Raw genomic sequence first — 144,179 nt, 5'->3', positions numbered from 1 at the left:
TTCCACTTATACACTCCACAAAAGGCTTTAGAACATATAACTTAACCGCTGACCGGCAAATATATTTTACTTTTGCCACTATTACGGTACATGACAAAAAGTGCTGTAATTTTAGCACTTCACCACACAACGGCTAATAAGCCCTTTTTCCCCCACTAATATAAGCCAAAAAATGCTTTAGAACATATAACTGCACTGCACAAGGGCAAATAAGACGTAGAAATTTTTTCTTTGTAATAAACCCTGTTAATGGCTGTAACACCTCCATAACAAGAACGGTTTTCTGGAATTACAGAGATGTATAATGGCAATTTGGGTGCCCAGTCAGTGCAGTAAGGCAGCGGCCCAGGACCGGGCCCTGGGAGATAGTTTGCCGGGCCGCAGAGGAGAGAGGAGCGCAGACGCCAGGCGTTCATCTTGCAACATTAGTGGAGACAGAGGGAGGGAATCCCTCCCTCCCATGACGCGGCCGCTGCAGAACCCAATACAATGAGCGGGCTCTGAGCACCGCACCACTGCCACCAATGAATGTGTCTAATATTAAAGTAGGAGGAGGGACGGGGGAGGGTTTACCACTGCACCGTCTCAGCTTGTGCTAGGCGAACGGCAGCAGCGGCAGCCTCCTCCTCCTGATTTTTGTGTTCTCAGACCAGTCCCCAGCCATTAGTGATCTGGAAAGCGCAGGTACCCACACACTGTCCCACAGATGGGGTCACCTATTATTAATCTGATGTAGATGGTGCTATTACATTAGTACCCCCATGTACCTCAGATTAAAAGTATGTGTCCCCCAAGCACATCATCAAATAATGGGCAACATTGGGTTAACCATTAATATGAGGTACACATAATGAGGTTTCTTACTATTAATGTGAGGCACATGCAGGTCCAACTTGATAAAACAATGTGCCTCATATTAACAGCAAGTACCTGATGCCATTAACCCCATGTTGTCCATTATGTTAAGCGGGGTACTTGACGAGGTTGCTGTTAATATGTGGCACATGGTTTCATCAATTTAGACTTCATGTGCCTCACATTAATAGCCAGTAACGTTATCATACTGTAGTACCCAACACCAGCCTACACATTAACCCCATGCTGCTCAATGTCCACTATGTCAGGAAGTACTTGTTGGTGTTACTATTAATATGAGGCACATGGCTTTATCAATTTAGACCTCTATTTGCTTCACATTAATAGTAAGTGATCATTTTGTGTAAGATGTTCTTGTGGTGCATGCGGTCCGCACCGGCATCCTCCATTGGACGCATTAGTTGCTGGGGATTGCCGTCGTCTGCGGACCGCATGCAGAGAAATTGCTCCCCCGGTTATAGACACGCTACAGTGTCTGGGTTTGGAGCATTTTCACCCGTTTAGGCCACTTTTTTCAGTGAGTTATGTATATGGAATGTGCCACTTTATTTTGTTGGTAACATTCTTTTGCACCTGGTAGCTTCTGTGTCACATGGTCGGTTGTGGGTGCGGCTCACAGCTTTATTTTACCTCACAATGCATTTGTGATACCACTATGGAGGCATGTGAGAGCCTGGCTGTGAGTCAATTGCACTGTTCAGACCCTGTTCACACACCACGGGCAGGTTAGTGGTAGGACCCCATGCGTGCTGAGACACCGTGACGTGGTGCATGAGGGGCTCCGATATGTTCCTGACTGGAAGATATTGGCAAAGTTCTCAGCTTTTAACATCGGCTTGAGGAATTAGCTAGTATTGTCAGTTGCGTATCATTTTGGTGCATTTTTTGCAGTGAATTGTGTAATAGTAAGTGACCCCATCAAGTACCTCCTCACATAATGGGCAATTGATACTTTGCAAAAAGTAAAAATAAAAAAATACTCACACGTTAACCCCATGCATTTTTTTTTTTCATGGTATCGAATTGGTGCTGCAATACTTTTTTTTTGGAGTCACATTTAAATAATAAATGTAATCGTTATATAGTGTTATATATTTTAATATTCACCTTGTGTTTTGTCATGCGCGTGAATCAGTCAGCGCCGACCAGCACCCCCATAAACCCCACCCACCCCCTAAGCCCCGCCCCACATTGTCTTACATGAAACTGGTCCTTGGTGCAAAAAAGGTTGGGGACCACTGCAGTAAGGTGTAATACGAATGTTCCCTTACGTCCTCAACAGCAGCACAGATGGGGTTAACTGCCCCTGTGGACTGGTAGGACCGGCGGAATTTTAATGAGCCCAAGAACCAATAAACGATCTTCAGCTCCCTGAAAGGGAGGAGATCACCCCCCAGCCCAGCGTGTTTTTTTCTGTCCTCTGGACAGGTGGACTGGCGTGTCGCTCCCTCTCTGGGAGCTGAAGATTGCTTAGGGGTTCTTTTCCCCTCCTTAAGCTTAGCTCGCTTTCTATGGATCTCAGTGCCTTTATTTTAGGCCTGATCATGGTGATTTCGGTCTGGGGTACCGTCGGGGAGGGGGGCGTCCCCTCCCCTCTTCTCTCATCATCTGTAGACGGTGCTCCGTCCCTCCGTTACCGCATGTGTGCGGCGCTATGGGCGCCGCCATTTTCCGGAAGTGACGCGCCCTAGGTGCGCTACGTCACTTCCGGTTTTCCGAAGCGTTGCGGTGATGTATAAAACTCACCTTTCTTTTAAACTGGCTCCCTAGAAGGACATCCTGGACTTAGGATTAGTCTGGGGAGACAATTTTCGTATAGGTAGAGCCAGTATAGGCTCTGGTTTTTCTACAAGAGAGAAGAAAAAAAAAAAAAAAAAGGGAGTGGTGCTGATCTCGTTTCAGGAACCCGCCCATTGGGCGAGGCTTCCTCCTTTTAAGCGCCCAGAGCCCATCAGTCAGTGCAATGGTTGCGTTGCTTTCACAAGTTAGCTCCAGAGCTCTCCTGTGCTTTGTGATATTCCTGCAGTATTGCTTTGCTTGGGTTTTGTACTTCCTCTTCTTTCAGCTCTATTTCTTCTAGTGCTGGTGGGCCCCCTTAAGGTCTGGTTTTCTCCACCTCCTGATATTGTAGGTGTTATGACCTGTTTTGTTTCTTCCATTACAGACTATGGCTTCCCCTAAGGAGCAGGATCAGCGGAAGGCTGGGGCCAAGAGGAAGCATTTGGCATGTTACGAATGTAACACACCCCTAGATGACAGCTGTCCTTACTCCAGATGTGAGAGTTGTCGCACGGCATCCACGGAACCCACGATGCAGGAGATGTTCCAATGGACCAAGACATACGTGGATGATTCCATCAAGGGAGTAGTTCAGCTGCTTAATGAGAGGCTACCAGGTCCCTCTCAGACTCCCATGGAGGTGGTCGCACCGGTCGAAAGACCTACCCCCTGTTCAGTGGGGTCTTCTTCTTCTGAGGAAGAAGAATCTACTTCTTGCTTTTTCCCTCCAGAAAAGACGCAGAAGTTACTCAAGTCCATCAGGTCGGGTGACCAGGATGTTGACATGGGGGAGTCCTCCGATCCCGCCGGTCGGACACAGCGTGTCTTTAGAGCGGATGAGACCCTCCTCTCTGTGATGCGCACAGAGTGGAAAAAGCCTGAGAAGGGTCCAGTCCTTACCAGAAAATTCAGACTCATGTACCCGATGGCTAAACCCTTGGTGGAATCGTGGGGTTCCGTTCCCAAGGTGGACATGGCTATAGCCAAGTTGTCCCGGCGCACTCTAGTCCCTGCAGACGATGGGTCTAGCCTGCAGGACCCTCTAGACCGGAGGGCAGAGTGCACCCTTAGGAGGGGTTACGCGGCGGCCGCTGCCTCCGCATCTACTTCCATTGCGGCCACTGAGGTAGCCACCTATCTACGCTCTAGGCTTAATCAAATCCAGACGGATGTGGACCAGAGCGTATCAAGAGACGACATCCTGGCAGCCTTCAAGTCAGCCAACCTGGCTATGGACTTTTCAGTTGATTCCTCCCAGATGCAGCTGAAGCTGGCCGCCAAAACTATGGCCCTAGTTTCAGCTGCCCACAGACCACTCTGACTGAAACCGTGGATCGCGGATAACGCATCCAAGTTTAACCTTTTGTGGGCTCCCCTTCGAACCAGATAGGTTATTCGGGTCCGAATTGGACAAAATAATGGAGGGGCTCTCCGATAAAAAAGGGAAGAGCCTCCCCCAGCAGCCCTTTCGGGGACGCCCCAGACAGGGAAAGAAGGGCGGAGGTCATCCTGGGCAGCAGTCTAGGCGCAGAGATTGGGGGGGCCGTCTCGTAAATATCCGAGACGCCCCCGCAAACCCACCAGGGAGGCAAAACCCTCCTGACTATGGGCCTCCTCGAGGCTCTTGGATAAGCCCTGCTGCCCCTGCAGTGTCTCCTCTAGATTTTCCCGTACCCCTCCCCCTCCCCCAGATTCTCGTGGGGGGCCATCTTACCCATTTCAAAGACTCTTGGAGCCGGTTGATTGCAGACCCCTGGGTCCAGGACATAGTTTCCGCCGGGTACCGGGTAGATGTTATCTCTCTCCCCCCAGAGAGATTCATCGCCACACGAAACTTCGGGTCTGCCAAACAGGTGGTCCTAGAATCTTACATTCAGGACTATATTTCCAAGGGAGCCCTAGAGGAGGTACCGGCAGGGGAGAGGGGCCTAGGGATTTATTCACCAGTGTTCCTGGTTCCCAAGAAGACAGGAGATCTCCGGATGATCATCGATTTGAGATTCCTCAATCGATTTATAAGGAAAACAAGGTTTCGCATGGAAACCATAAGGTCAGTCAGCCATATCCTCAATCCTGGGGACGTCATGGCTACTCTGGACCTCAAGGATGCGTACCTTCACATTCCGATCCATTCCGCTTCCCGGAAACTCCTCAGGATCGCGGTCCAGATTTCAGGGGTTTGCAGGCACTTTCAGTTCGCCGTGCTTCCCTTCGGAATCTCTTCTGCCCCCCTTATCTTCACCAAGGTGGTGGTTTCGGTGGTGGCAGCTTTGAGACTCCAAGCACTGACTATTATTCCTTATCTGGACGATTGGCTTTTCATAGCCTCTTCAGTTCCGATCCTTACCCACCATCTTCAGGTCGCAATCTCTTTTCTCTTCCGCCTAGGCTGGATTATCAACTGACAGAAGTCGAATGTGAGCCCATCGACTTCAATCCATTACTTAGGATTCGTGGTCGACTCTGTGGAGATGTCCCTCCGGTTGACTCCAGAAAGGAGAGCGCGGATTCAGGACCTGGCAAAGGTCCTTTATGTCCCTCGTCGAGTCTCTATCCGGACTCTCATCAAGATGCTGGGGCTCATGTCAGCGGCTGCGGATGCGGTCCCTTGGGCGCTATGGCACCTCCGTCCTCTTCAGTCGGAGGTCTTACACCTATGGAACGGCAGCCCTGCGGGGCTAGATTCCCTGTGCTCCCTGTCCGGTCAAACCCGAAATTCCCTCAGATGGTGGTTTCAGCTACCAGCAGGGAAGTCTATGACCCAACCAGCTTGGGTCATATTGACTACAGACGCGTCCCTTGTAGGCTGGGGCGCTCACCTGGACGGATCCCCAATTCAGGGATCTTGGTCTCCTCTGGAGCGGCATCTTTCCTCCAATCTTTGCGAGATGCGAGCTATCCGGCTAGCCCTCCTTCACTTTGCGCCTCAGATCCGGGGCAAAGCAGTGAAAGTCCAGTCAGACAATATGACTGCAGTTCTCTATATAAACAAACAGGGAGGCACAAGATCATTGCCCCTTCTGTCAGAGATCGGGGTAATTCTTCGGTGGGCAGAGCTGAACCTTTCCCATCTATCTGCCGTTCATATTCGAGGCTCCCTCAATATGATAGCGGACCGCCTAAGTCGAGGATTACCGACCATGGAGTGGTCTCTGCATCCGGAGATCTTCAGGCAACTAGTTCACAGATGGGGTATGCCCAGAAGTGGATCTCATGGCAACCAGGTTCAACGCCAAGGTGATGAGGTTCTGTTCCCTCTACAGGGAAGACAACCCCCTGGCGATAGATGCTCTGTCAATACCGTGGAGGTTCAGGCTGGCTTACATCTTCCCTCCCTTTCCCATGATACCGAGGGTATTGATGAAAATCCGTCAGGATCAGGCCTCGGTAATAGCCATCATACCGTTTTGGCCCAGAAGATCCTGGTTTACCCAGCTCATTCAGATGAGTCGGGGACAATACTGGAGACTCTCCCCGGAGCAGACCCTGGTGTCGTGGGACACTCACCTCTGCCTAGATCTGCACAGGTTCAACCTGACAGCCTGGAGGTTGATCAGTCCCTTCCCAACATAGAAGGGCTTTCCGAGTCGGTCCTGAGAACTTTGTCGCATTCCCGAGCAGAGTCTACAAAGAAGGCCTACTCCAGGATCATGAGAATCTTCGAGGCATGGTGTGAATCCAGACAGGTGGCGTCTGCAGATCCGCCCCTTCCCGCGATACTTCAATTTCTTCAGGATGGATTAGATAGAGGCCTATCTCCAGCTACCTTGAAGGTACAGGTTTATGCCATCTCGGCCTGTCTCAACAGGCCACATTCTCGGGACCCACTCATCAAATGCTTCCTGAAGGGAGCTGAAAGACTAAAGCCTACTATACTGAAACCTATCCCCAGTGGGATCTTTCAGTAGTGCTCAGGGGGCTAGCATCTCCCCTCTTCGAGCCCTTGGAGGAGGTAAATTTTAAATTTTTGACTTTAAAGATGGTCTTTCTTCTGGCTATAGCTTCAGCCAAAAGAGTTTCTGAATTGCAGGCTTTCTCCGCAATTCACCCGTACATTATTTTTCTACAGGATAGAGTACTCCTGAAGTTTTTACCTTACTTCAGGCCTAAGGTGCCTACTTTCCAGAACATCAATCAGGTAATATCTTTACCAGTTTTGTTTACAGCCTCCTCCTCTGATACTCCAGCTAGAGACCCGCTGGATATTTCAAGATGCCTCCAGATCTATGTGGATAGATCTAGTGAGTTCAGGATAGATGAGAATCTTCTTATCCTGTTTGCCGGTAAGTCTAAAGGCCGTAAAGCGTCTAAAGCCACCATTAGTCGCTGGATCAAGGAGGCCATTATGGAAGCTTTCGTCTCCCAATCCTTAGATCCTCCTGAGTTTGTGAGGGCCCATTCTACTAGGGCGGTCTCCACCTCGGTTGCGGAGAGAAGACTCCTCCCCTTAGAGTTGATCTGTAAGGCGGCCTCCTGGAGCTCTGAGTCAACCTTCATCTCCCATTATAGGATAGATGCTAGGATGGCAGAGTTTTCAGCTTTTGGGCAGACTGTTCTTAGTTCTGCCAGGCATGAGGACCCTCCCTAGGGGATTCTTCTTGCTATCTCCCCATCTGTGCTGCTGTTGAGGACGTAAGGGAATCGTTAATTTCTAACGATAATTTGTTTTCCCTTATTCCTAACAGCAGCACACAAATATCCCACCCTAAATACATTATGCTTGTTAAAAACACGGTGGGCTGGGGGGTGATCTCCTCCCTTTCAGGGAGCTGAAGATCGTTTATTGGTTCTTGGGCTCATTAAAATTCCGCCGGTCCTACCAGTCCACAGGGGCAGTTAACCCCATCTGTGCTGCTGTTAGGACTAAGGGAAAACAAATTATCGTTAGAAATTAACGATTCCTATTACCCAGGCTGTAACCTCCCTTACTGAATCCTGTTCAGCATAAAAGCTGTGGAATGATTCCTCCCTATCCTTTCCCTACACCTTTAATAATCTTTCCCTTTTTAGCACAATGAAGTCTTTCTTAGCACTGTCCCTAGCGCTTGCTGACGTCTCTCCCTGCACTAAGTACACTGGACAATGGCAGAATCCAAGATGGCTGAGGCTATTTATAGGGCTGTGACATCACAGGGCTGGCTGGCTGCATGCATGGCTTTATGGGTGATCCCGCCTTACCAGAGTTCCTTGCTCCATGTCCTCCTACATGCAGCAGCCATTTTAGAAATGGCAACGTTACAACGTTCGGTGCGAATAAAATTTTTCCTAAAATTCTGATTGAATTCCACTTTGTCAGCTTCTCTAGAAATCACCATTGCCGCTTCTAATGAAATGCCCTACTTTCATGATATAATATCACTGGAGCGTGAACTTTTTACATTTTCCATAAATTTCACCTGTGTATGTAAGTGATTACTATATTAGAGCAAAATGATGTTTATTGGGGAAACAATTAAAAGGATATTCTGTCTGGAGCTTGTTTACCATGTTCTCACATGCTTTTCTGTGTGTGGTGCTCATTTTTGAATATGTCGTTTCCATTTTCTTCTCATTCGCATATCTTCAATCCTGTGATTTCCATTATTCCATGACTTTTCCTTCTTGGTGTTGCAATTTCAGTGTAGAAGAGTGTATATTTTAATCAAAATCCCTTGGCACGTCTTTCCAGGCCTTTTTTTTTTTTTCCCTATAGAGAAATCTGTGAGAAAACAGCTGAACAATAATACACGATGCTCCTTATGAACCTTTTCAGAATAGACAGCCTGTAAGCAAAACGGTCTTAAAAAAAAAAAAAGTTCAAGGTAGCAAAGGTACTGATTGTCAACTGAGTTCTTAAGGGTTCTTTACGCAGGCTGAGAATACAGCAGATAATCGCTAACGAGCATTCATAGGAAGGCTGGGGCTACTCGGCGACATGTCGCACGATTTCTTGCTGCACAAAAGTCGTGCAGCAAGTTTTAAAATGATAGTCAATGGTGTCGCACTGCGACATGCTGCAACTGTGACACGACAGTCGACAAAAAATCCATCAAAGTTGGATTTCTGTGCGAGTGTCGCGTTGCAGTTGCAGTTGCAGTGCGACACCATTGGCTATCATTCCAAAAAATGTTGCAATGTATTTGCACTCTTTGTCGCGGCCGCGTAACCCTAGCCTAAATGTGCCGCCGATTACTAATAGATCATTCATGCGGTCACAAAAATTATTGTTTGCCAACAGAAGATCGTGCTGTATAAACAGCCTCCGCTGCCAGCAAACTGATTCTGTATGGGAACGAGAGATGGCATTAACGATCACTCCCCTCCCATACTGTGAAGGGGATCGCTGCGTGTAAATGCAATGGTCTCCTCCACTGATGAGCAGGCACTTGTCGGAACACTTCCTTCCTGACAACGTCCTGCTGTGTCCCTCAAAATACAGTGACCTCGGGATTCAATACTTTCAACATACAATGGACTTTTCTGGGCCATCTTACGTTGAAACTCAACGCAACATACAATGTCTTAAGACCCCTTTACACTGATAGATTTAGCAGACGATTGTCGGGAAGTAAGCGTTCCTTCTCAACAATTGCCTCTCCATTAGTGAAGGAGACCACTGCTATTACATGCTGCAATCTCCTTAACAGTATGGTAAGCAGCGATCTCTAATGCCATCACTCGTCCCTATACAGAATCATTGTCATCAATGATTTTGGTGACCGCACAAACGATCATATTACGCGATGAGTCAGTGGCATCGCTATCGAGCGTTCATACACATGCTTGTTAGCGATTATCTGGCCCCTGCTCGACTAGTGTAAACCAGTACCACTGAGGAAGGGGGCAGTTGTATACCCCGAAACGCATTTGGTTCTAAGAGACCCATCCTGATTATGTCAGTTTGAGATTCCCTGGATGAATTAGAACTTTGTGCTGTTTTTATATACCATTGGATGGTTATTTCATTGGATTTACTTCCTCCATATTCGATTGCGGATATTAGGATCACGTGACCAGCCAGCACTTCCTGCCGACACATCACGTGACAAGCCAGCACTTCCTGCCGACACATCACGTGACAAGCCAGCATTCCCTACCTTCGTTTGGGCCCGTAACAGCAGGCGCATTACTTACTTACTGTGAGGACGGTATTTCCATCTGAAGACCTCGGGACAGGTAACAAGTGGTGTTGGTCTTGCACAGCCTTGGGACTCCTCGGCGTGTGGGTTATCATTAGCGCACCACATTTACCGAACTTTGTTTGGATTTAACTATTGCTGTTGGTCCTTTTGACTGGCATATTTTTTTCAGAGTCAGTGCACATCCATGGTGTTTCATATGCATCAGTTTTCAGGACGTTTTATTCTCTTAGGAAATACACTCTCAAGCACAAGCACTTTATATAGAGTATATTTCCAACCAAGCCCCCCATAGGCTTAGTTCACATCAGCGTTCAGCCTTTCCGTTCTCCTGCTCCGTTATAGGAGCAGGAGAACGGAAAGGACGGATTCGGCACATAACTGAGCCGAACAGAGCCTACGGACCCCATAGACTATAATGGGGTCCGTTAGGTTTCCGCTCAGATGATTTTGGAGTGGAGACAAAAGTTGTGCGCGCAGGACTTTTGTCTCCGCTCCAAAATCATCTTCTGAGCGTAAACCTAACGGACCCCATTATAGTCTATGGGGTCTGTAGGCTCCGTTCGGCTCAGTTATGTGCCGAATCCGTCCTTTCCATTCTCCTGCTCCTATAACGGAGCAGGAGAACGGAAAGGCTGAACGCTGATGTGAACTCGGCCTTAACTGGAGTCTCATTATCTGAGTTTTATTTTTGTTTTCAGTTTTTATATTGTATTCTGATGTTTTTATTCATACTAATGATATTTGTTCCTTATGCCCGTATGTGAGTGCTCGGATTATATTACATTTTAATATTTGTTTCCCCTTGTTGACTAGGCGGGTCAATTTAGTCCTTGTAGCACCACTGCGCGATTTAGGCTGGGTGAGCTATATATATACACTGCGTGCAGAATTATTAGGCAAATGAGTATTTTGACCACATCATCCTCTTTATGCATGTTGTCTTACTCCAAGCTGTATAGGCTCGAAAGCCTACTACCAATTAAGCATATTAGGTGATGTGCATCTCTGTAATGAGAAGGGGTGTGGTCTAATGACATCAACACCCTATATTAGGTGTGCATAATTATTAGGCAACTTCCTTTCCTTTGGCAAAATGGGTCAAAAGGACTTGACAGGCTCAGAAAAGTCAAAAATAGTGAGATATCTTGCAGAGGGATGCAGCACTCTTAAAATTACAAAGCTTCTGAAGCGTGATCATCGAACAATCAAGCGTTTCATTCAAACTAGTCAACAGGGTCGCAAGAAGCGTGTGGAAAAACCAAGGCGCAAAATAACTGCCCATGAACTGAGAAAAGTCAAGCGTGCAGCTGCCAAGATGCCACTTGCCACCAGTTTGGCCATATTTCAGAGCTGCAACATCACTGGAGTGCCCAAAAGCGCAAGGTGTGCAATACTCAGAGACATGGCCAAGGTAAGAAAGGCTGAAAGACGACCACCACTGAACAAGACACACAAGCTGAAACGTCAAGACTGGGCCAAGAAATATCTCGACTGATTTTTCTAAGGTTTTATGGACTGATGAAATGAGAGTGAGTCTTGATGGGCCAGATGGATGGGCCCGTGGCTGGATTGGTAAAGGGCAGAGAGCTCCAGTCCGACTCAGACGCCAGCAAGGTGGAGGTGGAGTACTGGTTTGGGCTGGTATCATCAAAGATAAGCTTGTGGGGCCTTTTCGGGTTGAGGATGGAGTCAAGCTCAACTCCCAGTCCTACTGCCAGTTTCTAGAAGACACCTTCTTCAAGCAGTGGTACAGGAAGAAGTCTGCATCCTTCAAGAAAAACATGATTTTCATGCAGGACAATGCTCTATCACACGCGTCCAAGTACTCCACAGCGTGGCTGGCAAGAAAGGGTATAAAAGAAGAAAATCTAATGACATGGCCTCCTTGTTCACCTGATCTGAACCCCATTGAGAACCTGTGGTCCATCATCAAATGTGAGATTTACAAGGAGGGAAAACAGTACACCTCTCTGAACAGTGTCTGGGAGGCTGTGGTTGCTGCTGCACGCAATGTTGATGGTGAACAGATCAAAACACTGACAGAATCCATGGATGGCAGGCTTTTGAGTGTCCTTGCAAAGAAAGGTGGCTATATTGGTCACTGATTTGTTTTTGTTTTGTTTTTGAATGTCAGAAATGTATATTTGTGAATGTTGAGATGTTATATTGGTTTCACTGGTAAAAATAAATAATTGAAATGGGTATATATTTGTTTTTTGTTAAGTTGCCTAATAATTATGCACAGTAATAGTCACCTGCACACACAGATATCCCCCTAAAATAGCTAAAACTAAAAACTACTTCCAAAAATATTCAGCTTTGATATTAATGAGTTTTTTGGGTTCATTGAGAACATGGTTGTTGTTCAATAATAAAATTAATCCTCAAAAATACAACTTGCCTAATAATTCTGCACTCCCTGTATATATACTTTCTTTATATTATGCGATGAGTCAGTGGCATCGCTAACGAGCATTCATACACATGCTTGTTAGCGATTATCTGGCCACTGCTCGGCTAGTATAAAGAGGCCTTTTAGACTCAGGTCCAAACAATCAACATGGCCTCTGGTAAAACACCTTTATTGGTCATCAGGTAGCTCATCTGCTCTGTACTGCCCCCTGTCTGTGCCAAGATGAGCTGCTCCTTTGGACATCCTTAATTTTTTTGGTACATGCATGTATTGTGCAAGACCCTGAAGAAGCTCCTGCCCTTTACCATAGAAAGTGATTTATAGCTTCCAGCATCTATTAATGTCTGTTTTACGTAAGGACTTTATATGTCTAGATTATCTGCTTATTTTTCTTAAAACGTTACTTTTTCTTATTTTGGGATGACATTTTTGGGGTTTGGAACCAGTTAATGGGTTTCCATACAGTTCTGGACCCAAGTTACAATGGTTTCAACTTACAATGATCATCCCGGAACCAATTAATGTTGTAACTTGAGAGAGCCCTGTATGTGGATCAAAGTTACGAACCTGCGATTCTGTAGACAAATTCTTGACACCCATGACTGCCAACTATGGCTGTTCAGCAGGCAGCAAGCTAGATTTCTCTGTCATCAGTCATTTAAAGCTTTGATTTTTTTTTTTTCCTACTACAATCAGTGGCAAGCGCTTGAGCAGTTCAGTACAAGATTTTTGCAAAACAGCTGGGGCAATTAAGGGATCTGTCACTGCTTTAGGCCTCTTTCACACTACAGTATGTTGATTTCAGTGTTTTGCGTTCCGTTTTTCCGTATGGCATCTACAGTAATTACATAGAACAAATTGGGCTGGGCATAGCATTTTCAATAGATGGTTCTGCAAAAAATGGAACGGATACGGAAGACATACGGATGCATTTCCGTATGTGTTCCGTTTTTTTTGCGGACCCATTGACTTGAATGGAGCCACGGAACGTGATTTGCGGGCAATAGGACATGTTCTATCTTTCAACAGAACGGAAATACGGAAACGGAATGCATTCCGTTTTTTTTGCGGAACCATTGAAATGAATGGTTCCGTATACAAAACGCAAAAAAACGGCCCGCAAAACAAAAAAAAACGGTAGTGTGAAAGAGGCCTTATACCGCTATAAAAACAGACATCATGCAGTGCCCTACTTCAGCAGGGGTGGACTTGCCATAGACCATACAATTTCCCAGTGAGCTGATGCCTAGTGGGCCACCTAAGCTCTCCTCACCACACCAGCCAGGTACATAATGATCTGATGTTCTCAGCATTAATGTTGGGACCATCAGGTATTTATGCATCTGACCACAGGTGCCCTCCTCAGGACAGTGATACAGTTGAGTACTGCAGTGGGATGGCAGTATTTTCTGCTGCACTGTGGTATTTGGTCCTGCTGGGGTGGTATTTTGTGCTGCACTATGGTATTGCTTGCACCACTTGCTTCTGTTGCTCCTGCCTACATGTGTTGCTCCACCTTCTTTCAGTTTGGAACCTCCTACAACATGGGGTTACTTTTAGTTTTTTTTTTCAGGGCCACTTTAAGTTCATACTCTGCCCCTGTTCTTTAGCCATTTTCTTGAGCAATACACTCTTTAATTCCTTGCAACTCAGAAATGTATATTTCAAAACCACAGCAATGAACTTGGAAATTATGTGAACATCCTGTTTATAGTCCATTTTCATAGTAAAGAATTGGGGATTGGGGACCTGCTCTAGAATGCACTGCAAAAACCACAACAGTCCTCCAGGGGAAACTGTACACATGTGAACAAGACTAAAATATAAATCAGACATCATGGGCATTAATGACATTACAGATTTATTGAAAGGCTTGTGGAATATGCAGTACATGAAGCTTTCAAAATGTGGGGAGAGACGCAGAGTAGAAAACATTTTACAGGAAAGCATAAAATGTATAGGGCAAGAGTTGGTGGACACACATTTTTGACTGGTTTCATTGACAATACACATTACCGTATATTTTGGGGACTTACAGTAAGTGACTACATCAGACAGTATAGTAATTGGCATGTGAAAATCTATAGAAATTTGGGCAATATAAAAGGGAAATAAGGGGCATGTTCAGTGTGACATTGGATGCACAAATGTCATCCATACAGCAAAATATAGAGGTAAAGTATATAATAGCTGTGCAAATGCAAATGCAATATGGGCCCAAAGGTGGAACAGGGTCACTATGGGCTTTGCCTGGTATTATTACACGTCACCAGAAAATTCACTGTAACATGCTGTGGACAACTTTGGGAGCAATTTTTGTGAGCATTGCATTCTACTCATTTTGGGCTAAAGATAATTTTTTCAATTGGACTCTATTAAACATTTTGAAGTTACTGTTTTCTGTTTCACACTGAATTTGTCAGAGCTGCTCTGACTGCTTGGTCTGTACTCTAATGGTGGATTTACACGTGTGAATAGTTAGGGACGAAAGGTTCCTGCGAACGCTCGTTCCTGGCGATCTGCTATTCAGCCGATCACCCGATGAATGAGCGAATTGGGTGAAACTGTGGTTAATGCAGACAAGTGAGTTATCGTTTCTCGGCAGCATATTGTACTGTCTAAACAGCACTCCGCTGCCCAGAAACAAGGCAGCTGTAGGAGGACGAGCTGTGGAGGTGATCGCTGAATGTAAATACCGCACTTAACCCCCCCACTGAACAAGCAGCCAGTTATTGGGAAGGAACGCTTCCTTCGCAATTACCGGCTGCTCCTCGCCACATCTAAACCGACCATTAGGGCTGTATTAGACCTGCAGATTTTGCAGGCGATTGTTGGAAAGGAAGTGTTCCTTCCCGGTAATCACCTGCTCCTCAGTGGAGGAGACCACTGCTACTACATACAGCAATCTTCTCCACAGTATAGTGAGGAGCGATAGCTAATGCCATCACTCGTCCCTATACAAAATCATTATTTGCCGGCACAATCTGCTGTCAGCAAACGATTTTGAAGCATAAAAATTGCGATTGCCCAATGAGTGAGCGTTTGCTCGTTCATCAGGTAAACAGCGGCACTTTTAGGGCTGTATTACACAGCCAGATTATCGCTAACGAGCACTCCTATAAATGCTAGTTAGCGATGATCTGGCCAACCATCGGCAGGTCTAATACAGCCCTTACTGTATCTGTACTTTCCTAAGCTGATAAGAATTTAGCTATAATGAGGGCTTACGAGATGTCAGGAGTTCAGATATAAGAGCTACAGAGGAACTCTGACTGATTGTGAAGCAGAAAGCAAAAGCCTGTAGACACCCTGAAAGTAAAAACTGTTGAGGAAGATTTTTTTTGATAAAGACCAATAATAAAAAAATAAATAAATAGATTTAAGCCCAAAATAAGTAGAATGCAATGATTAAAAAAATTGCCCCCGAAGGTGTTCATGGTCTTTAAACCTTGTAGGGCTAGCTCTGCTAAATGTAATGATATCTTTCTAGATATTCTAGAGAAAAAGTACTTTCAATCCACATGCAAATGAGCAGTTAAGTGCACAAAGGACGGTCCAAAGTCAATCTGTGGACCCTTGTTCCCACCTCCAATTGTCTCCAAAATATGGAGCAGCGGGTTTAGGAGAGGAGATTCAGGTCACAGCTCTGAGCAAGCCCTATCTTCAGCATGTTGCCTGGACTTCCCCTACATATGACCTCTATAGTGCCCTAATAGTGGCCAAGGAAAGGTGAAAAATCCCTGAGTGCCACTTCAAGTAGCTGTCTCTGATGCAGGCCACAGAGGCTTTTTCCAGCCTGCAGTTTGAGACGCCTGTGTTCCTGCTCCATTTGTGTACTGCCTTATATAGTGGCTTATATGGAGTAATGGGCTCCTATTTCCCACCACATTACTCAACTGTATCACCCAGCCAGTGGCAGTGAGGAGGGCAAAATTCCTTGTAGGGTCTACTGCCGGTCCACCCCTGGTGTCATTACATTCAGCTGAGCTAGCACTGTATTTGGTTTATCAGTGAATTTCCTGATGACAAACTGCTTTTAAGTGAATGGTAACAAGATGCGATCTCAGACACAGCCTTTAGAAAAAAAAATGTCCAATTTTGGATAACCGCCCTCCACCAAGGCATTTTGCACTTGTGTTTTTAGGGCCCTTTTACACTGACTGATTCCTATTTATTGCTCTGGGTAAGGGCTCCTGCACACGACCGTATGTATTTTGCGAAACAGAACAGCTGGTCCCTAATAGAACAGTATTATCCTTGTCTATAATGCGGACAATAATGTGGAGATGTTCTACTTTTTTGCGGAACAGACATACGGAAACGGAATGCATACTGAGTAACTTCAGTTTTTGTTTTTTTTGCGGACCCATTGAAATGAATGGTTCCGTAAATGGTCCGCAAAAAAAAAACGGAACGGATACTGAAAGAAAATACATTTGTGTGCATGAGCCCTAACTATGCCACGGATCAGACAACAAACCCTTGGTTGACAGATGATCACATCACAGAGCCATGTAAACGGACCCTTACTGCTTCCTCAAGCCAACTGATGAGTGTATGTCTCTGAAGGGCCAAGACATGCAGTGGTACTCATTATACTGCAAAACGTCTTGTTGCATAAAGAGGAAGATGGCTGCAGGTCCCCAAGCACTGGTGATTTATATGAGTGATTTGGTTAGAAAACACAAGAGGCTAATTTTCGAGATATAATCTATTTATTTAAGATGCATTCCTTACACAGTGCAAAACATTTCTTTGGTAAAAATTACTGTTTAAAAAAAAAAAAAAGAAGAAAAGATTAAGGCACGCACTCATGTTTGGTAACATTAAGATCTGACAATAAATATGCACAGTTTTCAGAGGTATCGCCACAAAACAAAGAACATTATTCACTATTGTAAGACGTGGAAATGACTCAACCGTTTATATAACCTTTTTTGCAGCAATAGCTTGGCAGCGGAGGTGCAGTTTTGTGTTCCAAGGCTTGTGGCTGTCTGTACATATATTGTACTTTGGGAAAACCCCTTAGTTTACTCGATTAAAAAGGTAACAACTTCTATTTTCTGTGGCTAAGAAACCAAGATTACCAAAATCAGAAGCTGTTCCTACAGAAACTGCAGTCCTTCGGGTGAGATGGAGGAAAGTGGAAAGAGACAAAGTTCCTTGATTCTGCTTAGCTTTACATGACAAACCCAAGCATGGTAAAGCGAGAGGTTCCATATGTGTCTCAAGAGGCATCTATTTTCTCTCTCCCTCCAGGTCTAGTGCATATGAAGCATTAAGAGGGGTTGTACTAATGTTTAATATTGATAACCTCCTCAGGTTAGGTCACTATTATGCAATCAGTGAGGGGCCCGACGCCTGGCATCCACCGACGATCAGCTGTTTGAAGAGACTGTAGCACCCCCCCCCCACCCCCAAGTACAGAGCCATCTAAAAAATAGCGACTATGATGGTAATCCAGCTCAGTCCCATGCGCCTAGGTCATGTGACAAATAAATGTGACATCACCGGTGTAGGAAGAGGCTGCAGTGCTCAGAAAGTGCCACCATCTCTTCAAACAGATGATTGGCATGGGGAAGGAGGGCACAAGGTGGACCCCCCCGATCAGATAAAGATCTATCCTGAGGATAGGTCATCAGTATTAAAGGGGTTGTCTCACCTCAGTCACTAGGATATGCCCTCAATATCTTATAGGTGCGGTTCTCACACCTATCTTCAGAACGGAGCCAGCAAAGTGAAGGAGGGTACACCACCCTCCATTAATTCCTATGGGAGAGCCGAAAATAGCAGAGCGCTGGCTTGCCCCCAATGTCTGAGGCGAGACAACCGCTTTAAACATTAGGACAACCGCTTTAAAGGAAAGTGGAAGTGCTAAGGCTGCTGTGCGTCTGGGTTTATAATCCTTTCCCCAATTCAGAACAGTTGGAATAGGTTTCATATTTTTACAAATTCCTCAGGTAACTGTTTGTTAAATGGGTTGCGCAGGCCACGATAGGTCATCATCTGATCAGCGAGGGTTCGACAACCAGCACCCCCGATCAGCTGTTTCAAGAGGAGGCGGCATTCCATGTGAACGCTGCTTCCCCTTCATTACGTGTCATCTTCTCTGGAGCGGGGGCGTAATGTAATTTCAAATACTCGCTTCACTCAAGTGAATGGAGGTAGCACTACACTGTCATTACACTGCACCGCCGAAACTTTTGAGCCGATGGGCAGTATAATGTAGAGGAAGCAGTGTTTGCATGGAGCGCCACCTCCTCTGCAAACAGCTGATCAGCGCGGGTGCCAGGAGTCAGACCCCTGCTGATAAGATATTGATGACCTTTCCTGAGGATAGGTCAGCAATATATATGGCCTGCACAACACCTTTATATCATTTTTCAATGTATGGTTGACTATGGCAGATAATGGGCACATAGATAAAAAGATAAATGAGGTATTTTAGTGAGAAAAGGGAAAACCTGTGAATACCTATTTTTCAGCTTCTATTTATGTCTGTAAACATACTATGAAGTATGCAACATGCAGGTAGACATTTTAGAACGGGTGACAATTACAGGGCACACCTCCTGAGCCGCCAATATGAAGTAAGTCTATCCAAGCAATTAATAAGATCTCTGGATCCATGTGAGGTACAGGGCTGGTTCTAGCTTTGTTAGAAAGATTGTCATGTGCTATATGATGTCCGATTTTCATTTCATTTCTTACATTAATCATGGGATAACCCCTTTAACTTCAGCGATAAATGCCAAGGCAAATCAAATAATGGGGTGCATCAAGAGAGACAAAGATACATTTTTAGGCACCTGTGTATAAGAGGGACATAGCTGAACTAAAGCAAGTGCAAGGTAATTAAAGGACTGTCCTGCAGTAACAAGAAGACGTCTTAAGAAAGATCTAATTACCGTGTACAAATATATGAATGGACAGTTCAGGAGAGCTTACTAAAGATCTTTTTTATACATTGACCTGTAACCATGACAAGAGGGTATCCTCACCACAGACAGGGATTCTTTACTGTAAGAGCAGTGAAACTATGGAATACTCTGCCAGGGGAAATTGTGATAGCTGATTCATTTAACAAGTTCAAGAAATTGCCTGGATGCCTTTACTGAATGTAAAATATTGCAGGGTAAGTGCACTAGATTTTTGGAGATAAGATGCTGATCCAGACATTTATTCTGATTGCATTATAGGATTTTCTTCTCCCTTTGGCATCTAATTTAATTCCTTTGGACTAACCTTATAGGATTAAAGGTTGCACTTGATGGATCTGTGTCTTTTTCCAACTTTACTATATGTAATTATGATACCCATTTCCACCAAAATTTGGTTGAATAGTTGTGGGTTCAGCAACCAAAATCCCCCAGAGATCATTTGTGTTCTCTTGGAGAAGCTCCTACTGACCATGTTTTTCCCCTGCAGCAGATCCACGAGGGGGATAGAGAACTACATGCTAGCCAATCAAAAAAAAAAAAAATCATAACTCGTGGACTTGCTGTGTACAAAGGAGTGACTGCTCTTACTTACTCAGGCTCATAGCTGAAGCCTATACAAACTAAATAGGCCATATGGTTAGGGGTCGCCTTCATGACAACTCATTAAAGGTGATAAGAATCTGATCAGTGAGGGTCATCCCATAATCATGATAACAGGGTTCTGGAGTCCTTAGAGTGAATGGAGTGATGGTCAAACATCTGTTCACTCATGGACTGCTAGAGATGGCCAAATACAAGGCTACTGCTTTGTCTAATAAAAAACATACCCATACCATCGTGAAAGGCCCCCTTTCATAATCACATTTGGAAAATGCATGGAATGAATGGGAAATGCTCAGGACAGGACCAGTTGGGATTCTTTGAGGACTGGTATTAGAAACTCTGGTCTACAGTTTGTACATTCAATGTACTAAAAAGAGGTTTCTAAAAGTGAATGAAAGAAGCCTCCATGAAGTGTTCATTTTACATGAACATTTATGGAATCCGTCTCTGTGATATTGTGGATTGCGGAAATCAAGACAATGACCAAAGTAGTACAGGGTGAAAAGAGTCAAAATTACCATGAAGGACTTCATAAGAATAAAGCTCTGCAATGGATGTTATTTTAAACATAAATGCTTTTTCAGTTGTTACACTAAATGTCAAAAGCAAATTAGATTTGGTACAAACATCATCAATGCAATAGGTAGAGAAATTCCCAACAAATTGAAAGAAGGAAAATAACATCATACATAGTGGTATCTCTACATAACATGCAAGTCTCATTAATGGCATTAGTGATGACTGCCTACAGGACAACATGATGCCACCTAAGTTTAGAATCTATGATGAATAAAATATATTTCCATGTAAACCAACCATCAAAAGGTGATACTTTACAATTTAGAATGGAACTAGAAATGGAATGTGGATAGTAAGTTTATCAAAAATGTACAGAAGTGTAGAACCCCCAAGTTGTAACAGCCATCTACAAAGTTGGTCTTCAAAGTCAGGGAATTACTGTACAGTCATAAGCAGCAGTCTGGAGGGTTGTGCCTCTGAGGATCATCTTCATAAACTGCAATACATAATTTCTAAAATTTGGCAGCAGTCTGCCTCCTCTACTGAAAGAATCATACTTACCCACTCAAGTTCCCTGCACTAGCTCCGGACTCTCCATCTACTGGTCTGGGGTTTGTGCTCTTCCTGCCTGGCATGGCCATGGTCGCCTGATCCCCTTCAGCGGTGATGTGTCCACAAGAGACATATCACCGCTGAAGACAGTGGTCGGCCATGGTCATGCCAGTTAGGAAGAAAACAAACCCCAGATCAGAAGATTGAGATGCTGGAGCTAGTGTGGAGAACCGGAGCGGCAGGGACAAAAATAAAATAAAATGGAGACTTGAAATCGCTCTATAAGCAACTAAAAGTAGGTGGCCTTCAAACTTCATTTTACAATTTAGACATAGCCGTAATCTAAATAACAAATCTAACAGAATCTTTACATACATTTATCTATATTTTCTGCTATACTGAATATGCATTACAGTCCACAACTGCATTGCTTGTTGCCACCAGAAACAGTCAATAAGCTGGTCATCAGACCCCAAAATCTTAGCTGAGCACCTGAAACAGTAGGACAGTTCATGCTTGCCATTTTAAATTACTGTACAGACAACAATGTCAGAATGAAAATCAGCAAACCAAGTTTTTTGCAGAGACTGAGCCAGCAGGGCATACTGGTAGATTTGAGGTTTGAGTAGGGCTATAGTGCTTACTATAACATGGTGCCAGCATAATGTGAATACAATGTATATCCAAAATCTCCAATCTTTATGAAGAATAATTATGTGAAATGTAAAATGGCACTCATACTGGAATAGGATTACAAGTCATGTGGTTGAAACATCCGATCACTGTAAAATGTTACTATTTGACATGTAATACTGGCCTGATGAAGAATCACTCCCTTCACTAGCAATTTTGAGAATTGATTTTATCACGCTTAAATCCTTACAAATCTAAGTTAATTAAAATTTTATGGACTTTCCAAAAATGATACTATTTGTTTGTTGCTAATGTTTAACAACCTAAGTAAGCAGGAGAGTAGCGACCAGAAGGTCTGGCAGGGCATGTGCCCCAGCTGCTTGGTGCCAGGGGGTGCACTGTGCCTTGGCCAAGTTATTTAGATACAGGGCTAAATCTTTGCCCCAGGTAAAGGAAATCCTAGATACAACCGGAACAATGCTATTAAACCAACTGCCATCCTTAAAAAAAAAAAAAAAAAAAAAAAAGAGTCTGGAATTGTCCTTGGAAATCACAAGTCCAAGGTACTTCCATGTTTAGAGCTATATTTTCAGTAATTTTACAGCTCAAAACCCTGTTCAACAAATACTAATGAAAACATATAATGTAGATGTATATTGGAATGAGGGTAATAAACTGTAAATACACAGATATAATACATCAGTCTATGTTTTACTGCCTATCGCAAGCACCATTCAATGGAGAAATGAGGTATAACGGTTGTCCAAGCCCAAACCATGAAATGGTAACTATACTTTCAAGAAACTTTGCATAAATCAACAGCACAAAATAATATAAGAAAGTTTGCAATATATGACTGTCTCCCTCTAGCAGCATATATCCCCACTCCTTTCTCCAGAGACTTCTGTGGTCAGCAGTAATCTGATCCCTCAGTTCATTTAGGGCTCATTCACACAGTGGAATTTGTTGGCGGAATTTTGGAAGACTCTGCACCAAAGTTCTGCTGGCGGCAACGTGTCTGCCTCCCATTATTTTCAATGGGAGTTTGAGCTTCAGTTCACGCAGCCAGCAGTGTACAGCCATGACCGCCTAATAAGAGATCTGTCCCTTCTAGGTGTGGTGTCCTGACGGACGACGCTGGAAGCCGCTCTGGGTCCATGGCATTGAAAGTGCACAAGAAACCGCAACATCAAAATCCACTGTGTGAAGTACCCTATGGATATGGAGGGAGGGGAGAAAGATTTCTTTTTCTGATAAGATATATTACAAAGTTTCTTATGTTCACCTGTACTATAGATTAATGCAAAGTTTTTCTTAAAGATAACCTCTCACTTATCCTGGCATGTCTGTATTTGTATTCGTTCTAAAATAACTATTTTAGAACATCATTTCTTATAACTCTACACTGTGTAGGTCTTGTGTCATCCCTACTAGAAAAATATGAATAAACTGTTACTAGTAGTGTTTGACAGTGTCCAACCAGTGCTGATTGTGTAACGCTACACACCTTTGACTAATGGAACGGCAACACCCAAGTGTCAATTTATTCATAAATATCAGAGTAATAAATGAAGAACAGATTTCTGAAAAAATGCTCCAGAATTTCCATTTTACAGGGAATACAAGAATTTACTAAATTAGAAACGTCACGAGAGCTGACAGGTACACTTTAAAGGGAAAATATCAGGTGATTTCTGTGGCTGTATCTGAAAGCAGGATATGACAGAGGGAGATATATAGGTTTGTATGATTTGGAACAGTTTTTTTTTGTTAGTAAATCCTGATAGGACTCTTGTTGACAGCCTTCTCTATGCAAACACTCAAAAAGAGACAGCAATTACCCTTTATGGGTAGGGTCAAAACTCTCACTGTCCCTCCTAAGAGTCCATCAGGATCTACTCTGCTTTCTACATAAATGGTCAGCTTCCCTTCCTCTATCATATTCTGCTCTTAAGCAGCAGAAACCCTGAAAGATTTGCTTTAACAGCAAGTGAAAAAGTAAGCTTAGGCCACCAGATTATCATAGTATGCTATTGAGTCCCCAACGGCAGCCATTTGTGGCTTATATTCATGAAAATCTGCGCTAAGATTTTACTACGGCCTAGTGCCTCTAGTGGTTACTAGTGAACAGTGCTTTTACAGACTTCTCTGAATACTGCTCAAGCTAACAAAATGGCTATCTCCACTGTGTGCAGCAAATAAGTTCACTTAACAGACAAATTCCGATAAATGTTTCAATTAAAACATTTTTATGAAGAATTACGACTGAATAAAAAAAGCACAATAACACTTTGTAACACTACATACAAAAAAAGCAGAGGGGGAAAAGAACCACAGAGTAGTCAAGCCACAACTGTGATTTCATCTGTGCATTGCCTTAAGGCTAGTTTCACACTAGCGGCAAGGAACTCCGACAGGCTGTTCGGCAGGTTTGCCGTGCTGCCACCGGATCTCCGGCCCGCCCCCATTATAGTCAATGGGGCCAGAGTGGTAGTCTGGGGGCACACGTGCACTAGCGGCAGCCCGGATCCAACAGGCTGTTCACAGCCTGCTGGAGTTCCTTGCCACTAGTGTGAGAATAGCCTAAGAGGTTCTCCAGTATTAGAAAAACATGGTTGCTTTCTTCCAAAAACAGCATCACCCCTGTCCACAGGTTATGCATGGCACTGCAGCTTGACCATATTCCGTTCAAAGGAGCAGTGCTACAATACCAGAAACAAACCCATGGACAGGTGGAACACTGTACCTGGAAGAAAGCATCAATCTAATCCTAGACAACCCCTTTAACTGTATAGAAGTTTACTTGTGATAGGCACAAAGTTTAATCTGTAAAGACAAAGAAATATATAAAATCAACATTCTTATCAAAGCTGGGCCTGAGTAAACATAAATCTGAGATACTCTCACAGAGACCAAAAGGTATACTCTCCGTAAAGCAAAAACGATTATTTTCTCTTAAATAATAAACTGCCATCCCTACAGGATAAACTGCTATAAAATCTTTATACATACCAGAAGTTTCCATTTGTAAGATCAGTAAAATCTGTACTGGGTTGCACTGATGTCAAATTTACCAGAAAAGATACTGGGCCAGATTTATCATGACTGACGGCTCACTCCACTTTAACATATGGCTAAAGTCAGTTTTAGCCAAGTCAGATTTATGATCGGCCCTTTAAGACTGTAATAAATGTGGTTTGACGGTAGCAGTTTATCCGTCAGTAAGCAGCTTTACAAAAGTCGCACATCTTTACGAAAAAGTCGCACGTTTTTATGAAAAAGTCGCATGTTCTATTAAAAAGTCTCATAAGATAAGCATGGTCCTCACTGGAGTGAAATTGCGACTTTTTTGTGACTTTTTAAATAGTCCCAATAGTAAATCTGTCTAGAGATTCATTTACATAAGAAAACACGCCCACTTTCAGAAAACTGGCGAGCATAGTGCAGAGCAGAAAAAAGTCGCAAATTTGTGCGCAGTTTTAGCGTTTGGGACTTTTTCACTCCATTATTCTGACCTGAGCTAATGATAAATCTGGCCCATTGTGATTAGCACCAGTTTGTATACCCAACCTGAGAAGCGTTAACCAATGAAATATGGCTGACACAAATGTTAATATCCTGTCAATGCTTTATATACTTCCCTTTAAAATAGACCATTCTAGGCGTAACTAGGTATAAAAGGAAAAAGATACAATTGTACAATACTGTGAATGCAAAAATAAAATGCAGTGTAGACATGTCTGCTGTAACCCTGGATTGGATGAGTTTTGCTCTCCAGAATCACGGAAATACGGAGTGTTATGTGGTCTCTGCTGTAACTGTGCAGACTGGACAGCAAGTGCCTTCCTTTCTAATTGGTGCTGAACATGGAGCAGTGGGGCAGGTTTTCACAAAACATGTAATGGACCCATCCTGGAAAACAAAATATCAGGGAGGACGGCATTAAGGGGTTTCATACAGTAAGGAGCGAGAAAGAGGGAGGGGGGAGGAGACAGGGCGAGAAAGAGGGAGGGGGGAGGAGACAGGGCGAGAAAGAGGGAGGGGGGAGGAGACAGGGCGAGAAAGAGGGAGGGGGGAGGAGACAGGGCGAGAAAGAGGGAGGGGACAGGGCGACAAAAAGGGGGGGGGAGACAGGGCGAGAAAGAGGGAGGGGGAGACAGTAAATGGGAGACAGCGAGCAATATTTAACAAAAACAAGCAAATATTAGAAGCATAACTGCTTATTCACACATGACAGTTACAGACCCATTCACACTGGTCAATCTGACTGAGAAGCATTCATCAGTACTGTATGCACCTGAACGATCGTTCGGGCACATTACTGTTGGCGGCACACCCCCTGTTTACACGAGGCAATGTGCTGCTGACAACAGTTTTTATGCCCACATGAAAGATTAAATTTAGGGCACAAGCATTTTCTTGTTTGCTGGGCGACTGATGGGCATTACATGGAGGAATGGTCAGGAACAATGTTTAGTAGTGCGATCGTTCATCCAAGCCCGTGTGAATGGGCCTTTACAAAAATAGGTCAGAAAAATAGTTTAGTACAAATAAATTAGTTTTTTTTCTTCTGCATTTTAATTACTTACTTTACATTGACATTTTGTACAAGGATCTTTGTCCCATCTGTCGTTAGTGGTGCGTGTCCTTCCAGTTTCATCAGTGCAGTCTGTGCTGCTTACCCGCGACTCTAGCTTTTTGATCTAAAACATGGGGAAAAAATGTGACTGTTTTTGATTTCTCCAGACTACTCCTTACCAAGGCTTATTAGGCTCAGTACACGTGTTACAGTTTCCGTACAATAATCTCATTCTCACCCATCGCTAACTAGCCTGTACTTGTTCTCATAGAAATCCTCTCTCCATGCAGTGACTTCCTGGTCAGCCTGGGACAGGCTTGAGTTTATACAACGCAGCCAATCTGAGGAGGCAGAGCTGCAAAGGGAGGGGAGGAGCAGCAGCCTCAACCAATGATGAGACAGGAGGTGTGTCTCAGACTACCTGCGACTCCCAGCAGGCATAGAAGCTAAACTGTAGTCACAGATCACACCTAATGAGAATGACCTAAAATCAGCCAAGCAGCAATCACTGCCTAGCAGAGGAAAATAAATGACAGGTAAGCACCATTTAGAGGCGCTGAATTGAACAGTACATCATTTTAAGTTTAAGTGAATGGATATATATATATATATATATATATATATATATATATATATATATATATATATACACACACACACACACACACACATACATATATACATACATATACACACACACTTCTGTAAATATCTTTCATTCAAAGCTATTTTTGTGCTCATTATTGCCCCTTGCACTATACATATATTTAACAGCAAATTGCAGAACATTTCAAGTCCTTCCCTGACAGCATCTGGAAGTGTACGGAACATGAGAAACACTCTGGCCACATTTGGTTATTACCTGCACTTTACCATATCAGTCATACTACATTCTATGGACATGAACTAGACTGGAGAATTGATCCATATCTGACTGAAGATCATCAAATGAGACGATAGTTTATTAGCCAATTCATTCAGAATCTTAAATCTTCAAGCATGCACTACCTGTTTTCTTAGGCTGGTTATTGTCTTTTGCATGTCAAGAACAAAATCCTTAAAGTCGCTGACAAGTGGCATATTCTTTGGCTGTTCAGTGCTTAAAGTGGCATTCATATCACTTGGAGAACTGTAGAAGAAAACGAGTAAAACTTACATTTTTGAACAAAAAATAAAAAATAAATACAAGCAGCATAATACCTGATCAATAATAATAAAAGGCAATGACCATAACAGTCCATTAAAGGATACGTTCACCATTTTATAATACAAGTCAGTTACGTAGAAGTCTAGTAATTACACTGCATTACTTATCTTGTACTAATCTGTAGATATAGCTGGTATGATACTCCACAGCTGCATGTATAGTGCTGTCAGTTCCGATAAGAGCAGTTGACAACCTGGCTGTCAGTCACACACCTAACCTCTTGCAGAGGACTGCAGTGCGGCTATCAATGTGTTACAATGCTTGGAGTTGTAGTTTAGAAACAGTTGGAGAATTACAGGCCGTAGACCAATGCTGTACAACGTCTAGTCTACAGACAATACTTTTAAGAATACAAACCACCATGGTAAGATCTGAGTAAACATCATACCAGCAAGGAATGTTGGGTGATGTAAACTCTGAAGCCTGTAGAATTGTGAATTCAGCTCCGGAGTATAAAATTCTGGCAATACAAGTTAAACAATGCAATATATCTACAACATTGTTCAACTTTATATGCAATTATACAGTGATATTGTAAAGGAGACCACTTAGGTGTCCATTTAGGACCCACCCCATATGGAAAGAACTAGGAAGGGACACTATACTAAAAAGGAGTGTATACAGAGGTCACTCTAAAGGACTGCTAGACTCTGTTAACATGATAAATTACAAACTCTGCTCTCCCACATTTCTATTCTTATATGATTAAGGCTACTTTTACACTAGCATTTAGTTTTCCGGTATTGAGATCAGTCATAGGGGCTCAATACCAGAAAAAAACACTTCAGTTTTGTCCCCATTCATTGTGAATGGGGACAAAACTGAACTGAACGGAATGCACCAAAATGCATTCCGTTCCCAGACCGGAGAGCAAACCGCAACATGTGATGCAATGCAAGTCAATGGTGACGGATAGGTTTTCTCTGCCACAATAGAAAACAGATCCGTCCTCCATTGACTTTCAATGGAGTTTATGACGGATCCGTCTTGGCAATGTAAAAGATAATACAAACGGATCTATTCATAACGAATGCAGATGGTTGTATTATCAGTAACTAAAGGGTATTTGCTGAACCCTGCCGGATCCAGTAAAAACACTAGTGTGAAAGTAGCCTGATATTTCATAATCTTGGCTAGAGTGCTCAAAATATTTTAAAAATTAAAGAGTCTGCATAGCATAGCTTGCATTACTTACTAAGAAACATCATTGGTCATAAGGTCTTCCTGGGGTGTTTCCTCTTTATAGCTATGTTCTGTGGAGCGTTTACCTCTGAAGTGACCAGAAAAAGAGCTAAATTGCCCTCTCGACCTACAGTCTGTAAGAAAACAGGACACTCATGTTATAACAAGCAACACAAACGCCAGTTTAAAAAGGCAATGTAAATGGACATATAAAATATAGTAAATGGATATATAGCAAAATGGTGAAATACCATCTATAGTGGATGATGCCAATTCCAGTGTGAATATACTTTAGACAAGCATTAAAGGGTTGCCATGTGGGAGAAAACTGAATGCAGAGGGCTCATATATATGACCAATCTCCTGCTACTCCCATTACGATCTTACCAAGTTTCTGCTGGTCTCAACGTCTTGGTCCTCTCAACACACAGGAAATATCCTCTTAGCCAATTACTGGTTGCAGTGGTGATGTGCCTTAGCAAGTGTCTGAACAGTTTGTTGAGATGGGACCAGGAGGTAGACTTTTTTTTTATGTCCTTTACATTTTTTCCCTTTAAAGAAGTGGTCTCATTTCATAAATTAATTTTTAAATAACGGCCCCTCAATTAGGACCTCCACCAATTAGTTGTAACTTGGACACCCCGATGATTTCATTTAGCACATGTACTGATGTATGGTAGTTAGCACCATTGTTGAACACTTGCCCCAGGTGACATAACAGTTGATCACTGGAGGTTCTAGCTGAAGGTTTTACCCTGGCTCTCACAGTGCACTAATCTGATCATCATTGAAAACTTTTGGATAGACCTCAAAAGAGCAATGCATGCAAGATGGCCCAAGAATCCCACAGAACTGGAAGACTTTTGCAAGAAATAAATGGATGAAAATCCCTCAAACAAGAAATGAAAGACTCTTAGCTGGCTATAAAAATGCTTTTACAGGCTGGGATACTTGCCAAAGGGGGTTCTACTAGGTACTAACCATTCATGGTGCCCAAACTTGCTTCAGCAAACTATCCTTTTTTGTTTTTTTGAAAACATAAAAGATGAAAATACAAAGGCAATGTGTCATCTTTAACTTTATGCCTTTTGGAGATAATTTCATCTTCAACTTACTTCACAGTGTACAGTAACAGGGATTGTGACCAAGTGTACATGAACTTTTGCATGCCACTGTATAGATATGTATTGCATTTAATTGTAACCCTGCCTGTGATGATAATAACATGGCGGCTGAGAAGTGATCTCTACAGAACAGGAAGTGACAACTAATTATTAGGCTAAGGCTATGTTCACGGTGATATGATATCCGGTAGGCTGTTCTGGCCAGAGTTCAAAGTATGTGGCACTGCCGGACATGGCTGGGCAGCGCTGGATCCCCATTGACTATGGTATATGACGGTGATCCAGACAGTTACCAGTATAAATGTCTGCTTTTGGCCTGACAAATACCACTGCATGAAGAGGTTTTTTTCTGGCCGACAGCTGTCATTTATGTCAGAACATGCCACCGGAACAGGCATATCACTAATGTGAATCTAGCACGTGTCCCATGGGAAAATATAAACAATAATGTGACATGAAATATGAAAAAAAAACTTGAAACAAAAAATAAATTGCTGATAACACATTCCTCTTAAGAAACCGTTGTGACACCGTTCAGTAGCCCAAAAACCAAACCAGATATGGACCAAACTCCTCAAACAGAATCATTCTTTAAAAATGACCATCCCCTAAGTACCAGGTATAATAATGAATTCATTAAAGCATCAGTTCTGCAGGAGCCCATACCTTCACAGCAATCCTTCCAGAGCCGCAGGTCCATGTGGGGTATCTGGTTGCAGTTGATGTACCCATGTGGGAACTCAGCTACTCTGAACACATCTGGCTGCACCCTGGTGATGTTGTCGCCATTGTCACAAAGGACTCTTGCCAGCGAGGTCTGCTTGATTTGTGTCAATTGCGCCGGCGTAAAAACACCAGGATTCTCATGCCAAAACCTATGAGACAGAAGGCAGTCAGATCACATGCCCAGGGGCAACACTAGACTACACTGTGCAGATAATATATTGTAAGCACAAAAAAGACTCCAGAATTTTGATTTCAAGAGGAATACAAAAAAACATAATCCCATAAAATTCAATGTATTAAAAAGTTGATCCAGAGGGAAAAACAACAACATTAGGTACAAGGCAATTTTCCTCATCTTTGGGGGAGGGGGGGGGGGGGGAGAACCTTTCCAAACCCCATATCTCACAATCAGAATAACTCCCTGGGTCAAGGACCCTTCTCTAGAATTCCAGTAACTGTAATATTCTTACAGTCTAGGCCCCTCTAACTCTTTTAGTGAGTTCATCATCACCATCACATCTTCTGGCAGCCAGATCCAGAGTCTCATTGCTTTTACAGCACAGTCATGGCCAGAAATGTTGAGACAGACATACATTTTGGTTTTCATAAAGTTTGCTGCTTCAGTTTTACTCAAGATTGTTATAAAAAGTAATCAAATGAATTACAATTAATTGTTAAGTCTTTACTGCAGCCCTAGTGGAAAGTGGTATTTTTATGGCGAGGAAACGATTATTTTAGAAATAGAGTATTCTATCGATTATTTTTACGATTAATCGATTATTTTAATAAGAAAAAATGAATTGACTGTTTTCCTTTATAAAAACTCATCAGTCCCCAACACCCTTCATTCCCCCCTGTGTGATCAGTCCAAGTGCTTCAGTTCCCTCCAGTGACATTGGCTCCACTATCCCCCAGTGCCAGCAGCTCTTTCCCCGCCCCAGTGCCAGCAGCTCAACTCTCCCCTTGTGCCAGCAGCTCAACTCTCCCCTTGTGAAATCATCTCCCCCCCCCTGCTCCTCCTGACACCCGGAGTGCACAGAGTCATTGGTTGCTATGACACTGTGCACTCCAGGTGCCTGGCCTTAGTCGCACCAACTTACCTTTCCAACAGGGGTGCCACAGACACTCCATCGTTCCGCGCAGCTCTGCGTCTGATGTCACACCGCGCGTCAGGTCACAGCGTGCGTACGTCATGAGGTCAGTGCAGCGCGGAACCATAGATGTGATGTGGAGTGTCCGGAGGCCCCCTGCTGGAAAGGTGAGTATTGCGGGCCAGCGGGAGACCATGGAGCGGGAGTAATAGCAAGCACTTCAATCTCGCTCCGTGGTCACGTGGCACAAACGAATCTTTGATGCAAAAAATTTGCATCGAGGATTTATTTTGTGTCGAATTACTTGATTCAATCGAGTAATCGTTTCAGCCCTACTTTCCACTGCATTTCTGCCCGGTCACAAAATGACCTTCTAACATCAATTCTTTGTGTTAACTCAGGAGAAAGTGTTAATAAGGACAATGCAGCTGATAGCACTCTATCATGCTGCTTGAACTAGAAGAGAAGACTAGTTACTTTAAAAAGGCGGTGGTACTTGAAATCCTTGTCCTCTTCTGTTAATCATGGTTACCTCCAAGAACACATGTGCAGTCATCATTGCTTTTGCATCAAAAGGAGTTCACAGCCAAAGACTTTGCTGCTTGTAAGACTGCACCTAAATCAACTGTTTATAGGAGCACCAGGAACTTCAAGTAGGGGGGTTCAATTGCTGTGAAGAAGGCTTCATGATGCCCAAAAAGGTCCAGCAAGTGCCAGGCTCATTTCCAGGATTCAACCACCAGTGCACAGATTGCCATGAATGGCAGCTGGAAGGCGATAGTACATCTGTACGCACAGTTCAGCAAAGACTTTTGGAAGAAGGCCTGGTGTCAAGAAGAGCAGCAAAGCAGCCACTTCTATCCAAGAAAAATATCAAAGACTGAGTTTCTACAGGAAGTACAGGGGTTGGATGCAGAGGACTGGGGTAAAGTTACTTTCTCTGATGAAGCCCCTTGAGACTGTTTGGGACATCTGGAAAAATGATGGTCGGGAGAAGAAAAGGTGAGCGCTACCATGTGTCCTGTATTATGCTAGCTATAAAGCATCCTGAGACCATTTATGCGTGGGGTTGCTTCTTATCCAAGGGAATAGGTTCACTCACAATTTTTCCTAAGAACACAGTCATGAATAAAGAATGGCATGAAAATTTCCTCCAAGAGCAACTTGCTCCCATCCAGGAGAAATCTGGTGAATAAAGAGGCTTTTTCAAGCATGATGGAGTACCATGTTGCAAAGCAAAAATGATAACCAAGTGGCTCGGTGAACAAAACATTGAAATTTTGGGTCTATGGCCTGGAAATTCCCCAGACCTCAAGCGGTCAAAAAGTAGGTGGACAAACAAAAACACAGAAATTGATAAACTCCAAGCACTAATTAGACAGGAATGGGTTGCCATCAGTGAGTATTTGGTCCAGAAGCTGATATCCAACATGGCAGGGCAAACTTCAAAAGTGTTGAAAAAAAGACAACACTGGAAATGTGGAGTATTTTTAATAAACTAAATAACCTCAGTTTTGATAATCTTTATCAAAAATCTAAATCTACTGCAGTCCACCCTCAACATTTCTTACTACATTTGAACACTTTCAAACCCTCTCTAGCTCTATGTGTTGCTTGTGCACAGGTGACCAAAATTCACACAATACTCCATGTGCGGTCTGACTAGTAATCTGTAAAGTGGGAGAACTTTACAACATATAGGGACAGTATAGAACATAAAGCAGCGACTCCCTGTCTCTCCTATTCAATAGCCAGTGCTGCCTGCACAATCTTCCCTGCATCTCCCAGTGGCTGGTTAGTTACTCAGGGTGCGGGGATACAGAACTATTATTCACCGTCAGCACTGATCAGTGCCAAAATAGCAGGAGGACAGAGCAAATATACGGTATATAAGCATTGTACAGGTGTTAATTTCTAAAAATATATAGGAGCCAGGAGAGAGGGAAAAAGAATTAACCCCAGCCGCCTTCACAGTGAGTGCTGTGCCTTAGCAATGCTCAAAGAGGACTGCTAAAGGACATTTTAGGGCAAGTTTTATCATACAAATGTACAAGTACTCTAAATAAAGTGTATTAGAAAAATTTTCCCTATCACTGTACCTACACATTAGAAGAAAAAATAAATAAATGGCAGTTACATGTTAATAAAATAGGCATATCAAGGAGAAAGGAAGAAAAAGAAAGGAAAAAACTATACCATAGTAATAACATATTCCTACCTGTCACCATCCCTTAAGTTTCGGAACTGAGTAGCTAGTAGGCACATCAGCGTAGGCCCCAATCTGCTACCTGGAATAATATCTTCTGCCATGAGTGCAGGGAACAGATCTACATTTAGAGGTGAACCATACAACCTGAAAAAAATAAAAATCACCACTCAAAAATATATTAAAGGGTTGCTGCACTTTCATAAAACTTTTAAGATGCCTTAGTGATGTATCAAGGGTTTTGACTGGTGTAAATCTGCTGTGACTATAATGTAAAAGTAAACACAAAGAAATAGCAACACAGTGCAAGCGCTGGAGATATATGCACACATGCAACATATTTTGAAAAGGTTGTCTGGGTTCATCTTCAACCCTCCGGCCCCCGATATGAGCTTCGGGGCTTTGTTGTTTACAATGGCACACTGCTAGGCGGAGGCTTCCGTCCAGCAGTGTTCCCGACTCTGATGGGCGGGCTTTAGCGCTGCCCTAGCTGTTTTACAGGCTAATGGGCGCTAAAGCCCGCCCATTAGTGGCGGAACGTCACCGGATCTCCAAAAAATGCCTTTGCCCTGCATGATTCAGCACAAGGCAAAGAAGAGCATCGGGCCGAACCCGTACAACCCCTTTAAGTCACATTACTGATTTATTTACTATACTTAGAAATTTGAAGTTCTTACTGCTCATTTTGATCAAAATTGCGTGAGCCCACCTGTGATGAGCTGAGTAACGCAGATGGCTCCCTACACTCTCGCGAGCAGGCCTATAAAATTAACTCTGGATAGGTAGGCGTCAGCTTTACTTTCTACTTTTGAAAAACAGCCTTTTGGAATAAAAATATGCGAGCAGGTTCCAAACAGACATTGAACAAGTAGAGAATACTAAGGGTGTGTCCACACAAAGCAGCCGTGATGTGGCCGCCACTCGTCAATGCATGCAACGGTGGAATTCAATGAACTCATTAGAAATAGATTTTTATTTTTTTTGAGTTCATGGATAATGGTCTAGCAGCGGATAAAAAAACTAACGAGTTCAATGAATACCGCCACAGCTTGCATGGCTGTGCGACTCAGATCGCAAGAGGCCACGTCTCAGCACCACTGTAAGGCTGTACCCTAAGGCAATGTTCCTCAATTTCACTCCTAAGGGTCCACCTGCCGGTCATGTTTGCAGGATTTCCTTAGTATTGAGAAGGGGATATGGTTAGTGTCAGTGCATCAGGACTTACCACAGGTATTCATTCTGTGGGATATTATCAAATCATGACTGGCAGGTGGGTCCTGATGACTGGAGTTGAGGAACACGGCCCTAAGGGAGATTATGTTACCCAATGAAAGCACCCTAACAGAGCTGCTGATGAAAACAATACACCCGTGGCACTTTGTTTCTAACATCAGTTGTTACAAAAAACGCGTTTCGGCCTGTCCAGAGCCTTTGTGCACACAATATACAAAATATGCAGTATATAAAAGTCACAGAGGGTACCTAAGTAATGATGACAGGTGCCGTCACCACGGCAACCAATGTAAACCAAAAACATCACAGTGACATGACATCACAGTTAGGGGGTAGTATCTCTCCTTAGGGAGAGTGCGCCTTAATCAGCGTGAGGAGACTTATAGGCCATACATGCGCCTCTGGAATTCTGGGAGGAAAGGGATGCAAATGAGCTCTTAACAAGCTCTGCCTCTAATGCCACCAGATGTAAGGCAGCTATCCTATAAGTCAATGTTCAGCTCTCTAACTAAGTCTTGAGACATGACTTGGATATTAAATAAGCCAGCACCTAATCTGCAGACAGCTGTTTCGGGGTGATTCATCAGTGCAGAGCAGAGAGTACTGGCTTGACTGTGTGAGAGACCTATCAGGGTTTCTCTGCTCTGCACGGATGAGGGGTGATCACCCCGAAACAGCTGTCTGCAGATGAGGTGCTGGCTTATTTAATATCCAAGTCATGTCTCAAGACTTAGTTAAAGAGCTGAACATTGACTTATAGGATAGCTGCCTTACATCTGGTTGCATTAGAGGCAGAGCTTGTTAAGAGCTCATTTGCATCCCTTTCCTCCATGACATCACAGTGTCACGATTCGGATCAAATGGGTTAATGCTTCTGTGAGGTCTAAAAGGAATGAGAGAATTTTAAATAATGGCATAAGTATACAATAAAACTATTAGAAACTGACAATTCTCATAGAATCTGAGCAGAGTATCAAACAACAAAAACAAGGGGGACAACAAGTAATTATCACTTCTGTATCAAAAAGAAGATTACAAGGATAAATGTGCAATCCCATATTCCCTATTTAACCCTTTTGGTTACAGGATCTGCAACGTGTGTATCCAAAAAGCCTCCCACTTAAGTAATAACTGTTGAATGTCGCCACCTCTTCTAGGATATTGTATCTGCTCAATAACTTGATACGTTTTTGTGGGTGGAAGTGATATGGAATAGGGGGATGTAAATTGTCTGTCCTTATGGCGGATTTATGTTTCCCTATACGGCCTCTCACATGCTGGACTGTTTCCCCAACATACAGGAGACAGCAAGGACATTTTGCAATGTAGCTCATACCCGCAAATTGAGGAATTTCAGAAGCCACCCGAAAATCACTATTCTTACGTGATAAACCTGTCCATTCTGACATGGGGAGTGCAACCAAGATCCCTAGACAAACATTCATCACACATTTACCAGTCTCCAGTGTATGCAATGCTCCAACGTGACAGATTTCATCATCCTCATTCTGAAAAAACTGCTATAAAACTGAAGGGTAATTTACACCTGAATACAGTAATGTCATCTACATTATAAAGTGTCCTTGCGGTCTGCTGTATGTTGGGGAAACAATCCAGCATGTGAGAGAACGTATAGGGAAACACACGTCGCAGACCCTGGAACCAAAAGGGTTAAATAGGGAATATAGCATTGCACATTTATCCTTGTAATCTTACAGAAATGATAATTACTTACTGCCCCCTTGTTTTTGTCTTTTGAGAATTGTGTCAGTTTCTATTTTCTAATAGTTTTATCGCATACTTATGCCATTATTTATAGCAACATGAAAAATAATTTGCTTTCCTTTTAAACATCACTGAAGCATTAACCCATTTGATCAGAATCATGACACTACAATGTCTTGTTTTTCCCATTGGTTGCCCGGGTGACGGTGCCTGACGTCATTACTTGGGTACCCTCTGTGCCTTTATATGCCGATAAAGTAAAAAAAAGTAAATAGACGTGTATTCGTACCGCACCTCTTGGATCTCCACAGTGCTCTAGAGGAACCCAGGCTTGGCTGTGTCTGTTCAGTCCGCCCTGTTGTGCATCCTGGACAAATCTTCTGGCACTTGTGGTTAAAAACTCAAAATCTTTATTTCGAGCACATAAAAAAATGATGCAATACAAAAAAAAACCAAAAAAACATAAAAAGCTATGTGTTTAAGATAATGCGTTTCATCAGAAAGGCGTAGCTTTTTAAAGTCTTTTTTGTATTGCATGATAAAGTTTTTATGCTCTTGAAATAAAAATTCTGAGCTTTTAATAAGTGCCAGAAGATTTGTCCAGGATGAACACATTAAGGGCTCTTTCACACGAGCGGATGCCGTGCAGGTAATCCGCTGCGTAAAAGACAGCCAAGCCCCGTCCCGGACAGCAGAGACACAAAGCATTAACATGATTGATAATGCTCCGTGCCTCTCTGTCATCTTTTTACTACAAAATCATAGTGACAACTTTATCTCACTGTGATTTTGTAGTAAAAAGGTCACAGGGAGGCACGGAGCATAAGCAATCATGTTAATGCCCAGTGTCTTTGCTGTCCAGAACTGGGCTTGGCTCTCTTTCACTCAGTGGATTACCTGCACGGGATCCGCTCCTGTGAAAGAACCCTAAGGGCGACCTTTATATACTGCATCTTTTGTATATTGTGTTATAGTTGACAAAGGCTCTGGAAGCATTGTATGTAACAACTGATGCACATTAAAGAAAGCGAGTGCCGGGGTCCTCTGCTTTCTAAAAAGAACGCATCCCTTCCATGTGCACCGCCACAAGCCCGAGTGCCGACCAGATCTTCTAGAAGTTGGTTTAGTAATTTGCCTTCAGTTATCTTTGCTTATTAACAAAAAACTATTTTGGCTTAAAAAGTATCCAACCTGAAGCATTTATCTTCTACCCACCTTTTCCGCAGTTAGAAGAATGAAACTAGGAGGAGTTTAAAAGGGTCAGCAGTCGAGCATGCACCCAGTCGGTCCATTCAAAGTCTATGGGACTGAAGGAGACAGCCAAGTACCACGCTTGGCAGTTACTGTCAGTGCCATATACTTTATAAGTAGCACTAGGACACATACTCGGTGGTCACTCTATTCAAGCTCTCTATTGGCAGCATTTTTATGGATATTGCTATGAACATTGGATCAGCGTACTAAATTCAGTGCACGTTTTGCAAGGGGAGCAGGTCACCGCGGTGGCTTGCTATCGTCTACAACATGGGTGTCAAACATGCGGCCCGCAATGAATATCTTTGCGGCCCGGCTATCGGCGCGCTCATGTTCTCTCAGCAGCACGGGGAGAAGGAAGCTGTCCTCCCTCCCCCTGTGCTGCTGCCGCTGCCACCAATGAGAAGAGAGGGGGGGGGGAGGGGCGGGCGCACTGCGCCACCAATGAGGAGAGAGGGGCGGAGGAGGGGCGGGCGCACTGAGCCACCAATGATAGGACTATTCCCATTTCCCACACAGAGCGGCGCCCAGCGATGTCTCAGCACTCACCATTAGTCCTGGGCGCCGCTCCGTTCGCCTGCAGTGCCCCATTACTGTCTCCTCTCCTGCTCCACATGCTGCTGATTACTATCGGAGCGATGGGAGGAGACATCAGCTTCACTAGTGGGCGTTCCTTCTCCCTGCGCTGCGATTGGACAGCGCTACAGCCAGGAAGAAGGAACGCCCACTAGTGAAGCTGATTTCTCCTCCCATCGCTCCGATAGTAATCAGCAGCATGTGGAGCAGGAGAGGAGACAGTAATGGAGCACTGCAGGCGAACGGAGCGGCGAACAGAACTAATGGTGAGTGCTGAGACATCGCTGGGCGCCGCTCTGTGTGGCCTGATAGTAAGAGTCAGTCTTTAACACAATACAGGAGGCGGGTGTCGGCAGCAGAATCGCATTGCCGGCACCCTGCCGCTGACAGGGAGCTGCGATCAGAGGCAGTTAACCCCTTAGGTGCCGCACCTGAGGGGTTAACTGCTGATCTGCCAGTACCAGCCTCCTGTATAAAGGGGAAATTTATCATTGGTGGTGCAGTGTGCCCCCCTCAACCCCCCATCCCATTAAAATCATTGGTGGCACAGTGCGCCAGCCCCTCTCAACCCCCCCCCAGTATTAAAATCATTGGTGGCAGTGGCCACAGGGACCTCTCCCCTCCCCCTCATTGGTGGTGCAGTGGCAGCTTCTGATCGGAGCCCCAGCTGTGTAAGCCTGGGGCTCCGATCAGTTACCATGGCAGCCAGGATGCTACAGAAGCCCTGGTTGCCATGGTAACATCCCTGATGCTGTGTGCACAAGGCACAGAGCAGCAGGGACAGTGTGAAGTCCTATTCACCCTAATAGAGCTGAATAGGACAAGGGATGAAAGATCCCAGGTTCTCGCCCCTAAGGCTACTTTCACACTTGCGTTCAGAGCGGATCCGTCTGAGACGGATCCGCTCATATAATGCAGACGGTGGATCCGTTCAGAACGGATCCGTCTGCATTATATTGTAAAAAAAAAATATTTTTTTTGATGCGGCCCACATAAACTTAAATTTTTTTTTTTTTTGGCCCATGTTAGCCTTTGAGTTTGACATGCTTGGTCTACAAAGACCCCCCATCGGATGTTGTTTTTTGCATGCAGGGGAGATGTAAAGACGGCCGTGGAAAGATCCGGAAGGAAACCAGCATTGGGGACGCAGTTAAGTATGCCGAGTATCGTGGGTCTGGGCATTGTGGGAGGGTTATTCAGTCTTTAAGGAGTATCTTAAAGATGGCTAATAAATTAGCTTGAGGCTTTACCTTCTTATCTTTTCACGAACATCTGGATTCTTAATCTCATTTCTCAAGTCTTCAAAAGTGTGCACAGACGAGAGATTGCAGAACACCCGGAAGTCGTGATATGGTGGTATTCCATGGTCACGTCCTCTTTGAATGTTGATTGCTGCCAAATCCAGTGCTACAGCATGTGCCATTGAGAAGAGCTTTTCTGTCAGTTCTGTGTTTAACAACTGAGAAGTAACACGCATTTTGCCTGCAACCCCTATAAGGCCTCGAAGAAGAGGATCAATGCCACCTTCATTTACAATCCTGAATGGAGAGAAGAAGGCCTTGTGTAGAGGTAGATGACCTTGTGGAATTGGTTGAAAGTTTTCATCTAGTCGGAAAAGAATAGGATTGATAAGTGTGTGACCAAATCTAAAGGCGGCTGTGGCAAACTCATTAAGAATCCCAGAATTTACATTGGGGTCATAACCGTTATACTCGCCAAGCATTTTCATGCCGACTTCTCCAAAAATCTTTGGCAGCCAATGTGCATACGTTATGTGTTGCATTTCAGCGCCAACTATCTTGCGAGTCTCGTGGTAAATTGTGTCACCATCCCAGTGAGGGTTTAGTCTGAGTAACTCTGCAGCAATTCTATTATGTTCTCTAAACCACACTGTATGCATGCTGGTTAGACCCAGCTGCTCATTTGCTCGAAAATCCCCAGCTAAGAAGCATGGAATAGGACTTTCATTTTCATCTCTCATGCACTCAGTAGGTGGCCCAGTTGCAAAAGGTAGAAGTGGTTTTCCAGATCTTTGAACAATGCCCTGCTTTAAGAGGCCTCTGTGACTTGCAGAATCTCTGATCTCCTGGGCTTCATGATCAGAGCTTCCATAGACATTAGACGCATCAATGTAAGAGGTCAACTGGTTCATCTGTTCCCGAGGATAGACAGAATTCATTAGCAAGGAGGTCATTCCACTTCCACAAACTGGACTTGAACGCACAAAGAACATGCAGCGAACATTATTTCTGACTCGTGGATCATTTGGTGGAATCATGACAGGGAAGCATGGGGCATCATTTGTACACACTGAACTGCAATCCTGGCCATCAGAAAATCTAGCCTGGCTTAGCGCAACTACTGTAGAGTCCAGGTCATGATCAAGGAACTGTCCCCACTGCATTAACATGTGAGTAAATTGTTCATCTGGAGTTATTGTATGAGTACCAATCAGAGTTGTAGAAACTGTGCGTGGTAAAGGAAGAGGATATCCATTATAGGATCTATCAGAACCTACACCCCTTGGTAAATTAAATCCATTCTCATACACAGATTTTATCAATCGTTCAAAAGCTGTCAAAGATGCTCCCCACATAGGATGCTGGAGGTTATTACAGGTGCCGTCATGGGTTCTGTACTTCTGATGAAAGCACATATTAGTGCAATTGTTTATCCGCCTGTGAGCTCTACATCCTGAGAGATTGGCAATTAAGTTAAGGTACTGAGGTGATACAAGATCGTTGTAGTGATAACCTAAAAAGGAAGAAAAGAAAGAACAGGTTGTAAAATAGTGAAACTCTAAATGAAATTGAAGATTTAGAAAATGACCCAGAAATTATCCACCAACCATTATTAATTACCTTTCTATTTCAATCAAACATTTACCCCAATGCTGCTGCCTCAGCTGAGCGCGGACTGACTGCAGGCTCTTTGACTTGAGTCCTGACCAGATGTTTTCCCGAGTCTTCCTGATCAGCGGTATACTGCAAGTGCATTCGAACAGGAAGGCTCGTAAACACATCCAGGCATGACCCGCAGCCATTCAAAGCGCAGCAGAGATGTCAGCATCAGGACATGACTCCGGTCTGAAGGCTCTGGGATTTTCAAAAAAGCCCAGGGAACCCCTTTAAAGGCAATGGATACTTTTGGGAATTTTTTTATTTATTATTACTGCATTTTCCATTTTGGTATAAATCTAATATATAAACACAAACAATGTACCCTATTTTTCTATACTGGAAAATTCTTTAAAGTCAGATGGTGATGTGCAGGACACATACTATATCAAAAAAGCGTTTACACCTATTGTTAGTGTTTAATCGTATCATGTATCTGCTAAAACAGAAACTAGCAAGTTATTAAAGATGGAACACAAATATGCAAAAGCGCAAAATTGGTCAAACCACCCAAGCAACATAGTATATATAGTGGTTGTGTGCCAACCTTCTCCCAACAGAAGAGAAGTATCAGACTTCCATGTCACATCCTACCATCTGTGAAGACATTCACACTTGAAACAAGCATGAATGTATGGGGTTTGGGGTGGAACAGCAGTTAAAGGTGAATTGCCATCTGAACAAAGAATAAATTATCACCTTAGCCCTACGCAAGCCAGCACTGATTCCTGAAGAACAACAACAAGACAGCAAAATTCATGAGAGAGATCCTAGGTGACGCCCTAAGGAGAGAAATTACAGCACGAAAAGCCTTCTCAAATGCTTACTTGTCCCATTGAGGTCAACCATCAAACCATTCTGAACATGGTCTTGGATAAGCTGGAGGGTTCGCTCAAATATTTCCCCTGCTCTAGCTTGTTCCACTGTATATGGATCTCTGGGATATCGGAAGAGGGCCAGTAGGTCATTTGGAGATCGGGGGCGACTAAAAGAAATGGAAAAGTAGTCAGAAATGAGAGAGTATAATATAATACAATGGTACTTAAGTTATTAAGCAGAGTGTCCTGAAATAGAACTATGATGGAGCGGTAGAACGCGTCACCGTTCCAGCACTGCGATGAGTGCAGAGTGCATGTATTTACACAAAGTTTGTCTTCTCAATTGTGGTCTTAAGTGATTTTTGCAGCATTTTATGCAGTGTGTTAATGGTTCTGCAATCTGCCACTCCATTAGTTTATGTTCACATGCTGCAAATCAAGGCAGAAATGTGTGAAAACAAAATCATTTCCATGCACTGGAATGGGATGGTTTCTGGTGTGTGGATTTCCATATAGAGGAATGGGACAGTCTCAAGAATTTCTGCACCAAATCTGCCATTTGTAAACACACACTTATCGTTGTGTGTGGATGTACCCCAAGTCATACAGGTTTGTAAGGCAAGCGATAGCAGAGTGTTATACATGGAGGTAACTTGTCATTGGCCACAACTCATGATATGTTATCTGTGATTTTACAAAGGACAGCAGGTAGACTCATCACAATGCATGACATTTATACTGCACGCATTTGACTCTTAAATCTCATAGCTACAAGCAAGTAAAAATAATAATAAACTGATCAGGTTGGCAAGGCTATTTGAACTGCCTCAAAACACTGGCATCTTAGTGACAGATTGCAGTCTTTAATAAATAGACTGCAGCCTGAGTAAAGATGGCCTTGACTTGCTTGCTTTTTTTCCAGCACTTGGTATAATTAAATCATTAGTCACCTAGTAAAACTGGCATGACAGCCGGGGTATCTGAGTGCGGGCACCAGCGCCTGCATGAGGGAGGCCTTATTAGGAAAAGTCTTTGTAGATCATACCACCGTGATGTCAACCTATAAATGTAAACAGTATATTCCTGGCAAGTGACCAAAGAGCAAGGCACATGTGCTTCATTGAGGGAAACCATATTATTATCATTCACATTCACAGATCCAATACCTCTCGAATAAATGGGACCTTGTTGAATTTATTGCCCTGTCCACTGTGGCGATGGCTTCATTAATTGATACAGTAACAAAGGGGTCCCCAGTACGGCTGACTTCAGGAACTGAAAGAAAAAAAACACAAAAAAAACACCAACATTAATGTATGTATGTATGTATGTATGTATGTGTGGTTTCAACCCCCCACGCACCTCCACCAATTAGCTGTTTGGGTGTAGCTCCATCACTGGAACTACACAGCTCCATTAACCTTGTAGTGGGGGGAGCTTGTTACTACAAAGCCGTTCCTAGTCAACGGGAGCAGTGCCGCAGTGCACGGTTCATCACAAGGCTGATGAGTAGATATATCGTTTCGGCACTGACTTCCAGCGACAGAGCTGCAGGAGCATGACCGATGAGCTAATCATGGTCTGTCCTGATGATAGGCCATCAATTAGTAAAGCCCGGACAACCCATTTAAGTCCACTGTACAGTTCTGTAATCTTGCCCATCACCTTCCTTCAGGCAATTACTGAGTATCCTGTGCACTCAATAACAGTGGTCTTATGACATATCAATCCAAGGCACTAATGTGAGGCTGAAGGTAACTACTAACTACAAGGCAAGACTTAGAAGTTTTCATTCAAAGAAAAAAAAACACGGAACAGCGAAAGATCAATAGAACAAATTATCTAAGGAGGCCTAATGACTTCCAGGTGCAGCTGTCACTTCATGTAAACTTAACTAATTGCTAAAAGAACTAAAAGATACAACAAAAGGGATGGAGCCCTGAGGCAGAAGACAATATTTCACTCCTCTTAAATGAGAAGACGCAGTTAGTTATTACAGCGATTAACACTTTCAGTGTAGTCATTTCAAGGCTGGGTTTCCATTTTGAGGTTTTTCATGCTGTTTTTGAAGCCAGGGACAGACCATAAACTGGGAACAAATATAAAGGAAAGACTAGGCCTTCTCTTTCTGAATCCACTTCAGGCTTTGGCTTCAAAAATTGCATCAAAAAACCTGATTGCCGAAACCCAGCTTCAGGGGCTGTTCACATAGCATCATTTCATCACAGAAAGTGGCACGGATTTCGCACCCAAGAGCCAATAGCCATTGCCTTCAATAAGAGGTCCAGGCTTACAGCCCCAAACTTGCCACGAAAGGACATGATCGCAATCACATTAACAGAAGCGGGCCTCCAACTGAAAATAATGGGAGGTGGGTTCCCCCATGGCCACCTGTTTTTTTGGTACAATATCCGTGCCTAATTCTTCCAGCAAAAGACACCCGTGTGCTCCTGGTCTCCAGCCTGGTGAGGACATCCTCCCCATCTAACATGTCCCAATTCCAAAATCATATGGCCTACCCCGACTTTGAAAGTAGCATAGTTTCATTTATTAAATGGAAAGACCACTTTTGGGCAATCATTTGCTACAATTCTGATCCACCATTGTTAATGTCAGGAAGTAAGATTGTTGAATACCCCCTAAAATAAAACTAAAATGTTGTGTAAGCAGAACTTTATGTTCAGAGCATATCCTGGAAAATATTCAAAATGTGGTGAATATAAAAACCAGATGTATGAAACTTTAGACGTTTCAGTTGCATAAGTTGTCCATAGGAATTAGTTGTAAAACAATTACTGTATACAGTGTGGAATGACTTTTTTGTTTTTAGAGTGGTCAACTTAGTCTACATTTTCTTACACAGTGAGGGAAAACGATATATCAGAAGGTCACATTTATCGTCTGCCCGCCTCATAGGGTGCATGGTCCCTAATTCTCTGTACGCACTAGGAACATACTGAACCATAATCTTTTTTTACTTGCAGTTACTATGCATGTATAATGGACAAACCATCACCAAGAGAGCTCCATCAAAAGCGTCAAGCCAAATACATTTACTTTACATAAGGAACACAGAATATAGTGTACTGTGACATCAAGCAGCCTAAATTTAGTAAGGCTGTACTGGGGAACAAGCTGAATAACCAATACTATCGTCAAAACATTTAGCTTCAATGTTCAGGTGTGACTACAGATAAGCCCCAATATCTCACTCCCAACAATCTCAAGTGACCAAAAAATGTGAAATATGGGGGAATTTGCCAATTTTCCACATTGAAGAAATAGTGGTCATATGCAATTTTTTCGTTTATAATTTTTAACTTCTCCATCTGTTGACTATTCTGAGTATTTCGGACACGGAGAGGAACTTTGGCCCTTTCTAAATTATTACGTTTAGTCGGGCTCCAGCTACAGGGCAGGCAACATAAATGTATAAAGGTTACTAACTGTGTCTTACCTGTCACGGACAGAACCATGCTGCTGACAGAATAGCCAATGCTGTTTCTTGCCACACATTCATATCGACCCTGGTCTACAGGGCCAACATCACGGATAGCCAAGTAGCTATTTGGGCTAATGTGGAATTTCCCACTTTCGGTTACTTGTATGCCATCCTACAAGACAGCAGTGCACAACATTATAAGTTATCCATATAGCACCAGCAAAACTAATATTTTGATCTAAAATACAAAAGCACTTAACCAATACCTACCAAAATTTTAGTTTGCAAATTCACAACATTTAAACCCCGCCTTTGGACATGCCTCAAACCTGACCAGTAATGCACAATTTGGGCCAGTATTCACCTCAGCACCTCCAATTTTAAAACCAGGATAGGCTGAAGTTTGCAAGATTGGCTCTGAAAATTCATGAAAATCCCAGGAAATCTGGGATTGTTAGCCCTTAATGACCACCATAAAAAAAAGAGACATACTGTTAGTCACTAAGGGATTTAACAATAGAGCTGAACACGGAGACCTGACAGTAGGGCTTGGATCAAACCTGATACCCTATTGACTTCAGTGGCAAGGGGGCAGGGTAGTTTAATACCGAGAGTCTATCCTAGGTCATCAGTATCAGATTGGCAGGGATCCAAACCCCAGCACCACTGCCCATCAGCTGCTTGCAGAAGCTACCATACACTGGAACACAGGGGCGGATTGGCCATAGACCTTACGGGGAAACTTCCCGATGGGCCGATGCACAGGGGGCCATCTGAGCCGTCCTCGAGGAAGTTTTTGGGGATGTATTTTGTGCTGTTGGCAGTATTTTGTGATGGACTGTGATGTTTGGCTATGCTGGGGTGGTATAATGTACCACAATATGGTATTTGTAGCCCTGCCTTCCATCAATTTGGACCCAACAACGAAACGGGGCCACTTTTAGTATTTTTTCCAGGGCCACTTTATGTTCCCAGTCCGCCCCTGCTGGAACACCACAGCTTCAAGGCTCTGTAGTGGTCATGTCCACTGGAAGAGCACCGCTCCGGGGCTCTGTAGTGGTCACACCTGGTTACTGTAGCACTGCTCCCACTGAATGCAGCCACCAAACACGGCCACTACACAGTACAGTGGTACTGTGGTGTACAGCATGTGCTGCAAATAGCTGATCTGATACCGATGGCCTAGCATAAGGACAGGTCATCAATATTAAACTTCCAGTAAACCCTTTAAGTGTTTGCCAGATAATTCTAAAGCACTTTATATTCGAAATTAATAATAACACCTGAGCTTTAACAATCTACATTTCCAATATCCCGAAACTAACTCCTAATGTAATTTGTTACCTTGTTCCATGTTATAACAGGTAAAGGATCTCCTTGGGAAACGCAAGGAATATGAACTTCAGAACCGACCTCCACAGTCATGTCACTGGGCACAGTAGCAAACACAGGGGTGACTGAAAAAGAAAAAATCCCATTTAGACTATGCATGGAGAGTGGAAAAAAAGACCATTATATAGTGTTTTCATACGCCAACGGGGAGAAGCAGCAGCGGTCGTATGGGGAACAGGAGCTGCGCAGGGAGCCACGTAAGTATATTCATTGTGAGGCGCCCGGGCATATGGGGGGCATTTAATAGTCTTGGAGAACCCCTTTAACAAAACTTTGTCGCAAGAGGCACTTCTATGCCATCCTCGCCACTTTCCATAGTGAGGGAGGGGCCACCGATTCATTTATCTTTATTTACACCAGTTTACTGGTGTAACCAAAGACAGAAATCTATGGCAGCCCGTAGCTGTAGAGGTCAGTCTAGATGCAGCGACTGAGGGAGGATGCGGATAATTTTGGCAGATAATCGCTAACGAGCGTTCGCATGAACGCTCGTCAGATTATCTGGCAGTGTAATAATCGATCATTGGGCAAGCCAAATCTTTTGAAATGTTAAAAAATTACCATTTGCAGGCGGCGGATCGTGGTGTCTAATAATGATCTGCCGACGGCAAACTACTAGACAGTATGGGGATGAGTAATGACATAGTGATTGCTCCTCTCCATGCTGTGGAGGAGATTGCTGCATGTAAAAGCAGCGGTCTCCTCCACTAGCGAGCAGGTGATTGCCGGGAGGGAACTCTGCAGGGAATATTGGTTTCCAATCACAGGCTTCTCTGGGAATACAGAGTTCTTAACAAGTGCCAGCAGCCTGCCTCTCTAAACGGAAGATTCGTACTATGCTCCCTGACACTCTGCACTGCCTTCGCCATGTCTATGCTCTGGTCTCCGGACTGTTTCCATCCAGAGCTGTATAAGACTGGTCACTTGTCCTGCAGCAGCCAATGACTGGCTTCAGCCGGTCACTGGCTGCAGCAGAGAATCTGGTGAGGCAAAGTTTGGGAGGCTGGGGAAACTTGCCAAAAACTCGGTATTCCCAGAGAACCCCTTTAAGATGTTAGAGTAAAGAAGGGTCAGGCGTTCTAGATTTCAACATCCCTGATCCTTGGGCTCTCAAGTACGCTCCACTATGTGGACTCTACATACATCTAGATTTCCATAGCTGTGCTCCTGTATTGGCGAGGAGATCAGGCAAAGAGAACTGCAGCGGTTACTTGGCTGAACACTGAAGTGCAACAAAACTTGGAGTTGGCAAATATCATTTATTCCAAGACGGCTGTGGAAATAATAAAATGAGGAAATACAAGCTCAATTACTTAACCATTTATCTCACTAGATGTTTGGAAAATCTCAGACAATGTCACTAACATTAGTATTTCGCTAAAAAAAAAAAAAAAAAAGAAAAGAAGAGCCAAGCAGCAAAACCAGACAACCCATGGACAGGAAGGAAGCCATTTCCTACAATCTAAGCAGATCCATTATTTCTAATCCTAGACATCCCCTTCAAGAATAATCTTTAATAGGGCTGGTGCAAGCATACTCCTCCGCATGATCTGACCTTCAGCATGGAGATGCCACTGCTTGCAAAAAGTTTGCTAATGAGATTGACAGACTCCCTTGTATGTACACAGTGGCTGCTAGGCCTAATAATGGGCCATGATTTCCTGTTCTGCACAGGTAACTTAAGGAGCCATCTCATTATCACCAGAAGCATAATTACAATGACAAGTAACACCTCTATATAGATAACACAGGATCCACCATTCCCAAAGGGTATATTACAGCTTATCTGTTCCCTCCTGACCTCTGCACCGGTCACAGAGCAAGCCTAGAAAATTCTTCCATACAAATCAATAGAGTCAACTCTTGACCATTGTGTCTATTGCCCATGTGGCTGCTCTAAAAGAAAAGGAAATCTTAACATACTTTTAGGCCTAGTGACCAGTGTGAAAATTCCAGGATTATATACAACTTTTTTTTTAAAATAAAAGGTAGTGACATAAAACAAAAAAAAAAAAAAAAAAAAAAAAAAATATATATATATATATATATATATATATATATATATATAAAAATACCTGTTTAACATAAAAAGTTATTTAAAGGGATATTCCAGTTAGAGCAGGTTAGGTGTTAGGATAGGGGTTAACTATTAGATCTGTGGGGATCTTACTACTAGGATCCCCATAGATCACAAGGACGGGGCTCCGTACCCCTTGGAGTCCTCCCTGATATGGACACAGCAGCTGGTCAGAAATGCGCGTCCCCACTCCATTCATTTCTATGGGAGCTCTAGAGATAGCATGGTACAGTCCTGTGGACAGAGGATAACTTTCTCTAACCAGAATACCGCTTTAAACAAAAAGTCATTCGATGTGATGACACATTCCCTTTAACACTTTGGCTGACATGTTTATGCATACTATCGGGCAAACTATAATATTTCAACCTTTTCTAGTCAGACACAAAAAGATAAAGGTACTTGCTGCGGGTCAGTGAATAGAACTTCCATAATTTACCACATGCACAGCAGAAAAAAAAAAAAGAAAAAAAAAAAAAAAGACCATTCAACGGTCCAAAGTAATAACCAAAATCCACACACCACACTAAGTTTACAGATGTACTGAACTCCACAAAACATTTTCTGTACTGGCACAATGCAGGCCGCTAACACTACCAGAGCGGTCAGAGTCCATCAGCCTGGTCCTTGGTAGCGCTCCTTACCTCTGGCTTGTACAGTCAACTGTGCTGAGGTACTTTTAGATCCCACAATATTCACAGCCTGACACTCGTACTGTCCTTGGTCATGTAGAGCAACACGAAGTATCCGTAAGGTCCCAGACGCCAAGATTTGATGTCTTCTGTCAGCAGACAGCTGGTTTCCTAACAAGGAACACAGTCATTATCCAATAAACACCGTCTCGGGAAAGTTTATTCCACATTAATCTCAAAAGGATTAGGACATTATAGAAAAATAAAAGGACACGGCTCAGTCGTAAACTGAAATGCACTGTAATATTCTGAGAGTCATTTCCAGCAAGAAGGAGACAATGGATCAAAGAGATAGATGTGGTCTGTTTTAATTAGCAGGGCTATACATGATCTCAGATAGGATATATATGTTGTTACTAGGGTTGAGCGAACCCAAACTGTAAAGTTCGGGTTCGTACCGAACTTTATATAAATCACTGAAGAAAATGCACCAAAAGGATATGCCACTGACTATACTAGCTGGTCATACAAGCAGATATTAAAAGCTGAGACTTTTGCCAATATATTCCTGTCAGGAAAATATCAGAGCTCATCATGCACCACGTCACGGTCACTCAGCATGGCACGGGGTCCTACCACTACGCTAACTGTGGTGTGAACACGGTCTGAAGGTGATGTAATCCAGCTCACAGCCAAACTTCCACACAACCGCCTAGCAGGACAGCCAGTGCAATGTGAACAAAGCCAGACTGTAAGCCACACCCATATCAGACCGTGTGATGGAGGTTTTCAGGTGCAAAGGAATGTTCAATTGCCAGATGAAGGCACATTCAATACATATAAAACAAAACCACAGAATTGGCAGTGGCCAATATGGGGGAAACTGCTCAAGCGCACCCCCAAACACTGTACGTGTTTCTCATTGGGCGAGCAGTCCCACCGCATGTGAACCACAGAAATATCGAGGCAGATATGGGGGAGCTGCTCAAACCCCAAACACTGTAGCGTGTTCTCATTGGGCGAGCAGTCCCCACCCGCATGTGAACCACAGGAAAATTATCGTGGAGATATGGGGGGAGCTGCTCAACCCCAAACACTGAGCGTGTTTCTCATTGGGGGGAGCAGTTCCCACCGCATGTGGACCGCAGCAAACGACCATCCCGAGCAATTAATGCATACAAAGGAGGATGTGTAGGATTGCTTTTGTGGAGCATGTGGACCGACGCTTGGCGACCTCCTTTTGTACGCAATTAATTGCTCGGGATGGTCGTTTGCTGCGGTCCACATGCGGTGGGACTGCTCGCCCAATGAGAAACACGCTACAGTGTTTGGGGTTTGAGCAGCTCCCCCATATCCCCCATCACTGTACTTATCACTTCACTGGTAAAATCAGTTTCCTGGAGACAGCTTTTCAGCTTCACCAACAGATCAGGTTACAGTCACCCACAGAAGTCTAAGGAGAGGAGATGGGGAAGAGGGAGCAGGAAACTAGCCGCTAGCCTCTCTCTGTAGCAAATTCTAAGAAGCAGCAGTAGCATAAGGGACAGCAATACTTAGTAGTATAGCTACAAATCCAGCACTCTAGTGAGAAAGAAAACATACTAGAGTCAGCAGCATCTCTGACTAGACTTTCATGGGCAGCACGTAACCTAATCCCTCAGTTAACTGATAATTCATCTCCTCTCTTGAAAGAAATTGAAATTGTATTCATACGCTGCACAATGTACTGCCTAAATGTTGTATAAATCTTTATAAAATCCAACATTCATCTGTGTGACTGCATACACAACTATACTCTGTTCACATGGAGAGGGGATTACTTAAATAGTACCTTTCATGGGATTATGGGTTACAAACTGGTATGCTTACCAGATAGGGCGGCCCGTACAGATGCCAGCACTTTTATTTTTCTCTAAAATATCCCTCTGTTCCAGCGCTGTGTCCCCTGCTGTTTTTGGCACCTCATATGTTAAATTTAGAGTATCGGTACAGGGAGGAGGAGATGTCCTGGTTTCTCAATGGGCATCTCCTTCTTCCTGGCCGTAGTGCGGTCCATTTGCAGCAGAGTGTGTTACAGCCAAGGAGAAAAAACAGCTCACCTTCTCCCTGGCTGTGACGCTCTCCGCTGTGATTGGACTGCACTACAGCCAGGAAGAAGGAGACGCCCATTGAGAAAACCACCCGCCTCCTCCTTCCGATACTCTAAATTAACATATGAGACGCCAAAAACAGCAGGGGACACAAACCGGAACGCCATGGGTAAAAAAAAAAGTGCTGGCATCTGAAGGGGCCGCCCTATCTGTTTTTTTTTGCAACATCATCTACTTAAAGAAATGAAACGTAATAAATCAATTGTGCTCAAGTGGAAGGTGCAGACTGGTACACATGGGCTGCGCTCCAGATTCTGTACAAACAGTTTGCATTCTTTTACTTCAGGGTCTCCGAATTTAGATCACTCTGACTTTAGCACAGGGATTGCTCAACCTGCGGCCCTCCAGCTGTTGAAAAACTACAACTCCCACCATGCCCTGCTGTAGGCTGATAGCTGTAAGCTATCCAGGCATGCTGGGAATTGTAGTTTTGCAACAGCTGGAGGGCTGCAGGTTGAGCATCCCTGCTTTAGCAGCTCGTTTTCTTGTAGACCCTTTATACAGTTCTGTTACCTAACAAAAGCAAGACGTTCTCATTGGAAAATCTGGTTAATGTAAGCAGTGTAAGTACACTAAATATATATATACAGGCAATCATACTTGACATTACTTGCTAGGAGAGCAAAAAGGAAAAATAGTAATAGGAAGGCTTTGCGGCAAACAGGTTCTCGTCTGGACACATCAACCACCTAGACTGGAACCTATCAACCGGTTTACTACAGAAAAATGTACACTAGAAAATGATATTTCTAAACATGCCAAAGCTCTAATTTAAAAATTAAATAAAATTGTGTATGCATAAGAGACAATAGAGGTCAATGACAAAGATCTAACCTAACACAAGACCTTCACCGTTCCACTCTTTGCCATTTGTGAAAAACAACATTACAATGTTTTTGGCATAACCAAACAAAATGTGAGCTATAGGTTCTCTAGTGTACAGTATGGAGTGTATGACAGATATCTTATTGCCTCCCAATACAGCTTTTGTTTTACCTCCTTTGGTCCAGGCAATTACTGGCTGTGGGTTCCCTTGTGCTTCACAATGAAAATCCACCGTATGACCTTCAAAAACATTCCGATCCTGTGGAACAACCGTAAACTGCGGGATAGCTGAAAAGAAAGAGGAACAACCCATGTAACCGCTTTGATTTTTATGAAACGTGGAGCCTTCATTAAGGCACAGTACAAAAATCAGATGTACAGTTTTATTTGTATTTGCAGCTTTAATTTTCTTTTTGTCAAGCTTTCATGCAATATAGCAGCACATAAGAAACCAAAGGGCAGACATTTTTTGAAGCAATCACCAAACAAATAAAGACAAAGCAAAAAAAGTCAAAGTAGGGAGGCTCAACACCTGGATGGAAGGGTAACTGTGGGTTCACTGCTCACTGGGTCACCCACCCAGTTAAAGGTAAGAAAATGTAGCAAGGAAAAGAGCAGGCACACCACCTTCTGGAAAATAATGTATTTGAATGTTTATTCAGGCTATAATGCTCCATGCACGATTTAAAACTCAATAATACAGGATATCACATAATAAAAATGTAAATAATAAAAATCACTCAATAAAAGACACTATGTTCAGAGGTCTGGCGCCCTCATAATATACGGACTCCAATGCATACAGTCTCCTGAAACGTGCCACAACTGTGGCAAAAAAGGGTATCCATCTGTAACACAAAGGTAAGCACCACTCTTCTCATAGACCGCCCGATATAGTCTGATAAATAGTTGCCAAGCTTATTAGATGGTCTCAGTGAGACTCTGACCACTCCGTAGTGTTTGTAGTGTCCGTTGGTGTGTCAGCAGAATCGCTTACTCACGTCTCTGCACGGGCACCTTCCAAAGAGTAGGGAGTAGGATGTTATCACCGAGACGCTGAATACATGTGTTTGGAGCGCTCGGCTCCGTTGCTTGGGGGGCGTGTCCAAGTCAGGTGATCCTGATAGACAGATCAGGTGATCAGATCAGCTGGTGCAATAGAAAAGTCATGTGGTACACAGGTCCTACACCACAGCAAGAGTCTGTATCACAGGTGCCCAGGTCCTATACCACAGTAGGAGTCTATCAACGATGGCCACTTCAAGAAATTTCTTTTATATCCACAGATTTCTTCTGTACTCTAGGTCCGGACCAGTATTGGAAGTGGAGAGGGCGTAGTTCGCTAGACGCGTTTCGAGGCAACTTGCCTCTTCCTCAGTAGCTACCGAACTGCACTCCTCCAAACATTTTATAGGGTTCATAATTGGAATTCAGATAAAATCTAGAGTCTAAATTAAGACTCAAATAAAACATTTAGTGGATTCCAGATATAACGACAACACAGTGAGTGAGGATCCAATCAACTTACATATGCATAGTGTTAAATATCATCACATATATTATATGACAAAATACAGCACAGCAGGAGGCTATAATATATATGCGCGTTTCTTTTGCGTTTTTCTCTCATGTGCTGTATTTGATCATTTATACTCCCTATTCAATTTATAAGCGGATCCAAGCCGCAACTATCAGCAGGTTAATTTAGTATACACAATTTCAGCAGATATTTTTTGGCAAATATTTTTTCTTAGCAGATATTTTTCTCACTGAAGGCAGATATAATGGAGCCTGGGAGCAAGAGGAGATCAGGGTGCTGGAATAAAACAGCCTGACCCTGATGTCCCGTCGGTCCCAGGCAACCCATAGATTATAAAAAACCAAATACTTCTAATTCTGCATTAAGACCCTTCGGAACCAGCGAACCAAACTCAAAAATCCTTCTCGACACTCTGTTGATAGACGGAGCACACAGCGTGCAGGGTCAGATTACTGACAGCCAGGGACTAAGTAAATTATTAAAGCCAGGTCCTCCCCAGCAGCTGATAACAGTGCCTGGGCTGTGTGCACTTCTCCCTGTCCCTGCACTTGGCAGACGCTCCCTCACTCAGCAGAGCTGGAGAATGCAGAGTTGGAGCAGCGCAGACCAGGGAAGGGAGATCTGCCATCTACTCAGTGTATAAATGAAAGCAACATGTGGTAAGAGGACCCCTTTGTGCTGCAGAAGATTAACCCTTTATGGGGGGAGGGCTCTGGTTACTGACACTTTTGGGGGGCTATTGTTACTGGCTAGTGAGGGCAGGCGGGATTAGCCTCAGGGGGAGGGCAGTGGCGGCCATCTTAACTGAATAGTGAAATTGCAGTTTTATGCAGACTGGTTGCTAAGGGCTGAATCTTATTAAATATGGGGTAAGTCAGTCTAATAGTAACTGATTCTGGAATATCATGTTATTAGTAACTACATACCGTATTTTTCGCCCTATAAGATGCACCGGCCCATAAGACGCACCTAGGTTTTTGAGGAGGAAAATAAGAAAAAAAATATTTTGAACCAAAAGGTGTGCTTTTGGTGGGTTTTGAACTAATTGTGGTCTGCGGGTGGCGCACTGTTTCATGGGGGATCTGCGGGTGGCGCACTGTTTCATGGGGGATCTGCGGGTGGCGCACTGTTTCATGGGGGATCTGCGGGTGGCGCACTGTTTCATGGGGGATCTGCGGGTGGCGCACTGTTTCATGGGGGATCTGCGGGTGGCGCACTGTTTCATAGGGGATCTGCGGGTGACACTCATGGGGGTCTCTGGATGGCACTGTTATGGGGATCTGTGTATGACATATCTTTTTTTAAATCAGATCATTTTTATTGAACATTTTACAGTGTAAATACACGTTTTATCACATTACGTACAAGGATGACAGAGACATACTGTCCATAGGGCTAATAACAAAAAGGACACCAAACTATGTGTAGTAAACAAGTTTCGATCCCACCCCCCCACCCCTCCCATCCCACCCTAACCTGCAAAATACAAAGGCACATTGTTAAACATTTCTATTCAGACGTTGATGCTATGTGTTATCCACAGATCCCCTCCATAAGTGTCCCTGTAGTGAATGACCCTCAATACACGGGGTGGGGGTTGCATCTGCTTTTATAATGACAGCGGGGCCCGTGCAGTGACTGTATTCTACTACATCGTATCTCTAATAGTTAATTGTTATGGGTATATAATCGCATAATCAGCGCCTGTATACTTACAAGCGCTCGGTAGGTAGCAGAGAGGAGGGAGGAGGCAGGCCTGGAGGACGGTCGCTGGCAGCGTGTGTCACTATGTCACGCGCCTGCTTCATTCATAAAGTGGGCGGCGCAGGCGTGTGACATAGTGACTCACTCTGCCAGCGACAGTCCTCCCGGCCTGCCTCCTCCCTCCTCTCTGCTACCTACCGAGCGCTTGTAAGTATACAGGCGCTGATTATGCGATTATATACCCATAACAATTAACTATTAGAGATACGGTTATACAGTGAGCGGGGCCAGTGTAGTAGAATACAGTCACTGCACGGGCCCCGCTGTCATTATAAAAGCAGATACCGGCCCCCAGCCCCTCCTCCCTCACAGCTGATATACCCGCCGCGCGGCATCGCCGCGGGTGTATCATTGAAAATTCTGCAAAATCAGCAGTATTCGCCCCATAAGACGCACTGCTATTTTCCCCCCACTTCTGGGGGGGGGGGGGAAGTGCGTCTTATAGGGCGAAAAATACGGTATATGAAAATTGAAATTAGGGTCTAAATGTGACAGTTATCCTTTAAAGATACATCTAAAATTATTACGGTAATGGAAAATTTACAATATCAATCTCACTGAATTTTGGGAATATTAGATGTGAGTTCCCTATACACAGTCATTGATCACAAACAAGGGACAGAAGCACTCAACACTATACTACATAGAGAAGGGACTCTTGAGACTGATCAGATCCCGTTCACTAGAGAGAATACAACATATCCTTACTCAATTATTTTTGGGAAGCATCTGACTTATCTCCAGATACGTGGCACCGCCATGGGTACCAGATTCGCCTCCAGCTACACTAACTTATTTATGGCGCAGTGGGAGTTTGATACCATCAGGCCTCAGCTGGGGAAGGGTCTGGTACTCTGGCAGCGGTCCATTGAGGATATTCTCTTTATATGGGATAGGGGAAGGGAAGAACTAGAACAGTTCTTATTATATCTGAATCGTAACACAAATTTGAAATTCACTCCGAACATTAGTAAAGAACAGGTAGTGTTTTTAGACCTTGTTATTTCAGTTCAAGATAATAAACTTATGTGTAATACACATCAGAAACCAGTAGCAAAGAATAGTTATATTTTGTATTCCAGTTGTCATTTGCCTAGGTGGCTAATAAATATTCCTGTTAATCAGTTTTGTCGTTTGAAATGCAATTGTACTCTGGATGCCCAATTCGAGGAAGAAGCGAGACAGATGACTAGTGAGTTTATTAATAAAGATTATCCACATAATGTAATTCAAACATCTTTAGAACGTGTTAGAAAGATAGAGACACATTTTTTTACTACAAAAAGTTCTGATAAACTAGTAGATGAAATAGTGAGAATGATTCTCCCATTTAATTCTCAATACAAAATGTTGGAGAAAATAATAAATAAAAAAAACACTGGCATTATTTACTTAAAGATAAAACAATAGGGCCTTTATTACCAAGAATTCAGAGTATTACTTACACTAGAGCCTCGTCAATAGGAATATAAGTAGCCCCAACCATAAAGCATCAGAACAGAACAATGACTATCTCTAAATAGGTGAACCTGAAAGGTTTTCATAGATGTGGAAGATGTGGGAATTGCAAAACAACTGCAGGCCCTAGGAAGGTGGATTTAGTACGTTGTACACAAAATTCTTATAAGTGGGAAATAAGAGTTTCTAACCTGTAATACAATTAATGTAATTTATATGATTCAATGCCCCTGCAATAAGTAATATATAGGAAGAACAAAACAAACTCTAAAAAAAATAAAATAAATAATATCAGAACATATAACTAATATCCGGAATGGTTTTGAAAAACCTACTGTATCAAAACATTTCAAAGAATGTCATAACAAAGACCCTTGGGGTTTAACTTTTACAGCAATAGAAAGCATTCAGCGAAATTGAAGAGGTGGCAATCATATTGCAAGTAAGTCTCGGGCCGAACCTAGGAGAATTTTTGACTTTGAAACATTAATTCCACAAGGATTAAATGCAGATATGGAACTTTTTGGTTTTTTGGGATAATGGGGTCTGGGCCCAGGACTGATGAGACATCAGAGTCCGTCGGGCTCTCTCCCCCCTCTCAACATCTGAAGGTTAACCATATCAAGCAAATGATTCTATAAAGTTGAGCAATTATTTTGAATAGCCTTTTCAGATATATGTACGTAAAGGGGTTGAGAAGAAAAAAGTAACAATATGGATCTTTTTAATTTATTTTATATATAATTCTGCATTCTTTGGTCTAAATATACATTAAGGCATTGTTTATTCTTAAATGTGACTTGATAAAATGATTGGGAATAATAAAAAGTACTCCCAAAAAACCGCATATGTAAAGAAATACACATCAAAACCGCATATATAAAAAAAAAAAATTGTAAAAAAAATAACATTCTTGCTATATATTCTAACTATATGATTTTAAACATGATCGATACAGAAGAACAAAAAAGAAAAAAAAGAGATAAATATGAGAATATTAAGTAGAAGGTCTGATCCATTTACGGGTTTTCATGTCAACCCATTGGCAAAGTATTCCAGTCCAGATTTTGGCAATTATGAAACAATAAAAATGAGCAAAGTAATCCATATGACATACAGCCACTGGAGCTGGTGCTCCGAAACGCGTCTGGCGTTGTAAGTCACTACGATACGTATTTTGTTGGCATGTCGACAGTTTCATCTAATGAAAGATACTTCTACAAAAGATACTTCTACTTTCAAACTAATCCACTTATTGAGCGCTGCGGCTATCAATCCTGGAGCAAAGTATCCACCTGGTGAGCAGTAGGAGGTAGAAAGGGAAGATACCAAATACCACTCACACGCGCGCTTATTGGAGAACGCCAAGCGCCATTCATACCACTTAAAAGTGTTTCAAAAGAGGACACCTAGAGGTAGGGGTAAGTGCACAGCCCCAGATTCCTCTATTTGTGCTATAATATGTTGCAGGTGGAATCCTTTACAACGTTTAATCAAGCGGTGTCTGTAATATTTGTAATATTTGTATCTATGGACGTCATTATCAAATAATGAATCGACATGGCGGAGCTTTATTCACATCTAAGTGACTACCGTAATTATATCATTTGGCTCCAGAGACATTGAATATACCAATTCCCATATTTGAACTGTTCAATATACAATCATGAAGACCTATTACTAATCATGTTTACAAAGATCAAGTATCGATCATGTTTATGGGAATTTTAATTTTTTGAATCAACTTTTGGGACATTTTAATCTATTAGGCTCCTTTCACACGAGCGAGTATTCCGCGCGGATGCGATGCGGGAGGTGAACGCATTGCACCCGCACTGAATACCGACCCATTCATTTCTATGGGGCTGTGCACACGAGCGGTGATTTTCACGCATCACTTTTGCGTTGCGTGAAAATCGCAGCATGCTCCTCTTTGTGCGTTTTTCACGTAACGCAGGCCCCATAGAAATGAATGGGGTTGCGTGAAAATCGCAAGCATCCGCAAGCAAGTGCGGATGCGGTGCGATTTTCACACACGGTTGCTAGGAGACGATGGAGACCCGATCATTATTATTTTCCCTTATAACATGGTTATAAGGGAAAATAATAGCATTCTGAATACAGAATGCATAGTAAAACAGCGCTGGAGGGGTTAAAAAAAAATAAAAAATCATTTAACTCACCTTAATCCACTTGCTCGCATAGCCGGCATCTCCGTCTGTCTCTTTTACTGTATAGGACCTGTGGTGAGCATTAACTATAGTTCAAGGACCTGGGATGACGTCACTCCGGTCATCACATGGTACGTCACATGATCTTTTACCATGGTAAATCACCATGGTAAAAGATCATGTGACGTACCATGTGATGACCGGAGTGATGACCAGGTCCTTGAACTATAGTTAATGCTCACCACAGGTCCTATACAGTAAAAGAGACAGACGGAGATGCCGGCTACGCGAGCAAGTGGATTAAGGCGAGTTAAATTATTTTTAATTTTTTTTTTAACCCCTCCAGCGCTGTTTTACTATGCATTCTGTATTCAGAATGCTATTATTTTCCCTTATAACCATGTTATAAGGGAAAATAATACTATTTACAGAACACCGATCCCAAGCCCGAACTTCTGTGAAGAAGTTCGGGTTTGGGTACCAAACACCCGCGATTTTTCCTCACGCGAGTGCAAAACGCATTACAATGTTTTGCACTCGCGCGGAAAAATCGCGGGTGTTCCCGCAACGCACCCGCACATTTTCCCGCAACGCCCGTGTGAAAGAGGCCTTATATTTTATTTTCATCTGCTATATACAGTTTTTTTTCATTCAAAACGCAAACAAAACACAACATAAAGGATCCGATACCCTTTTCTTATATGAATTCATGTTTGGAGAATTATATTTTATGGACTGTTTAATCATGTGGAATAATGGATTATGAATAACAATTAATCACTAACTACATTTTTATTTATTTTAATATTCTTATTTTTCGTTGTAATTTATAAATCCACATGTAATATACAATTGATGATACAATATTTTTATCTTTCTGACTTTAATAATACATTTTTTATCCTACATACAGGTTAAACTCGAAAAATTAGAATATCGTGCAAAAGTCCATTTATTTCAGTAATGCAACTTAAAATGAATTGCATTCATGCAACTTAAAATCAGAATTTTATGAACGGTTCAATATTCTAGGCTCAAAGTGTCACACTCTAGTCAGCTAATTAATCCGTACCCCCTGAGCAAAGGGTACCTGAGATTGTGACTTTGGGGTTTCATAAGCTGTGAGCCATAATCATCCAAAATTATAACAAAAAGGCTTGAAATATCTCGCTTTGCATGTAATGAGTCTATCTTATATATTAGTTTCACCTTTTAAGTTGCATTACTGAAATAAATGAACTTTGCACGATATTCTAATTTTTCGAGTTTCACCTGTACATACTAGAAGGAAGAGTGCCTATCTTACAGTATTTACATGTTTATTTTTGGCAGATTGGGAGACCCAAACTGATAGTGAACCCTCCAATATCCAATGCGCACTAGTGTGAGCCCCGCTATTTATTAAAGTGATCCCAATACCTGAAAAAAATAAAATAAACACCCATGAAAATAATAAACTCCAAAATATGAGTGGCTCAGATTGAGCATAATATTTGAACCTCCATCAGCATCATTCATCAGCCATTATCTGTGCTTTGCATTTTTGGGTTTCAAGAAAGTTTTAACTATGCACAGCTCATAATTAACTGCAGGTTTTCTACACAGAAAGAATGACGGCACATTTCCCAATGGAGGTCTTGGAGATTTGTAAGAGAAGACAGGAGCCAGCTGGACCAAGTGGGAGCTTGATTATTAAAAGCCCTTAAGGTGAAGGGAGGACATTGACGAAAACAAGACTAGGGTTAGGTGGGACAGAAGATCCTGGACATGGACATGGACAGCTGTTACACACTACAAGCATCTGCACTACGAGATATTGAAATTTACATAGTGGGCACAATTACAAAACAGGACCTACGTCTGGTGAGCTCCAGATGTAGCAGTGCTAAGCTTGATATTGTGCAAACTTCACGATATTATAAATTTCCATGGCATTTCAAAAAAGAGATAAAAATTATTAGCCAAAATATGTTTACACCTTCTAAGAGGCAAAACTGGTCGAGCACTTGTCACCATGAAAATGCAACCCACAGGCAGCATGTTACAGAGCAGGAGGAGCTGAGCTAATTTCTAAATAAGTTTTGTGAGAAAAGATTGTAATTTATTAATTTAAATCTCTGTTCATACTACAAACCGGATTCCAAAAAAGTTGGGACACTAAACAAATTGTGAATAAAAACTGAATGCAATGATGTGGAGATGGCAAATGTCAATATTTTATTTGTAATAGAACGTAGATGACAGATCAAACGTTTAATCCGAGTAAATGTATCATTTTAAAGGAAAAATACGTTGATTCAAAATTTCACGGTGTCAACAAATCCCAAAAAAGTTGGGACAAGTAGCAATAAGAGGCTGGAAAAAGTAAATTTGAGCATAACGAAGAGCTGGAAGACCAATTAACACTAATTAGGTCAATTGGCAACATGATTGGGTATAAAAAGAGCTTCTCAGAGTGGCAGTGTCTCTCAGAAGCCAAGATGGGTAGAGGATCACCAATTCCCACAATGTTGCGCAGAAAGATAGTGGAGCAATATCAGAAAGGTGTTACCCAGCGAAAAATTGCAAAGACTTTGCATCTATCATCATCAACTGTGCATAACATCATCCGAAGATTCAGAGAATCTGGAACAATCTCTGTGCGTAAGGGTCAAGGCCGTAAAACCATACTGGATGCCCGTGATCTCCGGGCCCTTAAACGACACTGCACCACAAACAGGAATGCTACTGTAAAGGAAATCACAGAATGGGCTCAGGAATACTTCCAGAAACCATTGTCAGTGAACACAATCCACCGTGCCATCCGCCGTTGCCAGCTGAAACTCTACAGTGCAAAGAAGAAGCCATTTCTAAGCAAGATCCACAAGCTCAGGCGTTTTCACTGGGCCAGGGATCATTTAAAATGGAGTGTGGCAAAATGGAAGACTGTTCTGTGGTCAGACGAGTCACGATTCGAAGTTCTTTTTGGAAATCTGGGACGCCATGTCATCCGGACCAAAGAGGACAAGGACAACCTAAGTTGTTATCAACGCTCAGTTCAGAAGCTTGCATCTCTGATGGTATGGGGTTGCATGAGTGCATGTGGCATGGGCAGCTTGCATGTCTGGAAAGGCACCATCAATGCAGAAAAATATATTCAGGTTCTAGAACAACATATGCTCCCATCCAGACGTCATCTCTTTCAGGGAAGACCCTGCATTTTTCAACAAGATAATGCCAGACCACATTCTGCATCAATCACAACATCATGGCTGCGTAGGAGAAGGATCCGGGTACTGAAATGGCCAGTCTGCAGTCCAGATCTTTCACCTATAGAGAACATTTGGTGCATCATAAAGAGGAAGGTGCAACAAAGAAGGCCCAAGACGATTGAACAGTTAGAGGCCTGTATTAGACAAGGATGGGAGAGCATTCCTATTTCTAAACTTGAGAAACTGGTCTCCTCGGTCCCCAGACGTCTGTTGAGTGTTGTAAGAAGAAGGGGAGATGCCACACAGTGGTGAAAATGGCCTTGTCCCAACTTTTTGGGGATTTGTTGACACCATGAAATTCTGATTCAACATATTTTTCCCTTAAAATGGTACATTTTCTCAGTTTAAACTTTTGTTCCGTGATTTATGTTCTATTCTGAATAAAATATTAGAAGTTGGCACCTCCACATCATTGCATTCAGTTTTTATTCACGATTTGTATAGTGTCCCAACTTTTTTGGAATCCGGTTTGTATACTCAGGAGTCCACTGAGTTGGCCTACTTAGTGAGTGACAGCTATGTCGCCATACACCATGCATAAAAAGAAGGAACTTAACTCCACCCTGAATATGCCCAGGGTCAGAATCAAATCCAGGATCCTTTTAAAACATAAATGTATTTAGTGAACGCTGTAAAGCAGGGGTGGGGAACCTTTTTGCTGGCGAGGGCCATTTGGATATTTGTAACATCGTTCGGGGGCCATTCAAAATTCTCAACTTAACCCCTTAAGGACTCAGCCCTATTTCACCTTAAAGAGGACCTTTCACCGATTATTACACTATGAACTAACTATACAGACATGTAGAGCGGCGCCCGGGGATCTCACTGCACTTACTATTATCCCTGGGCGCCGCTCCGTTCTCCTGCTATGCCCTCCGGTATCTCCGTTCACTAAGTTATGGTAGGCGGAGTCTGCCCTTGTTCTTCTGTAGTGCTGGCCAATCGCATTGCAGAGCTCACAGCCTGGGAGAAAATAACCTCCCAGGCTGTGAGCTCTGCGCTGCGATTGGCCAGCGCTAGAGCAGAACAAGGGCAGACTCCGCCTACCATAACTTAGGGACTGAAATCTCCGCCTACTATAACTTAGTGAGCGGAGATACCGGAGGGCATAGCAGGAGAACGGAGCGGCGCCCAGGGATAATAGTAAGTGCAGTGAGATCCCCGGGCGCCGCTCTCCATGTCTGTATACTTAGTTCATAGTGTAATAATCGGTGAAAGGTCCTCTTTAAGGACTTGGCCATTTTTTGCAAATCTGACCAATGTCACTTTAAGTGCTGATAACTTACCCCCTTATCAGACCCCCATCCTCAGATCAGAACCCTAGCCTCAGATCAGAACCCCCAAACCACAGATCAGCCCCGATCAGACCCCCCCATAGGCCCCCAAGCCTTAGATCAGACCCCTAGCCTCAGATCAGACCCCCCCCAGCCTCAGAGCAGCCCCAATCAGACATTTAAAATAAACTTACCTCTCCAGCTCAGGACGGCGCTGTCTCTTGGCAGATTCACTTACCCTCCTTGGTGGTCTTCCTGCCGCACTGTACTGTGACCTGACACCGCACAGCGTCAGGTCATAGTGCACGTCTACATGCACTACGTCCTGACACTGTACGTGTCAGGACACAGTGTGAGGCCGGAAGACGACCAAGGAAGACGAGTACAGCTAGCAATGTGCTGTTCTCACCTTCCTGTGCCTCCCGCATGCTAATGACCACTTCCATAATGGAAGAGGTCATTAGCATTTTCTGGCAGGGGGCCAGGGGCCACATGAAATGGTCCCGTGGGCCGGAGGTTCCCCACCCCTGCTGTAAAGGGATAAAAATGTAAATGACAAATTTGCCTATTATTTTGTTGATTTTTTACTTTATGTATTATTAGAATGAAGGGAACAGGTTAAATTTTACAACCTAGGGAACACTCACGAAAATCCATAAAACTATGGCGGAATTGCTTTTTCCCCCCAATTTCACCCCATTTGGAATTTTCCCAGCCTCCCACTACATTGTTTGCAATATTGAAAGGTGCTTTTAAAAACTACAGCTTGTCCCCGCAAAAAATAAGCACTCATACGGTTATGTGAATGGAAAAGTAGGGGAAGGCAGGGAGTGAAAAACACAAAAGCAGAAAATCCCTGGGTCTTGAAAGGGTTAAGATCCAGCAGAGGAGGGGCGTAGCTATAGAGGGTGCAGAGGTAGGAGCCCAGGAGCTTGAAGGAGCCCAAAGACCCTTGTGCCGCAGGTGACATAGGTATTATGGAAAGTGCATGCTGGTCAAGTTACATCTCTGTCTGGAAGGAAGGTGTTAGGTCAAGAATTGTTTCCTCAGGCAGCAGGAAGGCTATGTGCTTCCCTGCCCCTGGCCACAAAGCACTGAGGAAGGGGGGCCCAAGCTGAACTCTTGCACTAGGGTCCTGAGCCTTTAGCTACGTCCCTGCAGCAGAGGATTATGAGAGAAGAGTGTGAACACAACATACAAGCAGTGGCATGATAAACTGTTAAATGGAAGTTCTAAGCAGACCTCAAATTGTACACATTTAATTAGAAGCATTATTCACCAAAATCCATGGTGAACATGCAAAGTGGTATCCTCCCAGAAAAAGAGAACCACCATCTTCTAGAAGTGACTCCCTATGAGGCAATGTCCACATTTTGAAGAAGCCTTAGAACACGACAAGGGAAAATAGGAAAGTCATAGGTCCAACACACACAGCTGTCCCAGGAGGTTTGCCCGTCATCAGTATGGAGAAGGATTTTGGCTGGGTGAGTGAGATACCTTAGGCACAGCTTAGGGGAGCAAAAGATAAATTGTGGCTTATGTTTTGCTCAGATTTTTACTTTTGTTGTCAACAAATGTGTCCGTTCTGCAGTGAGCACTTACCTTGGACTATGATGTTAGCTGCTGAATGAATAGTATCCATAGTGTTGGTTGCAAAACATGTGTATTCCCCAGCATCGTCTGGGTTGACTTCTTGAATGTACAATCCCCCGGAAGGCGTAATCGTGATGCGTGGATCACTGGGTAGTGGGGTCCTATCCCCTCTGGTCCATGTTATTCTTGGTTGTGGTTGACCAGCTGCACTGCACTCCAATGTGACACTTTCACCAACAAGTACTTCTGTGTTTTGAGGTTGTATCACGAAATTTGGCCTGGCTGTTTAGGATGGAAATTACATAGAAGTTAACCAATTGTCCATATTTTGTCCACTAAAAGTACTTCAAAGCAATTCGTCACAAAGCAGATTTTTTTGGTAAAATTCGGCGAAGCAGTCAAATTGAATTTTACAAAACCTCGCTCAACTCTAGTTGGAGGAAATCCGCACAAACACATTGAGGGACATTTATTAAACCTTTTACAACATTATTGTGGCGTAAAAAAGTTGCAAGTTATGACACATGTCGTATGTGCACCATAATTAGCAACTTTTTAAGCTTTTCCCAAGTGCGGAGAAATGGAAGCGGGGTTTTGTGCCACCCGCCGAATTTACTATAGCGTTTGCCAGAAAGTAGCGTAAGTTCTAGCTAAAGACTTCCGGGCACGGCCAGGCAGAGATGCGCCTAATTTATTAGGAGGCATCTGCATCTTAATAAATTAGGCGCATGTCCTGCCAGACCAGGGGGATCCTGATGTATGGGTATGTCAGTCTTGATAAATGTCCCTCATTGACTACAGACAAACTCCATGTTTCCCCTGGTTGGATTTGAACCCAGTACAAGATGACTATCCCCCCCGAGACATCATGCTACTTGGAGGCACAAGGAGCTGCGGTTTACAGAAAACAACATGGAGTCTATGGGAGACGTCACACGGAGTGCTTAATGGTCTGTAATGCGGAAAAGGAGACACCTTGAGGGAGGGCTATGAAATTGTGCAGAGTTGCCAACAGTCCTGAATTTGCAGGGAGTGTCCCTAATTTTTTTTTACAGACAGTCTCAGCAAATTCAGGCTGTCCCAGGCAGAAGACTCGACTGTAAATGGGTGGACTCGGATTAATTTGGGGTGTTCCCGGGCAGGGCTTACCCGCCCCCAAATTTACCAACTGCTATGATGGCACGTATGATTGTGTAAAATAAAAACTGTCTTTGCCGTCCAATCACAGCACAGTTTTTATTTCACAGTCTGCTCCATAAACATGTAAGCTGAACTGTGAATGGTTGCTAGGGGCAACAAATACAGTTTCTGTTTTAGACCATTTTCATAAATCTGCTGCAGTACAGGGCCCGAGCACATACATTAAACTTTACTTAAAGGGGTTGTCTCACTTCAGCAAGTAGCATTTATTATGCAGAGAAAGTTAATACAAGGCACTTACTAATGTATTGTTATTACCAATATTGCCTCCTTTGCTGGCTGGATTCATTTTTCCATCACATTATACACTGCTCGTGTCCATGATTACAACCACCCTGTAATCCAGCAGTGGTGGCCGTGTGTGCACACTATAGGAAAAAGCATCAGCCTATGTTCTCTCCCCATTAAGAGGAAACTGTAAGCCTGCTGGCCAGACGAAACAGTATACCTGGCCTCATCTCTCAACTACAAAAAAAAAAAAAGAAATCTGTGTTGCCCATAGCAACTAATCAGAGCTCAGCTTTAATTTCTTAAATTGCTCTGGTAAAATGAAATTGGTGATTGGTTGCTATGGGAAACCAAGACAATTTTCTCATTAGAAAGTTTTGGTAAATCTGCCCCAAAAGTAAACCAAATTACATTTAGGTTTATCTTAACTTCCTACAGTGTATACCTGGGGTCCCATAATATCGAAGGGTGACCTCGTGGGTCTTCACTTCCCCAGCTACATTTTTTGCCATACACTGGTAAATTCCCTGGTCAGTCTCCTGAGTATTCTGGATCATCAATGTGCCATCTTCTAGGAGATTCAGCCGGGCGTCCTCTTGCATACTCAGTTCGTTTCTAGAATAAGCATTTACATTACAGAAAGAAGAAATAAAATTGAATGTACAAATATAAAATATGGATTCTTTACAATGACAATAGAAATCTGTTTTCTGTAAATTTTTAAAAAAATTATAATTTTCTTAGATTTTTCTTAAATCTGAACGTATCATTCAGATATTAAATAAAATGTATATTATTTGGTAGAATCGCAGTGGATTGCTGAAACCGTACTTCAAATAAGCCTAGAATAAGGCTCTGTGGATCAGGTGACATTACTGCTGGGCAGGCTGCATTTCGCTGCGAGAGGTTCTCTTTAAATAGTTCCCAGGTTTACAGAGGAGCCGTCACCTTTCCTGATGTCTGTTTAATAACCAATTACATTCCCCATGTAATAACAAGAGCATCTATTCTCTTGACTATGTTGTGCCATTCCTTTAGTATTCCTCCTTCAAATTATGAATAAATTACTCGAGGGATAGTGCTGTATTGGGGATATATATACACTGCGTGCAGAATTATTAGGCAAATGAGTATTTTGACCACATCATCCTCTTTATGCATGTTGTCTTACTCCAAGCTGTAGAGGCTCGAAAGCCTACTACCAATTAAGCATATTAGGTGATGTGCATCTCTGTAATGAGAAGGGGTGTGGTCTAATGACATCAACACCCTATATTAGGTGTGCATAATTATTAGGCAACTTCCTTTCCTTTGGCAAAATGGGTCAAAAGAAGGACTTGACAGGCTCAGAAAAGTCAAAAATAGTGAGATATCTTGCAGAGGGATGCAGCACTCTTAAAATTGCAAAGCTTCTGAAGCGTGATCATCGAACAATCAAGCGTTTCATTCAAAATAGTCAACAGGGTCGCAAGAAGCGTGTGGAAAAACCAAGGCGCAAAATAACTGCCCATGAACTGAGAAAAGTCAAGCGTGCAGCTGCCAAGATGCCACTTGCCACCAGTTTGGCCATATTTCAGAGCTGCAACATCACTGGAGTGCCCAAAAGCACAAGGTGTGCAATACTCAGAGACATGGCCAAGGTAAGAAAGGCTGAAAGACGACCACCACTGAACAAGACACACAAGCTGAAACGTCAAGACTGGGCCAAGAAATATCTCAAGACTGATTTTTCTAAGGTTTTATGGACTGATGAAATGAGAGTGAGTCTTGATGGGCCAGATGGATGGCCCCGTGGCTGGATTGGTAAAGGGCAGAGAGCTCCAGTCCGACTCAGACGCCAGCAAGGTGGAGGTGGAGTACTGGTTTGGGCTGGTATCATCAAAGATGAGCTTGTGGGGCCTTTTCGGGTTGAGGATGGAGTCAAGCTCAACTCCCAGTCCTACTGCCAGTTTCTGGAAGACACCTTCTTCAAGCAGTGGTACAGGAAGAAGTCTGCATCCTTCAAGAAAAACATGATTTTCATGCAGGACAATGCTCCATCACACGCGTCCAAGTACTCCACAGCGTGGCTGGCAAGAAAGGGTATAAAAGAAGAAAATCGAATGACATGGCCTCCTTGTTCACCTGATCTGAACCCCATTGAGAACCTGTGGTCCATCATCAAATGTGGGATTTACAAGGAGGGAAAACAGTACACCTCTCTGAACAGTGTCTGGGAGGCTGTGGTTGCTGCTGCACGCAATGTTGATGGTGAACAGATCAAAACACTGACAGAATCCATGGATGGCAGGCTTTTGAGTGTCCTTGCAAAGAAAGGTGTCTATATTGGTCACTGATTTGTTTTTGTTTTTGAATGTCAGAAATGTATATTTGTGAATGTTGAGATGTTATATTGGTTTCACTGGTAAAAATAAATAATTGAAATGGGTATATATTTGTTTTTTGTTAAGTTGCCTAATAATTATGCACAGTAATAGTCACCTGCACACACAGATATCCCCCTAAAATAGCTAAAACTAAAAACAAACTAAAAACTACTTCCAAAAATATTCAGCTTTGATATTAATGAGTTTTTTGGGTTCATTGAGAACATGGTTGTTGTTCAATAATAAAATTAATCCTCAAAAATACAACTTGCCTAATAATTCTGCACTCCCTGTATATATATATATATATAAATAATGTATGTATGTATATGTGTGTGTATATGTATGTATGTTTGTGTATGTATGTATGTATGTATGTATGTATGTATGTTTGTTTGTTTGTTTGTTTGTGTGTATGTACACTGCTCAAAAAAATAAGGGGAACACTTAAACAACACAATGTAACTCCAAGTCAATCACACTTCTGTGAAATCAAACTGTCCACTTAGGAAGCAACACCGAGTGACAATCAATTTCACATGCTGTTGTGCAAATGGGATAGACAACAGGTGGAAATTATAGGCAATTAGCAAGACATCCCCCAATAAAGGAGTGGTTCTGCAGGTGGTGACCACAGACCACTTCTCAGTTCCTATGCTTCCTGGCTGATGTTTTGGTCACTTTTGAATGCTGGCGGTGCTTTCACTCTAGTGGTAGCATGAGACGGAGTCTACAACCCACACAAGTGACTCAGGTAGTGCAGCTTATCCAGGATGGCACATCAATGCGAGCTGTGGCAAGAAGTTTTGCTGTGTCTGTCAGCGTAGTTTCCAGAGCATGGAGGTGCTACCAGGAGACAGGCCAGTACATCAGGAGACGTGGAGGAGGCCGTAGGAGGGCAACAACCCAGCAGCAGGACCGCTACCTCCGCCTTTGTGCAAGGAGGAACAGGAGGAGCACTGCCAGAGCCCTTCAAAATGACCTCCAGCAGGCCACAAATGTGCATGTGTCTGCAAACGGTCAGAAACAGACTCCATGAGGGTGATATGAGGGCCCGACGTCCATAGGTGGGGGTTGTGCTTACAGCCCAACACCGTGCAGGACGTTTGGCATTTGCCAGAGAACACCAAGATTGGCAAATTCGCCACTGTCGCCCTGTGCGCTTCACAGATGAAAGCAGGTTCACACTGAGCACATGTGACAGATGTGACAGAGTCTTGAGACGCGGTGGAGAACGTTCTGCTGCCTGCAACATCCTCCAGCATGACTGGTTTGGCATTGGGTCAGTAATGGTGTGGGGTGGCATTTCTTTGGAGGGCCGCACAGCCCTCCATGTGCTCGCCAGAGGTAGCCTGACTGCCATTAGGTACCGAGATGAGATCCTCAGACCCCTTGTGAGACCATATGCTGGTGCGGTTGGCCCTGGGTTCCTCCTAATGCAAGACAATGCTAGACCTCATGTGGCTGGAGTGTGTCAGCAGTTCCTGCAAGACGAAGGCATTGATGCTATGGACTGGCCCGCCCGTTCCCCAGACCTGAATCCAATTGAGCACATCTGGGACATCATGTCTCGCTCTATCCACCAATGTCACGTTGCACCACAGACTGTCCAGGAGTTGGCAGATGCTTTAGTCCAGGTCTGGGAGGAGATCCCTCAGGAGACCGTCCGCCACCTCATCAGGAGCATGCACAGGCGTTGTAGGGAGGTCATACAGGCACGTGGAGGCCACACACACCACTGAGCCTCATTTTGACTTGTTTTAAGGACATTACATCAAAGTTGGATCAGCCTGTAGTGTGTTTTTCCACTTTAATTTTGAGTGTGACTCCAAATCCAGACCTCCATGGGTTGAAAAATTTGATTTCCATTTTTTTATTTTTGTGTGATTTTGTTGTCAGCACATTCAACTATGTAAAGAACAAAGTATTTCAGAAGAATATTTAATTAATTCAGATCTAGGATGTGTTATTTTTGTGTTCCCTTTATTCTTTTGAGCAGTGTATGTATGTATGTATGTATGTATGTATGTATGTATGTATGTTTGTGTGTGTGTGTGTGTGTGTGTGTATGTTTGTATATTTGTGTGTATGTATGTTTGTGTGTGTATGTATGTGTATGTATGTATGTGTGTGTATATGTACAGTACAGACCAAAAGTTTGGACACCTTCTCATTCAAAGAGTTTTCTTTATTTTCATGACTATGAAAATTGTAGATTCACACTGAAGGCATCAAAACTATGAATTAACACATGTGGAATTATATACATAACAAACAAGTGTGAGACAACTGAAAATATGTCATATTCTAGGTTCTTCAAAGTAGCCACCTTTTGCTTTGATTACTGCTTTGCACACTCTTGATGAGCTTCAAGAGGTAGTCCCCTGAAATGGTTTTCACTTCACAGGTGTGCCCTGTCAGGTTTAATAAGTGGGATTTCTTGCCTTATAAATGGGGTTGGGACCATCAGTGGCGTTGAGGAGAAGTCAGGTGGATACACAGCTGATAAGCCTACTGAATAGACTGTTAGAATTGGTATTATGGCAAGAAAAAAGCAGCTAAGTAAAGAAAAATGAGTGGCCATCATTACTTTAAGAAATGAAGGTCAGTCAGTCAGCCGAAAAATTGGGAAAACTTTGAAAGTAAGGGCTATTTGACCATGAAGGAGAGTGATGGGGTGCTGCGCCAGATGACCTGGCCTCCACAGTCACCGGACCTGAACTCAATCGAGATGGTTTGGGGTGAGCTGGACCGCAGAGTGAAGGCAAAAGGGCCAACAAGTGCTAAGCATCTCTGGGAACTCCTTCAAGACTGTTGGAAGACCATTTCAGGGGACTACCTCTTGAAGCTCATCAAGAGAATGCCAAGAGTGTGCAAAGCAGTAATCAAAGCAAAAGGTGGCTACTTTGAAGAACCTAGAATATGACATATTTTCAGTTGTTTCACACTTGTTTGTTATGTATAGAATTCCACATGTGTTAATTCATAGTTTTGATGCCTTCATAGTCATGAAAATAAAGAAAACTCTTTGAATGAGAAGGTGTGTCCAAACTTTTGGTCTGTACTGTATGTATGTATGTATGTATGTATGTTCCGTGAAAACTCAAACACAACCATCCATTTCAACGAAACTTGGTATACACATCCCTTGCTACCTGGAAAGAAATCTTGCGGGGGTCTCAGCTCTCTAGGACTAACCATTCCTGAGATATTCCCAAAAAATGACCTGCATTATCCAATACAAGCCTGCCAGTCTTTCACTTAAATCCTAACTGACATACACACGGTCACATGTCCCTTATCAGCCAATAGAAGTTCGCAGGTCCTACTCCAGGTTGCCATAACAACTGATCACAGGTTTTAGCAGTTCGCAAGTGCAGAAATATTCAATCATATGACGTATGATGGCACAACTACACTGCTACATGCATGGGGGCAGGGGCCACTATTAAACGGACGGGCACCATGGAGGTCACTGTTAAAGGGGCGGTCACTGTTAAAGGGGCGGCCACCGTGAAAAACACTGTTAAATGGGCGGTCACCATTAAAAGGGGTGGCCACTGTGAAAGTCACTGTTATTTAACATAAAATTGCAATAAATACCCGAGCAACGCTGGGTCATCAGCTAGTACATTATTATATATATGTGCAAAGAAAAAAAGTTTTAGCAGCTCTCACCTCTAGCCACCTGCGTGAAGCACAGAAGGAAAGTGACTTGAACCTAGCCACACTTTATGTGTCCAAAAAACAAAGAGGTTGATTCCAGCTTTTGACGTATAAAAAGTATTCTTTATTCGGCTTGCAGTATTAAGATCCAACAAATGTCATATGGAGAGACACAGATTGTCTTATTGTCTTGATGAAGGGCTCAATACCATAGCCCGAAACGCGTCACAATCTGTGTCTCTCCATATGACATTTGTTGGATCTTAATACTGCAAGCCGAATAAAGAATACTTTTTATACGTCAAAAGCTGGAATCAACCTCTTTGTTTTTTGGACATTATTATATATATATATAAATCTCCATTAGATGGATATATATGATCCATATGCAGGTAACGAACAATTTAATTGTCAGCGGACATTTACAGTTGCAAGAAAAAGTATGTGAACCCTTTGGAATGATATGGATTTCTGCACAAATTGGTCATAAAATGTGATCTGATCTTCATCTAAGTCACAATAGACAATCACAGTCTGCTTAAACTAATAAACACACAAAGAATTAAATGTTACCATGTTTTTATTGAACACAACATGTAGACATTCACAGTGCAGGTGGAAAAAGTATGTGAACCCTTGGATTTAATCACTGGTTGAACCTCCTTTGGCAGCAATAACTTCAACCAAACATTTCCTGTAGTTGCAAAACAGACGTGCACAACGGTCAGGAGTAATTCTTGACCATTCCTCTTTACAGAACGGTTTCAGTTCAGCAATATTCTTGGGATGTCTGGTGTGAATCGCTTTCTTGAGGTCATGCCACAGCATCTCAATCGGGTTGAGGTCAGGACTCTGACTGGGCCACTCCAGAAGGCGTATTTTCTTCTGTTTAAGCCATTCAGTTGTTGATTTACCTCTATGCTTTGGGTCGTTTTCCTGTTGCAACACCCATCTTCTGTTGAGCTTCAGCTGGTGGACAGATGGCCTTAAATTCTTCTGCAAAATGTCTTGATAAACTTGGGAATTCATTTTTCCTTCGATGATAGCAATCCGTCCAGGCCCTGTCACAGCAAAGCAGCCCCAAACCATGATGCCCCCACCACCATACTTCACAGTTGGGATGAGGTTTTGATGTTGGAGTGCTGTGCCTCTTTTTCTCCACACATAGTGTTGTGTGTTTCTTCCAAACAACTTTCATCTGTCCACAGAATATTTTGCCAGTACTGCTGTGGAACATCCAGGTGCTCTTGTGCAAACTGTAAACGTGCAGCAATGTTTTTTTTGGACAGCAGTGGCTTCCTCTGTTATCCTCCCATGAAATTCATTCTTGTTTAGTGTTTTACGTATCATAGATTCGCTAACAGGGATGCTAGCATATGCCAGAGACTTTTGTAAGTCTTTAGCTGACACTCTAGGATTCTTCTTCACCTCATGAGCAGTCTGCGCTGTGCTCTTGCAGTCATCTTTACAGGACGGCCACTCCTAGGGAGAGTAGCAGCAGTGCTGAATTTCTCCATTTATAGACAATTTGTCTTACTGTGGACTGATGAAAAGCAAGGCTTTTGGAGATACTTTTATAACCCTTTCCAGCTTTATGCAAGTCATCAATTCTTAATTGTAGGTCTTCTGAGAGCTCTTTTGTGCGAGGCATCATTGACATCAGGCAATGCTTCTTGTGAAAAGCAAACCCAGAACTGGTGTGTATTTTTTATAGGGCAGAGCAGCTGTAACCAACACCTCCAATCTCATCTTATTGTTTGGACTCCAGTTGGTTGACACCTCACTCCAATTAGCTCTTGGAGATGTCATTAGTCTAGGGCAGGCATGCTTAACCTGCAGCCCTCCAGCTGTTGCAAAACTACAACTCCCAGCATTCCTGAACAGCCTACAGCTATCAACCCACAGCAGGGCATTGTGGGAGTTGTAATTTTACAACCGCTGGAGGGCCGCAGGTTGCGCATGCCTGGTCTAGGGGTTCACATACTTTTTGCACCTGCACTGTGAATGTCTACATGGTGTGTTCAATAAAAAACACGGTAACATTTAATTCTTTGTGTGTTATTAGTTTAAGCAGACTGTGATTGTCTATTGTTGTGACTTAGATGAAGATCAGATCACATTTTATGACCAATTTGTGCAGAAATACATATCATTCCAAAGGGTTCACATACTTTTTCTTGCAACTGTATATTCTTAGCGTTGGATGTAACAGCTAATGTAAAGTAAACTACTGTAATGAGAACTTTCAAAAGAACTTCCTGATGGACAACATAACAGTCCTCCATAAACATTTCATACACTCCTACGCCCTAGAGACCGCTAAACTAACAGCCTATTAATATAATAAGAGCAGTTGTAGAGGAAAGCTCACATTTCACTTCCATCTAAAATCCAGGATCACAAAAATGTTAATCTTATTAACCTCGATAGCAAGGACAATAGTTTCCATGTCTGCAACCCAAAGACACTACCCCTGCCCCGACTCCACAGGTGGGTGACACCTCAGTGCAGTTAACATCCCATAGACCAGAACCATTATAGTTCACAAAGTGTCTCAATGTCTAACACCTGGACAATCAGGAGAGGTAATGGAAGACGGTGAAATGGATCATTTGGCAATAAATCCCGGCCATTGTTTTCTATTAAACATACTTGTTACGGAGCCAGATGATTTCTGGTTTGGGATTGCCTTCAGCTCGACATGTAAAGTACACAGTGTTCCCAAAGGTAACGTCCACATCTTGAGGCTCTGATGTAATCCTTGGCCGTTCTGCATCAAAAATGGAAATTTGTTTAGACCATTAGACCTCGATTTATGTTGCCCCCAGAAGATGCAGTTTTGGAAAAACTTTATACAACTGTTAACATTATCATCTAGTTAGTGAAAGCTCAGCAATTTTCAGAGAAATTTATGATCAGAATGTAAATACCAGAGAAAGATTCATAAGATAGGGGACAGTGGACACAAACACCTATGCAAGAACAGTATATGGAGCCCCTGTATACGTCTCTAACAAGCCAGTCATTGAGATCTTTCAGACTACATGTAAGACCCTCAATGAATAGATATTACAGACACTACAAAGTGGTTTGTGGCTTTTATGGCGACAGTCTACTTTACCTACCTGGCCTCAGCAGATACAGTATGCTGGTCCCCAACTTGGGAGATTGTGATCATCTTCCAGTTATGGTACGGCAGGAGGCCACCACACACAACCATTGTAATTTAAAGGAGATAATGGGCGACTCACCACAGTTCAGTTCTGCCGGTGTAATGGTGGAGAGAGATCTGCCCTGGAGTCTTCGTGGGAACTCACAAGTAGCGGCCGCCTGAGCATTACCAGATTCTGAGTAGATCTTTAAAAGATCCGCCAACCAAAGAATTTCACAGTCACAGTGAAGAGCATTGGAATCCAAGCGCCTGTTTAAGAGACATCATTACCCCAATGTCAATAATAAGGTTGCATACACCAAATTATTAACACACAGTGCTAAAAATGGAGGCAAGTAATGCTAAGTACAGACCCAAAGACGATAAGACAATCTGCATGATAGATAGCAAAACACAGGTAGACCTGCAGGGTCTCAGGACTAAGATTATGAACTATAAAGCTCTGTTCACTACACGTTGGCTGAATAGAGGAGTTAAAACAGCAGAATTGTTTTTTTTTTTGTATTCTATGGACCAAAAAGCTCTCTCCAGTTATAGCCAATTCGGCCGCCATTAACGTTCAAACAAAAGCCATTGCTTGGTTTTTCGATTTGTCTTCACTCTCTGGTCAGTCTTCTTAGCATCTCTTATTAGAGGTGAAATCCAGTCAAAAATGATATTCTACACAGATAGAAGATCACACTGGGAAAGTCAGACATTTGCAGAACTAAATCAATCTCAAGAGGCCTCAAACACCATTGGTACAGAGCATACATTTCTGTTAAATTGGCCAGAGAGAAATTGGCCTTTGCCCAAAATGGGTCATCAGATTTTAAGTAAAAGAAACTTCAGTAGCAAAAACAGGGTTTTTATTTAGGTTCAGCCATCAGTACGTCAGACCCTAAGTAACTAGAACAAAGGGTCATCAGCCCGCTTTCACCAGTGTACCTGCCACAGGAAACCTCCTGCACACGTCTGTGGATGGTTCTGCAGGTAGGCCCCTGCAGTTAACTCGTCCAGTAAATGGGGCTATAAAAATGCTTTAAAAGGGTTATTCTCATCTTACAAAGTGTACTTGTAGAATATGCCAACAGTTTATGATCGTAGGAGTCCAACTTTTGAGACCCAACCAACCTTAATGAATGGGAAGCAGTGCTAAATCAGCTGTGCCCCTCCTTTGAGATTCCTTGCACAGTGGATGGGCCTTGCTGCAGTTCCCTGAAATTGGGCGGCCGCTGCGCCATGGTGCAGGTCAAATGTAGGAGGGAAATGACAGTGCTAAACTAGATCATACCAATCTAATAACTTTGCGAAATGCCATCACTTTGTATCAACCTAAGGTCACAAACTGCACCATAGGAATCCTATACATGTACTGTATCCATCATATATACAAAGATCATTTTTGACTGGACTTTTTCATGCATGGTCAAAACACAGTAACGTCACGACTCTCCGTGCACCGCTATATTGGATGATTATACGTACAACACAATAGAAACCAGATTCTCTAAGGACGGAGCCCATAGTGCACATACTCACAGTCTTTTCATAGATTCCAGCTGACTGAAAGTGCCAGGTACAAGGTGAGTGATTCGATTATTATGTAAAAACCTAATGGGTTAAAAACAAAAACAAAAAAAACATCCTTAATATTTGTAGATGCATCATCACTATGCAGGCCCGCAATGTCTCTCAGCATTTATATAGGTGACTCACAGTCTCTCCAACTTGGGAAGATGATGGAAAGATTCTGGTTCTAGAGTTTCAATGTGGTTAAAATGAAGATACCTGGAAAAAGCAAAACCATTGTCTGATTAAAAATCGCTGACTGGCAGTGTTTCTACATGTAACTGTGCTGAGCCACAGAAATACATACAAGAATAACGTAGCCGAAGGGAACAAAAAAAAAAAAAAAAAAAGTTAGAACAAGAATGACAAGTCCGACCATGAAACCAGACACGTAGGTTAATAATACATGGGGCACAGCTGTACGGCATTACCACACAGGTCTTATTACGCTGATAAAACACATTTATGGAAATGAAACACAAATGTAACAGTGCTGCAAGAATACTAATTACAACCTGATGGATTGCAGCAATTGCATCAGGGAAACCCCTTCCACATGGCCCTAGTAGGGTGCAGAAAATCTGCAGCAAAGTACCGGTAGATGAGATTTCTGAAAATCTTTACACTACGAAAAATCTATGCAACCAAATCGTCATTTTCAAAATGAAATGCCACCAGATGTAAGGTAGCTATCCCCTTCTTGTTAGAAAGCAGATCTAAAGAGCAACTCCAACTCTGGCGGACTCACCACAAGGCAGCCTAAATTATACTGTATATCCTCTGTAGAGGAACAGGGGAAACAGGCCAGCCCAGTTGGGACAACTCTACTGGCTTATTTTTTTGTGGGCCAAGTTGTATTTTTTTATGGCACCATTTAATTCACTATATCTTATATTGACAAAAAAATTACTAATGCATTTCCATCATGGTTTTTCGGGTTTTTGTTTTTAGGGTGTTCATTACAAGCTAAAAATGACCAGCTTATTCTGAGGGTCGGCACAATGAAATTGCAATACTACATTTATGTAATTTTTATTATGTTTTACAAAAAAAAAAAACTCATAACCATGTTTTTGTCTACGGAGCTGTGTTTTTTTTTTTTTTTTTGCAGGGAGCGCTCTAGTATTTATTGGTATCGTTCTGGATAACTTTAAATTTAATTTTTTGAAAGGGGCAAGGTGACTAAAAAAAATGTGAAATCATACATTTTTTTTTTTTTTTTTTTGCATACACCACTCAAAAAAAATATTATTTCTCATCCGTATCATTGGGGGACACAGGCTTGACCATGGGTATAGCTGTTGCCACTAGGAGGCGGACACTAAGCACAAAAGTGTGAGCTCCTCCCTTCAGCTATACCCTTCCTACAGGGACTAAGCTAAATCAGGTCTGATAATTTTTTCCCTTTTTTTGATTTTTCTTTTCTTCTAGCAGAATGTCAGGCGGTCCTAGCTGCCTGCATTCCCATCCAAGAGATAAGTAACCAGTGGGTCCCCCAAGCCCGCTGATCCTTCCTGGTCTCCAGAAGTCAAGGAGGACCAGAGGTTCTTAAAGCCTCTGCATCCTGGCAGCTTTCGGATCACTACGGTCACCCACTACGGAGACCTTGTCCCCTCCATACATCTTTCTCCTGTCGGCAGTGGGCGGTGGGGTTGGGGTTGGGTGGGGGGGGGGGGTTGGAGAAGCCTCCGGTGCGCATTGTGCTCTATCCAGGGGCCATTCCTTCTTTGCTTTGTGTCCAACCCCGGGCTCCACCGGGGGCGCTGCTAATTGAGGCCCCGGCTTCTCTGCGACCTACTTCCGCATCGGCTCCCCGCAGCTTCTTCTTCTCTCCGCTCGGCCAGGGCTTTGGCGATAAGCTCTGGTATCCCGCAAGGGTGAGAGGGGGGCAGAGGCCTCTTTGGCAGGGATGGCAGAGAATCGGGCCTATGCTTCCCTACAGTTTCGCCAGGGGCTGACTCCTGGTTTGGGGCGGGGCATGAAGTTCTCCCCGCTCCCACTCCTCCAGCTGTATCCTGGGGCAAATTCTTGGCGCTGTTGTCTGCCTCCGCTCACACCCTGGTTTTAAATGCACATGCGGCGGGACTCTGGCAAGGCACCTATCGGAAAAGCTGCTTGGTGGGACACAGGCTGTGTAAGCTGTCTCCCCTTCCTGCAGGGTTTAATCTACCTCCTAGTCCTCCTTCCAGTCACTACTGTCTGAGCCCAGGCCCCAAAGCAAGCGGTCACTTCGGTATGCCATTTTGCTTGTGCGTCTTGTCGCTCAAAATTTCCATCAGGTCAGTCAGATCCCCTCTGCTCTTCGTGCTCAGCTCCACCGTCAAGTGGCTCGGTCCCCGACCCAGTCGCCCCTACTGCCCAGCCTATGGTAGAGTCTAAAACGTACATTTCCTGATCGATTTGTTTCGTCATTGTGGAAGCGTACCACATCACTGACCGGGCCCCACCATTCCCGGTAACTGCTCATTCTGCTCGGGCAGTGTGGGCCTCTTGGTCAGTTCATGGGACTTCGGCCCTTCAGGTATGCAAGGCGGCTGGCTACCTGGTCGTCTTTGCATACTTTTTCCAAATTTTACAGAGCACACACCTTGGAGTCTTCTGACGCTTCTCTGGGGCGTAGAGTTTTGCAGACGGCGGTTCTCTGATTGGCTGTTTTTTGTTTTGTTTATGACCACCCTTGGGACTGCTCTGTAACGTCCCATGGTCAAGCCTGTGTCCCCCAATGATACGGATGAGAAAAATAGATTTCTATAATTACCGTAAAATCTGTTTCTCTTCCGTTCATTGGGGGACCCAGCTCCCACCCGTTCGCTCGTTTGCAGGCCTTTTCTGGTCTGTGTGGTTCTGGATTTGTACCTAGTTTGGTTTCCTGTTTTTGTATTGCTTCTCTTACTGCTTTTGCACTAACTGATTTAGCTTAGTCCCTGTAGGAAGGGTATATCTGAAGGGAGGAGCTCACACTTTTGTGCTTAGTGTCCGCCTCCTAGTGGCAACAGCTATACCCATGGTCAATCCTATGTCCCCAATGAAAGGAAGAGAAACTGATTTTACGGTAAGTACAAAAATCTAGTCATTTGTATTTTAATAGTTTGGACATGTTTGGACACTGCAACACCTATTATTGTGTGACATATTTTGTGCTATATATATTTTTTAAACATCTTTTTATTCCTGTAATTTTTAGTCCTCCTGAGGGACTAGAGCATGCGATCTTCTCATTTCTTTTACCATAGTCTGCAATAGAATACTTTCACTGGCTGCCTCGGGCATGGCTCTGCAGACAGCTCACTATGACAGGTCTGGTTATAGTGGAAATTGCACCCCAAATCACTGTATAGCCGAACCCTAATAGTCTCTTGCCATTTTCTTGTTAAGAATCAAGATGACGATTGCTACATCTGTACTTCATCTAACATGTACAGCCTTCCTAAAAGATTCAGGAAGAGCGTGAAGATGTCTGGACCTGAGGGAAAATCTGCACAACACATCACTTCAATGAGGAAACAGAGCCAGATCCTGAGAAAATGTTTCTCTAGGCCACGTTAGCCTACTTTCACACTAGCGTTTCTATCTCCTGGTATTGAAATCCGTTATAGGATCTCAATACCGGAGAAAAACAGTTCCGTTTTGTCCCCATTCATTGTCAATGGGGACAAAACATAACTGAACAGAACGGAATGCTCCAAAATGCATTTTGTTTCGTTTGGTTGTGTTCCCATACCGGAGAGCAAACCGCAGCAAGCTTCGGTTTTCTTTTCGTCATGGGATGCGGAGCAAAACAGATCAGTCATGACCCACAATGCAAGTCAATGGGGACGGATCAGTTTTCTCTGACACAATCTGACAGAAAACTGAGCCGTCCCCCATTGACTTTCAATGGAGTTCATGACGGACCCGTCTTGGCTATGTTCAAGATAATACAACCGGATCCGTTCATAATAGATGCCGACGGTTGTATTATCAGTAACAGAAGCGTTTTTGCTGAACCCTGCCGGATTCAGCAAAAACGCTAGTGTGAATGTAGCCTTACAGTGATACAACCCTTTCAGGGTTCCCAACCAGAATTCTTTTTTCTGGACAACTTATAACAAAATCACGAACATGGAAACATGGAAAAATTGGAAAACTGCAATGAACGATAAAGATAATAAGTAATACATGTCTATAGCTCAATATATTAATAAAACTTCATTACCTGCGTTTACTGATGAGCTGTAAAATGATGACAATTACCACCTAAATAATCTAGTCTTTAATCTAAATCTTTTTTTTTTTTTTTTACGGCCGCAGGAAATAAAAAATAAATAAAAAGGTTGCCTATTTTTATGGGCTGTCCAGAAATTTCTGGATGGTTGGCAACCCTGGACCCTTCCCCTGGCCTCCAGACCCACAACAGCTTTATAAAATGTATGATATGTCTATATATTATTTAAAAAAAACATCTTATTTTCTTAAAAAGTGCATAGATATAAACAATGGTGGAGATTTATCAAACTGGTGTAAAGTAGAACTGGCTTAGTTGCCCACGCAACCAATCAGATTCCACCTTTCATTTTTCACAGCTCCTTTGATAAATGAAAGGAAGAATCTTATAGGTTGCTATGGGCAACTAAGCCAGTTCTACTGTACACCAGTTTGATAGATTTCCCTCAATGTGCATAAATATAAATTATGTATATATCCTGTAAATGTTGTACATTACTATATCCTGCGGCATCGAACATAGAAACTGAATCGTTTGGCATCAGGGGCATAGTTACAGGTGGTACAGAGGTCGAAGTCACACCCTGGGCCTAGTACCCAAATGGGTCCAAAGGCCTCATAAAGCAGCAGATGGTGGGCAGGGGACCCTCTTACAAAATTTTCCTCCAGGTAACCGGGAGCTTCAAGTTAAGCCTCTGGTGCCTACATTAATTTCCTCACGTGTTCCAGGCCTTTGTAAAAGAACCTACCATAACTGGATTATTTTTTTTTTTTAAACATATACCATAGGTTTACATACGATGAAGACACGGAAAACATGCAGCCCCCGTCTGTACTGACTGTTAATGAATAAGCAAGACATTTCCTGAAGGAAAATATTGATGACCTTTCCTTAGGATAGGTTATCAGTATCTGATCGATGGGAGTCCAACTCCCAGAACTCTGTCCGGTCAGCTGTTCGAAGAGGTCAGGGCGCTCTAATAAATGCAGCGGCCTCTTCCTAGGCCAGTGACATCACGTTCATTGGTCACATGGTCTATGTGCTGCTCAGTCCCATTCAAGTGAATAGGCCTGGACCAGCTATACAATGAACTTGGTAGCCTCTTCAAACAGCTGATCTGCAGGGGTTCCACAAGTCGGACAGTCACCGATCAGATATTGATGACTAGCCATCAATATTTAACTCCTGTAAAACCCCATTAATGTTACAGATACGCGAGGAAGAAGCAAGGAAGAAGAAGCCCTACCAGTCAATATCAGTTATCTGCAGCATGAGTACTAGAGTAAAAAGAAAAAAGACAGACATTAAGAGAGGATATCCACGAGTTACAGTGAATGTTACATAGCGGCACAGAGAGCGGTTAGTAGTAATAAACTGCTAGCCATATTCATAAGCAACCTGTAAGGATTTCATTGTTAAGTCGCTGAGGTCCATCTACAGCATTACTGGTTTATCACCACCACCTCTCATGACCATGAAGTTCACCCATAGGCCTCTTTCACACGGGCGTTGCGGGAACATCCGTGATTTTTCAGCGCGAGTGCAAAACATTGTAATGCGTTTTGCACTCGCGTGAGAAAAATCACGCATGTTTGGTACCCAAACCCGAACCCGAACTTCTTCACTGAAGTTCAGGTTTGGGTTAGGTGTTGTGTAGATGTTATTATTTTCCCTTATAACATGGTTATATGGTTATAAGGGAAAATAATAGCATTCTGAATACAGAGTGCTTAGTAGGTGATTAATTGAGGTAGTTCCCGGTCTCTTCTTTACTTCTTTAATGATGGGCTGTGGGCTAAAGGACGTTTGGTGACGTCAGATCACGTGCTCCAATCACATGGTCCATCACCGTGGTGATGGACCATGTGATTGGAGCATGTGATCTGACGTCACCACAGGTCCTAGCCGGTAGTTCATCATTAAAGAAGTAAAGAAGAGACCGGGAACTACGCGAACAAGAGAAGGCGAGTTAATTTTTATTTTTATTTTTTTTAACCCCTCCAGCGCTATTGTACTATGCATTCTGTATTCAGAATGCTATTATTTTCCCTTATAACCATGTTATAAAGGGAAAATAATACAGTGAATAGACTGTCACCTAGCAACCATGCGTGAAAATCGCACCGCATCCGCACTTGCTTGCGGATGCTTGCGATTTTCACGCAACCCCATTCACTTCTATGGGGCCTGCGTTGCGTGAAAACCGCAGAATATAGAGCATGCTGCGATTTTTCACGCAACGCACAAGTGATGCGTGAAAATCACCGCTCATGTGAACAGCCCCATAGAAATGAATGGGTCGGTATTCAGTGCGGGTGCAATGCGTTCACCTCACGCATCGCATCCGCGCGGAATACTCGCCCGTGTGAAAGGGGCCATAGGGATGACCCGTCACTTGAGCACAGAAGTCAATCAGGGGCTGCTGCTGTGACGGCTCATGAAGTGATGGGTGACAGTGTTCCTGTGACAGGTCATCACTATAATCAACACGTCATAATATCACTGATATTAAATGAGGTTTCCAGGCGCCTGATATTGAAGACCTGTCCTCAGGATAGGTCACCAATATCTAAAATCGGTGTGGATCAGACACCCAGCTCCCCCGGAGCTGGAAGCACTGATCCCTTCAAAGTGTAACGGTTGTGCCGGGTTACTGCATCTCAACTCCCATTCACTTAAATAGGAGTTGGAGTAACCCGGCATGGCCATTACACTTTGAACAGAGCTCCCAGCTTGGTTGAAAGTCCTAATTCCGGAGGTGGCAAGCTCCCACATACCTCCATAGTGAGATCACTCAGGTAGTGGGAGAGATGATAAGGCTGTGAGCCCCACCTATAACAGGCCATGTGACACAGGCTACCAGGTGCAATAGAATGCTACTAGCAGTACGCAATGGCACATTCTAAACATATCAAGAAAAATAACTGAAATAAAGTAGCCTAAATGGGAGGAAATGCTCAAAAACCCCAAACACTGTGGCGTGTTTATAACCGGGGGAGCAATTCCTCTGCATGTGATCCCTCAGGCTGATGTTAAGAACTGAGACTTTAGCCAATGTATTCCTGTCAGGCACACATCGGAGCCCTTTTGCACCACCGTCAAGGTATCTCAGTGTGGCATGGGTCCTACCACTAGACTACCTGCGGAGTGTGAACACAGTCTGATAGGTGCTAAGATACAACTTACAGCCAAGCTCCCACACCGTAGGTAGTCTAGTGATAGGACCCATGCCACACTGAGCTACCTTGACGGTGGTGCAAAAGGGCTCCGATGTGTGCCTGACAGGAATACATTGGCTAAAGTCTCAGTTCTTAACATCAGCCTGAGGGATTAGCCAGTGTGGTCAGTTGCATATCATTGTGGTGCACCTTTCGCAGTGATTTATGTATTTTTATATTTGCGTCCACACATTATCCCATCTTGTGTAGGGTGCCATTGTGGTGCATGTGGTCCGCTGCAGACATCCTCCATTGTATACATTTTTGCTGGGGATTGCCGTTAGCAACGGATCACACGCGGAGGAATTGCTCCCCCGGTGATAAACACACCATAGTGTTTAGGGTTTTTGAGCATTATTTCAGTTACTATCCCATTTAAAGGGGTAATCCTGTGTTTATAAAGTGATCATATGGTGTCAGGCTAAATGACATCCCATGATTGTCAGTGGAGTTCCAACCTTTGGGACCCCTTCACTGCTCCAGCGAATAAGGGGAATGTGTCTCCTTAATAGTTTCTCTCTTGCACAGTGATCAAATATATTTTATTTATGAGTTAGAGAAATATCTTTAATCAAGTGATCCAGAGAATCAGGCATTTGTTGTCAGGGCAGAACTTATTTCATAAGGAATTTCACACGATGACGACAAAAGGGAACAGAAACAACCAATCTAGTAATTTAATTGCATAAAAAAACTAAGGGGGTAATTTATCAAAAGCTGTAAAGTTGCAATTTGTTTGCACAAGGGTTCGCAACGTTCTTCGGTTTCACGCCCCTCAGTATTAACAGGCCTGCACCTCTTAATAAATTTGGCACAATTTACTGAAGATAAGGCTGCATTCACATCTCCGTTAGAGATGGTCCAGCATGCATAAGTATTTGGCTGAAGCCCAGCATTTATGCCGGAAAGCAACCAGATCACTACCAGACCTCATTACAGTCAATGAGGATACGGCAATGCCGAAGATATGAATGCAGCCTAACTTTGCTCATCACTGATCTTCCAGGGTTTGGACAATTTTTCTATAACTAGCCAATAATTCAGACATTCTAATAATTCCTCAAATATCTGGTCCTATTGATGCCAGAGTAAAGAAATGTTATTACCCGATTTCATTCTAGAAGCAGAAAACGGTTGCTCTACTATAAAACATGCACTTGCAGTTGTCATGTCCCGTAAAGCATGCAGCAATGGAGATGGACTGTTTGCTCGGTCTGTGTGGAGGTTTTCTCTGGCCACAGAGACATTTGAACCCAGAGACATGCCAAAAACATTAGGCTTGCTGAAGAATTAGAAATAGCATTAGTATACAGTGAGGTAGGGCTGGGCGATATGGCCTAAAATCTATATCGCGATATAATTTGAAGCATGTGCGATATAAGGATATATCGCAATATATTATTTTCTTCTGTATTTATACAAACTGCTAAACTTTGAGAAAATTTTAAGATGTGTATTGTGTAACAGATCTTTTTCCAAACAATGTAAAGATGAAGTGTTAGTAAAACACAAAATTGTTTAAAATAAAGTGCAAATTTTGAGATTTGCCATAATCCATGTCCCCCAGCCAGCGCCATCAGCCCCATGCCATTATCCATGTCCCACAGCCAGCGCCATCAGCCCCATGCCATTGCCACCATCATCATCCATGTTCCCCATCCAGCGCCATCAGCCCCATGCCATTACTATTAGCAATCATCCATGCACTGGGAGGGACCTGACGTCTCACACAGCGTCAGCCAGCGCTCTGTCTATGCGTGCACGCAAGGCCCTGCAGCGCAGAGCAGAATCGGGAGACCACTGAGCGGTGAGTGAGAAGCTTCTTCAATTCACTACCGCTCCACGGTCATCTATCGCGATATGGCGCTATAGACAAAATCTATATCGTTGCCCGAATTTATATAGTTCATATCGTACATGGTATATATCGCCCACCCCTACAGTGAGGGGCCAGGGCACATGGCTTATCAGAGGTTAGTCAGAAGTCTTGCTTTCCTTCTTGACCTCCATGCCAGCAATCACCAGTCCTGCCAGGCCGCACAATACGCTGCAATCAGTCCCCGAACACATAGATCGCTCTCATACCCAGAAACACTGTACCCCGTTATAAACTATCTGCCTGAACAGACGTGTGTACACAGAAATAGGAAGAGATGTGGCCCCTTTGTCGGCTGTGGTTGTTTTCTGTGCCAGTAAATGTGTAATATAGAAGAATGATGTAATGGTGTAAGATTTCTACAAGACATCACTCTGTCGTTTATTCTTCACTTGCTTTAGGCTAGAAATTATAGAACAGAGGAATGCATTACATTAAGAGTTCAGGTCATCCTGACATTGGAATCTTTCACATGCAACACAAATCGGGAACAGAATTTTTTCATTCACAATATTTATTAAAAGAGTTTTCTGAGCGCTGCTCAGTCCCATTGAAGTGAGCTCCGATACCAAGCACGACCGCAATCCAAAGCGGGGCTAATACCCAATGCGCTATGAATGCTCACAGGAGCGGCGCAGCTGCCTCAAAAAGCCGACCAGCAGGGGTGCCGGGAGCCTGAACCCTGTTGATCCGATATTGATGTTTTATACTGAGGATAGGTCATTATCATCATCATCATCATATAAAATAAAAAAAACTGGAAAAGCTCCTTTAATATTCATATTAATAACTATACATAATATTGAGTCTTTTTTTTTAAATAAAACTATATGTCAAAATGCTCAGCTCCTCCTGCTCTGCATTTTCATGGTGACATTCTCTTTAAATACAAAGTTCACATAATAAAACATAATTCGGTATTGTGCCATATATGGGGTTGCGTTTTTCCACATTACAGGTGAAAATGTACACATTTGTGTGCGCGAGACCTAAGATACACACAGAAATAAATACCAATATGACGACTCTACGACCCCCGTACTGCCAGAACTACCCAATTTCCAACTAGTATTAGTAATACACTGGGGGTACTTGTTTAAAAGAAAACCACAACTGCCCCCAGCTGCCTCTCTAAATGGGATCCAACAGACAGCATCAAGTAGAATTGTAGTTTTCAGATCCTAAGAGCCAATTCAGACGTCCGTTGAATGGGTCTGGATCTGTTCAAAAATTATGCGGAACGAGTGCGGACCCATTCATTTTCAATGGGGCCGGAAAAAATGCAGACAGCACACAGTGTGCTGCATCCACATTTCCGGTCCGGAATAAAATAGAGCATGTCCTATTCTTGTCCGCAGCTGCAGACAAGAATAGGAATGATGTATTAAGTGCCGGCGATGTGCGTCGTCTGTGTTTTGCGGTCCGCAATTTTTGGACCGCTAAACACTACGAACATCTGAATGGACCCTAAATTGAATTCACAATAGTATAGTATAATACAGCCACAGAGGATGACAATGAACCCAAAACTAGGGTATCCCTTTAAAGGGAGTCTTTCTGCAGGAAATTCACTGATAAATCAGGCACAATGCCTTGTAGGGCTAGCTCAGTGTAATGATACCTTTCACTTCGTGATTTATTTCTTCATTTTGGAAAAAAAAAGTACTTTTAATCTATAGTAGGTAAGTGCACGGAGGGTGGGCCAAGGCCACTCCTGATTCCTCTGCCAGGCCCTCGCTCTCCTTCCTGCATAGTCTTATTGCCTGGCCCTGTCAAAAACATCATTACATCGAGCACAGCTCTACAAGGCATTGTGCCTAGTTTAACAGTGAATTTCATGGTGGCAGGATCCCTTTAAATAAAAGATGAGAGAGGTAGGTTAATACAAAGAGCTGTAAAAACAGAATTTTTAACGTCGTCAAGGATTATCCTTTATACCTATACATTTGGTTGTTGGGGGGTGTCTACCAAGGGATGTTTTCTGGGTGTCATGCAGCTACTTTGCCCTGGCCAGGGTATTTAGCCACAGGATTGGGGCAGTTCACTGAACCTTTGCCCTGGGTGAAGCCTAGCTTGGCATAACAAACTATAATCCATGGGGGAATTGTTTGGATGTGTAAGGTCCCATTCACAAGTCCGTGTCCAAGATGACCTCAGTGACAAGATGGTCAGTGGTTCATCCGTGAAGATGTCTGTAAAGGATTGCTGTGCCCTTTTTTGCCCTCCATGTGTCATCTGTATTTCACGGACAATGCCCAGCTGAAAGTTAATATCAAGAGCATCTCCTAGCAACAATCCGTGAAGCACGTGTTGTGTCGCTGTTTTTTCACAGACCCATAGACACGGACAAAAATAGGGCAAGCTTCCGTGGTGTGAAAACACATTAGATTCAATGGATATGTGTGCTGTCCTTTGAGAACACGGACAGCACACGTCTGATTCACCGACGTCTGAATAAAGGCCTAAAACCGAACCAGATGAACGCTGGTACAGCGGGGTTACAAAATTGGGGGTAGAAAATGGCATTCTATTAGCCAGGATCTAGCATGGATGGTAAATACAGGAACAACATGTCATACAACATACAAAGGACATCTAGACAAGACAAATGTAACAACACATAAAATATGTCTTGAGTTTGAGAACATTCATGCAGTTATCCGATACAGACAGACAACAGAAATTACTATACGGTGCAAAGGACACTTACAGTTGCTCTAGAGAGGCAAGTCCTTTAAAAGCTTGCCTGTCAATGGATTGGATTTCATTCTTGTACAAATAGCTGAAAAAAGAAACAATCAGTAGGATTAGTGAACGGACAAAAGAAGTACACAAGACAAGCACACCCAGCATGAAACCCCCAACATCTGTGCCCCGTGGGAGGTAAGTTATATGGGTTCGGAGCTGAATGAATGAGAATATGGCCAACAGGCTTCCTATGATCCAATGACATGGCTACCAGGTATGTTTTAATGAGGAATTTAATATTTAAATATTAATTATTATTAACACATTTGCCCCATACAAAAATACTTATTATATAAAAAATAAATAATCTAGAACACAGTGCTATATTGGACACTGCAGGTTTTATGCCTAATTTATACGGCCGTGCTAAGTCCAGGAAACACCGTCCATCTCCCAGACCGACAGCGGCTACCCTGACCCGAACTGACTGCATCCTGGTCATTTATGATACAGTCAGTTCCTATCTGATCGCGGGTCTAATATACTTTACTCACATGTGAGCACAGTACAAAAGTGCCACAATCAGATAGGAGCTGACTTTCATAAATTACTATGATGAATGGTTGGTCTGACAGATGCAGGCGCCGTGTTTCCCGGACCGAGCACAGTCATGTAAATCAGGCTTCTAGATCTACTGTACTAAAGGAGAGACCCAGTAAAGAAAAGCTGGGATGCATTTCGAAGGAGTCCAAAATGCTTTAGGGTTTGTTCACAGATCACATTCTGAGAAAGGTTTCTCCACAATTTTTCAGAAGCCATGATTTGATAGAGACCGGTGAATGTGCCCTCAGAGATAACTGAGAATTAGTGTAGGTACAAGTGTGAATTTCTAATGATTTAATATCCCTCTGTAAACACACACAAAAAAACATTAATTTGTAAAAACATTGAAAGAATACAGAACATAAGATACACAGAGAACATAAAGTAGGGTTCTGTTCACACTGATATCCTTTCCATCAGGTTAGCTCGTGGGAATCATCATATCGGTCTTTGTTCCTGGGTAGAGGATGCCCCATGATAATACCAATGTGAACAGGACCAAAACTTGTGCTGATCAACGGGACAAAAACAGCTACTACAGAGTCCAAGTAGACGTCATGTACACCTTTTCCCTACTAGTTCTTGCACTAAAACGGGGCTGGTCGGCTCTTCGGAATAAAACCTGAAAACGTGAAATCTCAAAACTATGAATTGGGCAGTTCCTCCGTTATTCTTGTTAGAAATGTATGAATAAACTGACAACTGGGTGTTACTATTCTCCTTGTCAAAGGGGTCTGCACATTCTGGTATTCTCAGCTCTGATTGGACAAAGTGACAAATCTATAGGACACACCCCTAACTGGTAACACCCTGTTGTCAATTTATTCATTTTCAATTTATGTAGGAATAACAGAACAGCACACAAAAGACGCTCCACTTATAAGGAACGTAGGTCCCCTTTAGGTTACATCCTTGTGGGACGGATACGCAGCAGGCAGAATATCCATAGCGTTGTGCAGGAACGGCAAAGGGGATGAAAACTTAAGGAATCTCATCCACATGCTGTGAAAAAAAATATTCAGGGTAAACTGAACTGCGGAGTGGATGTTAAATCAGCAGCATGTCAATTTGTGCTGCCGATCTCCACCTTTGCAACCCAAATTAAAGTGGGTGCAGTAAAGGGCGACTTTCTTATAAAAATTTCTTCTGGTTAATAAGAAAAATCCCTAAATGCATCGGAAACTTGGAGCGTTGTGCTTTCCGCTTCCTAGAAGTGATTGCTGCACAGGTACTGGGAAAATGGGCAGGGGAAGGGGGGGGGGGGCACATACAAAGTTTTGCTATGGGGCCCTATGAAATCTGTGTATACAGTATTTTATTTTTCAATATATGGCTGGCTAGATCATACAAGCACTATATCCAAATGACAAAGTTGGCAATGGGGACCCCAAATATAACACCTCTGTATTTTAGACTACTCTTCCCTGAAAATGTGCTTGGCACAAAAAAATAAATAAAATACATGATTACAACGCTGAGGCACACATTAGGGGTATTTTTGTACATAGGAGACTGTATTATAGTAGTAATCCCTGACCAGTTTCCCTTTCCCCGCTGAAAAACACCCCATGACTAGAGCGAAGTTTTGAAAAATTTGATTCGGGGGAGCACCAGAGTAAGGACAGCAGATGGACGTGGTGGTGCAGACGTGTGGACACTGCCTCTGGCGCCCCAGTGTAGGAAAGAGCTGTGTGCGCGATCCATAAAAAATGCAGATCCATCTCATTTGCAGCGGGAGCACCCGCCAAATGAAAGTCGCTCCTTTTCCTTTTTGCTTACATCCCTGGTTTACTGCTGACCAACAAGCGTGTTTATGGCGATTAAATTATTTAAGGAAAAACAGCTTTCCCATACTCCTGAACGAAAAAGTCTTTCAGTATCAGCTAATTACTTATGGCCCCGATTTGAATTCAGTGCCAGAGACATAGGACACCTCCCAATTCCGCACTCTGAATTTTTTTGAAAAATTTTGGTCGAATTTTGATTCTAAGGAATCAATTTACTTTACTCAGGTGTTTAATGCGGCGGATTATGTCTGTCATGTTTCGAGCCTGTTTCCAAATGTACACCGTTGGTTACAATTGGTCACAAAATTATTTTTTGCCTGTCCCACAGCTCCGTGCACACAAAAAACAAAAAAGAAAGTTATGGTCCCATTAAACTTCTGGGTCTCCAAATTTCCAAATTGCATGTCCGGTGTGAAGACCATACAAATTAAAAGGTTCCAGTTGATAGGACAGCTACCCCTAAGAACTTATACACACGTGAATCAGGTTCCATTAAATTCTATATAGGTATTCAGTGGTTTTCTGTGGAACGTAAGTCCAAGGGAACATCGAGGGACCAGGCACCATTTTGGTCCGTTTGAACCCAAACATGAAAGCACACTATTGCTGAGACAATATGGTCATTTTTTGTGGTCTGCAAATAGACATGGATGTATAAACAAGGCCATACCCAGTAGAAACATGCAGGACAGCCATGGGCACAGTGTACGCGGCCATGCATCAATCCCCAGAAACTGTTAATAGTAGGAAACCACATACAAAATTATACTTTTAACTGGAAAAGTGAGTGAATTTAGACTCTGGATTCCGATGAGATACACAGATATGAACAAAAGGGTATCAATAAACTCTCAATGCAACTATTCTGTTCTTTCAGATGTATAATTCTTACCGTCACTGATTTCACAGTAGACAAATCATCATTCCAGCACTAATGAGACCACACATGACATCTCAAAAGACCCGTGAAAACAAAGCTATAATAAACCACACACGAGTAACAAGCATGTAAAACTCTTAGAAGAAAACTACACAAGTTCTCGGCCCTTTCATCAGCATGATCGCAATGATCCTGAAAAACAACATCTGACACGTTCCAACAAGACAAGAGGGTCCAGACACCTGAAGTCACCCAGTAAACCAGCCTACGGTATCAGAGGCTAGTCATTTATCTGCAATCTGTGACGTTGGGAGGAACAGATTTTTCTACCGTAAGGCTGGTGTCACACCTGAGAGACTAGGGCTGCAGCTATCGACTATTTTTGTAATAGAGTATTCTATTGATTAATCCAACGATTAATCGAGTACTCTAATAACAAAAAAATAATTTTAAGAATGTTTTTCTTTATAAAAACTCATCAGCTCCCCCATAGTGCCATCAGGCTCCCCCCCCCCCCCCAGTGCCACCATCTTGCCCAAAGTTGAACTGCAGCCACTTAATGCCACCAGTTATTAGACAATCCTTCAAGAAAACCAATGGGGACATGAACTGAACGGTTTCCCTACTTTATGGTGCAGTAAAATCTGAGTATTACTACAGGTAATAATAATAGATATAACAGAGCCCAAATAACAGCAGGGCTGCATATCCTTTCTCTAGTAGCCTCACTGTATCAGACAATCTACATTGCCAGGCTACCCACACCTGCACAGGGTGTAACACCCGCTACACCTTGGCATGCATATATGTATGGGGAAATCAGTACAGTACCTGCTGCACCGATCTCCAAATGATCACTATGAAACTCTGTTAAACTGAAATACACAAAACGTGATGTCCAGAGCGACGCTCCCGTCCACATAGCAACCACAAGCCATTGCGGCGTACCACCATTTTCTTGAACAGACGGAAGCGCAGAGACTGGTTCAAGCAGTGGGAGAGATGCGAGGCCGCAGCTGTGCGTGGCGGATGTAGCAATGCCCTATTTATAATAGTAGACACGGCACACCAGGGCTCATGTATTAGTAGTGTCCGGGTAGCATTGCGGTTTCTCCTATTACAGTAAATGGCTATATCTGCCTTCCAGCAAACATACATTTTTGTTTTATATTCCGAAATAAACCCATATACTCTGCCTCCGGGGGCCAATACACCCGGTCCACCCCCTGCGGGGACACACTGGCAGTAGACTGCCGACCAGCAGTGCAGCTGGACGCGCGCATAAAGTTTCCCTCAGCGGAGTGCAGTGCGGTACGGGCCGGCGGGTAACCATGGAGCGGTGAGTAATAGCAAGCGCTTCACTCCCGCTCCGTGGTCACATGACAAACGAATCCTCGATGCAAAGGCATTGCATCAAGGATTTTTTAGTGTCAAATTACTCGATTCAATCGAGCAATCGTTTCAGCCCTATGAGAGAATTCACTTCTGCATCTAAAGATACAAAGGCTCGCCATGAACCTCATAGGAACGCTGCAGTCATAAGCAGCGCACATCCTGACCTGTGAGGGAATCTTTTGATCCCTTGTCCCATTCAACATAACAGAGATCTATTAGGGTGAATGAGATTCTGTCACTCGACCTGCTGAGCTGTGCCTCATGCACAGCTCAGCAGGCAGATTACTCGGACAGGCCTGATTAGCTTCATGGTAACTGATTGGACCCCTGTGATTTCACTGCGGGCGCTCTGATCGGAACGCAGAGGAAGCCGTCTCCCTCTGCCTAACTCCACAGATGCCGCAAGGCTTTCAAATGCGTCATCCGAGGGGTTAAATAACAGGGTTCAGCTTGATTACCGTTCTCCATCATTGCGGCCAGGTGACTGCCGCATTATACAGCCACACACGCTGCATATGGAGCGGGCTCACTGCAGCAGCCCTCTCCATACCAGCCCTCACACATTATCACATACATGTACTGTATATGATAATGCGTGAACGAGTTAAAAAACCCTTAGGAGTAAATGGTGTTCATTCAGCGAGGGTAATAGAATGTGACTGAAAGTCTTCGGTCTGAAAGTTGCACCCCCATCCAACACAAAAGGCATTCTAGAGGTTCTTAAGGAAGGAGAAGTTACATTCCATGCCCTATGGTATTCCTAGTTTAATACAGTGGGAACAGAAACCACACTTCCTGCCCAGTTATCCTCGGCTTCCACAGCATGCTCCACTAGTTCCATATCAGTAAGTCTGTGACTGATCAAAACCTTGGATCTACTCCATGTACATCCAGAGGGACGGCAGCTGCAACCGAACATGACGAGAATAAAAACCTTCTCCAAACACGCTACATACTGTAAACCAATGGCTCATTTTTATACGGAAATAGCACAAATTACGGGAGAAATGCCGGATCTACATTGTTTCCGTTCTAAAGCTAGCAGGGCTAGATGAAGTCACCTTCAATGACACGTCTCTTGGAAGGGGGGAAAATAACAAATTGAACTGAAAAGGGACTAATCTGTCTAGCTTCTCGGCATTGCAGACATCAAAGTGATGGGGGTCATTTATCAAAGCCCAGCATTGTATGCTTCTCTTTGATATCCCCTGCAACCCCATGGGATGTGCTTAATTTATAACGATCAATCATTCTGACCCCAGGCGGCATGTGGATAGGTATATTATAGCATATATTTTATTTACATAGGGTCCCTTAGGATCAAGGACTCTGGGTGTTATGACTGTGTTACCTACTGATATTTTTAAATTACTTAATCTTTCTAGAGCATTATTATTTTAGGAAAAAATAAAAGTTTAATTTTACTCAAAAAGGATGTGGAAAAAAGGCAGTCCTTGGTCCTAAGGGACCCTATGTAAATAAAATAATTTATAACGAGGCACAGGCAAAATCAGCCTAGTACATTGAACTGCCATCTTTGTCAATGCCATAGACACTGAATGGAGTGGCATCATGCATGCTCAAGGAATGGGGGCCTTGGGAACCCCATTTTAGTGACAGTGATCAGATATTTATCATCCATCATATGGATAGGTGATAAATGTGGATTATAGGCATGCCCCCTTTAACCACACAATATCGGAGTGCTACATCAGAATAACTTATTTATTTTACTCACTTATATAGCTCTGACATTCTGCAGCACTTTACAGCCATTATCACCACTCTCTGTCTCCAATGGAGCTCATAATCTAAGTTCCCTATCAGTATGTCTTTGGAGTGTGGGAGGAAACCGGAGAACCCGGAGGAAACCCACACAAACTCCATGCAGATGTTGTCCTTGGTTGGATTCGAACCTGGGACCCCAGCGCTGCAAGGTACCAGGGCTAACCACTGAGCCACCATATACAGGTGAAACTCAAAAAATTTGAATATTGTGCAAAAGTCCATTTATTTCAGTAATGCAAATTACAAGGAATTGCATTAATGCAGCTTAAAATTAGAATTTTGTGAAAATGTTCAATATTCTAGGCTCAAAGTGTCACACTCTAGTCAGCTAATTAATCCATACCCCCTGAGCAAAGGGGACCTCAAAATTGTGACTTTGGGGTTTCATAAGCTGTAAGCCATAATCATCCAAATTATAACAAAGGCTTGAAATATCTCGCTTTGCATGTAATGAGTCTCTCTCATTAGTTTCACCTTTTACTTTGCACGATATTTAAATTTTTCGAGTTTCACGTATGTATGTATAGATAGATAGATAGATATCTATCTCGAATCAGTAATTAATACAAGGGTCATTTAGATCTCAAAAACCTTTGGTGATCCTCTGATATTTACAGGTAGGTTAACCAAAAAGTTTTCAAGAAGGACGCTAGCAGTACAATATGAGCAGAACTGACATTGTTAACGCAATTGTCTACAGTGGATTATACCGATTACTGTAACGTGTGTGGTCAGCTTATGCAGAATCAAGTAGAATTCTGTCTTCCACTCTTAACCCCTTCCCACCATTTCCCTTTTTTTAGCTCCTTGCCTTCTATTTTTCCGTTCTTAGTCGTACAGGACTTTTTTGTGGGACAAGTTGTTCTGTCTAATGGCATCAGTTAATATTCCATACGATGTACCGTATTTGGAAGCTGGAAAAAATATTAATGGAGTAGAACTGGAAAAAAAAAAAAAGCCATTGTTTTATGGGTTTCTTTTTACGTTGTTCATGGTACAGTAAAAATGACACTGTGGACAAGCATGATTACAATGATCCCACAATTAGCACTTTAAAAAAAATGTAAACTTTGGGAAAACATATTCTTTGCATCACCAACTTTTTCTTGTCTATGGACCTGTGTGGATTTTTTTTTTTTTTTTTTTTTTAAAGGGTGAGCCGATTTTAAATTGATGTATTTTTTCGATATTTAAAGAAAATAAAAAATATTGAACTATTTTTAGATGCAATAGGGGCTTGAACATGCAATCACTCCATTGCTTATATTATAGTCTGCAATAAAATACTATTGCAGTCTATGGCAAAAACTCTATGAGGCAGTGCTTAAACGGGTTGTCTCATCTGAGACATTGGTGGCATATTCCTAGGAGGTGGGACCCGCACATATTTCAAGAACAAGACCCCTGAAGTGAGTGGAGAGCAGCCTCCCAAGCACGGCCACCTTCTATTCATTTCTATGGGACTACTGAAAATAGCTTAACGCTGGCTTAACTATCTCCGGCAGTCGCATAGAAGTGAATGGAGCAGTGGCCGCCCTTAGGCAGTGCCAGGCTCGGACTGGCCCACAGGGGATCAAATGAATCCCCCAGTGGGCCCCTGACAAAGGTGGACCCCCCAGTCCCCAGGAGCAGATTGGCCATAGACCTAACAGGGAAATTTCCCCCGGTGGGCCGATGCCTAGGGGGCTGCCTGAGCCCTCCTCACAGCCGGCCAATAGAAGTTTTTGGGGATGTATTTTGTGCTGCTGGCAGTATTTTGTGATGGACTGTGGTATTTAGCTCTGTTGGAGCGGTATAATGTGCCACAATATGGTATTGCTGGCCCTGCCTTCCATCGATTTTGACCCAACTACAAAACAAGGCCACGTTTAGTATTTTTTCCAGGGTCACTTTAAGTTCCCAGTCTGCCCCTGCCAGTCCCCAAGAACAGCATCTAAAGCAGCCTATATCCATTGGACAAATGGGGTAGATTATTAAATGGACTACCCAATTTATTATTAAAGACTCATCAGGTGGTTAAGATGACTTCTAGGCACAAAGGCAGGCCAGCCAGGGTATCCTTTCCCCAGAGACCCAACATTCCCGAAGTTTCTACAAGGACCTCCTTAATCAATCATCTTGAGTGTCTTATTGTTGCCTGACGCTATGTGAGCAGGTAGTACCTGTATGTAGCTTTACAGTGGAATTAATTTTACTTATGGCCCCTAGGCACCCCAGTCCGACACTGGGCAGTGCGTTGTTAATTTCTATGGGACTTCCGAAAAAATAGCTGAGCGCATTTGCGTGACTATTTTCAGAAATCCTTTAGAAATTAATGAAGAGCACGCCACACATGCGCTGTGCACTCTCCTTCAGTTTCAGGGGCCCATTCTGGAGATAGGGATTCTGGGACCTGCACCAGTCTGACAATGATGGCATATCCTGGTAATATGACACCAATTTATCAGATGAGACAACCCCTTTAATAGGAACTTTACAATGGGAGTTCTGGGGCCTTCACAGGCTCCCCATTGCAATACTAACAGAATGTCTCTTGTAATCTCATATCATCTCTAAATGACCTAGCAAACCGTGTGGTCGCAATTGACCATGCAATCTGAGGGGGTTAGATGTCCATGATCGGCGTAGTCTCTTATGTCTGCCATAATTAAACTCCCGACATCCACTCTTATCAGGAAGGTACACTAATCTGCAGTCTGTGGTAAATACTTCCAAACTGCATAGAACTCAAGAAAAGCAGATGCAGAGGGCCCAGGATGTCACAAGGACCATTACTGCACATTTAACATATGTGACACATATAACTTATGTGACAATAAAACTCAGCAGACTAAAATGCAGAAAAGAGAACTAAAAAAGTGTTGATGCATCAGCTCACTGCATCAAAATTCTAGACTGCGTCCTGATTCCACAAACGCACATATGCCGAGTACCATCTGCTTACCAAGAAAAAAGTAATGTTAGGCCTCTTTCACACGGGCGTTGCAGGAAAATGTGCGGGTGCGTTGCGGGAACACCCGCGATTTTTCCGCGCGAGTGCAAAACATTGTAATGCGTTTTGCACTCGCGTGAGAAAAATCACGCATGTTTGGTACCCAAACCCGAACTTCTTCACAGAAGTTCGGGCTTGGGATCGGTGTTTTGTAGATTGTATTATTTTCCCTCATAACATGGTTATAAGGGAAAATAATAGCATTCTGAAAACAGACTGCATAGTAGGAGATCAATTGAGGGTTAAAAAAAAAATTAAAAAAATTAACTCACCTTCTCCTCTTGTTCGCGTAGTTCCCGGTCTCTTCTTTAATGATGAACTGTGGGCTAAAGGACCTTTGGTGACGTCAGATCACATGCTCCAATCACATGGTCCATCACCGTGGTGATGGACCATGTGATTGGAGCATGTGATCTGACGTCACCACAGGTCCTAGCCGGTAGTTCATCATTAAAGAAGTGACCGGGAACTACGCGAACAAGAGGAGAAGGTGAGTTAATTTTTTTATTTTTTTTTAACCCTCAATTGATCACCTACTAAGCATTCTGTATACAGAATGCTATTATTTTCCCTTATAACCATGTTATAAGGGAAAATAATACAGTGAATAGACTGTCATCTAGCAACCATGCGTGAAAATTGCACCGCATCCGCACTTGCTTGCGGATGCTTGCGATTTTCACGCGACCCCATTCACTTCTATGGGGCCTGCGTTGCGTGAAAAACGCAGAATATAGAGCATGCTGCGATTTTCACGCAACGCACAAGTGATGCGTGAAAACAGCTCATGTGAACAGCCCCATAGAAATGAATGGGTTGGTATTCAGTGCGGGTGCAATGCGTTCACCTCACGCATCGCATCCGCGCGGAAAACTCGCCCGTGTGAAAGGGGTCTTACTCATCTACTCAGGAAGATGGTATGTACTAAAGGGGCACTCAACAAATAAAAATGTTTCGGTGGGGGGGCACTAATATTTCAATTATCTCTATGGAAACACAGTCCTCAGCTCTCTCTGGCAGCCTCAAGTTTGAATGGGGCAGCAGTGCTCAGACCCCCATTTTTGCGATTGGGTCCTAGCAGTCAGACCCCTACCAAACTAACAATTAACCCCTATCCCTTGAATAGGGGATACATTGTTGCAACCAGAAGCCCCTTTAATATAGGAAGGAATTTCTTGAAAGAAACATCAAGTAAAAAAAAAAAAAAAAAATTTAAAAAGATATTTATGGTCTGTCTATATGAAAGGGCAAAAAACACAGATAAGTAGGGATCCCAGCCGTCAGGAGAGCATGGCTGGTCTCTCCAAAATAAGACTACACTTGTTTAGTCTATCTTGCTTTGGTCTAAGGCTACTTTCACACTTGCGACAGAGAGATCCGGCAAGCAGTTTCGTCGCCGGAACTGCCTGCCGAATCCGGCAAAACGTGTGCCAACTAATGGCATTAGTAAGACTGATCAGGATCCTGATTAGTCTTAAAAATGCCTGATCAATCAAAAAAATGCATTGATATGCCGGATCCGTCTTTTCGGTGTCATCCGGCAAAACGGATTTGGCATTTTTTTTTTCCACCTTATTTCGGTCTGCGCATGTATACTAATACATTCCTATGGGAAAAAATGATTCAGGCAAGTCTTCAGTTTTTTTTGCCGGAGATAAAACCGTAGCATGCTGTGGTTTTATCTTTTGCCTGATCAGTCAAAGTAACTGAACTGAAGACATCCTGAACGGATTACTCTCCATTCAGAATGCATGGGGATATGCCTGATCAGTTCTTTTCCGGTATAGAGCCCAAAGGACGGAACTCTATGCCGGGAAAGAAAAACGCTAGTGTGAAAGTAGCCTAAGTTGTTTCAGTAACTCCCATAGACCTCGTTGAGGAGATCCACACACTACTGCTCCTCTCCACCTGGATCCAGCTACTGAGGTAAATATCCATAAGACATTTCTGAAGTAAAAAATGTATAAATTACATTTTGCATTAATTTCCCCAAATATCCTATGCTTTAAAGGGCTTCTGTCACCCCCAAAACCCCTTTTTTTTTTGGGCTTGTTAAAATCCTTATTTAACGACTATTCCCTACATAGGGCTCTTACCTTTGGCTGTGGCTTCTTTTCCTTAAAAAACGATCTTTTAAAATTTGCAAATCAGTTCACTACCAGCAAGTAGGGAGTCTACTTGCTGGTAGCCGCCGCCGCAAAAAACCGCCCCCTCGTCCTGTTGATTGACCGGGCCAGCCAGTGCTCTCCTCCTCCGGCTGGCCCTGTCAGCATTTCAAATCCCGCGCCTGTCTTCATTCAGGCACTCTGAGAGAAGGAGGCTCGCCTCCTCAGAACTCCCTCAGTGCGCCTGCGCCGATGACATCACCGAAAGAGAAGACGTCATCGGTGCAGGCGCACTGAGGGAGTGCTGAGGAGGCGAGCCTCCTTCTCTCAGAGCGCCTGCGCCGAATGAAGACAGGCGCAGGATTTGAAATGACGACAGGGCCAGCCGGAAGAGGAGAGCACTTGCTGGCCCTGTCAATCAACAGGACGAGGGGGCGGTTTTTTGCAGCGGCTACCAGCAAGTAGACTCCCTACTTGATGGTAGTGAACTGATTTGCATATTTTAAAATATCGTTTTTTAAGGAAAAGAAGCCACAGCCAAAAGGTAAGAGCCCTATGTAGGGAATAGTCGTTATAAAAGGATTTTAACAAGCTCAAAAAAAAAAAAAAAAAAAAAAAAAAAAAAAAGGTTTTGGGGGTGACAGAAGCCCTTTAACCTTCATCCTTAAAAATTTACAACCAGAGTAAAAACTATGGAAAGGCAACTTACAGGTATTTGAGGTTCTCTAGGTCTTGAAATGCTCCACTTGGGATCCGTTTAATCTGATTGTTGTTTAGAAGCCTAAAAATAAAACACAATACAAGTGAATAAACAAACGGCTCCCAGTCATGATGTGAGGGGCCACCTGCAGTTGTTTTACATGGTCAAATCGCTATTAGATCCTTGCACATCTACACATGAAGGTTTTAATGCCTTTGTTGTTCTGTTGAGCATTTAAAGTGGTTTTGGCAAGAATGACAAAAAGGGTTCCCGTCATGGTAAAAGTGCCCAAATATCATGGAACAAAACTTATGAAAGACTTGTACATGTGAGTGTACATCTTGCTTTCAAGTCTATAGAGTTAGACATCCCTTACTCAGGCCTTGCCCACATGGTTTTATTCCTGCAGCTGCGGTCCCCCAGATCTGCTCCCAGGGACCCGACTACACCTTGCACCCCAACGGCTTATTGTTGAAGGATCATATTTTTCAGGGTTCTTACACATGAATTATGTCTGGCGTTTTTTTGTTTTTCTGCTAAAAAAAGGTCATAAAAACAACATGAGATTTTCTGCATGTCGCACTTTATGGCTTTTTTGCATCTTTTTCTTTTCAGATGTGTTTTTCAGGCTTTTTTTTTCTATAGAGAAGGGGGTGGGAAAACACTGAAAAACACCATTGCTATAACATGCATTTAAAAATAAATAAATAATCAAACATACCACATATACAAAAAAAGCGAATCCAAAATGAACAATAAAACTGTTTAAAGGGGTATTTTCTAGTTTGAAGTTAGGTGATAACTATTAGATGGGTAGCAGTTCTACCATTGGGAACAGGGAACAGGGGCCCCGTACCCCCTGCAGTCCCACTGAAATGAACACAGCGGCCGGTCAGGCATGCGTGCGGCCGCTCCATTAATTTCTATGAATATTTCAGAGATACCCAAGCGCTATAGACAGCCATTTCCGGAACTCGCATAGAAATGAATGGAGCGGCCGCCCACTCCGTTTGTTTCAGAGGGCTGCAGGGGGTATGGGGCCCTCTTTCTAATGATCGGTGGGGATTTCAGCAGTAGGATGCCTACCCCTCTAGTAGAATAACCCTTTAATGAACGGACTGTGGAGTCCCATTCACACAATGACTCTGCTGTACAAACAACTGTCCCTGTCACTGATGTTGATTACATTCAAAAAATAATAATGACCCCCCCCCCCCTTCTCTTCACTGTGATGATCATTGTGGTCCAGGAGGTCTGATCCCTACTGATCAAACAGCAATAGCTTATCCTAAGTATCGAGAATCAATGTAAATATGTCGGAGAATACCTTTAAATACTGAAAGAATTTAAGAACCGAATTACGCCAGGGATACTTACAGGGTGTTAAGATTCTTTAGATGTCTGAATGAACCCGGTTGAATATCCTTTATCCTATTGAACCGTAAATCTCTGCAAAAGAAGGCAATAATAATTTAGAAAAGGTATTATCATTTTTTGACAATACAAAATAAACCATCCAAAAAATTCCACATGGTTTCCCCGCAGACCCATAAGCAAGGCATTATTCAGTGGGGATCTTCTACTTCTACCACCACAGCTAAAAGAAGCAATATTGTAGAACACCATCTATTCTTGGAAACTTCTGCAGAACACATGCTGGGGAATGTCGAGGAATTTATGTTGGCTGCTTCCATCTGAAATCCTTCCAAAACCACTACACCGGGACGCTTAATGTTTTTTATACCAAGTGCTCCTTTCTCGCAAGTTACATTTTTGCATCAGATTTGAGGTCTACACAGAAATGCACACATATGTGGTGCAGGCTGAAAGAAATCTTCTCATGAAAGCAATTCCCCAGACGTGTAATATAGACTGACAGGAAGCAGTAATGATGGGAAAAGGCAAGGGAGGCTTAGTAAGCAGTTGTATCTGAGAAGCAATTCTCCAGCCTGATACACTTGACATTACATGAGTGCCCGAAGACAGAAGGAGGCCAAGTTCCTCCTCAAACAAGAAAAAGAACAACATTTCTGGAACTGTTTAAAGGAACTATTGCAAAGGGAAATTGATTTTGGAGTTTGTAAACTAGTGCTACCAAGATGAAAAAACGAAACATCAATACATTTAAAAGGGGTTGTCCCATCTGGACATTTATGGCATATCGGTAGGATGTAGGACCCACTCCTATCTCATGAATGAAGCCCCGATGTGAATGAAGAACATGCCATCCATATACACTGCACTGTCCTCTCCATTTACGGCTATGGGAATTCCCCTAGCACTGAATGGAGAAAACTGTTGTGTGGTTTGCTTTCCATTCACATTGGAGCCCAATCCTTGAGAAAGGAGTGAGTCTCAGAGGTGGTTCCACACCCATCGGGCATTTATTGCATATCCTATGTATGTCATACATGTCCAGATAGGATTATCTCTTTAAAGGGAACCTGTCACCACAAAATGTAGTGCGCAGACCGGAAAACTGGATCCGTTTTTCCGCAACACTTGGTACCGGATCAGGCATTAATACATTTCAATGGAAATTAATGCAGGATGTGGCATTCCAGCAAGTGTTCCAGAATTTTGGCCGGAGAAAATACCGTAAAAGTGACTGAACTGAAGACATCCTGATGCATACTGAACGGAATGCTTTCCATTCAGAATGCATTAGGACAAAACTGAAGCATTTTTTTCCGGTATTGAGCCCCTAGGACGGAATTCAATACCATAAAAACTTTAACACTAGTGTGAAAGTACCCTAATTATACAGAGATCAGTCAGTGGGGCCGCGAATATGACTCCTCAGCATAGAATGAGCAGAAGTTTAAATGAATAAATTAGGCTACTTTCACAGTCGCGTTTTGGCTTTCCGTTTGTGAGCTGCGTTCAGGGCTCTCACAAGCGGTCCAAAACGGATCAGTTTTGTCCTAATGCATTCTAAATGGAAAAGGATCTGCTCAGAATGCATCAGTTTGCCTCCGATCAGTCTCCATTCCGCTCTTGCAGCGTTTTTCTGTCCTTCCTGGGATGCGGAATAGAAAATGGATCCGTCCCCCATAGACTTTCAATAGAGTTCATGACGGATCCGTCTTGGCTATATAAGACATAATACAACCAGATCCGTTCATGACTGATGCATGCGGTTGTATTATTGTAACCGAAGTGTTTTTGCAGATCCATGACGGATCCGCAAAAAACGCTAGTGTGAAAGTAGCCTTAATTAAGTTATAATTAATCTTTTCCCACAAAACTATACATCAATCTGCTCAGCTCCTCCTGCTCTATAACATGATGCCTGAAGACTGCACTGCATTTAAGGCTACTTTCACACTTGCGGCAAAGGATTCCGGTAGGCAGTTCCTTCGCCTCCGGACGCATTTGTGAGACTGATCCGGATGCGGAGCAGTTTCACAAATTCATTGAAATACCGGATCCGTCTTCACGGTTGTCATTCGGAAAAACGGATCCGGTATTTATTTTTTTCTCATTTTTAAAGGTCTGCGCATGCGCAGACTGCAAAACCGGATCCGTTTTGCCGGAACACTTGCGGCATTAATGCATTTGAATGGAAATTAATGCCGGATCCGGCATTCCGGCAAGTGTTCAGGATTTTTGGCCGGAGAGAAAACTGCAGCATGCTGCGGTATTTTCTCCGGCCAAAAAACGTAAGATGGACTGAACTGATGCATCCTGAAGCATACTGAACGGATTGCTCTCCATTCAGAAAGCATTAGGATAAAACTGATCAATTCTTTTCCGGTATAGAGCCCCTAGGACGGAACTCAATACCGGAAAAGAAAAACATATGTACTAAAGCGAAACAGTACGGTCAACCCATTCATACCATGCTCTGAACACACTTCTGTACAAGAGTACTGGAGCCCAAAGGACATTTGCTTATAGTAACCAAGACATTTCCATTGATTTTCTAAACACAAATATTGAGAATTCAAAGCCGTACTTTATATTAGCCATCATTTGCTCCAGTTTTTTATGTGATACAATAAGGGTAAATCTCTATGGAACATAAAAACAAAACAAAAAAAACCACCACCTCTCTGAACACCTGCATGTATGTGTCCGACCATGAAGGATAAGCATCTGCAGCCGATCATCCACACTCCTATGCTGAGACTATAGAGGAAACATGAGCAGAACCTGCCTCCAGAATGTTACTACTGTGCTCATGTCTATACATTAGACCTTTGATTCCAGTATACAGCCAAAGTGGGGGAGGGGAAATCTTAAAAGTAATCTGCAGATGCAAACAGACCCTCATTCTCGTGATCCAGCCCCAACTACCCGTCACCTGTGGAAACTTAACTTTTCATTCTGGGTCAACTCCCCTGTTTTTTTCTATAGTCGATCCAAAGTTGAAGTCTTTCGTTTTTACTTTCTCTCATGGTTTTCGCTTAAAACTAAAACCTGCCATGTGTGAACCAGACATTGCACTACATTGTAGAGAAGGCCTCATTAACACGTCATCTTTCAACACTGGAAATTTGTTGCAGTCGTGGCTATAAACCACAGGCCATATGAAGCGCTGATTACTTTCTGGCGGAAAATCTGTGTCAAAACAGCAGTGTGAACGGGTCCTAAAGGGAGTCCATCAGTTCCGCTCTGCACACTCCATTTTGGGTTGCCACTGGACCGGCAGTGATGAGGTTCCATGACCGATGCAACCAATCACTGGCCACATGCAAGAATGGGACATCACAGCAGTGAAATGCCGTTCTTACACACGTGAGGACCCGAGCCACCACGCTGGAATGGTGAGACCTTCGATACATTAGAAGTTTTTTCTTTTTTGCATCCTTTCCTGCAAGTGTTTAATTTTGCTAGGATGTTGAACAACCCCTTCAAATGATGCCATCCCTCCAGAATAAGATATATCTGTTTTCTAACTTCTCGTGGCTTTGTAGTATATGAAGAGCTTAAAGGGGTTATCCAATTTTTTTTAAACCCCCCCCCCCCCCACATGTGCCAGGCCCCTCACCGGTAATATACTTAACCCGATCCCGGCACCGCTCCTGGCCCCCACGCTGCTGCTTCTCCCTGCAAGTATATTACTGGTGAGGGGCCCAGCACATTTAAAGGGCGGGGGGGGGGGTTGAGAAATTGGATAACCCCTTTAAAAGCATGACCACACTGGGAGGTCAACTGACATACATGAAGAGACCTCGGAAAGAAAGACAAGCTTCTCCTAAAAGGGCTCAAAAGCTTTTTTGGTTAAGAATTTATTAGACACTTGGCTCAAAACAAACCTAAATACAGTATAGCCCTAGAGAGAATATTGCTAACCTGAAGCCTAACCTGTGAAGATCCACAACTGCCACAGCTTATATATTTATAGACAACATGTGTTTTACAGGGGTTACTCCATCTCCAGGTCATACTTTCGTTGATCAACCCACAAATACAATATATCTGTCTATAACAATTAAAAGGGGCTGTGCCAAGTTTTTAAGTTACCCCCTAACCACAGGATAGGGAATAACTAACTGTTCGCTGGTGGTCCGACTGCTGGGACCCCCACAAATTACAAGAACGGGGTCCTGTTTCCACATCAAGCATGTGCACTCCATTCATTCTATGTGGGAGAGGCAGAGTTAGCACGGCACTCCGCTATCTCCGGCGCTACCATAGAGAATGAATAGTGCGGCAGTGCACATGCATGACCTGCCTCTTCATCAGAACAGGGAAATGGAACCCCTGTTCTCATAATCGGCGGCGATCCCAGCAGTCGGACCCCTAGTGATCAAATAGTTATCCACCATCCTTTGGATAGGCAATTACAAAAACTTGGCACAACATCTTTAAGCAATTTGCTAAGTATTTAAAATTGTCATATAATGTACCTATACATCAAAAAAACTGTTTATACCCCATTAGGGAGTTCTGAGTTAAAAGGGGTTAGCCAATGTGGATCAAGTATGGGAAGTATTTCGATGATCTAACCAGTGCTGTCTCCCCCATTAATTTTTCAGTTTTTTCTTTTTAGGGGTTAATATATTTTCACAGTTTTTCAAGTGGATTTCAAACTGTTTGTATGACAATATGGCCTCATGCACACAACCGTTGTTTTGGTCCGCATCCGAGCCGCAGTTTTTGAGGCTTGGATGCGGACCCATTCACTTCGTGTGCTGTCCGCATCCGTTGCTCTGTTCCGTGGTCCGCAAAAAAATATAATAAATTAACCTGTCTTATTCTTGTCCGTTTTGCCGACAAGAATAGACAGTTATATCAATGGCTGACTGTGCTGTTCCGCACACGGATGCCGTACGTCTTTTGCGGATCCGCAATTTGTGGACCGCAAAACACACAACGGTTGTGTGCATGAGGCCTATGTCAGTTGTTTGAAAAATGTGTAGGCCATCTCTTTTATTCACCTTGATTGAGATTTGTTTCTATTACCCGCGGCAGACACAAGAAATTCAGCCGTGTTGAATTTCTTGCGACTGCCGTCGAGCTCTTATTCGTTTCTATGGGATCACCGCTACTAAGTGATCCTGGCTGTGCCTGGTGTTGCTGTGTAGCCCTTGCCTTACTGAAGTTAAATTAGCAAGAGCATCACTTTGACTCACAGCAGAAAAAGAAGAGACCACCTCTAAGAGTAGGCTATTCCCCTGTTGAGCCTAGGGCCTCTTTCACACAAGTGTTTTTAGCCCATGATCCTTGCGATGGCCGGACAGAACACTGCTCCTCCGACCCAAAATCACAGCATCATAGTAACTTAGAATGCTATAAGTTGCTGTCTGATTGGGAGTCTACGGTACTGTATTCACATAATGCTTATGTTATAGAGTAGATTGGCCAAGGAGGAGTCACCTAGTCGGAGAGTTTGAGCTGCTAAGCAGTACTGAGTGGCTGACAGCTACCCAGGAGGTATTTGTTGGGCACAGAATGCCCATCAGGGCAGCTTATATTGTCTTTTTGCTGGGCCACAAAGTCAAATTTGCTCTCGCAATGCTCTTTCTGGCTTCAAACAGTTATTTTATACATCAAAGGCCTAAGATCCAGTTTTATGTTGTATTACTCAATACCACAAAGCAAATCTCTCGAGAGCCACCATCATTAGTGAGTTATGTCGTGTCATTTATTTTAGATATTTTGCTCTGAACGCTGTAAAAGATAATTATTATGCTAACGGAATATTACATACGGCTGAAAATATGCCAGTGGTATGCTCTGGATTCAGATTTTTTTCCAATTATTATCACTGTTTAGTCAAATGTTGCAATCCATCTTAAGAATTAATCACTTTTTGCATTCAGCAATTCCATGAATTCATTCCTTGTGCTCTCAAGCAGTTATTCTACATCATCATCATCAGAGCTTCAAAGCTCTGCCATTGTTTCCTACACCGTCATATATTATTGCTGAATTTAGTCTACGCGAACAGGTCATGTGCTCCAACTTCCCAGGACGTACTCCATCCAATAACTCATCAGGCAGGTGCCCCCCACATTTGGACATCAGTATAATTCCCTATCGAAGTTGATTCGGTGGCAACTATCTACTAAATGACACCTCCATGTACCAATTAAAGAGGTCACCAAGCAATACAAAAAAGGGCTCCCTTTTCCAGAAACGGCTCCACTTTTTTTTTTTTCCATGGGCCAGTTTGTAGTTTAGTGCCATTCATTTGAAATGGCCCTTGGACCAGGTGGAAGCATCTTCTTAACGTCCAGGGTTTATCCCACAAATTAAAAACTCTGGTGGTCATTTATTATTAGATATACGCCAATTTTTGGAGTATATCTGTCTCAGATTGTCACAAAGGGGACTTGCAGGCGAATCACGGTTACGCCAGGTCTGAATAATGGGAAATGGCATGGGCGGCGAATGGAGCAGGCTGGCCGGCCTCATTTATTATTTTCTTCGCCTATTTTAGGCGTAGAAAATAATTAAACTGTATGCCAGCAAGGGAGCTGGCGTAAATTTAGGCCGGTGGTGGATGCGCCTAAGTTATGTAGAGGCCGGTGCGATGGGTATTAAGACCGGCGTATAAAAAAAAGTTATGGCTCTGGGAAGAAAAACGCAAAAACTAAAAATCAAAAAGGGTTAAGGTGTTGTCCAAGTAAACAAAAATCATCGTGTCTCCATAGTGTACTCCACATGCATCCCCCCACAGAACACAGAAGACATTGCCCTGGAAAGACCCGATTGTTTATTTCAGCCAGGCCTTCAAGAGCTGCAATCATGGTTCCCCTCGCTAAAACAATCTTCTAAACTACACGGGAAAATGGTTGTAAGCTGCTGTGCGGGAGATTTGATGTGAAATGCTTACGAGAAAACAACGTGGTAACCATGAACACTGAACATGTGCTTTCAACTTATAATCTACCATATAATGATAAAATCGGATTATGGACAGATAATGCTGTGAATTGCAGATGCTATAGGACTACAGTGACGGTGATGCCTTTTCTTCTACATTAGATTCATTAATTGCCCTTTGTCTTTTTTTTTCGACACTGAAATGGGTAAGGCCTCTTTCACACTTGCGTTGTCCGGATCCGGCGTGTACTCCACTTGCCGGAATTACACGCCGGATCCGGAAAAACGCAAGTGTACTGAAAGCATTTGAAGACGGAACCGTCTTCCAAATGCTTTCAGTGTTACTATGGCACCCAGGATGCTATTAAAGTCCTGGTTGCCATAGTAGGAGCGGGGAGCAGGGGAGCAGTATACTTACAGTCCGTGCGGCTCCCGGGGCGCAACAGAGTGACGTCAGAGCGCCCCATGCGCATGGATGACGTGATCCATGTGATCACATGATCCATGCGCTTGGGGCGCCCTGACGTCACTCTGGAGCGCCCGGGGAGCCGCACGGACGGTAAGTACACTGCTCCCCCGCTCCCCGCTAAACTTTACCATGGCTGCCAGGACTTTAGCGTCCCGGCAGCCATGGTAACCACTCTGAAAAAGCTAAATGTCGGCTCCGGCAATGCGCCGAAACGACGTTTAGCTTAAGGCCGGATCCGGATCAATGCCTTTCAATGGGCATTAATTCCGGATCCGGCCTTGCGGCAAGTGTTCCGGATTTTTGGCCGGAGCAAAAAGCGCAGCATGCTGCGGTATTTTCTCCGGCCAAAAAACGTTCCGTTCCGGAACTGAAGACATCCTGATGCATCCTGAACGGATTTCTCTCCATTCAGAATGCATTAGGATAATCCTGATCAGGATTCTTCCGGCATAGAGCCCCGACGACGGAACTCTATGCCGGAAGAAAAGAACGCAAGTGTGAAAGAGCCCTTAGCATAGGCTACGTGTCGGAGATGGGGCAGAACAAAGGGGCAGCTACAGTCACTGGCCCCCTCAATTCAGTTAAGGGAATGAAGCTAAACTACAGCACCAAGCACAGGCACACTCATACCGACGCTGCTGTCACTATTCTGTTGATCGTGGGGGATTCAGAGATTAGACCCCATATTTTAGGAATAGGCCATCATAATAATATACGAGGAAACAGTGCCAGCGTCACAAGAGGCAATCTTACTAGAAATGGATTTTATTAAAATAAAAATCTAACTTTATATTTAATTCTGTCCCTTGTGGATGGCTACAGCCCAGGGAATGTGTCCTTTCTGCTGCAGCTCACAGCTTCTAACAGTAGATATGGCTGGTGCCAGTTGAAGGATGGAACGGAACATGTGCGTCCACCTCAGCGAGGTGGACAGAGATAAGGAAAAGAACAAACAGCAGGTGGCGCTATACAGATATAGATTTTATTACATTTTTCATTACACCCAGTTACAAAAGTATTCAGATCCAGGAGCTATTTGTTGAGAGACAACTCCTTTAAATATTTATCTAAATCTACACCAAGAAAAAAGGCACCATGCTGCCATGATTTGAAGGGGGGGGGGGATTGCCGAAAGTTGCCAAAAGTCACACCAATGCCCTCTTCTAATTTCTGAACAAAAGTTCTGCAGATGCCAGCAAGACTGCAGTGACCGTGTCTACTTTATCCCTATTCAAGGTCAGAATAGCAGCAAATGCAAAACAACCAACAGCACAGTCAGAACAATGAGAGGGAACAGAGCATGAAATTCACTCAAAGAGACTCTGGATAATCACCCCGATGCACTGACACGATGATGTCAATGGCGCACTAATGCTGTTTGCTCTGCTAAGTGACACATTATGAAGCTGCAGTCTTTGGAGTTCGGAGAAAACGACACGGCTCAGTCACGATGACTGAACATCTGCCTTCGCCATTCACTGTGGAAGCGGAAAATGATGAATGTAGCTCCAAAGAGTAGCATGATGGTGCCCTGCTGGTACTTCTTATGTGGAGAACAATAAAAACAACCCCCCATTTATACCACTACTTCCGATAGATGGGTTCACCCATGAGTAGCTGGATGGCAAGAGTTCTTTACCACTAGGGTAATATAAAAGGCACGTGGAAAACAAATGGGGTTAAAAAGTGACAACCTGTGTACACCACTGCAAAATATGATGGTCCTATATAAATGAACACAATAACCAAATAAACCCCAACAGTTGTCATATTTTTCCCACCCGCCAGTGAAGGTATTCAAGATATGTTGACTACAAGCCTGAATTTGGCAATTTTGTCCAATTTTGGGGCAAATGGGGTATACGCTGAATAGTGAAATCTCTATGAAGCAATTAAAATTTGTATTCTAGGGGATGGGCTTATCAAAGAATGTGGCTAGTATGAACAACACTTGGCCGAGGCAGTTTACTGCGATGGTCCGGTCATTTCCCATGTGTCAAGAAGGACCAGCAAATAGAGACCAGCAAGTAGAAGCATCAGAAAGACTTAAAAAAAATTATAATTGGACAACCTTTTCATGAAATGAGGACACATTGTTCCAGATTCAGGCTGTCCAAATCCAAAAATGTGAGGGGTCTATATAAGCAGTGTCTATAAAGGGGTGCTCCTAGCTGGGTTTGGGGTAAGGCTTATATACCCAAATTTACCAACTACCTTTAGGGTGGGATCCGCTCTTTGCAGGGGCTCATCACAGGCTCAGTAGGGAACCCAATCAGGGGATTGAAATTCTGAAACAGCCATAAGGCATAATAGGTCTTATGGTGAAAGGTTGCTCTAAATGGGACAGACTCAGATGAGCCCGAATAGTAGAAACAGCTCATGAACAGTTGTGTCAATGTTTTTGGAAAAAAGTAGGCCTTTTTAGTAGACATGTTTTGAAAAGTTAAGTTCAACTAGAAGACACCAAGTTCAGGAATGAAAATGAATGCAAGAAAAAAAAAAAAAAAAAAAACTTTCATCACTGACGTAACGGCATCAAAATCCGATATGAAATGTACATTTTGCAGATCTTGTGGTAACATTATGTCATTGACTCCATAGAAAAGTCTCGGTGTAAATATATGGGCAGATAACACAAGAACTTTGGTGGACTCCTCATTGTGAAAGGCTGCGTTCAAGGAGGCCCTTCAGTAGTCAGCGCTGGCTGACAAAACGGCTCTGGAGTATTTGAAAATGAAGATTTGTTTTTACAGCTGGCGGCGTGACAAGTTGGAGTATGCAATGCTTCCTCCGGCCCCCGAGTACTATACATTCCAGTCAATACATGCTGACATCATACAAAAATAAGGGATACTATATAAACACAATCCGCTCATCAGATGAAGCCACATGAAGTCATCGAAACACGTGCACCAATTAGATTTCCAAAAAGTAAAGCCTTCAATTTCATACCAAGGTTAAGTGTAAGTTGAGTCTCACATGTGCAGCAGAGCTCTCTGGATACTGCCGCCTGCCTGCCGGACCCATTGACTACATTGGGGTCCAGCAGAGATTTGTCTGCTACCCGGGCACATATGACGGGGATTGGCTGGACAAAAACCCCTGTATGCAGCTGGAGAACACAGCCGAACATGTGAAACCAGCCTAAAGCCTCATTCACACGTCCGTGTTCGGTCAGCGATTTTAAGCCTAAACCAGGTGCGGCTCTGAACACAAAACAGGTGCAGATCTTTCCCCTATACCTTATGTCTGTGGAGGCTCCAATCCTGGTTTTGGCTCACAATCACTGATGGAAATCGCCAGGTCAGCATTTCGGTCTGCAAAGAATGGACCCACAAAACACGGATACCTTCTGTGATCATTCCATATTTTTTCACATCCACCAACAGAAAGGGCTATTCTTATCGACCATATAGACAAGAATAAAACTAATTCTGTAACAGCCAGACGGATCCACAAAAAAAAAAAAAAAGCAAAGCTCCATAAAAACAAATGGGTCATAGTGCTATCCGGAAAAAAAAATAATGCAGTCAGCAGACAGATGAAAAACACAGTTGTGTGCATGAGGCCTTAAAAAGGAACCTGTCACATTGAACATGGTGTCTGAGCTGCAGACATCATGTTATAGAGCCGGAGGAGCTGAGCAGATTGATATGTGGTGTTATGGGAAAAGATTCAGTAAAACTTGTCATTTAAATTCCTGCTCATTCTGGTCTTTGGAGTCCAGGAGGCGGTCCTATCAGTGACCGCCTCCCCTCTATGACTATGTATACACAGAGAGCTGTCAGTCGCTGATAGGACCGCCTCCTGTTGGACTTCAAAGCCCAGAAGGAGTTGGAATTCAAATGAATAAATTACAAATCTCACAGAATCTTTTCCCAATCTGCTCCGCACCTCCTGCTCTATATCCTGACCTCAAACACCATGTTCAATGTGACAGGTTCCCTTTAAGGGTAGAACGTTCTCATCAATGCAAAGTACAGCAACAGGATTTGTAACATTATTTATGATAAGTAATGAAAGCGTATCAGAAAGTAATTTATTATTTATTTTTCATCATTTATTTTTTAAATATAATTTAATGTCTTACATTACCGTCCATATTTTATTTCTCTGTCTATCTGCAATTGCTGCCATCATAAAGAACATGCTTCCTGCTGAACTATCCATACACACAATACGGACACCCCAGGGAAAAATGTATAAAACAAAAATAATAATCTACACCATTTAATAAAGAGAACAAAGACGGGATTTCTCTTCTACACACTTCCATCTGGTCAGTTAATGTAAAATTAAGTACATGATGAGCGCCATTCGCACTCACAATGATAATGGGACCCAGCAGAGAATTACTTTAACTCCACTGACCGCCTTGGGGAGGTTTAAGGCAGAACTGGTGCACCAGAATAAGGGCTCCACTAGATCATTGATGGATGATAATACAGTATGGAGCGATACAGGATAAGGCCTCATGCACACGGACGTTGTGCGGCCGTTCCGTGCATTAGGGACCGCAATTCAACTTGAATGGGTCCGTGATCCGTCCGCACCGTAAAAAAAATAGAACATGTTCTATTTTTTTGCGGTGCGGAGGCACGGACAGAAACACCACCACACCGCATCTCCTGGATTGCGGACCCATTCAAGTGAATAGGTCCCCGTTTGCGATGTGGCATGCACACGGCTGGTGCCAGTGTATTGCGGACCCGCTGTATGGCATGAGGCCTAAAGCTAAGAAATTCAATGCGGCTGAGTAGTAGTTTTCAGCCACTAAAAGACACGAAGCATCAGAAAATAATGTCTTGTATCAAAAAAGTTAATGTTTCAAAAGGTATGGTCTAAGAAGTCATTGACTGTGTCTGGAGGGAGAGGCCATCTCATAAGATCGGATGGGAGCTTCGAGGGCCTTCATTTTCAACATAGTTGGGGTCCCGAGAGTTCTAGCCCAGGGGGAGGTGATGCTGGATGGTTTCTGAGTGGGTGATGGTATCTTAAAGTACAGGCCAACACTGGGGTGCCTATAAGGCTACTTTCACACCTGCGTTCGGTGCGGATCCGTCTTGTATCTGCACAGACGGATCCGCACCGATAATGCAAACGCTTGTATCCGTTAATAAAGGATCCGTTTGCATTATTTATTTTTTTAAAAAAGGACGGATCCTGACTTACATTAAAAGTCAATGGGGGACGGATCCGTTTTCAATTGCACCATATTGGGTCAGTGAAAACAAATCCGTCCCCATTGACTTACATTGTAAGTCAGGACGGATCTGTTTGGCTCCACATAGTCAGGTGGACACCAAAACGCTGCAAGCAGTGTCCACCTCCAGAGCGGAACGGAGCCAAACTGATGCATTGTGAGCGGATCCTTATCCATTCAGAATGCATTGGGGGCTGAACTGATCCGTACCAATAATGGGCCGCCTGTGAGAGCCCTCAAACGGATCTCACAAGCGGACCCAGAAACACACCTGTGTGAAAGTAGCCTTAGGCTACATGCACAAAATAGTTAAAAATGGCCATGTGACCGCTGTTTAAGTAACGACCATCACACGGCCATTTTCAGCACCAATGAAAGTCTATGGGTCTATTCACATGGCCGTTTTTTTAATGGCCACTGAATAGCAGCTGTCCAAAAATTAGGACATATCCTATTTTTGGCCGGTTTTCACAGCCAGACAGACCCCCACTGAAATCAAGAAAAAAAAAGAGTGCACCCATCTAACAGCCTTTAAAATTGGGTACACTAGAATATTATGGCCTTTTGGGGGTTAAAAAAAAAATACTTACCTCATCCAACTGCACACGCAGTCCCTCCACTCTTGATTGAAGAGGACCTGTGTGAGGTGCGTATTAATTGCATTACATTACAGCTGGGGGACATTACTAATTCTTAGAGCCACTATGGGAGCTTTTCTAATTTGTGGGGCCACTATGGGAGACATTATAACTCAAAGCAAATGAAATTCATCCGTTTTTCATGGCAATTTTAACGGCCAAGAAAAGCTGATGCAAAACGCCCATTAAAAACGAACAGATGGCCAGAAAGCGGATGCACAAATGGTTGAAAAACGGCCATGGAAAACTGACAGTGTGTCTGTTTTTAATTGACGTTTTTGTTTCCGTGTTGTGTGCATGTCAGGCGAGTCTGAGGTAGGTTGCCATCTGAGGCCGACGCATTAATTGTAATGATCGGCCATAAAATATCTAACATTTCCCAAAACCTAGAATCCTGATGGACTGTGCATCGAGTAGTCCTTGTACTCCATAAACTATCTGGATTAGAAGGTCTCACAATTCCAATAATACTTTTACGTGGGTTTGTCTGGAACACAGGCTATTTCTACATGAACCTGCCAGATTTTCTAGCCATCTGACAGCTCTCACGGTTACGAAAATACGATTAGATTGAAAGTTCTTTTGTGAACTTGTTTTTAACTTATTTTTTGTACATTTTCTTTGCAGTGTACTCGGACAAAAACATCTATAGCTTGGAAGAGAAACGTGAAACATTCTTGGAAAATGTGACCAGCAGACATTCCTCAGGACAGCTGGCGAACGCATTTCCACGGCTCCTCAGCAAGGTCTTCTCAGTAGGGCTTTCATGCACCTTGTTTTGTGCAGATTATCCATCATACATGTCAGGTACAACAGCCCTAAGGCAATGCAAACAGTACCCTCCTCAGCACAGCAAGACAGCCGCAATGCGTCCATACATGTTCTGTATGTGCAACCTCCGTGTCCTCATCGCCTAACACAAACTATACCAACAATGTGACCGCATATTCTTAGGCTACATGCACACGACCGTATGTGTTTTGAGGACTGCAAATTGCGGATCCGCAAAAAAAAAACGGATGACATCCGTTGCAATCCGTTGTTTTTTTGCAGATCCATTGTAACAATGCCTATCCTTGTCCGCAAAACTGACAATAGGACATGTTCTATTTTTTTTTTGCGAGGCTACGGAACGTACATACTGATGCGGACAGCACACCGTGTCCTGTCCACATTTTTTGCGGACCCATTGAAATAAATGGGTCCGCATTCCATCCGCCAAAAAAAAAAAAAAAAAAAAGGAACGGACACGGAAATAAAATAAATACATTCGTGTGTAGCCTTACTGAAAGACTGGAAGCTATGTGCGGTAGCTTTACCGTAGTGTGTTGTGTATTTCTAGACAATTACTACATTTACACAAGGACACACAGACTCGCCTCTTTTGAGCACTTGTTTACCCTCTTAACCACCTCCGGACCGCCTAACGCAGGATCGCGTTCCGGAGGTGGCAGCCCTGCGCAGAGTCACGCATATATGAGTCATCTCGCGATGGCCGAGATTTCCTGTGAACGCGCGCTCACAGGAACGGAAGGTAAGAGAGTTGATCTCCAGCCTGCCAGCGTCGATCGTTCGCTGGCAGGCTGGAGATGTGTTTTTTTTAACCCCTAACAGGTATATTAGACGCTGTTTTGATAACAGCGTCTAATATACCTGCTACCTGGTCCTCTGGTGGTCCCCTTTGTTTGGATCGACCACCAGAGGACACAGGTAGCTCAGTAAAGTAGCACCAAGCACCACTACACTACACTACACCCCCCCCCCCCCCTCACTTATTAACCCCCTATTAGCCCCTGATCACCCCTGATCACCCCATATAGACTCCCTGATTACCCCCCTGTCATTGATTACCCCCCTGTCATTGATCAACCCCCTGTAAAGCTCCATTCAGACGTCCGCATGATTTTTACGGATCCACTGATAGATGGATCGGATCCGCAAAACGCATCCGGACGTCTGAATGAAGCCTTACACGGGCATGAACAATGACTGTGGTTATCACCCCATATAGACTCCCTGATCACCCCCGTGTCATTGATCACACCCCTGTCATTGATTACCCCCCTGTAAAGCTCCATTCAGATGTCCGCATGATTTTTACGGATGCACTGATAGATGGATCGGATCCGCAAAACGCATACGGACGTCTGAATGAAGCCTTACACGGGCGTGATCAATGACTGTGGTTATCACCCCATATAGACTCCCTGATCACCCCCCTGTCATTGATCACCCCCCCCTGTCATTGATCACCCCCCCCTGTCATTGATCACCCCCCCTGTCATTGATCACCCCCCCCTGTCATTGATCACCCCCCCCTGTCATTGATCACCCCTCTGTAAGGCTCCATTCAGACATTTTTTTGGCCCAAGTTAGCGGAATTATTATTTTTTTTTCTTACAAAGTCTCATATTCCACTAACTTGTGTCAAAAAATAAAATCTCACATGAACTCACCATACCCCTCACGGAATCCAAATGCGTAAATTTTTTAGACATTTATATTCCAGACTTCTTCTCACGCTTTAGGGCCCCTAGAATGCCAGGGCAGTATAAATACCCCACATGTGACCCCATTTCGGAAAGAAGACACCCCCAGGTATTCCGTGAGGGGCATATTGAGTCCATGAAAGATTGAAATTTTTGTCCCAAGTTAGCGGAACGGGAGACTGAAAAAAAAATTAGGATTTCTTGGCAAAAGACAACTTTTCCCATTTTTTTATACAAAGTTGGCATTTGACCAAGATATTTATCTCACCCAGCATGGGTATATGTAAAAAGACACCCCAAAACACATTCCTCAACTTCTCTTGAATACAGAGATACCAGATATGTGACACTTTTTTGCAGCCTAGGTGGGCAAAGGGGCCCATATTCCAAAGAGCACCTTTCGGATTTCACAGGTCATTTTTTACAGAATTTGATTTCAAACTCCTTACCACACATTTGGGCCCCTAGAATGCCAGGGCAGTATAACTACCCCACAAGTGACCCCATTTTGGAAAGAAGAGACCCCAAGGTATTCGCTGATGGGCATAGTGTGTTCATAGAACTTTTTATTTTTTGTCACAAGTTAGTGGAATATGAGACTTTGTAAGAAAAAAAAATAAAAATCATCATTTTCCGCTAACTTGTGACAAAAAATAAAAAGTTCTATGAACTCACTATGCCCATCAGCGAATACCTTAGGGTGTGTACTTTCCTAAATGGGGTCATTTGTGGGGTGTTTGTACTGTCTGGGCATTGTAGAACCTCAGGAAACATGACAGGTGCTCAGAAAGTCAGAGCTGCTTCAAAAAGCGGAAATTCACATTTTTGTACCATAGTTTGTAAACGCTATAACTTTTACCCAAACCATTTTTTTACCCAAACATTTTTTTTTTATCAAAGACATGTAGAACAATAAATTTAGAGCAAAATTTATATATGGATGTAGTTTTTTTTGCAAAATTTTACAACTGAAAGTGAAAAATTTCATTTTTTTGGAAAAAAATCGTTAAATTTCGATTAATAACAAAAAAAGCAAAAATGTCAGCAGCAATGAAATACCACCAAATGAAAGCTCTATTAGTGAGAAGAAAAGGAGGTAAAATTCATTTGGGTGGTAAGTTGCATGACCGAGCAATAAACGGTGAAAGTAGTGTAGGTCAGAAGTGTAAAAAGTGGCCTGGTCTTTCAGAGTGTTTAAGCACTGGGGGCTGAAGTGGTTAAAGAGGACCTTTCACCCATTATGACAATGTGAACTAACTATACAGACATGTAGAGCGGCGCCCGGGGATCTCACTGCACTTACTATTATCCCTGGGCGCCGCTCCGTTCTCCCGTTATGCCCTTTCGGTATGTTCTCTCACTAAGTTATGGTAGGCGGAGTCAGCCCTTGTTCTGCTGTAGCGCTGGCCAATCGCATTGCAGAGCTCACAGCCTGGGAGAAAAGAACCTCCCAGGCTGTGAGCTCTGCGCTGCGATTGGCCAGCGCTACAGCAGAACAAGGGCTGACTCCGCCTACCATAACTCAGTGACTGAAATCTCCGCCTACTATAACTTAGTGAGCGAAGATACCGGAGGGCATAACGGGAGAACGGAGCGGCGCCCAGGGATAATAGTAAGTGCAGTGAGATCCCCGGGCGCCGCTCTCCATGTCTGTATAGTTAGTTCACATTGTCATAATGGGTGAAAGGTCCTCTTTAAGAACCTGGCCAATTTTCATTTTTTGCATTTTTGACTCCCCACCTTCCAAGACCCAGAACTTTTTTACTTTTCCATTCACACAGCCTTATGGTTACTTATTTTTGCATGGCATGTTTTATGCATCTCTATTATTTTTTGTATTTCCATCTACAAAGCTGTGCTATGGCTTGTTTTTGTGGGGCATGCTGTAGTTTTTATTGGTACAATGTTGGAGCACATATGACTTTTTATTCAATTTCTTGGGAGGAGCAAGGTGAAAAAATGGCAAGTCAGACATTTAAAGGGAACCTGTCACCTCCTAAATGCATGTAAACCCGCCAGCAGTACCTCAGGGTAGCCCGCAGTGTGATACTAATCAGACTTTTCATCCTGCAGTCCGATGCTGCATAAGGTCAGAAAACAATCTTTTATCCTCCGTCCGCGCTAATTTGCATGTCAGCTTGAAGCCCTGACATGGCATCGCGCAGTAAAACAGAGGGCACCGCACATGCGCGAGACTTGGGAAAGCGAAGCAGAATTGCGGGCTGTCACTCAAAGGCAAGAGGGGCGTGGTTACCTTGACTTCAAGCGGACATGCAAATTAGCGCGGACGGAGGATAAAAGATTGTTTTCTGACCTTATGCAGCATCGGACTGCAGGATGAAAAGTCTGATTAGTATCACACTGCGGGCTACCCTGAGGTACTGCTGGCGGGTTTACATGCATTTAGGAGGTGACAGGTTCCCTTTAAATTGTATTTTTTTCGTTATGTTATTAACTGCTCCGGAGAAACATTTCTAGTTTAATAGTTCAGACATTTTTGGATGCAGAGATAGCGACTATGTTTATTATTTTTCTTTATTGTAAATTATGAAAGAGTGACACTATTATTTTACACCAGTTTATATCCAGAGGATTTAACATATGAATTATCACACCGCATCGATTGGTTTTCAACTCATCTTTTTATTTATTTATGAATGACACTTCTTATATGTATCAAATTATTGCATCTTCTTTATCACCTTTTTGGGATATTTTACCTATTTATGAAAGGCAAAGACTCAAGTGGACGTTGATTGGACATTATTTGTACATTTCAATATTGCAATTGGGGAGTATAACAACTTTATCAGAAAAACATTTTTATTTTTCTATTTTATGTGTGAAATAAACAGTAATTTTACATTTTTAATCTACCTTTCATATCAAATTGGTTTTAGATGTTATTTGGATGGTGAGTGCTAGGTTATTTGTGAATTTTGAACCATTTATTACTGTATGACTGGGTGAGTCATTTTAAACTAAGCAACCCTACCACAGTTATGAGATAGGAGAGCCACTATACAAACTATATACAGATTTTATATTTACTACAAAAAGCTTAGGTCCAGAAATTACGAAGCGAGGCCCTGACTATCTGCAGCCACTCATATGGAGAGTCTTCTCTAATCCATCTACTTGTGGAAGTGAATAACAAATAGCACCAAACATAAACCATATGTCTAATCTGGAGAAATATTTACTGGTACGTTATATACACATCGTTTTAGGTTTGCCTAAACATGTAAATAATCAAGCACATGTCGGGACCCAGATCACGCACAGGGGTAACCCAACTGAATCCAGGTGCCATGAAGAAAGAAGACGTCAACCCCAGATGCAGAGGAAGGACGAATACAAGGCAGGATGAGAATACAAAGCCGAAAATGAGACTGCTCAGCTGGGACGGCGACTATTAGCTGCATGTCGTTAGTCATAACCTAATCCCACAAGTATGATTGTATTAGCCACCAACAGCTGCACTAGCCTAAAATTGACTAAAAATAGGACAGGAGAAGAGACACATTCCTGACAGGAATATATTGGCAAAAGTCTCGGCTTTTAATATCTGCATTTATGACTAGCCAGTATAGTCAGTGGCATATCCGTTTGGTGCCTTTTTCCTGTGATTTATATGATTATATTTTCATCCGCACAATGCTCCGTTTTGTGTAGGATGCTCTTGTGGTGCATGTGGACCGCGCCGACATCCTCCACCGTATGCATTTTTTGCTGGGGATAGTCGTTTGCTGCGGTCCACATGCGGTGGGACTGCTCCCCCAATGAAAAACACGCTACAGTGTTAGGGGTTTGAGCAGTTCCTCCATATCTGCCACAATATTTCTGTGATTTTACATTTCCCACATAGCCAAAAATAATTATAAAACAGAAGTGCGCCATTATCAAATAAAACCAAACACTGCACCATTGTACTCCTAGGGCACCGTTCACATCATGTCAGAGCCTTCCACCGGAGGTATGCGGCAGGAGTATTGTCTGATATAACTCTGCTCATCTTTAATTAAAGTATTGGAAAACTCGCTTTGCGACAATTTACTTAAGCGCATTTCTTTGTAAGTAGTGGGTGCAATGACAGGGAGCAGAGATTGCTTCCCCCCCTCCCCCCATTGAACCCCTCAGATGATGCGTTCATAGCTGATCGCGGCATCTGCCATTACCATTAAAGTATAAAATAAAAAAATGAAATCATACTTAGCTTATCCATTTGATTGAAGATACAGAGTGAAATGTCGCACGGCCCTTGGTGACGCCATACATCACCATGCACGGGATCTTCAATCAAGAAGGCGGTGGCCAGCTCTTCGCGCTCAAATGAGAAAAGTATGATTTTTTTATTTTTACTGCCATTCAGGGATAATCTATTCGTTACCACGAAGCACGAGGAAATTCGGCTTTGCGGCAAATTGAATTTTCCCTGGACTTCGATTTGCTCAACACCAGCGGCAATGTATGCTGCTGCATTACCATACCGTTTTATATGTTGCCCACAGGAACCCTTTGTAAAGAAATGCATACTGTGTGACTATACAAGGCAAAGCATGGTCTACTAAATCATCCCATATGAAGATGTATAGGCCAAAGAATACTTTCTTTGCTTTCGCCAGGTCAGCGGGATCCTATGGATATGTTTGGTGTAGAGGTAAAACGTAACTGAACACACTCCAAGGCTGGTGTCTGATGAGTGGTGCGGGAAACACACTCCATGAGACATCTCCATTTCCCAGTCTAACCTTGGCTCTGCTGACCAGAGCTCCCAGCATCATAGTGATCTATGATGCTGCGAGTTCCAGCCCGACCGCGGGTCCACTGTCCTGTATTCCAATGATGAGGGGCGTACGATACAGCAGACGTGTGGTCAGGGTGGAACTCATCACCGGTCATTATGATGCAGTAAGTTCAGGTCAGACAAGCTGCAGTCAGTCTGGAAAATGTGGCCAACACATGGACCATATGTGCGCGTCTGAAACAGGCCTGTTTATTTTTTTTATTTTTTTTAAAGAAGCCTTTCCAAAATGGTTCCCAGATAATTTTCCTATGTATCTTATGTAACCAGAAGATCAGCATTTTACATGTCCATTTCCGTAGGGTTACATATGTAATTGTGGTCATGAGAAACAAGGGGCTGGATGCTTCAGAGTCCATCGTAAGAGTCCTGGGTATTCACACCCTGATTCAATAGCTGTAGATATTGAGTTACAATTGTTTTGCTGTGTGGAATATATTTTAAATGAACCAATTAAAGGTTACATTTTCATGGGGGTTATTTTCGGAGTTCAGTAATAATTATTTTGTACCCTAATGATATCTAACAGACAGTCAGAAGGTTGGAAATGTAACCAAGATTCAGCAAAATTTAAGGAGAGGATCACATTTGCCCACTTGCGTTTTCTTCATGGCATTTTTCCACTATGCAAGTGATGTGAAAACATCCGAAAAAACGCCAATAGCTCCAGCATGCTGAATCCGACTTAGGATAATACAACCACCTGCATCCGTTATGAACGGATCCAATTGCATCATCTCTAAAATGACCAAGACGGATCGGTCTCTAAAACCATTGTAAGTCAATGGGGGGACAGATCTGTTTTGCAGTGTTTTTGTGTGCGTCATGGGAATGCAACAAGATGGAACGGAGTTCATTCTGGTGCACCTAGTTCAAGTTCCATTCAGTTTTCTCCCCATCGACAATGAATAGGGACAAAACTGAAGCGTTTTCCTCTGGTTTTGAGATCCTATGACGGATCTCAATACTGGAAAGCAAAACGCAGATCTAAAAGTAGCCTTACAGAAACAATGGGAGCAGAAAAAAAAAAAAAAAGGCTTGTGTATCATGTGTTTTAAATTTCCCATAGACCTTCAGATGAATATCTGAAGCTGCAGGTTACAAAAAATTGTAAAAGTGTAGAAAACACCACTCAAACTCTATGTGTGAAAGCACACTTACGTAGTTTCAACGAGTTGACTGCCAAAAAAAAGGTTGCAGCCTAACAAAGTCCAATCTGATGGGAACAAGAAAAGTAATGTGAAATTACCAAAGGTAGCTGGAGCCAACGTATGAGGCCCCTTGCACACGACCGTGTCCCCCCTGTGGCCGTATTGTGGCCTGCATACGGCGGGACTGCAATACATGGGACACCAGCCGCACACGTTCATCTGCAAGAGGCCTGAAGCTGTGAATTGGTTATTCACACCAACGTTTAAAAGATGTCTCACATACTACTACTGGGAAAACCATGAGTGTGTTACTTTCTATACATATACTAGCTGTATGTGGTCATCCACATGGCTCCTCAGAACCCGACACTGCCCATGTCCACCTCATAATCACATGGACAGGTCACTGACTACCACAACATCAACCAACTCATCTCCTGCTGCCCAGAGCATTCCCATGACCTGACAGGGCATGTAGCGATCATTAACCTGACCGTACTGCCTTATCAACAGGATACACAGAGAGAGGACGGGAATCTGAGAACAATGTAGAGTCTTTAAATTGCTGCTTCATATGTGTAAGGGCTCATGCACACAACAGTATTTTGAGTTCAGTATGCGGAACATATACTGAACCTTTCATTTCAATGGTTCAGCAAAAAATACTGAAGTGTCTCCGTGTTCATTCCGTTTCAGTATTTCCATATTTCCGTACCGTGAAAAGATAGAACATGTCCTATTCTTGTCTGCAAATCACGGTGCTTGGCTCCATTCAAGTCAATGGGTCTGCAGAAAAAACGGAACACATACGGAAATGCATCCGTATGTCTTCCGTATCTGTTCCGTTTTTGCGGAACCATCTATTGAAAATTTTTTGCCCAGCCCAATTTTTTCTATGTAATTACTGTATACTGTATATGGCATACAGAAAAACGGAACAGAAACGGAAATGAAACGGAAACACAACGGAAACAAAAAACGGAACAACGGATCCGTAAAAAACAGACCGCAAAACACTGAAAAAGCCATACTGTCGTGTGCATGAGCCCTAACTCATATGTTGACATAACAGCCCCATACAATTGAGAAGGTTAGGTGGGATCTGTAGATCGCTAATGAATATGAAGGTACTACATTAACCAACTTAGGGAGAGGCATTACCAGTAGAAAGAGGGAGGTGCTCATGCCGCTCTACAGAGCACTAGTGAGACCTCATTTGGAGTATTGTGCTCAGTACTGGAGACCATATCTCCAGAAGGATATTGATACTTTGGAGAGAGTTCAGAGTAGAGCTACTAAACTGGTACATGGATTGCAGGATAAAACTTACCAGGAAAGATTAAAGGACCTTAACATGTATAGCTTGGAAGAAAGACGAGACAGAGGGGATATGATAGAAACTTTTAAATACATAAAGGGAATCAACTCGGTAAAAGAGGAGAGAATATTTAAAAGAAGAAAAACTGCTACAAGAGGACATAGTTTTAAATTAGAGGGGCAAAGGTTTAAAAGTAATATCAGGAAGTATTACTTTACTGAGAGAGTAGTGGATGCATGGAATAGCCTTCCTGCAGAAGTGGTAGCTGCAAATACAGTGAAGGGGTTTAAGCATGCATGGGATAGGCGTAAGGCCATCCTTCATATAAGATAGGGCCAGCGGCTATTCATAGTACTCAGATATATTGGGCAGACTGGATGGGCCAAATGGTTCTTATCTGCCGACACATTCTATGTTTCTATTTTTACATAAATAACATAATGAAGAGAAAATTAAAACTTAGGAGCATAAAATGTGAAAATATTCAAAAAGCAATAATGCAAAAACTCAACCTTTGTAACAAAAAGTTTAAAGGGAACCTGTCACCTGGATTTTGTGTATAGAGCTGAGGACATGGGCTGCTAGATCACCACTAGCACATCTGCAATATCCAGTCCCCATAGCTCTGTGTGCTTTTATTGTGTCAAAAAAATGATGATACCATAATATATATATAGCTACTTACGTTTACGGAGCCCAACACCGGCCTGCATATTCAGAATCTCCTCCTTGCTCCCCGACGTTACAAAGCTAGAGCGCCGTAATCTTGCGATGAGCGAGCTAGCGCATGCAGTCTCGGCATAATGTTCCTTTCCTGTGCTGGCATCAGCCTCAGGGAACGAACTGCAAATGCGCTAGCTTGCGCATGGCGAGATTACGGCGCTCTAGCTTTGTGACGTCGGGGAGGTGATGGGCTCCTTCACAGTGGTCGTGGCTGGACTCAGCCAGAGAACGCTGGACTCATCTCTCAAGCATGGAGGAGACAGGACTTATCTAAGGTCATTTACATTTCTATAAAATATTTTTTTTTGACAACAAAAGCACACAGAGCTATGGGGACTGGATATTGCGGATGTGTTAGTGGCGATCTAGCAGCCCATATCCTCAGCTCTATACCCAAAATCCAGGTGACAGGTTCCCTTTAATATTTGGGATAAGAAAGCTTGTTCAATATTGTGTCCTATGACGACTCATAAAACACATAGTTGAAACCAGAAGTTTACATACACTATATAAAAAGACCCATATGCATGTTTTTCTCATTAACCGACATGAAATCAGAATAAACCTTTCCTGTTTAAAGGGTTTCTGTCACCCCATTAAACCGTTTTTTTTTTTTCTTTACTAATAACCCCTACACTGCGATCTCCTCATACATAATCTAATTAATGATTTTGGTTCAGTAGAATTTCTTAAAAATCGATTTTTAAAATATGTAAATTACCTTGCTACCAGCAAGTAGGGCGGCTACTTGCTGGTAGCAGCCGCATCCTCCGATGGTAATGACGCCCCCTCTGCTTGTTGATTGACAGGGCCAGCGGACGGGATCTTTCTCCGCTGGCCCTGCCTGTTTTGATTCAATATCTTGCGCCTGCGCCGCGGCCGTACCTATATTCAATCTGCGCAGGCGCACTGAGAGGCGGCCACTCACTCGGCCGCTCGCTCCTCAATGCGCCTGCGCCGGGTGTAGATGTGACGTCATCGGCGCAGGCGCATTGAGGATGGAGCGGCCGAGTGAGTGGCCGCCTCTCAGTGCGCCTGCGCAGATTGAATATAGGTACGGCCGCGGCACAGGCGCAAGATATTGAATCAAAACAGGCAGGGCCAGCGGAGAAAGATCCCGTCCGCTGGCCCTGTCAATCAACAAGAAGAGGGGGCGTCATTACCATCGGAGGATGCGGCTGCTACCAGCAAGTAGCCGCCCTACTTGCTGGTAGCAAGGTAATTTACATATTTTAAAAATCGATTTTTAAGAAATTCTACTGAACCAAAATCATTAATTAGATTATGTATGAGGAGATCGCAGTGTAGGGATTATTAGTAAAGAAAAAAAAAAAAAAACGGTTTAATGGGGTGACAGAAACCCTTTAAACAGGACCTTTCACCGATTATTACACTATGAACTAACTATACAGACTGCAGCGTGCTGCTCTCCGGTATGAGAGCATAACGGAATACATTTTGGAGCATTCCGGTCAGTTACATTTTGTCCCCATTGGCAATGAATAGGGAAAAACGGAAGCGTGTTTTTTCTGGTATTGAGACCCTATGACAGATCACAATACCAGAAAATATTAATGTTAGTGTGAAAGTAGCCTTATACTCAGTTTGAGCCATTCAAGCCAATGCCCCCTTTATGGTATTCAGATGTATATCACCGATGGAAAGTCCTGTAGAGGGCCAAAACACAATGTGAATGCCGCCTGAAGCAGTCCCACAAACCAAAGAAACGGCATAAAAAGGGGCTTTTCTAGTCTTTTATACTGATGACCTATCCTCTGTATGTGATCGGTGGGGGTCTGACTCCCAGCAGCCCTGCCAATCAGCTGTTTGAAGAGGCAGTGGAGCTCAGCTCACTCTTCCTAGGCCAGTGGCATCACGTTTATCAGTAACATGGCCTAAGCACAGGTCCGTCCCATTTAAGTGAATGTGGCTGAGCTGCCATACCAAGCACAACCGCTGTCAAATGGACGATGCTTGGTAAGCTGAAAAGAGGCCTTGGGGGTGGGGCCAGGAGTCAGACCCCCACTGATCCGGAGGATAGGTCATGGAAAACCCCTTTAAATGGCATGCCATGAAAGAGGAAATCTTCAGCTGGTTTCGTAGATACAAGAATTTGACCTATGTGGTTCTAGTAAAACCGAACTAAGATCTCCATAGGGTTCTGTAGCAACCAATCACAGCGCAGCTTTCATGTTTCAGACTCTGTTTAAGAAATGGGCGGCGCAATCTGCTTGCTATGGGTAACAAGGCCCAATAACGTCCAAGTATTCTAAATTACAGCGTAGTTGCCAACAGTCCCAAATTTGGAGGGACTGTCCCTAATTTTCAGACAGTTCTAGAAAAATTTGGACTGTCCCAGGATAAAAATGGGTGTGGCATATGTGCTCTGCCAATACAGACAAGTTTAGGGGGCACTCCTGTGGGATGAGGGCTTACATGCCCCAAATGTACCAACTACAATGGTGACAAGTATGTTGTAGTTGAAGAAATGCTGGACTTTTCACCGTAAATCGATGGGACCCAACAGGAGCCGGATTATCCCATAGCCATAACAACATATACAAAGTCAGAGGATTGTTCTGGTTTTCTTCCTTCCGTTTCTCTCTTTGTGAAATTCCACATAAGGCTATGTTCTAATTGAGGAGACAGTATTTGTAGGGTGCCCGGATGGACTGCACCCATACCTGCTATTGTTTCGAATGGCAAGTTCTGTTGCATCCCAGTAATTGCCAGCAATCCACATGTGGATGCTGGTCTACACAGTGCATGGACACCCTTAGGCCTCATGCACACGGCCATGGGGGGGGGGGGGGGGACACCCTGTGGCCACTGCCACCAATGATTAATACTGGGGAGGGAGGGGGGTGGGTTTGAGTTACCAGAGGGGGCTGATAAGAGGGAGAGGCTGGGGGGCACATGAGAGGCTGGCTGCTATGGTCAGCTCCCTGCTGTTGTGTGCACAAAGCACAGGGCAGCAGGGAGAGTGTAAAGTCCTATTCACCCTGATAGAGCTCTATTAGGGTGAATATGACAAGGGTTCTAGCCCTTAAGGAGGCTAACAGTTATTAAATAAAAAGTAAAAAAAAAAAAGTTTAAAACCCCCCCCCCCAAATATAGAAAACAATATATCGCGATATATATCACATATATATACAGTTTAGTGGTTATCTATCTTTTAACGTATACATTTGACAGATGTGCCTACGTTTCAATACATTTGTGTCGTTTTTTTTAAATAAAGATTTGAAGTATATCAAATGAAGTAGGAAGTGTCTGGATAAAAACGGATACGTTCAACGGATCGAAAAGTATCGTGTTACGCTTCTATCCCATTCACTGCAATGTGAAAAAAAAAACAAACGTATACAATTCTACACGCATCAACAGAAAAGCGTTGTCTGGAAAAAAAAAAACTGTGACAAATAGAGTCTGCACTTTTGAACTACGTTTGCCCAATTATACTGTATGGGTACGTCAAGCCATACGTTTTTTTTTCCCCGTTTACAAAGGTATTCCCTGTTCATGAGATATGAACAGACCCGTACCGTAGTTTTCTGATTCTGCCTTTGCCTCATGTAACAAATCGAAATTATGGGCCTCATTTATCAAGACTAAAAGTAAAACCGTCTTAGTAGCCCACAGCAACCAATCAGAGCTCAGCTTTCATTTTTTCTGAGCCCTTTAGGAAATTAAAAGTGAGCTGTGATAGGTTGCTATGGGCAACTAAGACCGTTTTACATATGCCCAGCAGACAAATTCACATGGTAAAACTATAATAAATTAGTAAAAAAATAAAAAATAAAAGTGTCAGATGCCTTGTAGATGATCAGTTAGAATTCACTATACTTGTTTCATTACTGGCTTGCTTTTTCCCTTTGCACTAGGTGTTTCCGCATCTCACAGTATCTAAGGTATTGAGAAGTCACTATATTTACTCAGAACTACGGGGAAAGTAGTAATAGCCGCCTCAGTCATGAAATAAAGCCAAATGTTTTTTGTTCCACATCCTGAGGCGAACATGAACTCCTCCAGGAGGAAATGGCGTGTTACGATTTGTAGTTAATTAAACAATGCCAGGAGAAGTAAGGAAGACTGAGGACACAATCGGCCGGCTGTACGAACCCGAAACCTTCCTACCGTCCTCCACAACAGTAGAACACCGTGGTGAAATGCTTGACGATAACATGGGCACAGGTTAAGGAGGAATTATAATGAGCCCTCATTGCATGTATAACCCGATCCATATCTACAGACACGGTTGGCCTTAGGTCTAAGGGAGCACCAAAGATGGGCACATCTAGGCACTTGGTGCTGTATTATATAGACTTAGGAGGTCACTTACTAACGTCACTACACTGGTCTTTGGCGTAAAAATGCCATAAGACGTCTTTTTGAGACTTTTTAAACGCCTTTTTGACAATATTTTCTCTCACAGGCGTTTTTACGCAGCCCTCTAGTTACGGGCTACACTCCAGGAGCACTGATTGCCTGCGCCTCGTCATAAATTAGGTGCTTCCTCTGGCTGTGCAGGGGCCATCAAAGACAGACGGTCTTTCATAAGGTGGTAAGTGTGGCACTAATTAGGCACTGATTTTCCGCCAGATGATCACTAAGCAGCATTCGTAGTAACGCTTGTTAGTTATCGTCTGGAAGTTTAAGTGCTCATGCACAAAACCCTATGTATTTTGCGGTCGTGTGACATCTGTATTGCATTAGATTTTTTGCAGATCCATTGTAAAAATGCCTGTCCTTGTCCGCAAAACAAAAAAGAATAGGACATGTTCTTTTTTTTCTGCGGAACGGACATGGAATGCACACCCATTGAAGTGGATAGTTCCGCATACGGACCTGTAAAAAAAATGTAACGGAAAAAAATATATGTTTGCGTGCATGAGCTCTAATACCGCCGCTGATTACCCGATGAACAAGCAAAGAGTCTATCGGGCAATCAGGATCTTTTACCATGCTTAAAAATCACAATTTTCTGGCAGCAGATTGTGCTGTCTAATCACGATCTGCTGGGGACAAGCGATAGCATTAGCAGTCGCTCCTCCCATACTATGGAGGAGATCACTGCATGTAATAGCAGCAGTCTCCTCCACTGACAGGCAGGCTATTGCTGAGAAGGAACGCTTCCCTCCCAACAACCACCAGCAGAATCCAGCCTTAAGGCTCAGTTCACACCTGAGCGTTCTGAAAGGAGCGCTCTGTATGCGCGATTGTACGGGCGTTTACAAGCGCGCATACAGAGACAAGTGTGCACACAGTGTCGCGCGTTCCCGAAAGTCTATGTACGGGAACGCGCGACAAGCGCCCAAAAAAACGCCCCTGTACTTGTGTGAGCGTCGGGCGTTTTACAGCGCGATCGTACGCGCTGTAAAACGCCCAGGTGAGAACCATTCCCATAGGGAAGCATTGGTTTCTCCTTGTTGAGCGTTTTACAGCGCGTAGGAACGCGCTGTAAAACGCTCAGGTGTGAACTGAGCCTAAAGGATAACTTTCATATATTTTTTGTTTTGAGTATTGGATTGTGGTGATTAATATCTCCTTGGTGGCCCTATTTCAACTTTTCACTGTGTATTCAATTACCCCTTAATTCCACAGTTTTGTTCCCTGTACTGCCTACTTTTACCTGTGCTTAAAATAGGGTTGCTAGGCATGGTCCGTCTATCTGTTGAAGGACGGAGCACGCAGCGTGCAAGGTCACATTACTGACAGCCAGGGGCTGTAAGGGTACTTTCACACTTGCGGCAGGACGGATCAGCCGGATCCATCCTTCTGCTATTTCACCATGCCGGCGCTCCGTCCCCATTGACTATAATAGGGACGGGGCGGAGCCTTTTGCCGTGCTGCGCTGGAGCTCCGCCCCATCCCCATTATAGTCAATGGGGACGGAGCGGCGGCACAGCGAAATAGCAGGACGGATCCGACAGAGTGAACAGCCTGTCGGATCCGTCCTGCCGCAAGTGTGAAAGTAGCCAAAGTAAATGATTAAAGCCAGGTCCTCCCCAGCAGCTGATAACAGTGCCTGGGCTGTGTGCACTTCTCCCTGTCCCTGCGCTTGGCAGACGCTCCCTCACTCAGCAGAGCTGGAGAATGCAGAGTTGGAGCAGCGCAGACCAGGGAAGGGAGATCTGCCATCTGCTCAGTGTATAAATGAAAGCAACATGTGGTAAGAGGACCCCTTTGTGCTGCAGGAGATTAACCCTTTAGAGGGGAGGGATCTGGTTACTGACACTTTTGGGGGGCTATTGTTACTGGCTAGTGAGGGCAGGCAGGATTAGCCTCAGGGTGAGGGCAGTGGCAGCCATCTTAACTGAATACTGAAATTGCAGTTTTATGCAGACTGTTTGCTAAAGTCTGAATCCTATTAAATATGGGGTAAGTCAGTCTAATAGTAACTGATTCTGGAATATCACGTTATTAGTAACTACATATATAAAAATTTAAATTAGGCTCTAAATGTGACAGTTATCCTTTAAAGGGGTTGTCTCATCTCAGACAGTGGGGGCATATCGCTGGCATATGCCCCTGTTGTGGGACCTGCACCTATAAGACATTAGGGGCATACCGTAGCGATATTCCCCCATGGTCTGAGATGAGACTACCCCTGAGTCAGTTTACCTTTGTCAGTGTCTTTTTACACGGGGTAACTACAGCCACAAATGAGCCCCGATCACTTAGAGGGCCTCTGGCACTGGTAGAGGTAAAGTGGATAGCGGCAAACTTTCGTTATTCCGCATGTTCACCCCCCGTACAGATTCACTGTTTGTCGGCAGCATGTCCCTGTTTATACAGGTATGTGCTACAGACAAAACGATTTTTGGTGTCGCACAAAAAATGTGAATACCTGACAGATGGGTGATCGGCGGCAAATTTACACAGGCCAGTTATTGGGAATGACTGTTCACTCGCGATCACTGGCACACAAAAAATACCTATACTGATAAGAAACCTGCGAGCGCCTCTGGGGACAGGGAGTGATGACAATGTTTGAGCTGCTGGGGAATATGTTGGCGCTATATAAATTAACGTATTCTAGAATCTTACTTGATAAAACCCCTCAATAGTTAGTGCCAAATGACTCCACTCTGCTACATCTGTGTGTGTGTAATAGAGCTGTGAAACCCCTGGAAAGATTTAATATGACCAGTGATGAGAAAGATATAAACCAGGGGTCCCCCCCGAAATGTGTATCAGATTACTCTACAAATCCACAGTTGTCTCCACATTCCCCACACTACAAGATAACAGGCGAGGGATGGTGAGAGGAATATGTGTGGAACGTATGCATGCTAATGCTGAGGAGAGAGCAAAAGCTAACGAGCGCGTGTCATAACATTTAAGTCCAGAGAGTGCACAGATGGAGCACAGTTTACTGCAGAAAATAGGACAACGTTACTAAGGAGGAAACTTATCTCGTAGCAGATAAATGGATGTAAACAAGTCAAAAGAAACTTTACTGCTGTGTCAAGGAGATTCATTCACAGCAGCAAACTCTGCTACATCTTCATCTACCTATGAAAGCAATTGCCCTCTAATGTCCCTTCCTAGAGGGAAAACACAAAGGTTTAGCAGAGCACCGTGAATTTAGGTCAAAATAAAATGGAGGCCAATGTTAGTGATGCCACATTCGGTCGTGTAGAGTGTGCCCTTGCCAAGTATTCCTGTCCATAGAGAGACATCTACCTACACCTTGAGTCATCGGAGATTGTAAAACTTCATTCTTCCAGTACATCGATTTACAAAGGGAAAGGGAGTTGTCAATTCGGTGCAAACTGTCAGACGTACCACTAAATAATACACTATACTACATAAACGTGGAAACAATAATGGCAAAAGCCCAAAACTGCTGAAAAAGGGCAGCAATCCTCGCCCAAAACCAGCTGTGCCCCCTGCAGACCAAGATTCATGGTGTTTTTCAAGATTTTTATGATGGTGACCTATCCTCAAGATAGGTCATCAGTATCTGATCAGTGGGGGTCTGACACCCGGAACCCCCACCGACCAGCTGTCTGAGAAGGCACCGCCGCGGCCTTCACTGTGCTCACCAAGCACAGTGCCGTACATTGTGTAGACTCGCAGTGATGGCTAACCTCCGGCACTCCAGCTGTGGTGAAACTACGACTCCCAGCATGCTCCATTCATTTCTATGGAGTTCTGAAAACAGCCAAGCAAGTGTGCATCTTGGGAGTTGTAGTTTTACCACAGCTGGAGTGCCGGAGGTTAGCCATCACAGGTAGAGAGGCAGTGCTTGGTATCGTGACCCATGAACTTGTCGTCACTGGCCTAGCTACAGCGAGAGCCACTGCCTTCTCAAACAGCTGATCGGCGGGGGTCCTGGGTGTCAGACCCCCACCGATCAGATAATGATGACCTATCCAGAGAATAGGTCATCAGTATTAACCACCTCCGGACCGCCTAACGCAGGATCGCGTTCCGGAGGTGGCAGCCCTGCGCAGAGTCACGCATATATGCGTCATCTCGCGATGGCCGAGATTTCCTGTGAACGCGCGCACACAGGCGCGCGCGCTCACAGGAACGGAAGGTAAGAGAGTTGATCTCCAGCCTGCCAGCGGCGATCGTTCGCTGGCAGGCTGGAGATGTGTTTTTTTAACCCCTAACAGGTATATTAGACGCTGTTTTGATAACAGCGTCTAATATACCTGCTACCTGGTCCTCTGGTGGTCCCCTTTGTTTGGATCGACCACCAGAGGACACAGGTAGCTCAGTAAAGTAGCACCAAGCACCACTACACTACACTACACCCCCCCCCCCCCGTCACTTATTAACCCCTTATTAGCCCCTGATCACCCCTGATCACCCCATATAGACTCCCTGATCACCCCCCTGTCATTGATCACCCCCCTGTAAAGCTCCATTCAGATGTCCGCATGATTTTTACGGATCCACTGATAGATGGATCGGATCCGCAAAACGCATCCGGACGTCTGAATGAAGCCTTACAGGGGCATGATCAATGACTGTGGTGATCACCCCATATAGACTCCCTGATCACCCCCCTGTAAAGCTCCATTCAGATGTCCGCATGATTTTTACGGATGCACTGATAGATGGATCGGATCCGCAAAACGCATCCGGACGTCTGAATGAAGCCTTACAGGGGCATGATCAATGACTGTGGTGATCACCCCATATAGACTCCCTGATCACCCCCCTGTAAAGCTCCATTCAGATGTCCGCATGATTTTTACGGATGCACTGATAGATGGATCCGATCCGCAAAACGCATCCGGACGTCTGAATGAAGCCTTACAGGGGCATGATCAATGACTGTGGTGATCACCCCATATAGACTCCCTGATCACCCCCCTGTAAAGCTCCATTCAGATGTCCGCATGATTTTTACGGATGCACTGATAGATGGATCCGATCCGCAAAACGCATCCGGACGTCTGAATGAAGCCTTACAGGGGCATGATCAATGACTGTGGTGATCACCCCCCTGTCATTGATTACCCCCCCTTAAAGCTCCATTCAGATGTCCGCATGATTTTTACGGATGCACTGATAGATGGATCGGATCCGCAAAACGCATCCGGACGTCTGAATGAAGCCTTACAGGGGCATGATCAATGACTGTGGTGATCACCCCATATAGACTCCCTGATCACCCCCCTGTAAAGCTCCATTCAGATGTCCGCATGATTTTTACGGATGCACTGATAGATGGATCCGATCCGCAAAACGCATCCGGACGTCTGAATGAAGCCTTACAGGGGCGTGATCAATGACTGTGGTGATCACCCCATATAGACTCCCTGATCACCCCCCTGTCATTGATTACCCCCCTGTCATTGATCACCCCCCTGTCATTGATTGCCCCCCTGTAAAGCTCCATTCAGACGTCCGCATGATTTTTACGGATCCACTGATAGATGGATCGGATCCGCAAAACGCATCCGGACGTCTGAATGAAGCCTTACAGGGGCGTGATCAATGACTGTGGTGATCACCCCATATAGACTCCCTGATCACCCCCCTGTCATTGATTACCCCCCTGTCATTGATCACCCCCCTGTCATTGATTACCCCCCTGTAAAGCTCCATTCAGACGTCCGCATGATTTTTACGGATCCACTGATAGATGGATCGGATCCGCAAAACGCATACGGACGTCTGAATGAAGCCTTACAGGGGCATGATCAATGACTGTGGTTATCACCCCACATAGACTCCCTGATCACCCCCCTGTCATTGATTACCCCCCTGTAAAGCTCCATTCAGATGTCCGCATGATTTTTACGGATGCACTGATAGATGGATCGGATCCGCAAAACGCATACGGACGTCTGAATGAAGCCTTACACGGGCGTGATCAATGACTGTGGTTATCACCCCATATAGACTACCTGATCACCCCCCTGTCATTGATCAACCCCCTGTCATTGATCACCCCCCTGTAAGGCTCCATTCAGACATTTTTTTGGCCCAAGTTAGCGGAATTATTTTTTTTTTTTCTTACAAAGTCTCATATTCCACTAACTTGTGTCAAAAAATAAAATCTCACATGAACTCACCATACCCCTCACGGAAACCAAATGCGTAAAATTTTTTAGACATTTATATTCCAGACTTCTTCTCACGCTTTAGGGCCCCTAGAATGCCAGGGCAGTATAAATACCCCACATGTGACCCCATTTCGGAAAGAAGACACCCCCAGGTATTCCGTGAGGGGCATATTGAGTCCATGAAAGATTGAAATTTTTGTCCCAAGTTAGCGGAACGGGAGACTTTGTGAGAAAAAAATTTAAAATATCAATTTCTGCTAACTTGTGCCAAAAAAAATAAATTTCTATGAACTCGCCATGCCCCTCATTGAAAACCTTGGGGTGTCTTCTTTCCAAAATGGGGTCACATGTGGGGTATTTATACTGCCCTGGCATTCTAGGGGCCCCAAAGCGTGAGAAGAAGTCTGGTATCCAAATGTCTAATAATGCCCTCCTAAAAGGAATTTGGGCACCTTTCCGCATCTAGGCTGCAAAAAAGTGTCACACATCTGGTATCGCCGTACTCAGGAGAAGTTGGGGAATGTGTTTTGGGGTGTCATTTTACATATACCCATGCTGGGTGAGAGAAATATCTTGGTCAAATGCCAACTTTGTATAAAAAAATGGGAAAAGTTGTCTTTTGCCAAGATATTTCTCTCACCCAGCATGGGTATATGTAAAATGACCCCCCAAAACACATTCCCCAACTTCTCCTGAATACGGCGATACCACATGTGTGACACTTTTTTGCAGCCTAGGTGGGCAAAGGGGCCCATATTCCAAAGAGCACCTTTAGGATTTCACAGGTCATTTACCTACTTACCACACATTAGGGCCCCTGGAAAATGCCAGGGCAGTATAACTACCCCACAAGTGACCCCATTTTGGAAAGAAGACACCCCAAGGTATTCCGTGAGGGGCATGGCGAGTTCCTAGAATTTTTTATTTTTTGTCACAAGTTAGTGGAAAATGCTGATTTTTTTTTTTTCATACAAAGTCTCATATTCCACTAACTTGTGACAAAAAATAAAAACTTCCATGAACTCACTATGCCCATCAGCGAATACCTTGGGGTCTCTTCTTTCCAAAATGGGGTCACTTGTGGGGTAGTTATACTGCCCTGGCATTCTAGGGGCCCAAATGTGTGGTAAGGAGTTTGAAATCAAATTCTCTAAAAAATGACCTGTGAAATCCGAAAGGTGCTCTTTGGAATATGGGCCCCTTTGCCCACCTAGGCTGCAAAAAAGTGTCACACATCTGGTATCTCCGTACTCAGGAGAAGGTGGGGAATGTGTTTTGGGGTGTCATTTTACATATACCCATGCTGGGTGAGAGAAATATCTTGGCAAAAGACAACTTTTCCCATTTTTTTATACAAAGTTGGCATTTGACCAAGATATTTATCTCACCCAGCAAGGGTATATGTAAAATGACACCCCAAAACACATTCCCCACCTTCTCCTGAGTACGGAGATACCAGATGTGTGACACTTTTTTGCAGCCTAGGTGGGCAAAGGGGCCCATATTCCAAAGAGCACCTTTCGGATTTCACAGGTCATTTTTTACAGAATTTGATTTCAAACTCCTTACCACACATTTGGGCCCCTAGAATGCCAGGGCAGTATAACTACCCCACAAGTGACCCCATTTTGGAAAGAAGAGACCCCAAGGTATTTCGTGATGGGCATAGTGAGTTCATAGAAGTTTTTATTTTTTGTCACAAGTTAGTGGAATATGAGACTTTGTAAGAAAAAAAAAAAAAATCATCATTTTCCGCTAACTTGTGACAAAAAATAAAAAGTTCTATGAACTCACTATGCCCATCAGCGAATACCTTAGGGTGTGTACTTTCCGAAATGGGGTCATTTGTGGGGTGTTTGTACTGTCTGGCCATTGTAGAACCTCAGGAAACATGACAGGTGCTCAGAAAGTCAGAGCTGCTTCAAAAAGCGGAAATTCACATTTTTGTACCATAGTTTGTAAACGCTATAACTTTTACCCAAAGCATTTTTTTTTTACCCAAACATTTTTTTTTTATCAAAGACATGTAGAACAATAAATTTAGAGCAAAATTTATATATGGATGTCGTTTTTTTTGCAAAATTTTACAACTGAAAGTGAAAAATGTCATTTTTTTGCAAAAAAAATCGTTAAATTTCGATTAATAACAAAAAAAGTAAAAATGTCAGCAGCAATGAAATACCACCAAATGAAAGCTCTATTAGTGAGAAGAAAAGGAGGTAAAATTCATTTGGGTGGTAAGTTGCATGACCGAGCAATAAACGGTGAAAGTAGTGTAGGTCAGAAGTGTAAAAAGTGGCCTGGTCTTTCAGGGTGTTTAAGCACTGGGGGCTGAAGTGGTTAAAATCTTGTAAAAACCCCTTTAAAAGAAGATGTAAAATGAGCCTTACACACTGCAGTATAGTCTATTACTTGGGTGAAATGCGATGTACACATTACAATACTACATAGCCCTCAGTTCCACCTTCTTCTCACCATGCCGCCCCTCCCTTGTCTCCCGCACAATTAGGAGGCATTCCTTCTGGAGTCTCATTACAGGGTCAGCCCCACTGAGAAGTTAACCATTAATGAGGCAAGTTATACTTCCACAGAGGAGCCCCCCTGCAGACCCCTCTACAGTACACAAAGCATGAATGAGGCAGGTACCGGTCAGGTCCTGATTTCTCAGCTTTATGGGATCAATCCGTGCCAGCAGTTTAGAATTAACCCTAGCCGCTTCCCCTCCCCCCAACCCAAGGACCTGAAACAACCTCTACTCTATAGTCAGGCTGAACGGGCCAGTGAGACACAAAGGCCTAGATTTACTAAATCAGAGAAAAGTGTCTCTCCCCGCACCACATTTATCATCCAGCCTAAACCCCGTGATAGAAGATCTGGTGCAGGTCCACACCGTAGGGGTGGGCGAACTTGTGTTTCAAGTTCGGCGTACAAGATTTGGGTTATCTAAGAATTCCGTCATGGATTCCGCTACCACGGACCATAAGTTATGCGGAATCCGTAACGGCGTTCTTAGAAAACCTGAACCTTGTACGCTCAACTTGAAACCCGCAAGTTCGCTCCTCCCTACTAGACAGCCTAAAGATTACACCATCTATAGGATTAGGAAATGGGGGCCAAAGACTCCCCCGTGATCAGACGCACCATCCAATACATAGACAATTCCGAGGGTCACCCTGATCCCCTTGTTGGGAATCCCCCAAATCAGCTTGGTTTGCGGGATTCCCAACAAGAGGAATCCAGGATGCCAGACCAGAAGGCACCGCCACAAGTCAAAGGGTTCTCATAGTTTTATACGGACAACTGTGGTCCTTCAAATATAAACGAATACAAGGGGCCACTATAATAACAGAGCACGCCCCACAGCAGGGATCAGCAACCTCCAGCGCTCCAGCTGCGGTGAAGCTACCACTCCCAGCAAGGTGATAGGAGCATGCTGGGAGTGGAAGTTTCACCACAGCCGGAGGTTGCTGATCCTACAGGATCCATCAGAAGGGAATTCTCTACTTCTACAGCTTTCTACTACATTGTGGAGCCCATTTATTAACCCTGTAGAGTGTGTAAGCTTAGCCGGACTGTCTAGACCTGCCCCAGATTTATTTTTTACTATATAGCGCTGACATATGCTGCGCTATGGATGCAAGGGAAAACACACAGCAGACTTAGGGTCCGAATCCGTTCCGCAACGTTGCGGAACGGATCCGGACCCATTCATTTTCAATGGGGCCGCAAAAGATGCGGACAGCACACCGTGTACTGTCCGCATCCGCACTTCTGTTCCGCAAATAAATAGAACATGTCCTATTCTTGTCCGCAGCCACGAACAAGAAAAGGCATTTCTATTTAAAGTACCGGCCATGTGCGGACCGCAAAACACTTGCGGATGTGTGAATGGACCCTTAGAGGGGTATTCCCATCAATATGCCCCCAATGTCCGATAGGAGCGGGTCCCACCTTTACTTAGAAAAGAGCCCACAAAGTGCCAGAGGGCACACCGTGCATGCGCGCCCGCCTCCATTCATTTCTATGGGACTGACGTAAATAGCCAAGCAATGGCTTGGCTATTTCCATAAGCCCCAATAGAACTGAATGGAGCAGTGCCCACGCTTGCGCAGGACGCTTCCCATTCATTTCAACGGGACATCTGAAAACAGCAGAGCGTGCCACTTGGCTATTTTCAGCAGTCCCATAGAAATAAATGGAGGCGGACAGGAATGCGCGTTGCACCCTCCTCTGGCACATTGCGGGCTCTGTTATAAGTATAGGCACTGCGCAAGCGTGAGACTTACCCAGCACGCAGGGTAGGCAGGAGAAGACGAACGCTGGCCCTGTCAAACAAGGACGGCAGGGCGTGGAATGAGGTGGAAGAACAAAGCCTCTAGGAGCAGGAACAACGCTGACTCCAAGTCAGTCAAGTTCCTGCCTGGCGGCGGGTCTACTGTACTCAGATGAGGCCGTGAGTACAGTACACTAGCGCCATGGTCTCACAGCACCATAAGTCATTACGATGCTGTGAGCTCGGGTCGGGGAGCTGCGACCATCACAAGGAGCGCGTTTCCGGCACCGAAGATGCTCCCAAGAAACTGACCCAATAGTAGCGTTGAGCGACCTTGTGTTTTAGGTTCGGCGTCCAAAGTTTGGGTTCGGATTATGGAAGAATCCCGTTTCACGAACCGGAACGGAATTCTTTGATAACCCAAACGCCGAACTGAAAAACACGAGTCCACTCAACACTTTACCCAGTAGCCAAGGCGCCGACACATTGTAGCAAAGTCTTCAGACAGCAGCAGAGATGTGCAGCACTGATGAATAGGGATGAGCAGGGTTCTTTAGAATGGATACAGATCTGCAGCCACTTAATGCAAACAAGCAAGCAGAGATATTGAAAACAGAGAGGAACTGAAACACAAAGACCAGGAGAAAGCTGCAAAAGGAGACATTGCAATTAACCCCTCCCCAGCTGGACGGTGACTTACAGGATAGTAGTCTGGGGTGGCACCGTGGGGATGTTCTCCAGCATCAGATGCATGCATCTCACCGTGGTCCGGAAGCACAGGCACCGGCTGGGACAGGAGCTGCTCGGCTGGGGAGAAGCGAGGAGAATCCCTGCCACAAAGACGAACCACATGCCTCCTGCTCTGCAGAGCTCCATGCTGGCAGCAGGGGGTGCAGGGCATATAGAAAGGAAGGGGAGCCGAGGATACAGGGAGGCAGCGCTGGCAGCACGTCCTCCCCTCGCCCACACTAGTCTGCGCCGATTCCTGCGCTCCCCTCACGATGTCTTTGGGGCTGGAACAAGAGGATGTGACGCCCTCCACGTGTGCGCCGCTGCCATCTAGTGGATGACTGCGGAAGTGCGGGCGCTTTGTGGGCATTCCTGAGCCCTGGCAGGGACAACTGTTGGTATGTCCATTAAACGATAGGATTTCATTAAGCAGCTTAAGTGCATTCCAAGATATAGCATCTGGAACACTTACTGAATATGGCTGCCTTCATTGCTTTGTTTGTAGCATGGGCTAAAAGGTGTGCAGAAAATGCCATGCTATGGGTTTTGCTTTAACCACCTCACTTAAACACTCTTAATGACCAGACCACTTTTTACACTTCTGACCTACACTACTTTCACCGTTTATTGCTCGGTCATGCAACTTACCACCCAAATGAATTTTACCTCCTTTTCTTCTCACTAATAGAGCTTTCATTTGGTGGTATTTCACTGCTGCTGACATTTTTACTTTTTTTGTTATTAATCGAAATTTAACGATTTTTTTTGCAAAAAAATGACATTTTTCACTTTCAGTTGTAAAATTTTGCAAAAAAAAACGACATCCATATATAAATTTTTCTCAAAATTTATTGTTCTACATGTCTTTGATAAAAAAAAATGTTTGGGTAAAAAAAAAATGGTTTGGGTAAAAGTTATAGCATTTACAAACTATGGTACAAAAATGTGAATTTCCGCTTTTTGAAGCAGCTCTGACTTTCTGAGCACCTGTCATGTTTCCTGAGGTTCTACAATGGCCAGACTGTACAAACACCCCACAAATGACCCCATTTCGGAAAGTAGACACCCTAAGGTATTCGCTGATGGGCATAGTGAGTTCATAGAACTTTTTATTTTTTGTCACAAGTTATCAGAAAATGATGATTTTTTTTTTTCTTACAAAGTCTCATATTCCACTAACTTGTGACAAAAAATAAAAACTTCCATGAACTCACTATGCCCATCACAAAATACCTTGGGGTGTCTTCTTTCCAAAATGGGGTCACTTGTGGGGTAGTTATACTGCCCTGGCATTTTAGGGGCCCTAATGTGTGAGAAGTAGTTTGAAATCAAAATGTGTAAAAAATGCCCTGTGAAATCCGAAAGGTGCTCTTTGGAATGTGGGCCCCTTTGCCCACCTAGGCTGCAAAAAAGTGTCACACATGTGGTATCGCCGTACTCAGGAGAAGTTGGGCAATGTGTTTTGGGGTGTCATTTTACTTATACCCATGCTTGGTGAGATAAATATCTCGATCAAATGCCAACTTTGTA

At 43.5% G+C, this 144,179-nt stretch overlaps 1 protein-coding gene across 1 annotated transcript; it reads right to left on the bottom strand.

The window, feature by feature from the left end:
- Nucleotides 1-24,984: 24,984 nt before the first annotated feature.
- On the bottom strand, nucleotides 24,985-142,802 carry PXDN (peroxidasin). The gene is made up of 23 exons (XM_040427572.1): nucleotides 142,621-142,802; nucleotides 103,421-103,492; nucleotides 102,053-102,124; nucleotides 89,816-89,887; nucleotides 77,955-78,026; nucleotides 77,778-77,849; nucleotides 76,336-76,505; nucleotides 75,737-75,854; nucleotides 67,498-67,667; nucleotides 65,634-65,906; nucleotides 52,745-52,861; nucleotides 49,611-49,769; nucleotides 46,842-46,954; nucleotides 45,513-45,669; nucleotides 43,222-43,330; nucleotides 42,065-42,222; nucleotides 39,591-41,094; nucleotides 33,565-33,699; nucleotides 30,196-30,404; nucleotides 28,419-28,539; nucleotides 27,025-27,145; nucleotides 26,027-26,140; nucleotides 24,985-25,349 (listed from the first exon to the last, which is right to left on the bottom strand). The coding sequence occupies exons 1-23, from the start codon at nucleotides 142,794-142,796 to the stop codon at nucleotides 25,236-25,238; spliced, it is 4,398 nt and encodes a 1,465-aa protein (XP_040283506.1). The 5' UTR covers nucleotides 142,797-142,802; the 3' UTR covers nucleotides 24,985-25,235.
- Nucleotides 142,803-144,179: the final 1,377 nt, after the last annotated feature.

Source organism: Bufo bufo, chromosome 4, assembly GCF_905171765.1.
Source record: "Bufo bufo chromosome 4, aBufBuf1.1, whole genome shotgun sequence".
NCBI classification, from domain to species: Eukaryota; Metazoa; Chordata; class Amphibia; order Anura; family Bufonidae; genus Bufo; species Bufo bufo.
This window is presented reverse-complemented; position numbering and strand designations above follow the sequence as displayed.

Coding starts and splice junctions, on each gene's coding strand:
- PXDN (XM_040427572.1), bottom strand. CDS start 142,796: ATGGAGCTCTGCAGAGCAGGAGGCATGTGGTTCGTCTTTGTGGCAGGG. Junction 42,223..43,221: donor AGGTCCCATTTATTCGAGAG/GTATTGGATCTG, acceptor CATTTCTTTTAG/TCGCCCCCGATCTCCAAATG. Junction 27,146..28,418: donor ATGACCAATGATGTTTCTTA/GTAAGTAATGCA, acceptor TTTCTTCTACAG/TTCTCCAAGTGATATGAATG.